This window comes from Podarcis pityusensis (assembly GCF_964106645.2).
Source record: "Podarcis pityusensis genome assembly, chromosome: 2".
Taxonomy (NCBI): Eukaryota; Metazoa; Chordata; class Lepidosauria; order Squamata; family Lacertidae; genus Podarcis; species Podarcis pityusensis.
The window spans coordinates 88,698,029-88,842,207 of NC_138029.1; the positions used below are offsets into that span (position 1 = coordinate 88,698,029).

Consider the following 144,179-nt stretch of genomic DNA (forward strand, 5'->3'; position numbering starts at 1 on the left):
GGCTGAAGCCAGCCTTAGCCAACCTGTCATCCTCCAGATTTTCTGAACTGTGACTCCCATCAACCAGCATCGGGTGGGAGTTATAGTCCAGAACATCTGGAAGGTACCAGATTTGTGAAAACTGCCTTTCGCCTTGCCTTTAATGGAAGCCTCCACCTTTAAGAGCTGCTCAGCAAAGAATGGTTTGGTGGTGCAGCTTCCCTTTGTGGGGTAAAGCCAAACATGATGATGTTTATCAGTGTGCTACTGTGAAGACCCAAGACCCTCTCTGTGTTAGGAATCTACACTCCTTGAAGCAATGCTAGAAATGTAGAAGGCACACACTGCAACATTAAAAGGCATTGTTCTGAGATCTAGTACATACATTTCCCACATAATGATTCTAGAAGTGGTTCACTGTGGATTTATTCCATTTTATCTTGCCTTCCTTCCAGGAGCTCAGTGGGTGTAATATGGCTCCCACATACAGCACCCTTAGCTTCATAACAAAGGGTGAAGGAAGCCAGGCTGAGAGAGAATGACTAGTCCATCACGCTATGGGGCTCAATGGGGATTTGAACCTGGATGTCCTCATTTCTGGTACTATATGCTGACCCACTCTACTAATATGTCCAATGGAACTCGGTAAGGAAGATAAAACAGTAGGTTAGCATGACCTCTACAAGCCCTGGAAATAAGCAGAGGAGGTGTTTTCTTTCATTGCATAGCTATGAATACAGGCAAATTGGGATTATGGCAAGGGGGTGCCGAATGTGAAATAAGTAAGATTTTTTAAAACCCACACATATCTTGTTATGTTTCTGTCTCTCTTGTAAAACTTAAGAAAGCTGATAAGAACATTCTGTTCTGTGGGATTGTGGTAGGGGAAATGTGTGTAAGAAATACACACATGTACTATATTGCTGTGCTATGACTTTATTGTATGTTTCCCAAAAAATACTGATTTCAAAATGCACAGCTGAGCGCGGTTATGAACTTCAAGGCAGGATTTAGTAAGTCTCTCATGCTGCAGAGTTTAGCTGCTGTGTTTATCATCCAAATTGCCCTTCTTTAAAACAAATAATAATGTATTAACAGGGAGAAGGGAACCCAAATAAAAGCACTAAGAGTAAATTTCAAGATGACATTCCTCAAATATGCTATTTTAGTTTTGCTTAGGAGATCGCAATTGCATCAGTAAGAACGTTCCATCCCGAAACTGTGAACGTAACTAAAGAACCCCATGCTGGATCAGACTAAAGGCCCATCAAGCCCAGCACCCTGTTCATACAGTGGCCAAACAGATGTCTAAACATACAAAAAAGTTAAAAATTGCAGGTCCCAATAACAATGCTTTCTACATCCGTCCATTGGGAGGACTGTCCAGTTCTTCCAACTTCTTGCTTCCCATTCCTTAGCCAGTTACTGTTCCACCAGAGGACTTCTCCTATTATCCCATGTTTGCTAAACTTGTACAGAAGTTTTTAGTGAGGGCTTTTTTTGAGTGCTGTGGCTTAAACATAACTGCAATTATAATTTGTCAAATGAGCAAAACTGTTCCCATTACATAGCCCAAAATGCCCTTCACTTACCTGTTTCTTTTTTTAAAAAAAATGCAGCTTACTGAAAAGAGTGTTCTTTGTGTGACATTGAACACATGTGCAAGTTTATTTATTCCTTGGGTGAGTTCTGGGTTGTGTTTACACTCTGCACATGAACCTACCTGCAGAAAGGACTGAAGGGTGTGGTAAGACACAGCTGCCAAGGGTGTGTTCAGCTCTCTTGGCTGATTTATTTCTGTGGTCCCACAATCACCTTCGTACTCACTAGATCACCTGAGCTCCTCAGCAATTTCTCTATCACATAGTTCTGCTCGAAGGCAGTACTAAAGTCAGAAATGTGCTCCTGGCCCATTTCTGGAAAGCCAAAGCAACACCACAGCTTGGATTCAGCTAAGAATGTTCATTAACTGCCGCGGGGAATCCAAGGATTCTTAGATTGCAATTAGCTTTTGTAATCAGGCACCATTTGTGACTGCCACTGATTGCACACTTGCCCGAGACACATACAAGGAAAGAGTGACGTCTTCTCTCACCCCTCTGCAGTGTACAGAGGACATGGGAGCAGCAGGGCCGGCCCTACTGTGAGGCAAGGTGAGGTGACCGCCTCTGGCAGCACATGCTGTGGTAGTGTGGGGCAGCAGTTTCCCATAAGGCCCTCTGGTCAGTCACTTCCATTGCAGGGCAGTGCTGTATATGCTACAGGGCATGTTCTTGCCCTCCCTGAAAACTAGCTGGCTGCCTCGGATGATGAGCACTGAGTGTTGAGCACCTAGGAAGAGAGCTCAGCAGGTATTTGTCTTCCCAACAAGGGCCCAGCAGCGACTGGGAGCCTTTTCTCCTCACTGCCATCCCCTCTCCTTCACAGTTATCGGCTGAATCATTGCTCATAGCTGAATCCACTCTGACCTCTTCCTGAGTAGGCCCTTCCTACCAAGGCGAACTAATCAGGTCTTCCTACCATCTTCTCATCAGGTCTGTTTCCATGTTTTCACTTGAGAACTGGATGGAGCTGGGCCTATATGGCCAAACAGAGCACAGGACATGGTCAGAAACGTTATTGGGGTGGGAAGCAGGCAAGATGCCTATGAGACGGGGTACTTTGGGTTCTCTTGGGACTAACCCAGATTTCTCCAAGTCCCCCGGTGTGCCCCCATAGGGTTCCACATCTTTTCCTCAAGAGAAGAAGGTCCTATTCAGGCACCTGGTCACTTAAAGACCACGTTGATTTGCGAAAGCTTAGAGGGGGTTTGCCCCTCACACCCTGTGGACTCTTTATCTGTGTTGCAGAGGCCACTTTCAGATGGCTCCATTTAATTCTGTTGGCCCTGGAGTTTGCCACGTAACGTCAGGGTTTATTAAAGAAAGTGAGCTTCAGCCACAACGATGGAGAGATTAGCTCCATTCCCCATTGAAATGCTGCACCTTTTTTGAGCTGTGCGGAGAGAATTCCACATCCTGCTGCTGCTGCTGCACAGTGCGCCAAGCTGAACGTTCCCCCAAGAGCAGCAGAGGCAGCTGTCGCTGCACCACAGGGATTCCCTACCAATCTCCTGTTTATGAAATGGCCTTTTACCCTGCCAAGGGAGTGCACATTAAAACATTTTTGCATGGTGATGCTATAAAGATCCCCCTGGGTCCCAGCAGCACGCTGGGTGGAATAGTACTGAGCGTGTCTGAGCGAGGACAAAAATAAGATCATCCTTTCCTTCCTGTAGCTCAGAGGCAGAGGATCTGCTTTGCACACAGAATTCCCCAGGTTCAGTCCCCAGCAGCTCCAAGTGGCTGGGACTCTGAAATCCAGGAGAGCCCCTGCCAGACAGTGCTGATAAGACTGTGCTAGATGGGCTGGATAAGCATAAGGCAGATTCTTGCGTTGCTTAATAACTTCGCAATTGGAAAAGATGGGGCGAGGTTCTTCTTTCTTCCCAGGGAAAGCCAGTTCATACGAGACATGACAGTTAGCTTTGTGGTGTATGCACAGGTGTTTAATGGCATGTCAAATGTCAAGAGGAGTCACATGCCTCTACTCAGAGGCAAAATGTGTTCATGAGCCAGGGAGGCATTTTTGCAGGTGAGAGTCTTCTATGATGTTCACCTCTGCGCTTTTAAAACAGAGCCCTTTCTTTTGAAAATGTATATCATACCATTCTTCTCAAAAACAGCATACAGCAGCTAACAATACATACATTAAAACCATATGATAAGCCAATAATGGGTGAATATAGACCCTTCTCAAATTCCCCCTCCCGCCCCCCCAAAAAACTCCTAGGGTCAATAAAAAGGTTTTGTATATCACTTCCCACTAAAAAGTGCCAAATGATCTACAAGGAAGAAACAAAATACACAAATAAAATTTCAAAAATAGGTTAAAACAGATTTGACGATATAACATGATGTTATTAGTGCTGCACAAATGACAGGGTGGGGGGAATATATATTTGCCTGGTGCCAAAATGATAAGGTTAGCACCATGGTTTTTTGTGACCTGTTTGTCAGCAGTCACATGGATGGCAAATTCCTTCCAAGTACCACTTTATCTGACACTGTCTCTGACCAATTGATTGTATGATTCACTGACTATCCATTACATTGGAATGTTAATGTCTTGCCTTCCTCAGATGAGCCCTTGTGATATATCTTGCATATATTTTTGCCAGACACCTGACTGTAATTCATGTATGCCTGTTTATTCTCGATAAAACTTATATAGCACCAGACAGACATCCCTGGCCAACAGGAATTAAAACCAATAATAAGAGATTAAAAACCATAAGAAATTTAACCAGGAACAAGAAATCAAGCAGTCAACTAAAGTAGGGCAGACCATCACCACCACCACACAAAACAGAAACCAAAGAAGTCAGCACCAGAACTAACAACACTTGAACCTCAAAGGCCAGGATTTAGCCTGCAGCTTGAAACTACAATGTGTAGAAGAAGGTATTACGTGACATTGCCCTTTTTGAAACAATGCATCAACTGAAACACAGTCGCCCATCAAAATTGACACTTCTCTGGATTTCGTGATGCAGTTCTCCAACCAAATAAAGTGCACCAAAATGTGAATACGAGGGGGAAGTGTGCATAAGTACCACCCTGCTGAAGTCTTGGAGCGATATGCTCCGTACCAAGGTCATCAGTGAGACCCATTGCAGATGCATTTTGACAAACTGAAACTCCTTAAAAGCAGTCCTCGGGACGCGGGTGGCGCTGTGGGTTAAACCACAGAGCCTAGGACTTGCTGATCAGAAGGCCGGTGGTTCAAATCCCCGTGATGGGGTGAGCTCCCATTGTTCGGTCCCTGTTCCTGCCAACCTAGCAGTTCGAAAGCACCTCAAAGTGCAAGTAGATAAATAGGTGCCGCTCTGGCGGGAATGTAAATGGCGTTTCTGTGCGCTGCTCTGGTTCACCAGAAGCGGCTTAGTCATGCTGGCCACATGACCCGGAAGCTGTACGCCGGCTCCCTCGGCCAATAAAGCAAGATGAGCGCCGCAACCACAGAGTCGGCCACGACTGGACCTAATGTTCAGGGGTCCCTTTACCTAAAAGCAGTCCTCAGCATACAGCACATTGCAATAATACAATTGGCACATTACCAAAGCGCATGTAACTGGCTGGACTGGGTGTCCCTAGGGAAGGGCGCAAATGCCATACCAAACACAGCTGGAGAAAAGGCACCCCTAGCCACCATTTTTGTCTCTTGAGCATGCAGGAGGTGCTCCAATTTACAAGGAACAATTGTGCTGATGGCAACATCTGGGGGGAAAACCCATCTCACTCGTTTTGTACCCAATCGATCACTGTGCTCTGCAGGTGAAGGCCCCCTGCAGAGGACCTTCTTATCAGGAGGTTTGTTCTGCTTGCTATAGGAATCAGGCATTCGGGGTGTGTACATACTGTCATGGCACCTACTCTTTGGAATTCTCTCCCACTAAATATCAGGCAGCAGCCATCTGTGTTGTCTTTTTGACAACCCTAGGCTAACTTTCAGGTTGAGCATTTGGGAAAGCCACCCCGGTTGCAGCGGGAAGCAATGCCAGTTTGCCAGGCCATATGACATGTGATTCATAGCATCTACAGGTTCCGTTCCAGTTCTGGCCACTCTCACATTGCTGCAGCGCTGGTAAGGGAGACTGTCCATGCAGCCCCTCTGAATGGATGGTAATCTGGATGCATCAAAGCGTGACCTTAAGAAATGCAACAAACCAGGCTCAGGAAACAACAACAACAACAACAACAAATCATTTAAAAAAGAAACCAGAAACACTCACATATCTTATGGGGGTTATTATTTATAATATTAAAAAATGAAGCAAATAACTAGTCTGATTTATCTCACCCGTCCCTTCACACATGCATGTGCTAAAGTAGAATAAGCTCAACTTTGAATTTATGTAAGATTTGCAGCTTCGTTCAATTGGTTTAACCGCTCTGTGGCTTCTGCCTTAATCTTATCAAAGGTCATTTGGTCGCAGAGATACCTCTTTCAGTATCTCTTTCGTCTAAGGAGAGAAAGTACTTAGCCAGGCTGACTCTTTAGCCAGGGGATTTCTAAAGTGAGCATGTTCTAGAAACAACCTTGGAGCCAATCCAGGGAGAGGCTGTCTAGAGGCCTTGGTGGAAAATCCAGGCAAGCAGCCTCTCAGGCTCAGCTGCCTATCTTTCTGGTCACAGGAGTTACCAGGTGCTGCGTTTCAGTGGGGCAACCTCCCTGGAAAGAAAGCCCCATCACACAGCTATGCACAACAGGGAGAGGGGATGCTGGAAGCTTTAGGGCAGTCATAAGAAAGTACTTCATGAAGTACTATGGAATTTGCTCTCACCAGAGGCAGCAATGGCCACCGATTCACAGCTCCTGATTCCCAGCTCACCCTTGACAGTCAGGAGGACTTTGGTGTGAGGAAGGATTCAGGCTTGGAACCCCCCACCTGAAGTCCCAGCTTGTATAGTCCCTGGAACTCTGTGCCACATGATTTATCTCTCTATGTGTTGATCACATAGATTAGAACGTCTCTGTTATGGATGGACAACCCGGTGCCGTAGGATTGCACAGATGAAGCGCCATGATACAGCAGCGTAAAGAAATGCATCATGTATTCTTGCCTTTACCCGTCTGACATTGCAGAAGGTCACACTTCGAAGGGAGCTCTGCATGGTCTGCATTAGCCGGTGCTAACCTCTTAAGCCTCAGTTTCGCCCTCCCGCTTGCCACAGTGCCGAATTTTGATTGCATCGTTATAAGCACAGCGAGGAACCTTCTTCATTGCATGGTCTCCTGCAGCGCCACTGCTGAAGCTCCAGAGAGGAGGGCTTCCCACTGACTTTATTCCAGCACGAGGGGCTGTCAGCTGCCGGCAGCCAGGTTACAAACACACACCGCCATGTGGTAGAGTATGAGACCAGCACATTTCACCCAAGGATTTTCACAAGGAAACAAGTGGTGTGCATGTTCTCCCTGATATTGGTCTCTCCTAATCCTGACTTTCTCCAAACACTTCTTGTCTTACATTTTGGGACTCTCCAGAAGCAGAGTTGGGGTTTTTTTTTGGGGGGGGGATCTACAACAGCTGACTGGAGATAGAAAAGCTCTGGGAAATCCCTGTGAATTCCTTTGTAACACTCATACTAGTCCCTTTCTGTAAAATGGTAGCATAACAAGAGACTGGTTGATGTGAAAACAGATAACCCCGTTAATTTATTACAGTCAAATGCAAAGAGAATAAAAGGGTCTTGTAACCAAACCCGTCTATGGGTTGTGCTGGGTGGGTGGATTGGGCAGAGGGGCACCTTCGCTGGCATGGAGCTCCTCTACTGTGCACTGCTATGTTGCAGCCAGCAACACCCATACCCAAAAGTCAGACTTTCCAGGCTGATGCAGTGATCTCCCAGTCCCGCCTCTACCTCCTACTTGGACTAGTGTGCTTGGCAGGGTTGCAGATGCAGCGATGACCCCGCCATCTTATTAAGCCCCACCAGGCGGCAGCTGGGGTTAGGATTGCGCCCAAACAGATTTACTGTGACGTATGCTTGTGTGAGAGGGACGCGGGTGGCGCTGTGGGTAAAACCTCAGTGCCTAGGACTTGCTGATCGTAAGGTTGGCGGTTCGAATCCCCGCGGCGGGGTGAGCTCCCGTCATTCGGTCCCAGCTCCTGCCCACCTAGCAGTTTGAAAGCACCCCTAAGTGCAAGTAGATAAATAGGTGCCGCTTTATAGCGGGAAGGTAAACGGCATTTTCGTGTGCTGCGCTGGTGCTGGCTCACCAGAGCAGCTTCGTCACGCTGGCCACGTGACCCGGAAGTGTCTGCGGACAGCGCTGGCTCCCGGCCTCTTAAGTGAGATGAGCGCACAACCCTATAATCGGACACGACTGGCCCGCACGGGCAGGGGTACCTTTACCTTTTATGCTTGTGTGGACTGGATCCCAGGTCCTCGGGTGCATGAACTGTTGGCCTCAGTTGACAGATGCACTTATAATCATATATGGATGTAGACAATGGAGTCAAAGGGTGATGAAATGAAAGGATCGCAAGCCCGTTTGGGACTGCCTAATCCCCTGTGCAGTTAGAAGAACATGAGGGAGAAAGTAGATTTGTATGCTAGCTCTGCTCCCCGCCCCCCCAAATCACTCTCCTCTTGTGCTGCTTACCTCTCCAAGTTATAATGGGATGTCAACTGTACACCTGTAAAAATGGTTTGATTGCTTTTAGCGTCTGCGTAAGTGGTCTGATTGTTTTTAGAGGTTGTATTCTGGTTGCATTGTATCTCGTTGTGCACCACTTTGATGGGCTCAGGCTCAGAAGCGTTGTATTGATCTGTAAGAAAGAGGGATGGAATGAAAAAACAAAGGGGGAGCCTTCTCTACATCTATAAGCTTCTAAAGTTCCAAAGTGTGCAGGGAGCTTACATGAGTAAAAATAACTATGTTCTGCCTCCCCAGTTGGAGGCATTATGACTCTTAATCCCAGTTCCTGGGATGGACAAAGGGAGAGAACACCGCTGCGCTCAGCTCCTGCCTGAAGTTTTCCCAGAGACATCTGGTTGGCCACTGTAAGAACAGGATCCCGGAATAGATGGGGCACTAGCCAGATCCAGCAGGGTTCTTCTTATGTTCTTAGAAGATAGCCCCCCAACTCATGGAGAGTCACGGGTGGGGGTGAAATGGGTTGGTGAAAGGGATGGATCAAGTGTTCTCTCATCTCCATTCCCCCTGTGTGATGAGCCTAAATAGGACAGACGCCTGTGACATTTGTAGGGAAAGCTCAGATGTATGCAAAATAAGCAAGCACACACTTCAAGGACTCCATGCAGAAACAGTGTGCGTTGTTCTCTTGATCATGAGGAAAAAGCAGATATGATTCAGCTGAATTACAAGAGGCGGAGACTTGTGGGGGGGGGGGACAAAAGCAAAGCTCAGCAATGGAATTTTACAAACTTTCTTTGCATCGCTGCGAACTTGTCGGGATGAGTATGCAGAATAACCTCATCACTGCTGTTTTGGCAAAAACACAAGCAAATCAGGTAGCGGCATGTCAGGCTTGGCTGTAGCTTTCCCTGTTTACCTGGCAACAATATGAACCGTCAGTCCAATGCAGTTTTGCTACACACGCAAGACAAAAGTAAAATAAAAGAATTCACTTGGAACTATTACACTGCTAGTCTTTTCCCTTGTTTGCAGTAAGTAGTTTCAACTCTAGCTAAGTTCCCTTATTGCTGTTTTCTTTGGGGGGTTTTATGCTTGATTTAATGGCAATTTGTTTTTACCAAATAAAATACTTTTTGAGATTCACTCAAAACCAGGAGCCGAACCCAAACAGGACTTCTCCCACTTGGTTCAAGACTACTGGGATATTAATCATTATTAGGGTAGCCAGTAGAAAGCTCCCTGTGTTAAAGGAAATTTCATATCCATTTAGCTGCTGCTTCTTCCTCTTCCCCTTCTTTTTCTTCACAAGGGGCATGATCCAAACAAAGTTCATGACTTTTAAATCCCATTGATTTCAATGAGAGAAAGCTAAGCACATCCTTACCCCCCCATTGGAATCAATGACTTAAAACTTGTAATTCTAAACGTAAGCTTTGCATTCTGATTTAAACTTGATTGTGCAGTATGTTTGTTGCTGTTGTCCACACAGATAGAATACATGTGCGGTAAAGTGTTGGTGGCCACTTTGAATGAGGCCGCAGTGTGAACTCCCCAGAGCTAGGTCTGAATGTGAGAGGCATATTAGTGCCATTAGATCAGCCTCTCAATCTGTGACAGATAAGCAAAATCATAAAAATAAAAAACATTAGTGAAATAAAATTGGATTTTTAATGGGGGGGGGAATGGTAGCAGAAGGTGAAATGAACAGATTAGACTATGGTATGGTAGAAATATGGTCCCTGGTGAGCATAACAGGAAAAAGAAAAAGGCACAGAAAGTGTTACTCACAATGTAATTTATAGTGTTGTTTTCCAAAACAGATTTGCTTCTGTTTTTTTATATTTAGATGGCTATGCCACAATCTTCAAGTCATCTGATCATGAAGCATAGTCAAAAGGAATAAGAGGAACATTAAGTTCCTGTTTATCTTTTAGGAAATGCTTATATCTTCAGAACTATTACAGTACAATGCAGGGTAAAAATGATCACTGGAACGAGCACCACTGTTCTGTTCGCAGGTGGTGAAAGAGAAGGACCAAAGCTCAGTGCTAGTGCAGGTTCAATTGCTGGAGTCTCCAGGTAAGGCTGGGGACAGCTCCAGCCTAAACCCTAGAGAGCCATTGCCAGTCAGAGCAGATAATACTCAGCTAGGTGGCCCAGGGGTCTGGCTCAGGAATCTCTGTCCTTAAGAAAGAAGGACACTCCACATCCCAGGCTTGGAGAAAAGGACATCACACTTGCTTCTCACAGAGAGTCAACGTTGCTTGGTCTGTTATTATTTTTCCAAAAAAAAAATACTTTTTACTGAAAATACAGACAATATAATCTTTCAGAGCTTCTGGGGGAGGAAGAAACATACATTCGTACCTTGGAAGTCAAACGGAATCCGTTCCGGAAGTGCATTAGACTTTCAAAACGTTCAGAAACCCAAGCACGGCTTCTGATTGGCTGCAGGAAGCTCCTGCAGCCAATCGGAAGCCCCGGAAGCCCTGTCGGACATTTGGCTTCCAAAAATAGTTCACAAACTGGAATAGTTCGGGAACTCAGCTGTTTGACTTCCAAGGTACGACTGTATTAGAAGCCTGGACAACACAGAGAGCATTATGACATTGATTGAAAGGAAACAGCTCCTGCATGTTTTGTTTTGAAACTCATCAAATGTACTGAGTTCATTACAACCACTTTCTTTGACAATAGGCTGAGGACTCTGTTTCCATCTTGCACATAAGCCTCCAAATCTGTGGCCCCAAAGCACTGGGGACAAATATGCTGTACAGTAGGGAATCAAGTGGCAAACTAGTCAACGCTGAATATGTACAGCTGATGCTGATGGTTCGGGATAGACTAAGGATTCAGCTCTGCTCAGGACACGGATGAGGAGTCTGCTGATTGTGTTGGCCTACAGCTCTCGATATAGCTGGCTGGGGCTAATGGGAACAGGAGTCCAGCAACATCTGGTGACACATCCCTGGCTTAGAAGATTGCCCAGCCGAGGTATCTGGCTGGTTTCTGACATCCTTCGGAGGTCTGACTGGCTCACTGTGCTTCAACACAATCACCATGTGTGCTGAGGTTACCTCTTCAGGGCAGACTTATGACTGCTTTTTTTCGCTTATATCCATGACAGTTAAAGATGCATCTCAGCTGCTTACCCCACACTTTATTAATACACTTCGAACTGAGTGTTTTGGACTGGCCTGAAAACAAGTACCTTGTTAATTCAGTGTGTTGAGAGGACACCATTGTAGCAGTCAGATAATGACCCTCTTTTGCCCCTGGCGTCTCTATGTAGCAGTTGCTGGGGTGGATATTACTGTGCTCATGTTGTGTTTGTGGGCTTCCCACAAATAAACTGCTGGATGAAACCGGCCTTTGGTCTGACCCCACACAGGGCTCTTCTCATGTTCTTATGAGGGCAAGTGCTTTCTCTTCTCCACTCCACTCTTCAGTTGAAAAGCTCGAAGTGGTTTACAGATGGTTCCAAGGTGGGTCTCCAACTAGGCAATTTACAGGACCAAACCTGCTTCGCTCAGATTATAAGACGAGACCCTGTGCTGATTGAAGCAATGTGCGTAACTGACAAGCACAGTCTTGTGACTCATCCCAAGATTTGCAATGCAGAACACTGGTGGTTAGAATGGAATGTGCCAACACCAATATCTAGGACAGCACAGGACCACAAAACATGCTATTACACTGCTACCAGTTGGCTGGAATTGGATGCTAAGGATTTGCTCTCCAGTTTAATGCAATCACAGCCTTCAGTCTTAATGCATAAGTTTTTGTGCACCTGCAGAAATAAGATTGCCAACTTCAGTTTGCCCAATGAAAAGTTCCGAGCATGTGCCTCCACAAACTCATCAAGCCTTCCCTCTGAGGCAAAGGTGATGGTTTTGTGTAAGTATGTATGGAAATTGGGCTTCTAAGCATTTGTAGAGCTGTCCTTTCTGAAAAGAAAGTGGCTTCCGTTTGAAACAATGGAAGCAGAGGGCACAGGGTGCCTCCAGACAGGCTGTTTATTTGGACAAAATCTTTAGTAGTATCCTAGGGTTGCCATATTTCAAAAAGTGAAAATCCGGACACAAGGACTTCCGCCTGCACAATAGGAGTTTATCTCCTTCTCCTCTTCCTGCCCCCCAATCTGTCCTGGGGTTTCCTACAACCTTCTGGAGCACATTTGGGGGGGGGGGTAAATATTTGGGGAGAGGGAGAAGAAGTCCTATGGCACAGGCAGAAGGCTTTGCACAAATAGGACAATTTCATTGGATACACTCCTTGTTTGTTTCTCCACACTTGCTAGTGCAAACATCCCATCACTTTTCTAACCACAAACAAGTCCGATAAGGATCACCGCACTGGAAAGTGTGGGAAAACATCTACTACCTGGCAATGTCATATGACGCCAGCATTAACATATTAGGAAAATGCAATGTCATATAATCTCTGCACAAGTTTTGTGTGACCATATGAGTATGACTGCTCAATAAAACAAACAGTCTGGAAGCTCCCACATTGCTCTTGGGGACAAGTTAATTGGTTTATTTAAAAAATTGTTAAGCCCTATGCCGTTTTAAAATGTGGTTCTTTTGGAGGGGTGTTATTGGGTTGTTGTTTTCATTTTGCTTATATATATATTGTGATTTTAATCTTGATATTTTCTGTGAACCGCCCTGAGACCTCCAGGTATAGGGTGGTATATAAATTCAATTAACAACAACAACAAGGTGGATGACAGAACAACAGTTAAAATGCTTAACTGTGCAATCCTATACAAGCCTGTCCAGAAGTAAAAGGCACTGAATTCAGTGGGCTTACTTCCAGGTGAGTGGGTATAGGATTACAACCTAAAATGCTTTAAATGTCTGGTCAAATAACAAAGTAATCTGGTACTGAAAAGATTATCGTTTTGGCTTCAGTCATAGCTCTATTTCACAGTCTGTCTGTGGCAGGTGTGGTGAACTTTTGGCCCTCCAGATGTTGCTGAACTACAACTCCCATCACCTCTGACCATTGGCCAAACTTGCTTGGGAGTTGTAGTTCAGCAACATCTGGTCTACATGGAAAGCGGTTGCGCTTATCTCATGTTTATGGGCTTCCAAAAGGCATGCAGTTGGCCATGTGGGAAGCAGGATCCTGGGCAGCCTGAATATCATCATTGGAAAGCCTCTTTCACATAATAATGTACTCAGGGACTCAGAAAACAGCCGCACCTGTAGATCTTAAGGCACAGTTAGGTTGACTTAATAGGGAGAGGGGAAAGGGGAAAGGCATGTGTAGAACTTCCTTTCCCCTCGAATGGAAAGCAGCTTTTTAAAAAAGAAAATGCAAAATATATCATACAGATTAAAGAGTAAGGAGATGCCCAACGTGCTTTTTTAAAATTTATTTTCACCCTAGCTTTAAATTGTCCTGTTTGAGCAACTGGTCAAAAATATGACATTCTGTTGACATTCTGATAAGCCGGCTGGCAACCTTATGCATACACCCACAGACACACAGACACACAGAAAGACACGAACACATATAAATATACACTTAAAAAAACCCCACCTATTCACATAATCAGCCCATCACCACCTTCAAATTATGTGTGAAGTAGCATTGGGAAAGATTATATAAATTGCGTGCATTTTATATTCGTGGTTGCCTCCGAGTTCTGCCCTTTTGGATGATGTCTTGGTTTCCATAGTAACCAATGTACTTGAAGAAGGGGGGAAGGAGGAGGAGGACTAGGAAAGCACAGAAATGCTAAAAAGAGGACTGATACGTGGCAAAACACATTGGGCCTCGCATTCAGATTGCACCACAGCTGCGACACAGTGAGCATTTGACTGTGCAGGCCCACAGTTGCATTTGTGATTCCTGCATCTAGTATCTGATAACTTCATTTCAATGGTACTATGTGGAATCATATAAGTGGTTGCCACAATGCTTAATTAGTCTTCATTCTTTCTTTGGATTTGGGAAGGTAGACCATCTAGGAGAAGAAAACTCTGATCCTAAACCTCGGTTGCCTTCAGGGGAAGAAAAGGCTAAGCAGAAAACCCAACACAAAGTAGAGTTCCTAAGGCGGTTGGATGGTACCTTGTATAGCTCCTTCCAGCAACTCCTACAGCCAAGCTGGTGCCAAACACTTTGCTCTGCTTTCCTTTGGACCACATCAGTGAGGTCAGGAGTCTTGTTGTCTTGTGAGTCTTGTTGTCTGGGCAGCTCAGGACCTCCACACACACTGCCCAGGCTTGTGCCCTGTGGAAGTAACCCTCCTGATGTAGCAGTTTGACTTCACCCCCAGAGGTGCACTCCATTGTCACTCTCGGGACAGACGTATGCCAACACACTAAACCTTTAAGGTGCGTTCAAAACATGTTCTTTCCCTCAAAGAATTCTGGGCACTGTAGTTTACCCATCACCCAGTTACAATTCACAGCAGCCCTTAACAAACCACCTGGGTTCAAATCCCTGTTCAGTCATGAAAGCTGCTAAGCAGCCTTCAGCCAATCACGCTTTTGCACTCTAGCCTGTGAGCTTCAGGAAGGAAGATTGGGATACCAATGTCAGCATCTGCTGACAGTGTAAATAGATGGTAAGTAGCCACTCTTCCTGGGGGGGAAGGCAAGTGGGACACCCAAGCCATGCTTTGAAGTATTGTTGTGAGATCTCTATTTGATCACTGCTGGTGGGACTGTCATGAAGGTTTTGCCTTCAGGCCTAGATGACTCCCCCCCAGAAGACTCAAAAACCCATCAGCCCTCTCAGCCCACATGGCCAATGGTCTGGGATAGCAGCGGTTATTTAGCTGTTTATTTGCTTCATTGTATTAATTGCTCCCTTAAAATGCCTCAGAGCCATTTCACAGTAGTAGAACAACAACAATTAAAAAGAATTTCATATGTAAAAGCAATTTTGTATCTAGTGCAGATACAGGCTAGGATAAGGATCTCCACATAAAAGGCTTGTTGAAAAAGGAAGGCCTTCAGTAGGGGCTGAAAAGACAATAAAGAAGGGAGCCTCTCTGATGTGTAATGAGAGGGAGTTCCAAAGGGCAGTATGTCAACATCCGGAAGGTCACAGGTTTCCCATCACTGCCTGAAGGCAATACCTGGCCAAGGCCTCAGATGTGATAAAATAATGTGAATGGTCCTCAATGGGAGCAAAAGCCTGGAAAGTAATTGGAGAGAGCTCTGGAATATTCTGAATGCAGAGAGCCCTTCATTTGCAGGAGGTGACCCAAAAGGAAGAGGGCAGGTGTGTCTGAGATAACAGCAGAGGCCAGTTGGGGGATGGCAAGGAAGAAGCTTCTTAGGATGCAGGTCTCTCTCTGTGAGAGGTCTGGTGTGGGCAAACCTGCTGCCCTGGCTAGGAGTGCCATCCTATTTATCTCCTCCATACATATTTGTGCATCCTGGAATTTAAGAGCTCACCTGGTAGATAGTGATGCCAAGAGGGATTGTGGGGTGGAAGGCAGAGAGGTCAGCAGTAGATGGAGCCAGAGCCAATAACAAGCAGAACATACTAATTCTGGTTTTGCCCCCATCCTCCTCCCTGCTAATTTTTTCAAGGGGTAACATTGAGCCTAAGGAAGACAGAGCTGACACCTCCTGGACTAGAGGTAATTAAGTAGGCTAGATGAGCAAGGACAGATTGGGACAGCACCTCGTTCTCCCTACAGGACCAGTCTCCACTGCTGGTCACCATAGGTGACCAGAAACCAAATGCAGGTGAGCACCTAAAATTCAATGCAGGCATGTGAATAGGCTGGTAGAAGAGGGATCGATCTCTCCTGCTGTCTTCTGCTAGTCCACCTGGCTTCTGTGCTAGTGACGGAGAGCCAAAGACTCCTTAACCCTGATTGACAGAGTCGGTGGCTAACCTGCTGAACAGATGGCAGGAGTTTGTGGCAAATCCAGGCAGAAGCTCAAAGGTGGACAGATTCCTGTGGCCCTTCAGTAGTTCTTGGGACTCCCAGCTCCATCATTCCCAGAGAGCATGGCCAATGGTGCGGTAAATGGTAGCTGAATGCAGTGTCACAAATTGCTTCAGGATTTGAAAGGTAAAGGGACAGGAAGCATTGGCAAGTCATCCCTCCCCCACGTAAAATATTATACCTTTTTCATAAATTATGAGTAGGTCCCCTGTTGGGACTGTTTTTCTGTTAGAAACCGTGAGATGAATCATTGTATAAATTCAGCTCGCTTCTCTGACTATGCCCCTGAATATGGGAGATTTGTGAGTCAGCAAACCATCTGTGTTCTTGTGGAAAGTGGAGAATGGCTTTTTGATATGCTCTGGCTATAATGGGGTGGAGGACAATGGGTACTAATGGGCAATTGATCCATCACTGAAACATACATAGTGTTGATTGAATCTCATCACTGGGGGTGGGGGGAATGGACCCTAAGCTTCCTTAGCTGCAGCAGCTCCAAGGTTAGCATGAACTTAAGTGCTTTCCCAAAGTGATGTTTGTCTTCCTCCTCCTTATTTCAACATCCATCCTGATAGTGCCACAACACAAACCCTTATTAGCCAATAACTGAATGCACTTGATGCACTCCGTATTGCTTAATTATCTCATGAGTGCTGTGCCCGCTCTCCTGAAGTTAAAGGGCTGGAAAGTTTTCAGTCATAGTGCCCACCCCTTTGGGCCATTTAGAAAGGATAAACTAAAAAGCAGGCAATATATATAATGCTGATCACATAATAATTGTGCGCACAGCATTAGGAAGAGCATCAGGCTCTCTATTATTAATGTACATGTCAACTCTCTTGATTACTTTTTGTTTGTTTTGTTAAGGGCACAGACTTACAGTTACATGTGCAACTCTGTTAGTAATCATTTATGTAGTGCACTGACGGTGCACTTGGGAAGTAAATGTTGTTGAGTTCAATGGGGCTTCCTCCCAACTCCAGTAAGGGTGAATAAGACTGAAGCCTTTGTGTCAGGAATGGTTAACAATGCTGATTTCAGTAAACCTCCCAAAGAAAAAAATCCTAAGAGGGAGATCCTTAGCATTCCCATTTTACACACAGAGAAGTGTGGCTGAGTGATGGTGACTTGCCCATGGCTCCCCACACTGAGAGGGGAAGGATCAGACAGCAGCACTCCTCAAGACGTTGCAGGAAAAGTATGGAATATAACTAACATCATGCATAAAGGTAAAGGGACCCCTGACCGTTAGGTTCAGTTGTGTACGACTCTGGGATTGCGACACTCATCTCGCTTTATTGGCCAAGGGAACCGGCGTACAGCTTCCGGGTCATGTGGCCAGCATGACTAAGCCACTTCTGGCTAACCAGAGCAGCGCATGGAAATGCCGTTTACCTTCCCACCGGAGCGGTACCTATTTATCTACTTGCCTTTTGTTACAGGGAGCCTTTTGTTACAGGGAGGGGCAGAACCTCAGTTTCCTATGTATTTTTATTGATTTTGGGGAGGGCAGCTGCCCCTCCCTGCCCCCCCTTGGTCATGCCCATGTCTGGCTCCAGTGTGCTCCCATTGCTGGTGTTTGCAGCTGAATACACATGATGTTAGTCACAGTCCATAAGTATATCCTATAATTTCTTGAGAAATGTTCTTCTTTGCTGCGATGCCCCTCAAACCAGCTTCCATCCGATTTTAAAATGCAAGCCACAGTTTGGCTGCGGTGCATGCAGTTCAGAAAAGCCATTGCACACGCACAAATGGCAGCTTCACTGAATAGGAGTTCCGGCAGTGGGGATCGCAGGTGCAGGGCAATAAATCAGGTGGTGTGAATCAAGAGGAGACGCTGCCACTTCCTCTCTGGTATGCACAGCAATGTACAAAAGCAACTTGAAACACAGCAGGGGGAAATGACCTCACTGTGTTTTAAGCCGCCAGTGCGTACACAGCCTTAGACAAGGAAGGAAAACCAACCTTAGTGCTGCAACAAATTGTTTGCTGCTAATGATATAGTGTGGGAGTGTTTTCTTTTCCATTTTCTTTTCGGCAAGAGTTCAAAGTGGAAGCCAAGAACATGAAAATCAAACTTTGATCTGGAACTGCCCCCTTTGATGTTTTCAAAGCCCTCTCGGGATGATGGTACCCGAAGCAAATCTAGCTGACACAATGAAGCCAAAGGAAGTTGTTGATTTCGTGATCTGATCTGGGTTCAAACTTGTGCTTTAAGAGCCTTGTGGGGGAAATCATACCAATGTAAAAGGCTCAAGACTTTAATTGAGGGCTCATTCATCTTTCTGCTTGTCCCATGGCTAGAAAGCATGGGTCCCAATGGTTTTCTGCTTAACCCATGCTGTTCATGTATGGGTCTGAGTGGTTCACCTCTTGCCCTGCCATTTCCCAGGGAAAATCCACTCTTTAGCTCTGAATTGGAGCAAACATCAAACTAAAGCAACCCCAAATTTCAATTTGCTCTGCCATTTTCCTGGAGGAAAGCAGCAGGATGCAAGGAAGTGGGGGTGAGTCCTGAACCAAATTGATCAAGGACACGTGTAAACAGGAACAAGCCTTGTAAATAATCCCAGAAGAGTTACTAGCCCACAACATTCTTCTTCTTCTACTTTTTTTTTCTGGCCTTCTTGGAGGATGATAGGGACGAATGGGGAGATCTGTGCCTCTTCCAGCACCACAATGTGTTTCTGTGATGGGCACGAAGGAGAAGGCTTTTTTGTTCTGGAAGCCTGCTTGGTTTCTACGCCGGGCACAGAGGAGGAACAGAGTGCCCCCCCCCCCTCTTCTGCCAGCCTGCTCACTTGCCAGGATCAAATTCAATGCATTCACCTACATGCAGTTCCTTGATGCATTTGGTGACCAGGTGAGTTCAAGCCTGTCCTTAAACATCCCTGAGCATCCATTGCAATCTCTCTCTGCATATTAAAGAATTCTCTCTGGCACTGACTGCTATAACATAACCCAGCACTACTCCCCCCAGCCATAACTTCATTGCTTCTCACAGTAAAAAATGAACGTCCTGGGCAGCGCAGAGGTGTGATTATTTCCTTAATGAGCTCAGAAAGTGAGCTCATCGGATCACTTCAAAATGGGGTGTTGTTTGTGTGTCTCATAACTCAAAGGGCCTTTAGAGAGGAATGATAACCTGGATCATGCTGTCTATAGAAAAACCGCAGGATCTTCCAGTTACGCAGTTATGCTGATGTCCGTAAACGGGCAGCATGATTCCTCAAAAAGTTCTGCTCCATTCATGTCTATGTCATGGCGCCAGCGGTGCAGTTTCAAGGTCAGGCTGTCAGCCTGCAGAGCCTCCCTGCGTCTGACTAACACAAATCACTTGCTGATAAGAGAGCATGGCACTCCGCATAGCTCCCAAGCCATGTAGCAAATTAGAGGCTGGCTCTTTGGCCTCTCCAAAGCAGTGTTGTAAATCTGCACCAGTGCTAATTCAAACCATTGGCCCATCAAGCTCAGTGTGGTTGACTGACAGCGCTAGTACTTTTACAAATGGCACACAAAGTTCGTTCCGCACTTGTAAGGAATCAGCCTCTCAGCATGACAACATCTACTGTACACTGTGGAACTCCCTGCCCATTGATAGGCTCCTATACTATTCTTTCTTATGTCTGTTAAAAACCTTTTTCATTTAGGCAGGCTTACCCAGACATGTAAAGCTGACCTGCATTTTAATATGCAAATTTTATATAATGGATTTTTTTTGAACTGCTGCTTTCATTTTGTATTTTGAATTTTTGCTTCAGCCAACTTGTCAACACCTGACTTTGACGAATAATTTAATGTATCTTTTATTTATCAAGTATTTTTATTTATTTTATTTGTTCAATTTGTATGCCACCCTTTGTGGTGTATAAAAACAAAAACATAATGCACAGCATAATATTAAAATAATCATAAAAACAGCCCCCCACCCAACACACACACACACACGCACACACACACACACACACACACACACACACATTTAATAGGCCATAGATCGTTTAATGGCTGAAGGCCTGGGTAAAGAGAAATGCTTTCACCTGGCACCTGAAGAGATGTTGATGATGCCAGGCAGGGCTTTTTTTCAGCCGGAAATCAGCGGAACAGAGTTCTGGCACCTCTTTGGTGTGTTCCGGCACCTCTGTAGCATTGCGGTACTGTTCCCCTTCACAGTGCTCTGGGCTGTGCAGCGGTCAACAAGTTCTGGCACCTCTTTTTCTAGAAAAAAAGCCCTGGCGCCAGGCAAGTATTTTATGCAAGCTACTTAGAGGTTTTTACAATGAAGCGATATGCAAATTTTGCTAATTTCTTTACTTAAAAGGGGGGTGGATTAGGTGCCCAAACTGGAGGTTATCCCCCTTCCTGCCACTTTATATCCTCTAGTCCAGAGCACAGACAGACAATTAGCTTCCCCTATGGTAAGCCACAGCAGTCAACACTTGGGGGAACATTATGTAAGATGAAATTATTTCCATCCGTCTCTCAGCAACCGCTTGGGACCGATAACTACATGTGAAGGATGTTTGACTGCTTCGCAAATGGCTTCCTATTTAGACCAAAGAGAGAGAGCTAAACATACAATGAATATTATTCTTGGTAAGCAGTTCAAACACTTCTCAGCTGGCATGTTCTGTGAAACAAGGGCTCCTCGCTCTTTGGTACGGAGCACAAAGAACCAAAACAATACATGGAAACTCAATAGCAGAGCCGCGCTGTTTCTTAAACGCTGAGGCTTGGCTGCTGCTTGTTCTTTGCTGAGACTGTAGCTCTGTAATTTTCAGGCATTTGCCTATTGATGTTCAGCAGGACTTGGGAGGGCAAAGAAAATACGTGCCTTGTGTAGCACCCACCTGGCTCTTTCCCACAGAGAACCTCTCCGGAGAGGTGGGAAACGAGAGGTCATTGGATGTAGGATTGTTTGCTGAGAGGTTCCAAATGAGCTTGTGTTGGAGAAGCTGCCCGTCAGCCGTGCCAATAGGATTTGCTGGGTCCAGTATATTGTATGTTGGTATAATCTACCCTGGGTCCTCTGCAGCACTCGCCGAAAGCAGACGCAAATCTGCAAATAAAAAAGTGCATACACTTTCTTGTCGCATGCAAATTTGTACCCTTTTTTATTTGCAAGCGGAGTGAGCCTCCAAAAAAATCAGGGGTCACACCCAAGTAATAAGATCTGCAATGGACAGAATATCAACAGGTGAAACTCCCCCCCCCCCCAGTTGTAGATCCAGACTACAAATTGCATAAGATCGTAGAGTTGGAAGGGACCCTGATGATCATCTAGTACAAACCCCTGGAATGCAGGAATATGCAGCTGTCCCTTATGAGGATCGAACCTGGGACCTTGGTGTTTAATATCTGCCTGCCATGTAGCAGCTGAAGACACAAGGCTCCTGTTCTTCTCCACTGCCAACCCTAAACCATGCAAGCAACTCAACTTTCATAGGTCTTTCATCTGGTGATCTTAGGACGGCAATGCTACATTCATTGTTGAGACCAGGTGTGTTATTTCAGATGAAAGGGGTCAAAGCAATTTAAGATTTACAGTAGTTCTGCTCAGGTGCTGATGCATAAATTGAGACTGGAATACAAATTCATTTTGTATGATCGTTTATTAATACCTCATCATAACCTTTTTTTTCTTTTTCTTTTTAAGCAAAAGGGATTTGAAAACCCCTTCAGCCACGAGGCTCACTTGGTGACCTTGGGCCAGTCACTGTCTCTTAGCCTGACCTACCTCATAGGGTAGTTGTGAAGACAAAATAGGAGGAGAGCCATGTACACCACCTTGAGCTCTTTGAATAATAGCATTATCAAGAACTCATTTATGTGTCTATCAGCAGCAGCACCAACCCACTCCAGGTGGGTGGGAAAGCAGTGAATCAACTCCCCACCACCACCTTCATACTGCTGCTATAATCAACCAGCCCTCACTTGACTGCTGCATTTTCCTAGGAAACTTAACAACGCGCCAAGAGCTTGGATAACAACAGCAGCAACACTCCAGTTGGGAAACACACAGTGAACATTTCTCTTCACCCCACCTCTATCTACTCCATGCTGTAAAATCAACAGCAGCAAAACATTTAGGGAACTTGATAAATATATAAAATTAACACCTTCAACTGCATAATTTGCAATGTCGCACAGGCAAAAAAGAGGTGATGAAACACTAGAGAAACACTCCCAAACCTAGGAAAGCAGGCATCCCCCCCACTCTCCACTTTCACTTCCGTTTTTTTTACAGCAAACAAAAACCAGTTTGCCAACCATGTACGTGTGTTTGTGTGTTTTTGCAGTTTTACATTTTAAACTCACTTCCTGACTTGGTCCAGTCACCAGCTCTCTGCCAAACCTACCTCACTTGGGTGTTGTGAAGATATAGAAGAGGGTATACCGTCAAATGGCCTGATCGTTTTGTGTGTTTAGATGCATAAATCCCAACTGTATTCAAATGGGCTTGCTCCAGGTTGGTGTGAACAATGGACCCTCTCACACTGACTGGAGAGTATAAGGAAAGAGTGGCCATAACCCATAAAGAAAAGTGTGATGTAGAACAAGAGAACAAGGAAGAACAAGGGCTCTGGGACACTCCCAGGGCCCTCGCGCAACATTCCCAGAGCCCAGAAAGCGAGGCGGAGAGCAAGGCCTGCTCCGGAGAGGTAGGGATGATTGTGTGTGAGGGGACAGTGCTGGTTCTGGGGGTTTCCTGGCTTTACTTGTGTGTGGACCCCCGGAACCGGAACTTGTGTAACCTGTGGGCCTGCTGTACCCCACCACCACCACCAACTGTAACGGCTCAGAAATATTTCTGTTTCTACATAAAAAATGGCGAGGATCACATAGACAAAGGTGGAAGTCTTGCCTGTTCCGGGTCCTTCGTGGTCTCACCGAGAAATAGAGACTAGCCACTGTTTCTTGGCTGATTTCCAGCACAGGTGATGATGAAGTGCAATGCCCCACTTACACTTCCCCGTAGTTTCAATTAGTCAGATTGCTCTCCTGCTCTGTGGGGTACTAGAGCTGTTCTCATTAAACAGCTACAGCTTCCCCACTCCTAGGAAGCTCTGCCTTTTCTTGGTGTAGCTGAATACATACACATATACCTAAGGGAGCCAAAGTCTCCGGTGGTGTAAATTAGCATTGCTTCCTGTAGAGTTAGACTAGCTTACCTCAACTGGGAGGTTCTTGACCAGGGAGCCTGAATCTTAATTCTTCCCTAAGTCAACACTGCTACAAATGAAAGCTAATTACACGAAATTATTATTGCTGTGATTCATTTGGACATTTCGCGCCAGATTTCCAAACAACGAGGCATCTCACGCTGCCCTTTTAAAAAAACAGATATGCAGGCACAGTGCTCCATTTCCTCTCAGAGTCACACTTATGTGCTCATGTCACAGGAAGCTTGCAGTGGGTATGCGGGCTCCTCGGCTTGTCGTTTTAGAAGAAAAGTTGGCACATTCTGACTTTATTCATTTATAAGGCCTATAAACCGTTGGATCAAAAAAGCTCTCTTAAGCAGGGCACAAATAAATTGAGAGACAAAGCACAGCGTAAATCAACAATCCAATTTATGACAAATATGCATAATAGTATCCTCATGTTTTATTTTATTTTAAAATACAAATAAGCAGAGAACCATCAGATGGCATCAACTCAGTTTTATTCAGATAAGGCCCATTGTGGTGTAGTGGTTAGAGTGTTGGACCTGGGAGACAAGGGTTCAAATTTCCGCTTGGCCATGAAGTTCACTGGGTGACCCTGGGCCTGTCACAACCTCTCAGCCTAACCTACCTCAAAAGGTTGTTGTGGGCATTCAACGAGGAGGGGGAGAACAGTTAGTTTCTGTTTGCCACTGAGCAGCTGCTTAGAGTCACAGGACTCTGTTTACATTCGAGAGCCCTTCCAGACTGTTGGAAGTCTCATGGGAGAAGGGAGACGGATGTGACGCACTGGTTTCTCTGTTCCTTTGTTCAGTTGCACTCTGCTTTCATAGAGAGAGGATGTATATTTCTTTGCTGTCTGCGTAGTAAGAAATAAAGCATAGCAATGTAGCCATAAATCTCATCACTTCTATGTGCTGCTTTGGTAACTCTGCTGAATGGGGGAACATGCCTGAGGCCTCATCAAAGGCTCAGGTTGTTAATTATTTGTCGGAGGGAGATTCTGAAGGACTTGGCCAGAAGATGAACTTTATCAGCTTGGCCGAGCGGAGATTCCAACAAGAACTAGGTGTACCACTTTGAGTTCCTTGGAGAAAAAGGTGGGATTGAAATGCCATATAGATAGAGAGATAGATGATAGATCGATTGATAGATCGATAGATAGATCGATAGATAGATGATAGAGTGGACCTAACTTAGTCATGTTCTTTGATTTCAGTGGGCCTCCTCTGAGTAAAACATAGCAGAATGCTGCCCGCCATCCTTAAAAACAAAGATAAGAAGAATAAAGCTTTACAAAGATATAAATATTTCTCCTCCTTACTTAGGTTCAAGTATTTTAGGTTTCCTTCTGAGAGCTGAACAGGGGAAACAGTGGTTGGTTGGTTTTTTTAAAAAAATCTCAGTCAAGTTTCTTTCTGCTCTTCTTGGCTTGCGCTGGGAGGAAACAAACTATGATCCCTGTTAGCACTGTGTCCAAACCAGAAATTGTGGATTCTTTCCGAACCAGTTATACCCTGTAGCCAAAGTTTGTTCTTGGCTTCCTGATAGCGTTGGAGCAAAGCAAACCACAGGCCCTGTTTCGCAGGAAGCGCTAAGCCAGGGATTATGGTTTGTTTCCTCCATATGCTAGCAGAGAGAAGAGAGTCAGCTCAGATAGACAAATTCAAAGGAAGCATTACTTATGATTTACTCTGTGATATGCAAACTGGGGCTCTGTCTCCAGGTGGGAGGCAAGTTTCCCCCACACTGCAGTGTTGTCCCCTGTTGCAGTATTTTAATATTTCCCTGTTGCCAAATACAGGTCACACCAGAGTGTGACAAAAAGATAAAACTTAGGGTGTGCATGCGAGTCCTGCATTAGTACGCCTCCCATTACTCACTATATAGATTCATCTTAAAAACCTGGCTATATGTAACTGTGTCTCCATAATTTGTTAATAATAATAATAATAATAATAATAATAATAATAATAATAATATTTTATTATTTGTACCCCGCCCATCTGGCTGGGTTTCCCAGCCACTCTGGGTGGCTTCCAACAAAGATTTAAAAAACATTAAAATCTCACACATTAAAAACTTCCCTGAACAGGGCTGCCTTCAGATGTCTTCTAAATGTTAGGTAGTTGTTTATCTCTTTGACATCTGATGGGAGGGCGTTCCACAGGGTGGGTGCCACTACCGAGAAGGCCCTCTGCCTGGTTCCCTGTAGCCTTGCTTCTTGCAATGAGGGAACCGCCAGAAGGCCAAAATATGCTAAGTATTTGGTTCATTTATTGTTTGTATGGTTATGTATTAGTTTGTTCACATGTTTATTATAATAAATATTTGTGCCTGTTTTCTCATGTGCTTGATCCTGCAGGCCCTTCTTATGGGCAGCCTATTTGCTGGTATCTTCTGAAATACCAGCATACTACTGCCTATAGATACATAAAAGTGACTTCTCTTTTTTATTTGCATCAATCAATCACCTGTGCTTTGTGTACAAAATTTTCCATTTGTATATTATTAAACTGGTTAAAGAGATCTAATCCTGGTTGTCCTTTCCTTGCATGAGAGGTATTCCACAGCTCTGATCATTTTTCTTGGTTTTGTCTTGCCTGGGCCTCCTTAAAATGAACAAAAGGGTTCTAGAATCAAGTAATCTATCCAAGCAGGATTATAAGATTCCTCTCAGAAAATTTTCATTGAATTAATTAAATACGAAAACTTGTGAAATCAATCTGCAGCCTAACATTAAGACAAAGGTCCCCCACCACACACATACAGAAAGTGAGTCCCTTCTTCTTTGAGATCCTAGCAGCACCAGCAATCTTCTGAACTTTCTGACAGCACCAGCAATGTTCTGAACCTTCTGGAGTCTTATTAAGGAAGCTTGTCAATGCAGAAGTACAGTAATTGAATCTCACAGCAATAAAAGTGCAAATAACCATTAGGAATCAAGACAATCTGCTTCTCCCATGTGAGTTCTTGTTTGGTTCCCAGGGAACATTTACTTGCTGCTTTTGATGGTTAGTGACGCTGGTCCCATTGCATCTACCAGTCAGAAAATAAATTTTGCCCTTGAGTTGGGTCTTGGTGTGCCCTCAAACAACCCTGCTCTTAGCAAGCTTCAGTGAGGGACCCGCTCAGAGATCCGGTCCCCAGAGTTCCTCTTGAATTTCTCAACCACTTCCTCTTCTGGGTCCTGAGTTTCTGCAGTTTGTTTCATTACTCATGGTGCAAGTCGGTTTATGGAGGAAGATAGACACATCATTCTGAGGGTGGTTCTTCACAAACAGGGTGACTCTAGCTTCAGAACTTGTCTTATAGGCATCAACACCAGTAAGTTGAATGTTGGGTCTTGTTTCCCATGCCTAGAAGGTGTGTCAGCCTATAGGCATGCTCCACGCCTTGTAGGCTGCCCATTTATTTTATTTTATTTATTAAAAAATGGCATGTATGCATGATGCATACACACATTAACCTTTCACTTAATTTTTCAAAACTGCTCTAGGGATAAGTGAGCGATGGGTGGTATGAGATCCCTGATGTGAACACAGCTCTCTTTTCTCTTGTTCAAACTGAACCAGGCTGAAACTATATTATTTTTTAGTCTGAGCTCCGCCAGGATAGAAGTGTGTCCTGAAGCATAGCTGCAGTGCTACCAAACCTTTCCCAACACCCTTAAAGTGACCATGAAGCACTTGAAGCTGTCAATGGGTTGTCCTGATGTCTATATGCTAGATCAGAATGCCTCTGACTACCAGCATGAGGAGGTACCTATTGTCCTCATCGCCTGCTTGGGAGTTTTCCGGGGGCCTCTGGGTGGCCACTGTGAGAAGCAGGGTGCTACATGAGGTCTTTGGCCTCACCCAGTAGGACTGTTCTTATGTTCACACCTAAAATGTCACATCTGTCTTACGTTCCACCCCAAATGTAGAACTTTTTTGAGAGGTTATAGTTTGGCACCCAGCGGCTGTGAAAATTAGAGGTGATTTGAAATCACACGTGCAAGGTGGAGTTTTATAGGGTTATGCAGATGCCGCTCAGAGAGCGCTATGGAGCTGCTACGCTGCCTGGTGAGTCATTGTTCCTTACCAGGAGCGAGAGGGACGAAGCACTGGGGAGGTCAGCATGGTGAAAACGCACCAGCAAGAGTGTTAGCTTGGCTCCACCAGTGAGTTTGTGCCCCTCCAACCTCCCCACCACCTCACCTCTCCCGCTCCTGGTAAGCAGCAGCGCTGTACCTACTGGGAAGCTAGCATGCCGCGTCTGGAATTGTGTACATACAATATCAGTCTACGTTATTTTAATCTGTGACTGGACATTACTGTTTCTCTTATTCTCCTCTTGTTTTCTATGAGCTGTGTAGTTGACTTACTTATAAAGAAAGAAAGGTGAGATTGTGGCAGCGCGTTAGTCCTGCATTTATCACTGCTGGTTGCTATGGGCATATTGGTTGAAAATAAAAAAAAAGGTAATAATGAAGAGTGTTTATTTCCTACAGCCTACTGCTTGGTTCCTCAATGGCTGCAGGGAGGAACTGAAAGCAGTGCTGAATTGTCTCTTGGCAACAAGTGTACTTAGGGATAAGAAGTAACTGGAATCTGAGGCAAAGCTTTTCATTTGAAAAAACAAAACAAAAAAACCAATGGAAAGACCAAGCGAGGAGATAAACAAAGTCGTGCCATCCATTTAAAGCACATGGCTTCACCCAAAGCGTCCCTGAGAACTGTCTTTGTTAAGGGTGCTGAGATTTGTAGCTCTTTGAGGGGTAAACTGCAGTTCCCAGGATTTATTTGGGGAGGAAATGTGCATTCAGTGTATGATGTGGGTGTGACCACATCAGCACTCTCTATTCCCTACTGATTTCAGTGTTGACTGGAGGTGCTTCTATATAAGTCCCAACTGTCTGGTAGCACTTGTGTCTGGGAAAAGTGTGGCACACTTGGATCTTCACAGTTGCATTTGCTGCTGGGGTGGAGACAATAGAGAATGAACCTTAGAGAGCCTGCGTCTTTATGCTTGCTTGGAAAAAGAACCCTCACTATGTACGTTTTCAACATCTTACTTTGTCACTTGGAAGAAGACTTATTACATCCTAATCGCCAAACCACTTATTCTAGAGTGGCAGTACTCTAGAAAGTTTGAAAGTTGGACTGACGCTCATGACAGTAAAATAGTTCCTCAGTTTGCATGTAAGACTACGCCAAACCATGGTTTAGTGTGGGTGGGCAAACTCTCAGTGAGAAGATCAAGGCTGCTTTGCTCCTTCTCTAGTCTGGATGTGTCATTTGGTTTAGTGTAGCATGTCCTCTCCACCTGCCTACTGCAGACAAGCCACAAGAGGTAAGCCATAGAAAATAGCTACAGCTTGTGATTTGTCTGGAGCAAGACAAATGGCAAGCCTGGGTTTCAGATGAGACTCTAAGCCAAACCATGCAGCAGCAGCAGGACCAGGGGAGGAGGAGAAAGAGGAAAGCAGCTGTGATCTCTTCAGCGATGCACACATTTATGCCTTCTCACTAAACCATGGTTTGGCTTAGTGCAAGCCAGGCCGACGAGTTGACTTTGCTCTGGAGCATTTATGTTGTTGGATGAATGACACCGAGGTTTGCTGGGTGGAAAGGGGAAGGCAAGCTGAGGGATTCATTGATAGGGCCACAAAACCAGTGGAGGGCCTATTGGCCTATCAGTGCTACCATTTCAACATTGCACAGAGTGTGCAATAAGTTTATATGCGTCTTCCAGGTATTTTTTGGGGGGGAGGGGGGTGTCACTGAACATGCCAAGCCTGAACTCCACCCTCCACCAAATCTTGGAGCCAGCACAGATCACTGAACTATGAGGTGTGCAGGGGCAGGGTTAACACTTAAACTAGCCCTAAGTTCATTTGTAATCGTGTAAATTCATGTGTGTGTGTTCACATGCAGTTATGTGTTGTTGTTATTATGTGTGTGCCCTGCAACTGATTGTTATGACCTCACATATGATGGTGTGTTGAACACCCACAGACATTTAAACCGTCTCATACTCACAGCTTAGAAAAGAGGACCCCAGTTCCCCTGCTGCAAGTGACCAGGTGCGTGTCTCTAGACCACCCTTTGCCAACCTGATGCCCTCCAAATGTTTTCGCTGACAACTGCTTTTTGTCCCAGTGGCCGGCATGCTCACTTGCAAAGCAAAACATCTGGAGGGCACCAGCCAAGGCTGTTCAAGATGCCCCACTGGAAAGAAAAAGATTGCCCAGGCGTCCTTCATAGATAAAGCTCTGGGGAAACGCTGAGATGAAGCATATCGTAGGAAGCAAGATAACAAAAACATGAAAAGCAGCACAAACCTCTGAATGTTATAAATACCAGGAAATGCAGAACAATGCAAAAATAAAACCCATATGGAAATTAAAACCCTTGTGGCTGCTGTTCTGCCCCCCCTCCTCCCAGCCCAGCCGGTTCTTATTTTCCAAAGTTAGAGAGAGATCATCTGATTGTTGTTCAGTAATGCACAGCCAGTGAGTTAAGGTTTGGGGCATTATGCAATGCACTTAGGCGTCTGTTAGTATTTTTCTCTTGATGTCCTGCCATGGGTATTCAGCTGTTCTACGCCATTGCCAAACCAACAGTTTGTTAAGGGGGAAGAAAGGAGGTGTGGGAGGAAAAGGAACAGCCATGTGCAGATTTGGAGTTATTCGTCTATCCTTCCTTCCTTCCTGCCTTCCTTCCTTCCTTCCTTCTTGTTTCAGACATTCAATGGCTCCTTGGAAGGGATACTACTTCCATGGTATGTTGAATTCCATGTTATCCTTGGTAGGTTGACCAAAGGTGTGTAGCACATCCACACCATATTTTTAAGGACTGTGAACTTGAATCAGTCATGGCTTCCCCTGAAGAATTCTGGGTAATGTGGTTTGTTAAAGATGCTGAGAATTGTTGGGAGATCCCTTTACCCATTCAAAGAGGTAATATTTCCAGAGTGGCTTAACAGCCAAACACTCTTCCCAGGGAATTCTGGGGTTGCAGCTCTGTGTGAGTAATAGGGTTTCTCCTGAAAACTCTCAACACAACTCCCAGAATTCTCCAGGGTAGATTGGACAGTTGTTGCCATGCTGCTTCCACAGAACAAGAGGCATGGCTTCAGCTTTTTAAACAGTGACTCTATGCCAGGGATCCCCAAACTAAGGACCGCGGGCCAGATAAGGCCCAAGGGACTTGTTTTTCTGGTCTGCGGTGACCACTGCGGCCGCTCGCTCTTACCGGCATGGTGCTGCGCTGCGCGGCTGCCCACTTCTGGGTTGGAGGAGCACTGGAAATAGCTTGTGTGCATGTGCAAGCATTATTTGCCCATGCACACACGCTATTTCCAGTGCACATCTGGGTTGGGGGAGGCCCGTGCACATGCGCACAAGCTATTTCCAGTGCTCCTCCGACCCGGAAGTGCGCCGGAAATAGTGTGTGTATGGGCACACGCTCCCCCGCCCTCCAGCCTGCCACACAATTGGCGCTGCAGACACTGCCCCAAGGCATGGTAAGTTTGCTGACCCCTGCTCTATGCCATCTTACTTAGAAGGAAGTCCTGTTGCATTCAAAGGGGCTTGCTCCCAGATAAGTGTGTGCAGGATTGCAGCCTTAGTGAGCTAACACTTTTAAGCCACGGATGTCAGTGGAGCCGTGCCAAGCCGTGCCAGCTGAGGTTCTTGCCCTTAATGTCAGAGCCAGAGGATTACGCGGCGTTAATGTCAGAGCTGGGATTGGAATCCAGGAATTACAGGAGCTCAGGCCGCTAGACAGCTTCCCTCAGCTTTACAGAAGGACTTTCATGCTGAGGGAAATGTCCACGTCTATCCGATTTACTAGCAAATCTATTGGCTTTCCTCATGGTTGTTGCTGTTTCCCTCTCCCCACCATAATTTGCCTCGCAGTGTGTTATTTGCTAATGAACATGGCTATTTGTGTCTCAAAAGAGGGCTGGTTGCCTCTTTATTCACCCAATCCTCTTAGGGAACTCTGTGGTGGAAGTCACATGATCACACACGGCAGCATAAGGTTAGCATGAGTTGGCGAGAATGCAGCCCCTGGCATTCATGAAAACGCTCAAAACAAAGGCACAAGGTTCTCTGCCTGCCCGGCAAAAGAGAGTGGCTAAACTTTGGCCTTCGGGATGTGGTTGGACTCCAACTCCCATCAGCCCCTGCCTGCACAGGAAATAGGCTGGAATTTATTCAATTTATTTAAAGAAGTTTTATCCTGCTCCTCAGTTGTTGTTGTTGTTGTTTTAAGGATCGCTGGGCAAATTACAGGTCCCTGCCCTCAGGTTCCTGATCTAAATAGATGTCACCCGAAAGGAAAGTGGATTGTGAGGGAGGAGGGATGGCAGGAGTTGGAGTCTAACAATGTCTGCAGGGCCACCCTGGTCAGGAGGGACACTGCTAGGATGTCTGGGGTGTGCAGCCTAGCTCCTGCATTCAGGCTGACCACTTCTGCAGCCTGCAGTCTTGCTCTGAGGTGGCCTTCTTGCAATCTGGCGGCATGCCCAGAGCAGAAATCTGGGAAGGTAATTCTTACCCTCTCACAGACGGAAAACAAGTGCAGAGGAAGGGGTGGCCTTGAGGGGGCGCTCAGCTAAGTGCCATTGGGTGGGCCCTCACCAACTTTAATGACCCCCTGGCTGCGGCAGCAAGCCTTGGATGCCTTGGTTGCAGCAGCAGCAGCAGCAGGAGCACCCTGGGTAAGCATTGGGCGCCATGTGTGCCATTAGAATTTGCATCTGGGGATTAGCAGGGAGGATTATTGGTGGAGAAAAGGACCACCTGGAACTCCCTTCTCTGTGCCAGACGACCTCATCTAGAACCTGTGGATTTGAAGGCTTGGAAGGAATTATGTGCCTGGCTCACTCAGGTTGAATAGAGGGCAGGAGTTGCCTTGCTCTGGTTTCATGGAGGGCAAGGGACGCTTCCTGATGTTAGGCCTGAGCACACATAAGAAGCTGCCTTATGCCAAGCCGGGCTATTTGTCCAACTGGTCCAGCACTGCCTGTTTGGGCTGGCAACCTCTCTCCAAGTCTTGGCTCTAGCACCTGCTTCAGTGCCCTTTTTAACCGAAGAGTCAAAGCATGAGGAGCCTGAAACCTCCACAGTATAACAGCTGCTTCACAATTCACTTTTTATTTTTTACTTTTAAGAGTACACAAAATATTTTTACAGCAGGGATCCTCGGATGGTTCACCTGGGCAGATTTGTGTGTCGGGCAGAACAGGTGAGCATCTTGTGGCAAATAAACAATTACTTAAGGCTTAAGCAATTAAAGGCTTTATCCACCTGCAGAGGCAGGGCAGGCCCAAAATCTTTTGCTGCCCGAGGCAAAGATCTTTTCAGTTGAGATCTTTCTCACTCTGTGTCTGTATCAGAATTGTTTTTTAAGATGCTTTTTGTGGCCCTGGGCGCTCCTTCAAGGGGAAGGGCGGGATATAAATTTATTTAATCAACAAATTATGAACATGTTGGTGCCTCTTGTCTTCCCACTTTCAAAAAGCTGACCGGACTAGCTGTTGAAATCTTACTTTTGCACTGTAAACAGGGTGGTCCACAGCTTGGCTGAGCTTAGGGGAGACTCCATTGCACACACAGAGCTGTACAACTTCCTTGTTTGCCTGCCCCACCCACAACATCTGCCTGAGGCGCAGGCCCTAAGCACTGAAAATATGTTGGGCCCCCCCATTCAAAATATAAACAACAATAAACCATAAAATAAGTTTTTATTTTTCAAAATGAAACAAAACCTACAGTAAGATGGACAGCGATGTTTATTTTTGTATACTTTCACTTTATTTATATTTGGAGGGGGGAATCTCCTTTATTTTCTAAATGCCAAGTCTTCGATCAAACTCTCAGAACTAATCTTACATAACACACCTATTTCTGTACTTAGTAGAGAGAAGGCATCCAGCCTGCCTTGTTGCATAGTTGTTCTGTTGGGATTTTTAATCTACTTCAACTGAGAAAATGAACGCTCAGCTGAGCAATTTGTGGCCACTGATGTTAAAAACCCGGCAATGGAAAATTTCTGTGTTGCTGTCCTTCCCTTGATACCCTAAGCACATGCTTATTTTGCTAAATGGTTAATCCTGCCCTGCTGAGACAGCTGCCTCACTCTGCCCAATGGCAGGGCCAGCCCTTCTCAGAGGAGGCTGCTGACTCCATCTCTGTATGATTCGCTGTTCTGGCCTGGCCTCCTTCTCTGCTACGGGCAGGCTTTCTGCCATGCCTCAGCCTTCTTGCTAAAAGTGAATCAGCATCATTGAGCAAAAATATGAGACAACACTTCAGTAGGGTAGGAAGATACTGTACTCCAGATACTCAAAACCCTCCAACGAAACATTTTCTCACAGAACATACTCGTTTCTGTGTTGACTTTTTTTTCCATGTTGGCTTCAGCTTGATATTTATGAGGCGGAGTTCCCTACTTAGCAGAACATTTCCTCCATTATACTTTGAAGCACGTTCGCTCTCCCGTTTGAAGTGTGTCCAAAGCTCTGCCGCTAAGATCAGCGGGTGCGTTCTGTTCATGGATCATAAGCAATCTGCTGTACAAGTTCAAATCCCATGAGCCTTGCACACCTAAAAAACAATGGCCTCCTGCCGCAAATAATCTGCGCTGAAAAATATCCAGGCATATAACAGGCTTCTATCATTCCAGCTGGAAACCCTGTAAAGAGCTGCTGTGCTTTAACCCCTGGGGGGCATTTCTTCAGGGGGAAATGTACAGAGTAGTGAGTTCAATAATAGGTACTGACAGGACAGAACTGTTTCTATTAGAAAGCTTTATCTTTCAACTCCTAGCCCAAATAGTTGTGCCGAGGGACTTTCCAGCTTCTCGTGCTTTCATATCTGTTTCCTTAGTCTGTCTGGGACATGGCTCATTCTGAAACAAAACAAAAGTTGTTCTGCTGTGAATGAGCAGTTCACCCACCCTCCCTAGTGATAAGCCAGTCTGCTCAGCAGCAAATCCACGTCTCTGCCGCATTCATTATGAAATAGAAATAGGGGCTTTGATCCTAAGCTAAGTCAGCTGAGGGAAGTTCAGGAAAGGAAAGCTTCCCACCCACCCTTTCCTGCCCTCACTTGTACCCAGAAAAAAATCCCCTCAGGTGGGGCGAGGGGAGGGATGGGGCCCTTACTTTAAATGTGGGATGGGAAGAGCAGGGGCGTACTTTGGGGTTGGCCTGGTTGACCATGCATTTCCACTCTGGCTTGGCTGCTCTGGCAAGGGCACAAGGGATGGGGGAACCAATATGTCTCCTTGCCAAAGGTCAAGGGATGGTGGAGCGGGCACCAATACAGCTCCTTGCCAAGGGCCCAAGGGAGGCTAAGTACGCCTCTGAGGAAGAGATGTTCCATGAACTTCCTTAAGGCTACAGTCCTACGTGCGCTTACCTGGAAGTAAAGCAAGTTCAACTCAGTGGGCCTTAATTCTGTGTAGACACGCATAGGCTCCTATTGTTAACTTCATTTAGTATCCAAGACAAGACATCCACATTCCTCTGTTGACAGTGTTCAGCACTGCAATTAGTGCCGCCTTCTACTTTTATTAATTGCAATTTAATTGCAATTTAATCTGAAAGGCTAATTCCAGTTGATATCAGCCGGTTGCCGGCATTCTCCGTGTGTCAGTGACCCGCTCCTTCTTATGCCCTCGTTCATTTGTTTCCATCAGGACCCTTAGGACCTTTCCACTTGATTCATTTAAAGGAAGACTGCAATGTTCAATCGGGCAAACTGTAAATTCAGTGGCTAAAGCTTTAGTTGATTAACAGGGTGGGTCAATTTTAATTGGCAGGACTTGTTTGTTTAATATTTTTTCGAGGCTGTTTCGGTTCTGGTATGCTACTGTAAAAGGAAGTGAGCTGGATAATATAAATATGGCATTTCCTCCGAATGGCATGTGATTTTATTTTTTGTTTATTAAGTTGCAAGCAATCTCACACATGCTTCAATACGTCTAAAAGGCACTCAGAAGAAATGGGAAGCAGGGCCTCTCCAATGGCTCTGCTGAATAATCAGCTCCAATGGGCTTTCCCTCCCTCACCTGTCACCTGGAAGCATTTATTCCATCTGAGAAGGGAAGCAAGGCCTCTCCGTAGATGAGATCAACTCCATCTGGCTGCTCCTCCTGCTAACCGGTCCTGCTGGTCATTATAAAATACTACTATGCCCTCCAACATGATGTTGCCTAAAACCAGGGCACCGCTTCCAGGGACACACTCCTGCATGAGTCATGTGACCCATGCAAGATCGCAGCCTCCCTCCCCCCCAAAAGCACTTTTTGCAAGCAAGATTGCAGCCCAAGATCGTGGCATCCAGAATGGCCACCATGCTCTCATGGGGAAAAACTAGGATGTCCTGGTTTATCCGGAACAGTTGACAGATGTTGAATGAATTTGCTGTTTTCCTATTCCTTCCTTATCACCCTTTTCTAAAGCTGTGGTCAGTCATTGTCTTGTTTTTATTGCTCTTATGAAAGTTTCTCTGGGAGTAAAAATGATCGCATAATTAATTATTTTCAATTAAATACAATAAGGTTTCTCATAATATGCAAATCTATTTAAGGTTAACCCATTCATTGTGTTAAAGGCATGTGATTAATCAGCCTAATGAAATTTAATATCAGTTAAAGTTGAGCTAATTGATTGGCAGCCCTAGTTTATAATAGGTGAGTGAAGAGCAACTCAAGCACCTCCTTCAGAGTGATAGCCCACAAGCACTGTACTGCCGTGTGCTTAAGAGAGTTTGTAGAGGCAGCTTTGTTGATGCCTGTGTGACTTAACATCTGAGCTCATGTGATATGCTGGAACATTCATAAACATTTTCAGAGCTGGGGAAATGAAAGAGAAAGCACAGAATATTCACAGGCCATTTTACAAGCTTCTCAGAAGCGAGAGACCACAATGCTTACAAAGTTTGTGCTGGTGTTCGCTATGGGAGGGGTTCAAAGCTTGATTTTCTGCCCTTTTAATTAGTTTCGCAGAAGTCTCAAAAGGAGACATGAATCCAAATTCTGGCTCACCACCAACTCTCAGTCTGATCTACCCCACAAAGTTGTTGTGAGAATTAGTTGCTCTGGAAGTGGAACACAAACTGGCTCCCCCCCTGGAATTCTGGGAGCTGTAGTTTGTTAAGGATGCTTAGAGTTGTTGTTCCCTTCATAGAACTAAAATTCCCTGAGTAGTTTAGCAACCGGTCCCTCTTCTCAGGGAACTCTGGGAATTGCGGTTCTGGGAAGGGAATGGAGGGGTTGTCTCCTAACAACTATAAACATCCTTAACAAATTACAGTTCCCAGGATTCTTGGGGAGAAGCCACAATTGTTCAAAGAGGTGTGATACTAATGTTATGGCATTTAGGGGCCCACTGAAGATGTTTTTGTTCAAGAAGTCTTTCCCTGAGGTATGACCCAGTCATTTATGAATTACCAACTGTACTTACAGGAATGGTTTAAAGTTTGCAGGAATAGTTTTAATTGTTTTTTGAACTGGTATTTTTCTGTATTTTATTTTATTTATACTTTGTGCACTGCTTTCATGGCCTTAGACTGTGAAGTGATTTACAAATTTGTAAAAGAAGTTGTATCCATTCACATTTCATAGAAGTCATTTTCTCCCGCAGATGTCAATGGCTCCTTCCACGATGGGTGGAAACTGAGTATTCAGTGGGCAGTAGACAGATCTACATAAAGTTACATGAGACACATTCAACATAACTGCAATCTTACGGAGCCTATTCGGAGGTTCAGATGCATTCAATGGGACTTACTCCCAGGTCATTGTGAAGACTCAGTCTTCAGCTACATGTTTGCTGATGGAAGCAGTTCCGCCACAGGTGGTGTCTTATCCTACTGATGATCCTTTTGGAACACCACAGATAAGCATTTATATGATTTTTTTATTAAAAAACAACTCCACCCTGCAGAAGTAATAGATATACCGAAATCCGGTGTTTCCCGTGAAAGGAGATAAGCTGCACTTTTCGATAATAAATAATAAACAATGCGTCAGTTTCTTGTGTTGACATGCCATCAGTTTATGCCCTCATATTACATGTTCCAGTAAGCCTGCGTGAATAGCTAAGCTGGTTTCAAAGCAGAAAGGAAGAAACGGGTGTGTACTTGCCTGCTTCGGCAATTAAACTATCAAGGACAAAACCACCTTAATCTGCCATTTAAACAAACATAGGAAGCCTAGTTTACAGAGTGCAAGGTTGTGATAAGTGGATGAATATGGTTGGCACCTACTGAGCACTGAAGAGAGAGGCACGGAGTCCGTGTGGATTGCAAAGCCCAGTCTGGGATGCCGGACGAAGGAGAAATGGAAAGTGCCGCAGGTTCAGCAAGTGGTTCAGGTCTTCTGAAGGGGGGCATACCTGTTTTGGGATGCAGAGAGCTGAAGGAAGGAGCAGGTGTTCTGCCTCCATATTGCTGCAGTTCTTCAAAACAGCAGTTTTATCTAATCAGTGAAAAGCCGGCCTTGGCAGTTGCTAAGGGAGGCATGAGCTTCAACACACACACACCACACACACCACGCTCGTTTAATGTTTGTCTTGTGAGAATAAGCACCTCAGGCTGAGATTGAACCCAGCCTTAGTCATGCTTACGAGTAGATCCGTTGAAGTCAACAAGATGTAAGTTAGCCAGTCCACTGAAGTCTTACATTCTGTGCGGCAGGAACTGGCTTGTCCTCCTGGCCTGGACATTGTCGTCAGCTTTGCCCCAGAATCAGATCTGGTGGGCAAGAGTGCTTGGGGAGTGGGGCCTGCTATTTTACCTAGAGCAAGACTGCCAGAACTGCCTCTGATACCAGCTATAAGTTTTAAGACTGTCCATGTTAAGAACTAGCGCTTGAGCGTGCTTTTCCCTTCTCCCTCCCATGATTTTTTCCTCCTGTGGCTTGTATTTTTACATAATGCACCTGAGGGCAGGGGCCATTTCAGAACCAAATTTTGCACAAGCTGCCCTGAGAGTCTTTTTTGTCACAAATAATTTTGCCTCCAAAAGTGGCCAGCAAGACACCCCTGGGAGTTTTACAGGCTTTCCTCTCATTCATTCATTCATTCATTTTCATCGCACCTTTCCTCAAAGGAGCTAAAAGTGGCTTACATACTCTCCCCCCCCCCCATTTTATACTCACAGCAACCCTGTGAGGTAAGAGCTTCATGGCTGAGCAGGGATTTGAACCCTCGTCTCCCAGGTCCTAGTCCAGAACTCTAACCACTACACCACACTGGCTCTCAAGGAGCTTCCCTGCTGAAGGCCCTTCTGAGGCTCAATTTTTAAGAATGCTATCCTTTGGACACAGTGGGGACTTACCTCCAAGGATTGTACCATACCCTCTGTCAGCTCCAGATCTAAAGGAGTCCTGGACAAAGCATTCTCTGGTGGGCCCTCTCCTCTGCTGGTGGACCCTAGTGGGCTTACTTGCTGCATTGGCTGGGCCTAAGCAGCTTTAAAATTTCCCACAATGTCCCATAGTTGTGCTGGGTCAGAAGCTGAACAGATTAAAAAGATGGCCAAATCCAACCGCCTGCTATTGGTCAGAGTGCTAGGAAAGGGGGAAATATAGGAGTGGGGCAAGGCAGACATTGGCAGTGGGCCATGCCAGCTGCCCAAAGATGCCAGGGGCTGATTCCACATCTCCTTCCCTTTGCACCTGGTCCATCTATGTGTACTACAAGCCCAAAGGCTCAGAGAAGGGCCATTTCTGAAGTACTGGCCCAACATAATCAGCCTCTAATGGGGGTGGGAAACCACTAGCACCTGGGACAGATGTGGCCAGGGGCATCCTCATTTGGCCTGTAGCTATGTGTGGATCTTTGTGGAGTTTGCAGCTGGGCGAGGAAGGGTTAATCCTTCCCTAAACAGTTGCTGTCTCCATGAAGACCACACACAGTCTTTTGGCATTTAGGCTTGAAAATGTGTAATTCCTGGGGAGGGAGAGGATGGTTATGGGCTATGGGTGGGCACAGCCACTGCAAAAAAATTGCACACACTTTCTCTGCCGTATACATCCCCACACATCCCGATATGTGTTTTACAATAATATACCTATACTGTACATTTACACACACCCATTTATATACAGTACATACACATACCTGCATATACAGTAGTACCTTGGGTTACATACGCTTCAGGTTACAGACCCACTAACCCAGAAATAGTACCTCAGGTTAAGAACTTTGCTTCAGGATGAGAACAGAAATCGTGAGGCGGTGCGGCAGCAGCAGGAGGCCCCATTAGCTAAAGTGGTGCTTCAGGTTAAGAACGGACCTTTGGAACGAATTAAGTACTTAACCCGAGGTACCACTGTATACCCATAAGTACATAACACACACCTCACATCCAGTTCTTATACCCAACACATAACACACACACACCCATTCATGCATGCATGCATTCATTCATTCATTCATTCAAGCAAGCACATGAATGGGTGTGTGTTATGTGTTAGGTATGAGAATGGATTTGTGGGGAGGGTTTGCCTATGGATCTGTGTGTGCAGATAGTAACTAAAACATCAAACAGCACGTCAGACAAGTTTGTTCTGGATCTGGGTAGGATGCAGTTAAGCACTAAAACCATATATTTATTACAGTGACTAACAAAGCAGAAATTTTAAATCCTTATAGGAAAACGTTTCGGCTTCTGCCTCCACCAGTTGCTCTGATAAGAATGATGCTGTTCCGAAGGTGGCAATTATAGAGCGTTGAGCATCTTTGGAAACAGCATCATTTTTATCAGAGCAGCTGATGAAGGCAGAAGCTGAAATGTTTTCCTATAAGAATTTTAAATTTCTGCTTTGTTAGTCACCTGTATGAGTGTGGATGTGCATGAGAAAGAAAGTCTGTGTGCATTGGCCCTGCCAACCTCTGGCATCCCATCCTCAAATGGTTAGTCACGAGGGAATGTGGACTTCGGACTGAGAGAGGCCCCTTGACTCCAGGAAGCTGCCTTATACCGAGGCATCTGGCTGAGTATTGTCTACACCAAACTGTTTCAGCAGGGGGCCGGTTCACTGTCTCTCCGACCTTGTGGGGGGCCAGACTATATTTTGGGGAAAAAATAATGAACGAATTCCTATGCCCCACAAATAACCCAGAAATGCATTTTAAACAAAAGGACACATTCTACTCATGTAAAAACACGCTGATTCCTGGACCCTCCGTGGGCCGGATTTAGAAGGCAATTAGGCCGGATCCAGCCCCCGGGCCTTAATTTGCCTACCCATGCTCTACACATTGACTGGAAGGCTCTCTAGGACTTCAGGATGCTGAGGTGTCACAGTGGGTACATTCAGCATCCAAAATGACCCTTCCCTGGCCTTTAAGCCGCCGGGACGCTGGCAGATGCCAAGGATGCCACGTGACTGTGTATAAGCACATTAGGCCAAATTAATCACAGAAATTTGGTGTCGGGCCTGCATTCAAATCCTTGCTCAGCTGGGCAGCCTTCCATGAGTCAGCATTTACCAGTCTTAGTTCCCTATCTGCATAATGAGAACAAGAGTAACCTTCCTGGCAGAAGCAAGGGCAAAGAGGCTACAGTTCTACAGCACTGTGCATATTGAAGATTGTTATAATAAGGCGGAGGGCACTCTCCTAGGGCAGCCCCTCTGCTCAGGCTGCCACCATTGTCCCTGGATATAAGCAGCAGGGTATGGAGCCACTGAAATCACACGTTAGTAATACAGGAACTCTTGTTACATACACTTCCCCGATAACCCATATAATAAGCCCTTTTCTTAACACTGTTTGAATTAGCTGTATATACAATGGCTTCCTTTGAACACCCTTCTGAATCAATATATCCCAGCTACCTAGAGCGTTTCTGTTATTTGGTCTGTCAACACTGACTTGTTTTTAGCACTGACCAGGTGATTTTCTCGGTAACGGAAGCTTTTGCCAGTGAGAGCCCACCAGCGCCCCAAACAACTACCTCTTACCTCAGAGTATGACACAATATGAACCCTACAAACAGTCCACCAAACCTGATAGTTTGGTAGTTTGGAGCTTGCGAACTTAAACTAGAGGAGTTTACAGTCTAAAATTGTTTAACCCAATTGATTGCATTGCAGGTGTAATTTATGCTTCAAATTCCAGTACTTCTTGTATCCAAGTTGAAAAGTGTGAATAGGCACTAAGAAGGCAATGTTGTGTAGCTCTCCAGTAAATTGCCAATGGTTGCTGCATTTCTGTATAATGTGAGTTTATTTTTATTACCGCTTTTCCTATATGAAGTGGGCATCTATGAAATAGCACAACAATGTCAAAGTGCACATTAAGCATTCAGAACAACAGTATTCTTCTTTTATTCCTTTCATACTTAAAGGCGGAGGGAATCTGGTTAATTTATAGAGAATTTATATACGCCTTAGTGTGCGTCTGTGCACAGGAAAGCAAAATATGTGCAAAGAACCTTTTGAATCGAGAGGAATTTTTCGTTGGTGATGCACAATGGTGCAATTCAAGATAAAAGAATGAGTCTACATATTTGCATTTTGAAACTAGACTGTAGCTCCAGCGCGTTACACCAAAAGGTTGCCAGATCAAAATTTGAACTAAGAGACATTATTCAAAGAAGGTGCTTGGAGCAAATTCTCTCAAGTGGTGCTGCTTTGGAATTCAGGGCATCCACCATGCTTTTTGTGAGCACTGCTTTTAAATTAGGAATATAGGTCTAAATTAATAGGATGTTTCCTTAACAACAGATTTCTGTCATCTCCACAAGCTGTCGTATATGAAGTAGAGATGCAACATTTATAGGGCAATCCTATACGTGTCTACTCAGAAGTTCCATAGAACTTACTCCCAGCTAAATGTGTTTATGATTGTGACCTGACAGCATTTGTCTGCTCTCAATGACTGCCCAACAAGCATTAGTTTGATGTTCTTTGGAAAGAGTTCTCCCAAGTATGGGAGATAGCTAATGTATATTGTTACGGAAATGAAAGAGGGCGGGCGACACATCTTTGAAGTTGTTAAATGTTACAAATATTATGCCTGAATGTATCCTTTCGACTTGACAGCTCAGGGAAGATACTTAGATTTATAAATCATATAAAATCAATCCCTTTGCCAATTTCCTCCATTCTAACGCCATTTTGCCCTTGGAAAAAGGACTCTTTTCCCTGCCACCTCCCACCATAATCCTTCAAGCGTGAGGACATGTTCACACACCCCCCCCCCCGGGAAGTGCCCAGGGGTGACAAATGCTGAGCTGTTAGTTTCCAAAAGCCCATCACCAGACTTGCCCCAGGTTAGGGATGTGCAAAGGGAGCTCTATTGTCCTTTGCTGGTGGGTACTTGAGAGGTACCTGGACATGTTTTGCCTATGCTAATCTTGTTCCAAGGACTTGTCTGGACATGTCTGCCAAGGTTGAACTAGTGTAACCCCTGTCTACCCCTCCCCTTTTGTGACAAGTCAGTGATGTAAAGATGATGTATCAACGATGCTGGACGAACTGTATTCTGGGATATTGTGGAAAGTTTTAAAAGTCAATGTCGCCCCATGCTCTGGGTTCCTTACTCCTGTGAGGACCTGATGCGCAACAATAAATATCATGGTCTACTGACAGCTGTTTTGCTGGTCCAGCCAAACTGACGGCGGTTTGGCTGGAATTTCCTTCTTTTACTGACCGCATGGACCCACGGGGGACTTGTACCCCAACGAGCTGGGCTGTTGAGTAGTCTCTCACCCCAGAATTTTCCATATTAATAAGTGTAATTTGTCACAGATGCATCTCTACTAGGAAGAACTGCTTCTGAGAAACAAACAGACATTAATTGGGGGGTTGTGGAGGGGGTGCAGTCTGCAGTGGTGGCTCTGGGCAGCCCCTTCTGCACATTCATTCAGTGTGTAGAAAGGGTCATGTGTACCTTCCCGGGTTAGTCGCAGCCTCCGTTGATTAAATGGTTATATTAATAAAGATGTTTAAGAGATATTTTGCACATGTCCTGATAATGGACTTCCCACAGGAATCTAGTTGGGCGCTGTGAGAACAGGATGGTAGACTAGATAGGCATTTGGTCTGATCCAGCAGGGCTCTTCTTATGTTCTAAAGCTGATTTGACAGGAGTGGATGTAGAACAGAGGCAGAAGGACTTGTTCGGGAATGTTCAACATCTTCCAAGCAGGCACCACTATCAGAACTTAACAAAGCATAGAGCAGACAAGAACAAGGTGATAAGCACCTTGGTTGGAGAGCCTTGGTAAAAATCGCCCACTCTGATTGGAAACTAGACCTGTCAGTCACACAACAGCTATTCTTGCCCCTCTCACCCCATCTTGGTGTTTTCCTTATATGGCAAGCCATTTTCGCAGACACGCTGCCTGCAGCCATTTTGAAATGTCTCACATCCCCACTTTGTTTCTGTGTACTTTGGAGAAATCCCATGTTGGCTCCTGATTTGGAATTTGTCCAAATCTTTTGCATACCCCTGACTGGCTGGTATGCAGTATGGGTGCAGCCTGAAGCCCACTGGCAAAGCTTTAATTGATTTCAAGGAATCGCTGCTGCTCTTTTCTCATTCTTGGAGATAAGACATTTGCACATATAAAGCATGCTTTCAGGATAGCTTCATCATCAGCTCAACAGGCAGCGGTGAATGTGACAGATTAAAGTCCACCGTTGCTCACTACAACTGTTGGTTACTGGCCAGATAGCTGAATTAAAGTCTCATCCAGATAGGAATCTGGTTTAGTGCAGTTATTATACGTGGCAGTCATTCTTGTGGACTGTGCCACCTGTGATGATCACTGGTCCGTCATTGGGCCCACCAGGGATTACCATGGCCATTGCTCCTTTGTGGTTTGTGGGTGTTTGATTAGTTCACAAGTCCACAGCTCAGTGTTGTAGGGACAGCTAACGGGTCAGCAGATATATCCTGAAAGGGAGTGACTGGATGAGAATAGAACGGCATAGTCAGTCAAGGACATATAAGTTGATAAAGATATACACGGTATGGAGAAAGCAAATTGTGATAATCTTCTCTCCCCTTCCTCTTAATACTAGAACCGGGAGTCACCCAACAAAATTGTTGGGCAGCAGGTTCAGGACTGACCCAAATAAAGCTTTTCTTCAAACAAAGCACCATTCATTTATGGAATTTGCTACAAGATGTGCTGATAGTCCTGGGTTAGATAGCTTTGAAAGGAAATTTGGAAAACTGAATAGAGGATAAATCTATCCAAAGCTGCAGGGAAAGTGTGGCCCACCCATTATTCCTGACAGTAGTCCATGCTATCTGGGGCTTCTGGGAGTGGTAGTCCAAAAACACCTGGAGGACCAGAGGCTCCCCACCCCTACACAGGTGATTGTCTGGTGTTACAGTATTTGTAGAGGTGCCAAGGGAAGGAGTCATAACTAACCTGGTATCATTTATTTATTTATATTGTGTAAACGTTATTTATCTTATTTCACTCAATAATATTATGTGCACAAGATGGCTTATTAAATCATTTGTCTAAAACAAATGATGAGGAAACTTTGGCCATCTAGATTTTGTCAGCAGCAGATTCAGGACAGACCCAAATATTTATTCAAACAAAGCATGGTTCATTTATGGAATTTGCTTCAAGGTGTGCTGATGGCCCTGGATTACATGGCTTTAGAAGGAGATTAGGAAAACTGAAAGGAGGACAAGTCTGTCAGAAGCTGTAGGCCAGGGACAGGGAGACTGTGGACCTCCCACCATTCCTGATAGTTGTCGATGCTGTCTAGGACTGATAGTATTTGGATTCCAGTAATATCTGAAGGGCCACAGGTTCCCCACCCTGATCTAAAACTATTGTGTACAGAATGGTAAACACACACACACACACACACACACACACACACACACACCCCTCTTAAAATATCAATGCAGTCTACTGAAATATTATCATGTCTATGAAGCAGGAATTGAAGCATAGAAGACAAAAATCTACTGCCTGAAGACCTGGCCAAATAGAACAAGTTATAATAAGGTAAGCCTTAAGGAGCTTCCAAGTGGTCAACAGGGAGAGTACTACACAGCCCTCACAGAAGTCTGTATTCTGTATTTTGGGTGCCACTGTTAGGAAGGCCCTTCCCTCTAGTTAACTGTAGAAGCCTACCTCTCATAACTTAAGGGAGGCACCTGGAACACTTCTTCCCCACTTGAGGATTTTATTGTTATGTTCAGAGGCAGTAAGGTTAATCTCCTCCTCCCTGGTGAGATAAAGATGTATCCCAACTGAACACCAAACTTGTTCACATGGCCTAAGACCCTGCATTGCCTTTCCACTTTTCACAATAAGCTAGGTCATAGGCAGCAAGGGACAGGCCTTTTACAACTATAGCCCTAAAGCTATGGAATGACATATCACAGTACAGTGGTACCTCGGGTTACAGACGCTGCTAACCCAGAAATAGTACCTCAGGTTAAGAACTTTGCTTCAGGATGAGAACAGAAATCGCGCAATGGCAGTGCGGCGGCAGTGGGAGGCCCCATTAGCTAAAGTGGTACCTCAGGTTAAGAACAGTTTCAGGTTAAGAACGGACCTTCAGAACGAATTACCGTAAGTTCTTAACCCAAGGTACCACTGTATCGTTTGTGCTGTGAACATCTCAGCTGGTGTTTCTTCTTCTTTTCTTTTTAAAGGAAGTGGAAAAACCACTACAGTTGTCAAAGGCAGGCTGGGTTGGGCCTGTATGTCTCTCTCCAGTTCAGGTTTGATGATATGTGGAGCATTTACTGGATTTGCTGATTTCTGCTATTGTTGTCGGTATTTTGTATTTAAGATAAGCAACCACAAGCACCTCCTAGAAGCAGGAATAAATAAATAAAAAGGCACATTCTGAAAGTGAAGTGAGAAAGAGCAGGGAGCAGCTCTCACCAATGCAACCGATTCCGCATTCCCATCATGTTTTCAAAAAGGGACGCCTGTCATTTGAGAGCCGTCACGTCTTAAAATGGCGTTTTACAAAATATAAGGTACTTAATACTTCGTACAGCAGCAGCCATGCTCTCCCACGCAAGCAGCTGCCTTTGCAGGAGACAAGGGGACCGCAGCTGACCCGCCTCTTACGAAATCCTCCTTCCGCATATGCAATTCTTCCTTCCACTTCAGAGTCCTGTGATTAGTTTTATAACCTGGAGGGGAGATATAACTGGTGTGACCTTGGTAGTCATGGAAAATACAGGAAAATTAGGAAAAGCAGGGCATAAGCTTGGTGAAAAGAATTAATGGAGGCCTGGCACCTTTGTTCCAAAAAGCCATTTCTCACCAGGCAGGTACATCTTTGAACCGCAGGTGCTGCAGACGTAGCAAAAATGCTCTCAAGCCTTTTGTTAAGCAACCCAGCAGGCGCCTAGCGGAAGGAAGACTTGATTTTTTAAAAAAGGGAACAACAACAACAACCACGGATGGAACATTCAGTTAATAAACATGCACACAACACAAAACAAATGCCTAACTCCAGAACAGCAGAGTTTATTCTAGTTTTCATGGAAACCCATTTCCATAAAAGGATTTCTGGGAATAAATTAGCACTGACATTTTAATGCTGCCACACTGCTGGATGGCTCTAGGACAGGATATGACTCCTTCTGTTCTAATTGGTCGGCAGAGTGCCTTTTTCAAAGGCGGCATCCTGCATTTCTCCTCACTTAAGGCAAGGCAATAGGGGGTATTTATTAACAACCTGTCTTCTCCACAAAGAAGAGGGCAATTCAATGCAACCATTTAATCTGCAACAGTAAACAGCCCTTCTTCAGTTGCATGGAAAGACATGTATAGATAGACCTGAATTTAGCTCCACTGATTCCAGTGTGACAGACATAACTAGTGCCCACTGGATCATGGCATTTGCTGATTTAGATTTCTTGTAATGTTAGGGCAACAGCCCACGGGCACAAACCACTTTGCAAAAGCAATTCTACTTTAGCCTAACAAAACAATTAAGAAAGCATGTATTATTTTAAAGGTGAAAGCATAACGGGCACTTCCAGATGGCTCTGTCTGCAATCCATACCTATGGAGATTCATATAGAATAAGGAAATCAGGTAGTCGGCTTATATAGAAGGAAGACCATTGGTCCATCCAGCTCCATGCTACCTATACTGACTTAGTGGCTCTCTAAGATTCCAGAGGGGACACGGGTGGCGCTGTGGGTTAAACCACAGAGCCTAGGACTCGCTGATCAGAAGGCCGGTGGTTCAAATCCCCGAGACAGGGGACTGGTTCGGCAGAAGTGGCTTAGTCATGCTGGCCACATGACCCAGAAGGTGTATGCCGGCTCCCTCGGCCAATAAAGTGAGATGAGCGCCGCAACCCCAGAGTTGGCCACGGCTGGACCTAATGGTCGGGGTCCCTTTACCTTTAAGGTTCCAGAAAAGAATCTTTCTGTACCCAATCTGGGCTGTGAGTCCTGGAAGACCTGCTGCCTGCCTTGCAGGCCTTTTTCCACCTGGCCTGGGAGGGCAGGGCCCTGACTGACTCCAGCTGCAAAAGCTGAGGCTACTGAGGAAGTCAGAGACCACCTTGGCTGTCTCTTAGTGCAGACCCAGGTCATCGAGCCTGAGCTTCCACAGCTGCAGCCTGCCATGAGCCATCATGGGCAGGACTGGCAGCAACAGCACCAGATATATTCTGTGCTTATGGTGATATTATTCTAATTTATTCTAATTATGCTGTTTTAAATGTGCACTTCATATTTGAGCTCCAGTAGTAATGTTTTCTTTCCTTTTGAATTTTTTTTGCTAAGTTTGCTGTGTTAAATGTGCATTCTGTAGTTGACCTCCTTTGTAATGTTTTATTTTGATATCTTTAAAATAAAATTTTAAGTTTCCTGTGAATTATGTTGCTTTGAATGCATACTTTATACAGGTATTTGACTTTCTTCAGCAATGTTTTATTCTGGATTGTTTTATTTGATATTTTAATGTAGGTTGTAAACCACTTTGAGGGTTTTTTCTTGAAAATATAAAGTGGTATAGAGATGAAATAATAATAATAATTTAATAATAGTATCTGGGTGTTGATCTTGGGACGTTTTACGTGCAAAATGTATGCTGCTGTAAATGTCATTGTAGTAAAGGGATTACACATGTGGAAGGGAAACAAGAAAGACAATTTATTAAATTCTATATTATTACATTACAGCACAAAACAACAACTACTGTAATATACCATAATTCTCCATAAGTCAGAGCCCATTTCATCAAATGGATGTCCTTCCTTTTCAGATTTGTATGTGTTTGTAGGATGGCAGGCAGGGAGGGAGGGGCTATTATTTCAAAGTGAAGCTAAAAGGCATAACTACGCAAGAGTTAACTGTGTCACATTGCTGTGCGAAGCCCTGTTTGCCAAGCTGAATTCAATGCATACCCACAATTCAATGCATTGCCACAATTTGTTCCCTCAGGCTAAAGCCCTTGTCCTTAAAAAATCTAAGTTCATTAACACATTAGGCAAGCTTCCAAGTGGTCCATATTTTTATGATAACCTATAAATAACTGCATTTGGAAATTAACAAAAACTATTCAAAACACAGCTGTAGGTGACTTTTCTATACTTACCTTTGAAAACATTAAGTCCTTCGAGTCAATCAATTGAAATTTCCAAGGTGTAACAAAACACTTTTTTGAGGGGGGAGGCTTAAATTTGGGGAGGATTGGTGGCCTTTTCCCACCATGCAGTTGCCCTGACCTAGGATAACCTTTCGAAGAACATTCCTATGGTGCAAAAACCTCAGTCAGCTGGAAGTCTTTTCATACATACCACTTTGTTGTAACTGGGGGTAGCTCAACACCTAAACCGACTCCATAGGAATGTAATCCCTGCAACAAACTCTGTTTTTGCCTTGTGTGGCTAGATTCCACCAAGGTAAGTGTTTACTGCATTCCACACACACCCTTTTGCTTAGTGAATATTCAAGAGGTACAGACTCCCCACACTACCCCAAATAAATCCTACCGTTTATTTACTTTCATTTCACATTCTGACCAAAAACAAAAATCTAGGTGACTGATTTAATAAGGGGCAACAAAGGCAGAGTGTTTTCTATTGTGGTTCTGGATCGTGCTCTCAAGATGGCTCTGCCTAGTCCCATTTTTATCTGTCTTTCGGCAGGAAGTGAAAACTTTTATTTCAATGGGCTCTTTATATTGACAAGATTTAAGACATATTTGCTTTTTATCTTGCTGCTCATAGTATTTGACTTGTTTTTACTGCCGTTTTCAACAGAATCCAGTCAGCTGCTTACTTTGATAATCTTTTAGAAGAGCAGGGTCCATGCGATTGGAAATCCATAATGGTATCAACAAAGTGAGCACAACTATCAAAACCGATCACATAGGAAAGGAGCTGCTTTGGCTCACTCAATGGGCTCGATCTACTCTAGAGGAATATTTCCCAGAGGATGAGCTGCTGAACCAGACCAAAAGCCTGTCTAGCCCAGTTCCCTGTGGGAGTGACATCAGCTGATTGACAGGTGGACATTGTTTCAGGAAAATGGCCTTGTGAACCCAACTGGACCCCATGGCAGGTGAAAATAGGCACGTGGACCAGAGGCTCTCTACCCCTGGCCTAGAACTTCAGCTTTTATCTTCACTATTTGACTCTTCTCATTAATCATGTGGGCATCCTCTTGGCCCTAGTGGTACCTTTCTTGACATGTGGTATACCATCTAGCTGAGCTTCTAATATTGTGGTTTTAAGCAACCCCCAAGTGTTTTGCAGATGTGGCCTTGTGGCTTTCCCTTTCAACTTCCTTTTTACCAATTCCCTCATTTTTGGGAAGTTTCCTCTTTTGAAGTCAAATGTGACCGTGTTAGGATTCTATGCAGGGTTTGGAATTGTCCGTTTACATATATATTGAATTTTGAAATATATTGAATTTTATAGCACTATGGTCTTTGTTCCCAATCACTTCAACAACCCTTACATCTCACACCAGGTCCTAGGCACCAACTTAAAATCAAGTCTCTTGCAGCAAAAACAATGCACCTGCTGCCTGAAGAAACTGCTTCACTCTGCTTAACAGTAGTTCCAGCTCTGGGACCACTCAACATATTTATATATTTCAGGGAAACTCAGGCCCCTTTTCCACATATGCCCAGTCATGTAGGAGGTGCTTCCCCATGGTGTAATCTGACATTGCTGGGAAATGTGTGTCAATGCTGCAGCCTTACAGGTGGAAACAACCTGATGGGCAAATTGTAAAGCAAGCACAACCCAGTAGGAATTACTCCTAAACTACTTTGGTGGTATTTAAGGGTGCAAATATTAATGGGACACAGTTCAATTGAAAGAAGCACTTTAGTGTTCTCGGCCTTACTGATTTGGACCACTGTGCTCATGAACAGGAATTTTTAGAATGGGAGCCCTACAATGTAAGTCAACACTCATATTATCATCCTGAAGGACTCCGCTGTATGATTCTGTTTAACAAAACAAGGACTACCAGTACCCAATCTTGTGTCATACAAGATTGATTATTACTATTATTATTACTTTACTCAGTTCCAGGTACTGTTTATTATGCACTCTTGATTCCAAAACATCTTTGTTTCCTCTTATGCATTGGTGCCTCAAAGTAGCCTGATTGTTTTTTACATCTACGTGTTGAATTCAATGAAACAAGAGAATTGAAACAAAATTAAGGGGGCAGGATGGAAGATCTGTTCCTTTATAACACAGCAAAATTCCTGCATGCCGTGATGCCTTTTCAGTGCAATCATATCTGCCTCTTGCAGGGCTGTAGCCATCTCCAAGGCCAGAGCAAAGGGTTAAGAGATCTTAAGGACCACCCATCTATCTATTGCATTTATATTTCACCCATTTCTCAAGAAGCTCAAGGTGGTGCACATGGTTCTTCCCCCTCCTTATTTCACAACAACTCTGTGAGGTAGGTTAGGCTGAGAGGCAGTGACTGGCTCAGGGTCACCCAGTGAGCTTCATGGTCAAGTGGGGATTTCACTCTTGGTCTCTTGACTCCTAGTCCAACATCCTAACCATTACATCAGACCACATGCAGGACACGAGGGAAATAACTCTCTCTCACTAATATTCCTCAGCTGCTGGTATTCAGACACAGGCTCTCTCTGATCCTGGAGTTACCATACACCTAGAGGTTTTAGTGATTAAGTGGTATGTAAATTCTATTAAATAAGAATCATTCTATCAAAAATAAACAAAGTCCTTCATTCACTTGTCTACCATTTGAAAGCTGTCTAGGTAAGCCTCTGATCACAGTGTAATGTTCAGGGGAGTTTGCTACAACCCCCTGATCATTTCGGCTGTCGTTTTCTTCATCTTTCAGCAAGATTGAAATCCTAATGATTTGATCTCGACTGCTTTCTTTCCGACCATATCCATCACCTAAACAGAGATGATTTCTGATTTGTCTGGTTACATCGTTTATTTATTTTTGATGGTTGCTCAGTGTCCAGATTATTGTGGGGGGCAGGGGAGAATGAAGCTAATACCACTGACAAGATCCAATCCCTGGTTCACTCCTGCTTTAGCCAATTTATCACTCTCATTCACACACATGACCTTCTAAAAACAGTAGTTAAGGCAGCTGATATAAATGTTAAGGGGATTCTGTGGAAAATACGTCTCCCTTAATCCAAGCACTGGGACCATCCCTTTGTAAAGAGCTGAAGTAGAGTTTTTCAAGCAAAGGCCTGCAACCTTTTATTATTGTAATCTCAGGAGAAGTGCATCTACTCCTCAGCATTCTGTGATCTATCAGAAAATTCAGCTTTCTTTGTTTGACTTTGTGTTTATTGTGGTAACTTTGCACTTTCATTTTTCTGAAGAAGGCTGCTTCCCTATTTTTGTGTTCCACATTTGCATCTGTGGCAGACTGCATCTCTCTGTCCTTCCCATTTTGTCACACTCACATACTGGCAAAGTCTTCTAAGTAAAGGTACATGGCACTGATCCCCCCCCCCCCTTATTGGTCTGATCTCAACAAAATTACCAGATGTCCCTTACATCACTGAGTGAGGATGAAAGGGCTGATATAGGGGGGTGATCTCAAACAATGATTCATTTGAACTGATGTCAAGTCCATGCCTGCACACCCTCTTCCCTGGAAGCTGTCATCCCAGATGTGTGTGGACTGTAGTTACGTGATGCATCTAGCAAAGCTTCTGCCTGTTGGTAGGGATGCGACCTCTGAAGGATATTTCCCCATCTTTAGTGGGAATGCTCTTGGGTTTCATTACTTTGGTCTCAAGTCTGTCATGAAACATCTAAAATAATTCTATCACCTGTTCAGGCTTCCTCACAACTGTCATTATTGAAGTCTTGATAACAGGAAAGTGTGTTGCTCTGAAGAACTTTTGACATGGATGCTAGCTGGTGCTAGGATTCCAATAAGCCAGCAATGGAAAACTTTGAAAAATTGACATTTATCTTTGTGGCATAAAAACTTATGAACTTTGGTTATTGGAGGGAAAAAGAACACATAAATTTCAGGTCTCCAGAGGGATAGAGGACCCAGAATGCTTCAGTGTTATCTGGTAGGATTTTATTTCTTATGCTTCAGATTCCAATGCCCAACAATCATCCATGCCAGCTCAAGAAATATATATTGGTGTGCTACTATGGCATGATGTAATAGCCCGCTACTGTACTTTTGGGCTGTCAGTAATGGTCATTATGCTTCAATAATTTTTTTTATATAAAAAAATATGAATATTTGGTTGGGCACATGAACGGCAATTAAAAAATAAACAAATCACATGCTGCAGGACTGAGCCATGGTATTGAAAATAGGAACCAAGGTTGGGATTGAGATAAGAAAAAAAACCTGCTCCTTTTCCTTATGGGGTACCCAAGAGCCCATATAGAGTCCTTTTGTAGGTTCTCTATAGGTAGGAGAAAATAACAGAGACCAACCAGAGAATATTGAGAAGCAAAGCAGCTAGTAAACCTGATTTTTATTGAAGCTGTTGCAACAGGGTGCTCCCCCACACGCAGGAGAGAGGAGGACCCAGAACAAAGGTGTGACCACCCTTACATAGATATTTTAAATTGCCCACCCTGGAGTCCAAGACCACCCCCAGAAACATCATACATACATCAGAGAAGCGGTGTAGCCCAAGTCCACCCCCCAGATACATCATACCTACATCACAGAAAAGGCGGTCTACAACAGAAATCTGAGTGCATTATCTCCTGTCTGGCAAGTTACCTGATTGCATTATCTGGGTTTTGGGCACTCTTTTGTTATTATAACTACTTAATTCCTGAATCTAGGTCACAGGTCACAGGCTCACACCCTGTTCGTATCTTGAATGTGCCCTTAAGACAGGATTTGTGAGGAAAGACAATGGGGAAGTTTCCCACTTTGACCTTGCAGAGAAATTGAGGTCAGTTTGTTTAGGACTTAATCTGTGGGGTTTCAGGCATGTGGTTTATATATACAGTTATGAACATTTAATTTTTTTATATATGACCTTAAAATTCTTAGAACAGGATCATCTCAAATTAAGTATTGTGGTTTCAAGTGACTTATTTGTAAGACTTTAAAATAGATTTATTATTTGTGATTTCTCTGTCCTACAATGAGCAAGTTTCAATCCCACAATAATCCTGCGAGGTAAAATAAATGAAGAGAGAATGACTTGCCCACCAAGGTCTTACAACAGGTAAAAAGGAACTAGCATGCAAGAAACATAATTAGAGAACTGTTGGATCAGACCAAAGGCCCATCTAGTTCAGTTTCCTGTTCTCATAGCAGCCAACCCTACGCCCGTAGGATGCCAGCTAGGGCATGAGCACAACTGCACTCCCCCTACTTGCGCAACTGGTCTTTAGAGGCCTCCAACGCGGGTGAAACATAGCCATCATGGCGAGTTGTTGATAGCCTTATCCTCCAGTTATTTGTCTAAACCACCCAAGTTGGTGGCCATCCAGTTTCCTTCAACTATACACCTCAACTCACTACTATTGGACATACACTTTAGACCACCGGTTCTTAACATGGGGGGTTGGGTAGAAGTCACATGCCCCTTTGAGAATCAGATGAAAGCTATAGATCCTCTCCCCGGAAAAAAATGCACTTAAAGCACATACACATTTTGCATACAATTCATTTTATTGCATTGGAATTATCTGTGGAATGCTCTCCCTAGAGAAGCTCGCCTGGAGCCATCATTATATGTACCGGTATTTAGGTGCCAGGCAAAAACATTCTTTATCCAGGCCTTTGGTCATTAAACCATCTATGGCAATGGTTTCCAACTGGTGGTCCGCAGACCCCAGGAGGTCCACGTAACCCACCCAGGGGATCCATGGCACCATTCAAATAACAAAACTACCTTAGAGATAATATTTTCAAAAGTATGGGGCCCACGGCTTGGCTTTTAAAAATCAGGGTCTGCAGTACGTAGCTAATTGGGAATCACTGGTCTATGGCATTTTAAATATGTGTGTGGGGGGATGTTATTAAGATTCCCCCCGTTATTGTTTTATTGTCTTTTATTATTATGCAATGCAAATTCTGTTTTTAATGTTGTACACCGCCCTGGGATCTTCGGATAAAGGGCGGTATATAATTTTAATAATAATAATTGGAGCGGGTTCACTGAAGCCCACTCAGACCCACAGCCCACACACTTCGGTGCTTCAAGCCTACACCCCCCACCGAAGCAAGGAAAGCGGCGAACACGTGTTTGAGAGCGGGCGCGCGCCCGGCGCAACCAATGGGGGAGCTGCGTTGGGGCGGCCGCTCCGCACTGAGGCAACCGACGCCCGGCGGCAAACCGGGATTTTGCGACCGTTTGCGAAATGGCGCCCTCTTCTTCTTCTGCTTACCCCGCTCCCCCTTCTCTCTAAACTGGAATTGGGAAGTTGGGGGGGGGGGGAGGCAGCAGAAACCTTCGCGTTGTAGAGCATGGGGAGTCGAAATTATAGCGTTGGTGCGCCTCCTCACAGCCTGAGGAGGGGGAAAGAGGGCGGGAGGGAGAGAGGAAGCCCCCTTCTGCAGCGCCCTCACAACGGCAGTCTCGACGGTTAACCTGCCCCCCCCCCCATTTTCCTGTCGAGCGCGCGCGCGCCGTTTCTCCTTTTCTCTCACCCGCCGGGGGGTGCGGGTGGAGAGGGGGGGGAATAGGAGTAGGGGGGGGGGAATAAAGGCGCGACTTTCCCGCCTCCTTGGCACACGCCCGGAGCTGCTGGCTCTCTTTCCCGGCCAGGCAGCTGCTCCCACCTCCTCCTCCTCCCCGCGCCTGTGGCGGCCCTTCCCCGCCTCGCGCAGCCCTCCGGGCCGCCTGCCAGCCGAGCCTCCCCTCCTCCCTCTCCCCGCCCGCCCCCCCCGTGTGTGTCGAAAGGGACTGACGGAAAGATGGCCCCTCCTTCCCGCTCCCCCCTCCTCCCTCTCCCCGCCTCCCCCGCCAAAGACGAGGCCGAGCTGGTGTTTTTCCACTCAGCAGGATGGGTGATGCTCGGCGCTCGCTCATTAGACAACAGACACGAGAGGTCAGGAAGAAAGCGCTTATAAATTACCGTTTCCTCCCTCGCAGCCCTGTTAGTCCGCCTTGGCACTCTCCCCGGGACACACGGGACAGACCCACGGGCAGCTAAGGCGCTGGACAGATACCTGGTCAGAGGGGTGCCGCTGCTACAGGTACCCGAGGCTCCTTTTCCGAGGGATTTTTTGATATAGATATATATTATTACATATATATTGGGAGAGCAAAGGCACACAGGGAAGGACCTAAGCCCAGCCTTCGCGGCTCTGCTTTCTCTCTGTCGGTGGCTCCCTTTTCTCCCTTTCTTCCTCGCTCTCCTTCCCTCTCTTTTCCGCTCTCCCTCGTAGCGTTTAGGAACAAAGGGAGTCGGAGGCATATGGATCGCCTCTTGTCATTTACTGGAAAACGGGGAGCTACTCTGAAGAAAAGAAACGCTTCTTCCTCTTTCTAAGGGGCATCCCTCAGCCAAGGTGGGAAGCAAGAAATCCTGGCATCAGGGGGTCGGGGATTTTTTTGGCCAGGTTTCACCGTAGGCTGAGAAGCCCACCCACCCACCTACCTTCCCTTATCCGACCCCCCACCCCTTTCCCACATCCTTAGAGATTTGTATTAGTCCTTTGCTATTTACTTTTAGGATGCATTGCTTCTGTGCTTTTTTTTGAGAGCGAACGAGTGAGCGAGCGCATGGCGGTTTTCCTTTTGTCTGGTGTCCCCCCCCCCCTTTAAAACGTGCATGCATGTGCACCTTTCTGATTTGGCTGTATGGGGTCTCTCAGCAGTTACCGCTTTTCCCCGCCGTCGCCCTCCGACACCTTGTGTTAACTTTTAAATAACAGATAGCAGCGAAGTGGAATTGGCTGCTGGTGCGGCTAACGCTTTCCTCCTGGTTTTAGTGCGTTTTCTTCCTTTGTATGTGTGGTGAGCATGTGCTTGGCCCTCCTCACTCCCTTCCTCTTCTGTGCGGTGTGCGATTAAATTATATTTAAACAGCGCTGTTCTCTGCTACTAAAAATCTACCAGAAAAGGCAAGCGCTAGCATTGCTACACGGTTGGTGTTAGTACTGTACATCTTTAACTGGACTGCAGTTGCCCTCTTGTGCACTCGTTCATTCATTTTCTTTGGGTTTGGAGTGGTGAAAGGAAAGGGATTGTGATATTCTTAGAAAGTTTGCTGGCAAGAACCGAATCTCCAGCACACTTCAGTGTCAATAAAGTGATTCTGGATTTCCACCGCTGTTCCTGGGATCAGAAGGCAGCACTAAGGTGATGAATATTCATCTCTGTGTGTGATCATTTAACAAAAGGGAAGGATACAGACTTTTGAGGCAGCACCATCTAAATTTCCATATAAGAGCATGAGGAGGAAGGCACTTTGCATACTGTTAAGGATCAGCAGATGGCCAATTGAGGATATGCTTCTCTTTTTATACTGTTTTGTTTAGAGGAGAACAAAGTGTTCATTACCTATACAACCTACGTTTTACCAAGGTGAATGTCTGAACTAGACATTCTTATTACTGCTGCTGCCTAATGCTGAACGCTTTTGGGAGAAAATACTATTATCTTTAATACAGACCTTATTTCTAAGTATGCATTCTTTAAGCTTACTGTCTTTAGTGTTCTAAAAATAAGTAATATATACTGTACTGTGAAATGAAGAGCCAGGTGTGATGGTGAAGAAACAGAGCTGCCTGTTTTGAAATCTTGAACGTCCTTGTAGCTCTTCCCAATGTGGATATAGAGCTTTGCTTATTCTTTTTTAAAAAAACATTCATAGTGACTAATTTTTAACCGTATCAGGAAAGGCATTAAGAAAGTGTGCCAAGAAAAAGTCAGTTGTGGTTAATGGGCTCTTTTGGTATCCACTGTACTTTCTTGTTCCTCTGTGTTAAAGACTGTCTTAAGGGTTGGGCTGAAAGAACCAAATAGGTTTGTCATGTTAACAGGCTATGTAATTTGGAGTTGCTGCTGGCTAAGATTTTGGAATCTCTTATTTTTTAAAAGCATATTTTGTTTTTAGTGAATGAGCTTATTAAAAATGTGGGGTTATTCATACACAGTGGTTGAGGGGAGGGAAATATAGCCCAGTCTAGGCCAGACCTCTGTGTCCTTGGCAAATGATTTTGTATGTCTAGATTTATATTTGAGTAAATAAAAATAATCTCTGTAGCATCATTTGACTTTGGAATGTGGTGGGAATATTTTCCTGGAAGACATTGCTTGGAAACTGATCTTTTACAGTAGGGATGGATTTTGCTTTGTACCGGAGATGAGCTAGTCATCTACTGTAATAGCAATGTCATTTACTTAAGGCAAATGCTGAAGGTGAACGTACTGTTCAGAGGGGGAAATTATATGTTTGCTGTGGTGGTCTGTTTCCCTCTGCTTTCAATTTTACCTCTTTCTCCTTTAATCTTCCCAATATTGATCTCTCTTCTTTTTTAAATCTGTCACTCCCTTTTGCTTTTCACGCCTCCCTCTGCCCTCCAGTCACCTTCTACCCTCTCCCGCAAGGTCTTTCATTTTCCTTTCCCACTTTCCTCTGCTCTAATCTCCTTATAGCACTGGCACCCAAGAATGACATAACCTTTGGCAGCCTGCAAAAGCAAGTGTGGCAAATAACATCCCATCCTGTAGGGGGCAGTATGTGAGATTGAACCAGCAAAGACATTGTTACAGAATGGTAATGGGTGGGGGGAATAGGTTGTTGCTTTCCCCCCTAGGCTATATCATGGATGTGCTCCAGTATGCAAACTTAGACAGAATTATATTCAGAAATCTCTTAATTGCATTGGATAGAACTGTGTAATTCCAGGATGAGGCCTATAGAATATTAGAGCATTAGTAAGTGAACAAATGGCCGGAAGTCTTGGTCTTTGAGCTGATCATAAAATGAGCAGCTTTGGTTAAAGAGATATAAGCAGGAGATTTTGGTGTAAAGCTGAAGCAACTCTCCGAAGGCTAATTTACAGTGGAGTAACTGAGTGCAATGTGATGATATCATTTAGGTATTGTTTTTTTGCCATGATGGAATAAAATATCATTAGAATTTCTTCTGTTCCTCTTTTCTTATGGGAAGGGGAGAATGGACTGAGACATAAGAGTCTGATAACTGATTAATGGGGGAAATGAAGAAATGCCTGATGAGAATACTAAAAATAGGTGAATGGGGTATAGATCTGTCAGAATCATGTTGCTTTATTAGGGCTTGGGTGAACTATAAGCCTCTCTCTCTCAGGGTTATTTCAGCAGAGGTTTTCCAGTCCCACAGTGACTTCTCAAATATGGCCCACAAGGTACTGAGGGCAAAACTACGCATGACTTTGGAGCTGTGTGATTGGAACTTTTAATGTTTTATTTTCTAATGTAATGTAACTGAAGTGAGGCTGCCAATTGGATTGGTCAAGCAGCACTTGGGAAGTCTATTCACCCCTTTTCCTACTGCACCATACTTCAGTCAAAAGCACACATCCTGTGCTGTTGTTTGCTCTGTGGTGGGAAATAAGGGCATTATAAAATGTAGTATTGTGAGTGATGTGGTTTTGTGCTTTTTTTTTGGTGCAGTTTTTAGTTTGATCATTTGTTTAATTATTGGATTATTGTTATTTTTATGTTTTGCATTTCTGTTTGTGAAAGCCGGTTTGAGCACCTCCTTTTGTGGAGGGGGAAAGTGGGATATATATAGCCTTCATTCTGCCTCCCAAGATTTCTTGAGGCATTTAAAACTGCTGTATCTAGAAAAGTGTAACTAGAAGCCTTTTGTTGAGTAGAGCCTACATGTTAGAATGTCAGGATAGGCATTCATGCTCATAAGTGGGTGGCCAAATTGTGGCATGGTTGCACCTAGTGTCAGAGTTTGTGGCATTTCTGGACAATAGCCAGAGAGCTATTGTTGTTTAGTCATGTTCGACTCTTCGTGACCCCATGGATCAGAGCATGCTAGGCACTCCTGTCTTCCGCTGCCTCCTGCAGTTTGGTCAAACTCATGTTAGTAACTTCGAGAACACTGTCCAATAGAGAACTATTAGGTTTGACTATAGAAAGGAGCCAAAATCACCCCAAACTCAGGAAGTAGCCTATGTCTTGAAAGGTATGCTAGTGTTGCACTGTCTCACACTTTCTGCCTGACTTGTGGTGCTTTTGCCATAAAGGTTGCCTGTCAGTGTTCTAATTGAGCATTACACTTGGGAAGGGGAAGGATTTCCCCCACTTCCAGGCTGGTGAACGTGGTGGGAGGGAAGTGATTTCCTTCCCTTGGAATACATGGATTGGATTACTTGTCTGAGCAGCACCATGTTGTGAAAATGTTCTGTACTTGCTTGAAGGCATCATCACTGTTATGTTTGCTGCTTCTCTGTGCATGTGGCACATCTTTTACAAAGTGAGGCCCAATTAAGACACAGCAGTAGGGGTGCTGTTGAAATGCATCTGTGGAATTGGGGCTCCACACAACTGTTTTAATGTCTACAATCAGCTCCCCACATGTGTCAGTGGGATTGTGTAGCCATCCCTCAAGTCAGCAACAAACCTTTCTAATATCTGTATCTAAATTCTATTTGTCACATCCACCAGAATAAAAAATACATTTTTGTTTTCAGTGTGGTAGTGTAAATGACTCTGTGAAGTAATTGATCTTCAAGAAAATAATGATGTGGCATAGACAGGCATCATATTGCTATTATGCCCTGGGGAGGAAAGAGGTTATGAAATATCCTGTGATACAGATCTGAGTTTAATCTTGTATATAATTTACTAAACCATAAATTCAGGACATCTCAGTAGGACAAGACACTTTTCCATTACACAGTGCTGAAAGTGGCTAGCGTTGTTTTGGTAAATGTTTGTAAATTAATGTGAAAAGAAACTGTTCTATGGAAATGGTTCAAGATGCTGCTAGTCTTTGATATCGTCTAATGATCACATGACTTGAGTGCTGAAGTAGTGAGATAAGATACTGTGCTTGACACAAATGGTCAAATGGTGGTGGAATGGTAGAGGGGATGTGGAGCATCTGGATGTTCAGATCCAAATATTTCAGAATCCTGTTGCATATGGTAAGAATGGTTGGAGAGAAAGGAAGGAACCTTGTTGTTCTTGCTCTTGAAAGAATGTTATATGTTGTTTATTATATAGCATGTGATAACCCAAAACAAGCCTACACTAGTACTTATCTTCCCCATATAGAATGCCCCTCTTTCTACCCTGCTACCATAGAAAAGACACACACACACACACACAAATATATAAAGAGAGACAGGACAGAAGAAGGAGAGGAGGGAATATGAAGGCAAGTTAAGTTGTGGGAGAAGACGATAGGAGTCAAAAGGACCACTAAAGTATTTTTTAATCAATAAATTGAAAGTAGTTACAGGATTGTGAAAACAAGGTCATGTAAAGCCATCTGCATCCTGCAAATGTCACGTGTAGTATGATGATAAGCATATAAGCACTAACGTTTCTGTAAACATATGCTTGGTTCTCCCCACTCCCCTTCCTTCCTTTGAAGCATTTCAGTGGAGGTGGCAAGGGGTGGGGATTGGGAAGGCAAGAGATTTGGGGAGCGGGACTAGTGTCCTGAGAAGGAGTCCCTCCTTCTGCTCAAACCTCCTCCTGAACAACTTGTCTTTAGAAAACTGAGCGGGGGAAGGCTAAAGACTGCTTGGGGAACTTGTGATCTTGAGCTGGGAGACAGCGCCACCTAAATGCCCTATTCCCCTAGTAACTAGGCAGGAGAGCAGGAAGTGTCCCTGCTTAAGGGGGAGGAACAGTTCTTTTGTGGCATCAGCAGCCTGCCCTCAACTCAGATTTCTTTGCACACCTAAGGAACGGAGGAGAGAAGCCTGAGACAATGGCTGCTGATGTCACAAGGGCATTCTTTCCCCGCTACCCTCCCACCTGTAGCTAACATTGGAACAGGGACAGGCTGCCCAGAGGAAGGTGAAGTAGGCAGAGACATGAGGTAAGGATAAAGGCGAGGCAGTGGGCAGAGGTAAAAGCTCCAGCTCCCTAGTGACTGAGGAGGAAAGGCCGAAGAAAGGAGCTAGAAATCCGACACTGCTTGATCCACTCATTTAGCTTCATTGTTTCATATTTTTGCCTAACATTTATCTACCTAGCCTGCCTCTGTTTCTTTCTATATGGTCCCATTGTTGTAAGTCTCATCAACCAATGAACAAGCATCCTCAGCATTTATAACAGTTTTTAGATGGGGGGGAAATGAAAGCTGACTATAGGGTGGGGGCCGTGAAAGTTCTAGCAAGGCAAAGCTAGCAAGGCAAAGCTACACAAAAGTGCCATGGCAGCAGGATGCTCCAGCTCTGCTAACCAGCTTCCTTTCCACCAGATATGTAAGTATTCCTCAGTTAAGCAGGGCTTAAAGGCCAGAAGCAAATATCTACTACTGCACTGCTCTTATTAATAATATTTATTGGTTGCTTTGCTCATAGAAGTAACTCAAAGGACAATTAGGTCTGTCTGCAGTACAAAATACTTTATATGTAGCAGTAGTAATAATCACAATTATATACTTCTGGGCACCCCCTCCTGGTGCATTTCAGTTTTGTCCCATTATTTTCTACTTTTGCCTTCAAGCTCAAACATGATTCTAGCAGGGATTGATTATTTTTTTCCTCGTGGCAAGTTAAAGCCTGTTCATGTATAGTTTAGGGCAGCCTTCTCTGTATACTTCTTCCCTGTCTCTGCATCCTTACAAAATTAACTTTGCTTCGCTAGTGCAGCTGTGAATGTGAGCTTGCTTTGTAGATGCAGCTTGCCTCAAGACTTTTGCTTCATAGAAGCACTGCATGTGTGCCCTGTCCCTAACAATACTCTTAACGTTTCAAGCAGAGGCTGTTGTCTAATCCCAGATAAAAGCACTTTCTGCTGTTAAGGTCTGCTTTACAAATAATCACTTTTCAAAAACATATACACCAGTGCCAAGGTCTCCAACTCATATGTGTATGGTGTGAAACTTTCATTTGCCATTGTGTAAGATGTGCAACTGTCCCAGTACTCATAAGAGACAATGCACAGGTATGCCAGTCTCTTCAATGGGCTGGGAGCCTTATTGAACTTACTGGAGCTTGTTTAAATCATGTTAAATCTATTTGTTTTAAATTACAGTGGTACTTATAAATGTCAAATATTTAAAAATGATTTCTTGAGGGGAATGAAATGTCTGAAAAACAGTGCCCTCTATTCTTATTCAAGATGTGTCCTGTACTGTATCTCTGAATAAATTGGGGTTTGAATATTAATTATATTTTATCATTGACTTGTGACTTTCCTTTTAAGAGCAAGTTGGCTTGTTCAACCAGAGAAAGTAATAATACTGGTTTTTTTCAATGCTGAATTGATTCTTTTAAATTATTATTTATATCATTATTATTTTTAATTTTATTGTTATTACTAATGCAACTACTTTTAGTTTTAACAATATCATCATCACCACCCCACCACCATTATCATTTTATTTAATTACTGTTAATTCAGAAAATTATTCCAGATGTCGCAGAGGTTCAAGTTCTAAGAGCTTGCAGTAGTTTAGGCTTAAACATATTTTCCACCTAAAGCAAGTTATAGAAAGATAAAAATAACACGAAGAGCTACAATGTTTCAAGGTCCACAGAATGAGAAGCCCAGCTCTGTGGCTTTGTGATATACCATTGTGTTCAAATTGTTCTGAATATTTTCTGTTTTATACACACTGCCAAGTTTAATAGACCTGTTAAACTGTTGAAACTGAATGTAGAATAACTGCACATTCCCACATATATCCCCTTGCCTAGCAGAAACAAAGTGTATTTTTAATGGACAAGTAGCTTCTAGCCCCCTGTATGAATTACTTTAGCTTTAGCCTGGCATGCACAACAAATTTTATAGTAGTTAACTCCAGTTGCAGCTGGAGGAATTTGTTTTCTACATTAGGACTGCCTTTAGACTTAATGAAACCCAGCTTTATAGCTGCTCAGCCTATATCCAAGCCATGCTTAAGTACACAATAGTTTGACTATAGCATTGAAACTACACTTCAGCCTGATGTTGTGTATACTCCAAACATTTAAAGCAAATTCTCCTCTACCCCCAAATAATCCTGGTAATCCTGGAGGTATTTGTTAAGGATGTCAAGAATTGTGCTCTGTGAAGGGTAAACTACAATTCCCAGGATTCTTTGGACAGATGTGCTTTAAATGTTTGGTGTGCACTTGCAGAAGTGACTCAATACACGACATCCTGCCTTGGTAAGTACAGAAGAGGTGTTTAGCTATTTTAATAGAATACACCTAGGCAGCTTATTTTCAGTTAGAGACTGTCAGGACACGAAATACACTTTGTTACTATCTCTACTTCTTCCCCATCTCTTGCAGAACTGCACAAATTCCTTAGCACAGATTATTTTAACTCTTGCTTATAGCTAAGACTTCAGGCTGCTACCAGAATGTGGGCATTAGAAGAACAATGTAGTAGATAGAGGCCTGTCAAAACTGCAGACTTTAGGACAAAACTGCAGACTTGGGGAGAAATTTGATGCCTTGGTACTCTTCAGTTTCTGATCCCATTCTCTCTGCCTTCCAGTCCACCCTCTCATACTTGAGCCAGCTCCCTGCCCTATGCCAGCAGAATCCGCTATAGGACCCAAAGAGGGTATTTGCTTTGCAGGATCTAACTAGGTAGTTGAGAACCGTTACAGAGTTCTACTGATCCCTGTACCTATCTGCAGACTAGATCTCTGGCAAGAAGAGATCCAGAAACAGTTGTTGTGCCCCAAAGCCAGAAATAGAGTTCAGTGGTAGAGCACATGCTTTGGAAGCAGAAGGTATGAGGCTCAGACCCCGGCATCTCTAGATTAAAAAGGACCAGGTAGAAGGTTGTGAGAAATACTTCTTCCCGAGACTTTGAAGAGCCACTGCAAGTCAAGAGTGCATAATACTGGACTAACTGGACAAACTTACCTGGTGTAAGGCAGCTTCTTATGTTCCTAAGCTGTTTTTCAGCTTTTCATTTTTCAAGACTAAAAGATCAGAGTCCCTACTGTAGGCCACAGAGGACCTTTTGGTGCTAGAAAATGTCTGTAAACAATGGAGATCCTAGACAATGATGCACAAACAAATCCCAGGGAAAGTGATAAGCCTCCCTGTCTTGCTGCAGTAACTTAATTTTTCTGGATCTTAAGTTTGACTTTTGAGACAGTTTGCCAGAATTTCATTTTTTTAAAGCTGGCACATTGTATGAAAGATTAAAGCAGAAAATTAGGGGGGAACAGTTGCCTGGTAGTGCAGACTCTGTTGTTATCTGGAGTTCTTAAACACACATCTGGCATTCATATCTGGCAGGATTATGTCCATATTTTCCCCTCCATTAGCATCTTATTTTTTGTTTTGTTTTGTTTTGTTTTTGTTTATTTTATTTTATTTTTTCTTTTTCTGAAACAGGAAGAGAAAATCCATTCTGGAGAGACTCTTCTTCATGTAAGTGTTATTAATGCTCGTTAATGAAAATAGCGAAATATTAGCAGTGCAGCTCAAATGTTCCAGAATTCCAAATGTTCACCATCTGCTCATAGGACAGTAAAACTGCTTGCAGAAAATAAGCTACTGTCATGTAGTGATAAATACTCAACATTATTATTATTATTATTATTATTATTATTATTATTGGGTGGGAACTACATGAGAATTGGGGCTGCAGGACGTGGATGTCTGCTCCCTCTAGCAGAGCCTCTTCTTACTCCTGTGTATAGTTAAGGTGATCTGTGATCAGAACATGTGCACAGATCATCCCATTCTGGATCAGTGTTTTGTTTTGCATATATTCTTACCAACTTTGTGAAGTGGGGTTCCTATTGTTTCAAATTTACAAAATAGTGGTTGAGAGAGCAAGCGATTTGGGCCAAACTAGAAATGCTGCTGTTAGTAGTAGTAGTAGTTATTGTCGTCGTCGTAGTATTAATAGCCAACAACCTCTGACTTGAATTTGCAGTTTGACAAAAGTGCTGGGTTTCATGTGAACAAGTAGGTAACTGCTATTGCCCTCATTTTAGAAATAGAAGTTGATGAAGAGTAATTAGCACTGCAATCACAGGTACACTTACTAGAGAGTAAGTCCTTTCTCTCTCTTTGAACTACATGGGACTTACTTCAGAGTAAATATGCTTAGGATTGCACTGTAAGAGATTTCTCCAAGGCCATAGAGCAAATCAGTGTACGAGCTCAATATAAATTTTCCTGCTGCCATTCCTGTGCTGAAATACACTTTGTTTTTCTTGGATTATATAACATAATCCAAGTTAGTATTTGCAAAGTTGGCGTGTGCATATGTGCGTGTGGCCTCAGATAGTATGTAGATATTGTAAGCTTTTTCTACGATTTCTTGGCATTACTTGTTGACAGCCATGAATATAAGTATATATAGACACTTACCAGTCCCCTTCCCCTTCAAAGAACAGCAACAGGATGCAGTCAGTCTGCTGATCTATGTATCACAGGGCAGTTTGAGGTCTGGCAAACTATTTATTTACATGAAACAGTGACTCACCCTGGATGAATGAGCAAGAGTCTTAACCACTAGGTTGTGCTAGAGAGCCAGTCCCAGCAGCATCAATGTTGTTTTTTTTAAGTTGCATTATGCAACTCCTTTTACTAAATGTTCCCTTCCTCTGAATGAGCATCATTCTCAGACCAAATGGAGCAGCAGGTTGCGGTAAAACAGTTATATATTCGGCTCATGGACTTAGCTTACTTGCAAATTCTGGCTGGTTACTTGCAAAGACGTTGTCTAAGCCCATAAGTTTGGGTACACCCACTGAGACTTTACACTCATGCACACATACCCTTCTTAATAGTAATAACCATGCCATATCTCAAACTGCTTATGAGTTTCCCTTCAGTTTCATCATTCATCGAGAGGGCTGCTGTTTGCGAAACACAGGACTAAAAAACCCCTTGGACACATTGAACTAGCTGCACAGTTCTTTTGAAAATTTGTCTCTGTGTTCAAAAACTTAATTAAACTTGTAAATTTAATAAAGGTAGGGATTCACTTAGGTTTAAGTTTTTTGTTTTTGTTTTGATGGAGCAGAATCTGCTTTGGAGAGGAAAATTATTGCATTCCTTTGTGGTATGGAGTCTGTTTTATATGACATTCTCTGTGCACACTGTCCCTAACTCAGCGGCAAACTCAGGAATAAAAAATTCTTTCCTGTAGCACCTTAAAGACCAACTAAGTTAGTTCTTGGTATAAGCTTTCGTGTGCATGCACACTTCTTCAGATACCTCAGGAATGTTAGCCCTGGGTAAAGGTCTAATAAAACAATAGTGTTTTTTTAAAAAAGTAAGTGCTGCCTTGTTTGCATAACAATGGGTTCATGTAGCTAAAAGCTATGGTAACAAATGTTCTTATGGGGCTGAAGTACTAGTTGAGCTAGAATAAAAAGCAGCTTGTGCAGCACACTCTCCATAGGTAATCATTTCTGTGCTGAGTACCTCCATTTGTAGAGGCAAATTTGATTGCAAACATCTTTTCCCTTCAAGCCATGGCCTTGTTTTGCATGATAAACTAGCAGTGCATTCAGATTTAAGGGAACATTGCAAAATATTGCGATGAGGAAAATGGAAGAATTTCCTCCTTTCTGCCTTAATACTCAACAGATGTGGGTATAGGTTTTGAAGATTTCCCTCCTTGCCTCTGCCTCTTGGGATGTATGAGATGCCTGTCAGCCACACCATAGGCTAGTCTTTGCCAACTTAGTACCCTCCAGGGGTGAGAGGAGTTGTAGTTGAACATCTGACCATTGGTCATTCTTGCTGGAGCTGAGGGGATTTGGAGTGCCAACACCATCTGGAGGACACCAGGTTGGGGAAGGCTGCCAAAGGCTAACCATACATCCCAGGCCATGGTTAGCCAAATTAGAAAAATGGACGATAGAACCCCATTTTGTGTGTTTTTCCTACTACAGTACAGTGGCGCACAGTCCATTTGCACATTTCATCCTCTGCAATACAACATGCAAGGGTCCCAACAGATGCCATTTAATAAGATGTTTCTCCATGGGAACAATGTTTAAAGTGATTCACTCACTGTCATTATTGCCACCTCTTGATCCAGCATTTTCTGCGCCTGGTGAGCCTGATAGCAGTAATATTAATGGCAACTGAATGTAGGGACTTTGGTGAGTGGTTAGGGGTAAAATGGTGCTGTCCAGAGAAAATTAAAGTTTACTGGTAGGAATGGGAGAAGTGGGATCTACTAGCTTCTTGGAGGAAACTCCCAGCCTAGACAGGCAAACCCATGAAATGAGGAGCAAGCATAACATAGAATCTCATTCCCCTTGGCCTCATTGGATGTCATAATTGGCCAGCTCTGTAAGGTGCATGGCCTCTCTGGATGGTTAGCATGATAGAGAGACAGAGTTTCTAAACTATTAAACCATCATCGTTCCTATTTTCAAATGAGGGTTAGCTGCATGTGGATGGGCTGCGGATGTGCTGGACAGCAGAACTAGTGAAGGGAAAGGGTCAGACTGGATGCCTACATACCACTGAGATATGCAGGGAAATTGTGGGTCTTGTGTTTTTAAATGGCCTACTACACACATGCCTTCCCAGTAACCCTCAAAAACAGGCTGAAGACAGTGGTTTCACATGCTCATTGCCCTCCAGCTACCTTGAAATGTTAGCAATATAGAGCAGCACCCACACATGAGTTCTCGGCCCCTGGAGTTGGGAGGTGTATTTTCTGTGCCCATCGCTGGATTGGGAAAAGGGATTGGCTTTGAAGAATACTCTGTTCTGATTAGTACATTCCTTGGGCTCAATTTGCTCTCTGCAAAGGCCATTTAACCTGCAAAATGTAATTCTTCCTCATTGTGTAAAGGTGGGGGCAAAGGAGGCATTAGCTCCAAACTTTCCCCTCCTTCAAGTTCTTTAAAAAGCAAGGAGGAATGCCATGTTGTGCTTCAGAGGACAAGAGAAAGGAAGAACAGGTGTCCATTCTCCAAGCCCAGTTCCTCTACAGCCTTCTGCTTGAGCAGGGCATTTTCCTCCTTTTCCCCCTTGCCCTTTTCCTTCTCACTCTCTTAATATCTTTCACAGAAAAGATATATTCCTTTTCATGTAGAAAAGGAATGGGATATAACAACAACAAAAAAAGGAGATAAATACACAGACTGCAAAAAGTGCCATGGGTCTTGATTTGTACACATATGTATCTCATATGTATACAAACCTGGGTGTGCATATAATATATAACAGTGTGCCCCTTTATTACCTGCTTAGGCATGTATCAGTAAAGTGAAACTGGAAGTCTTGATGCTTCCTTTTCTGCATCTCCAGATAGCCTGTGAAGACTCTTCTTCATGTACATCTTTGTATACGTTTATTTTTGCTCATCATCTCTATAGTGTTTGTGGCTTAGTGCTTTGGCTTTTTGGACTGCTGCAGCATGAATTTTTAAATGGGAGTTAAATGCTCTCATGAGAGTTAAAACAAGCACATTGTCAAATACTAGATTTGTTAAAATGTACAGTAATTTTGGAACAGTATCCTCTTCTTAGTTAAGATACTTTTTCCTTTTTTAAACTTGACATTTAGCAGAATTAAATCCTCTGCAGCAGTGTTAATTTTGAGGGAGTAGTGTATAGCCCTTAAGTATAAATACTTCTTAAGGCAGTTGTGCTCAAGTATTTCAGAGATGGTGGAATGATCTGAGCCTTTTCAGACAGAAATGCATTCTCAGAGATGGTCTTTGTCAGGATTTAGGATTGTTTTTAGAAGCAGGTCATTTCTTAGTATGGAAAGTGGATTGCTCATAGCTATCGCCAGTCTCATTTGTAACTATAATGCTAAGAAGGAACCATCTTACTGTAATCATTTTGCGTCAAATACTACCATCATTCATTACTTTCTATCAGTGCCTCACCCTATGGAGGAACCAGCACTGCCCATCCGCATTGAGGAGGGGACAGAAGTTCCAACGGGTGAGTGCAGCTAAGGTGGGATGCTTGTGAAATGGGGGGGAGGCATGTTTGTACATGGAGCTTGATGCCTCGTTTGTGTTTATCCACATGTCACTGAGAGTTCTAGGAATGTTATCTGCAAACATTTACAACATTTTTTGTCCCCCTCCCAAATGTGCTATCTTGGCAGTGCCAGCCTTCAGATGATCTACAGAAAAGTTGCACCATTTCCAGTCACCCACTATGCTTCTGCCACATCCCATCATTACATCCGGACTTTGCAGCTCTCATAATTTTATTGCCAGTCTAAGGGGTGTGGACATTTCTAAGTATTCAGCTTGCAAAGAATGAGGTACACTCCAGAGTATGTGGCCCCATTGATAGGAATGTCTAAGTTGCCCTGGATTGCTCACAATATTTTACAAATATTCCGGTAGATGACATAGTTTTCTTCCTTTAATTTTGAATAATTGCTCTTTATTCTGTCATTTCTGAGAAATTGTCATAATGAACATATGTAGGGGAACATAGGAAGATAATAAAACCGACAAATGCTTAAAGCAGAAAATGTTACTTACCTGTTACAGAAGGCACACATATAATTCCTCTACTTGAGGGGAGAATAATTCATCCAGAATAATTTACTGTTACAGCATTTCAGATTAGATTTATTGGGCAACATACATAATGGAAATTTGCTCGTGCAACAGGACTAACACTTTCTTTTCTCTTTTCCACCCTGCAGCCCCCCCCCCCGCCCCCAAAATCTGCTCCAGAAGATTCCCCCAACACACCAGAGCAGATACTGGGGCCATTTGTGGGGGGAGGCTGCAGGGGAGAGGAGAGAAGAAGGGAAAGCTTTGGTGTGCAGGCTGACACTCACTGCATTGAATCTCACCCTTTTGTTTAAAATCTGGGTTCACCTCATTGGAGTCAGATAAGGATACTATCAAAATGAGGAATGCTTTATTCTGAATTTTGATTGAAAGCACCTTTGACTTCCTTAAAAAGCAGCACAAAATCCATGTTTATTGAAAACTGCTGTCATCCCCCAATCGCTCATGCTTTGTCTTATTTCCCTGTTCTGCAAGCAAACTGGAAAAATATGCATTTAATTTTATTTTTTAAAGTCTCATTTTCTGTTGTTTTGCTTTTGTAAAGATGTTGCCATAGCAAACTTCATTCACATCTCCATAGCATTATTATTAGTAGTAGTAGTAGTAGTATGAAATTGCAAACATTTTCCACTTGGTCATAGTTTCATTTTTCTGCCACAAGGTAAAAGAATAAAAAATCAAAATGCAAATTACATATTAAAGGTTGAGTGACCATAACCATGGATATCCATTAATTTTGTTCAGACTGGTTGCTTTGTACCCTCTTCAAATTAATGTTGTGGTTCTGCATGCTTCTGAAGTGCAAAAAGTGTGTGTGAGATTAACACAAACTAAATATAAATAATGGTATCAAAAGCATTGTCTGAAATCAGTGGCAACTAATAGAAGAGATAAACAATTTCTTTCTGTCTTGCTTGCTTTCTTTCTTTCACAGTAATTTTCAGTATAGGTTTTTACCACTTCTTGGTAAGAATGTTCAGGGCAAGTAGGCTCCATGTACCATGACAGAGCCGGAAAGTTCTTTTTCTTGATTCAGGAATTGATTCCACATTCACTCAAGTGAAACTCCTAACTGAAGTCAAAATTAAAATCAGTGGCTTTGTTGCTGTTGTTGTCTATAGGTGAAAGTGTAGGTTAAGTTCTCTGCAAATTCTGCTTTGCAAAGCATGATATCTAGAAGTGGGCTGCATGTTTCGGTTTCTTAGAGAAATGAAATGCTTATTTTAATCCTGATCTGATTAGCCAACAGAAGGATTTGCAGAAAGCAACAGCGTAGCGTTTTCTTGCATCTGATTGCCAAAGTTTTTGTTGGTAATAAATATTGTGCTGAAAATAATTTTCTGATTTAAAAATGGATCTTCTATCACACATTCTTCAGGAAAACTGTTAAGAATTACACAGAATGGCTAGTGACTTATATGACCCCAAGGTTATATGCAGAAGATTTGAAATTTGGAAATAACTGGTAGACCCATAAATATAGTAAAATATATTCCTATTACAGAATCATTTTAACTATAAGAATAAATGTTTTCTAATCTTAAATGCTTATAGACATAAAGGGCACCGCTATGCATGTAGGCCCCATTGACTTCTAATTGGGACTTGCTCCTAGGTGCATATCATAGGATTTCAGATACACAACACATACACAGGTCCTAGGCTCTTCTACAACCAGCTTCCTTACTAATCCAGTGTTTCCATTCAGCTGTCCATCCTTCCTACTCCCTTTTCCCAGGCTTGTGGAGAGTTTATAGTATTGCTATCCCTTGGTCCCAAAGGATTTCCCTGGCTTCTTCCCATATAAAAAGGATTGAGAGATGCCAGTTGGCACACTTTCTGACTAGGGAGGGGAAGTTGTAGTGGAGTGTGTGCCTCAGGAAGTAGTGGCAGGTGCTCAGTTGGGGCAATGGTCATATGTAACAGATGACTACTCCCTCACCACTTTGAGCATATCTGTGCCACAGTCATAAATTGTTGTTGGGCACCATGGCTTTAGCCAAGTGTTATCTTATTGATGCTGACTGTTGGTGATCCCAGAAGTGCTTTTTCTAGGATTTATTTGGATACGGTTTAAGGTCATGCCAGAACCATTTCTAGTGTGCAGTGCAGACATTGGCCTGGTGCACTTGAAAGGCTAAGCCAAAACTTGGTTTAGTGAGACCATGCAACTGTGTGGGCTGCTGGAGAAGAGCTCGCAGCCACTTTTCTCATCCAAATTCTTCCTGCCATGCTGAGCAAAGCCAAGGTTTGAGTTAGTGTGCCATCCAAACTGGGACTTGTGGTTAGGTTCCACTTACCCACAAGTTGTAATCAAGGCTTGTATTTTGTTATAGCTCTTGGTTAGTGAGGATAGGAGCTTAACCACGAGTCCTGGTTTGGATGGCATGATAAACTAAGCCTGCCTGGCATGGTGCAAAAGAACTAGGAAGGAGCAAAGCAGCTGCAAACCCTTCTCCAGGAATGTGTACTCCTTTGGTCTGGGTAAGTCAAGGTTTGGTTTAACTTGTCATGTGCAATCAGCCAGTCTCTCAGCCACATTCTCACATACCCATTAAGTAGCTACTTAAGTAGTCTCTGGAGTAATTAAATTAGTCATGATGCTGTTGCCGCATAAGAAAGGAGGGGGGTTGATGAGACTGGAAATAAGAGGAGAAAGTGTCTTGAAGCAGTAGCAGGGGCTCACTTAGCATGTCAAAGGGCACCCTATGAATGCTACTTGTCTAAAATCAGGGCAGGAGTAGCCATTTTAATGTACCATCTTGCTAAAGGTGCAGTGGAGAATCCAGTGAGTGGGTGAGCTATGGAGAGTGAGAAATCAACGTTGACTCTAGGCAGTGAGTCAGTCTGTTCTGTACCCACATAAGTGCATAAACAGTAGACTTCTGTCTTCTTTGCTGCTGTTTCACCATCAGCGTGCATGTGTGTGGCTAGGAAAGTAAGGAAACAACAGATGATGAGAGTTTTTTTGACGGGTGGGGGGGTGTTTGTGCTGTTTTGCCACTCAGAAAAGAACAAGTAGTTCAGTGTAAGTTTCCTCACTGGCAGGTTTATGTAGCTTAGAGCATTTTCTCTGTAGAAACATCCTGATCCCTTTCTGTTTCACCTTCTGTTCCCAGCATTCTGGTGACTGACCATAGAGCTTCATTTCCTCTTTCAAATATGATAAAATCTAGTTTCTGTTCAGTTGTTTCTTTTTTCTTTTCCCCTAAATGGAAGCCCAACTCTAAATGAAGCAGATCGTAGCAGACTTCATAAAGAAAGATGTTATCAGAGCCAGCGTGGTGTAGTGGTTAAGAGCGGTAGTCTTGTAATCTGGGGAACTGGGTTCGCGTCTCCGCTCCTCCACATGCAGCTGCTGGGTGACCTTGGGCCAGTCATACTTCTTTGAAGTCTCTCAGCCCCACTCACCTCACAGAGTGTTTGTTGTGGGGGAGGAAGGGAAAGGAGAGTGTTAGCCGCTTTGAGACTCCTTAAAGGGAGTGAAAGGCGGGATATCAAATCCAAACTCTTCTTCTTCTTCTTCTTCTTCAAGATATATCCATTAGCTGTTATTGGTTCTTTTTATCATCCCAGTAGCTCTGATCTGTACTTCCATTTGTCTGTACCCACAAACCATGACATTTGCCTTGGTGACTGAGTGGCAACTGAAGTAACGTATCCTAGTTGTCATGAACGTGTGAAGCTGCTAGTCCTCAAAGCTTCGCTTCCTGACTGGTAGCAGCCATCCATAATCTCAGATGGCTTTTCATCCTTAGCCATGCCACTTGAGATATTTAACACACACACTTAGAAATCCCAGGGGCAGAATCCATAATCATTTTTATGTGCTTTACCACTGGTATACCTTCATCAGCACAATTGGATGCCTTCATCTGCCCCAGCTGCAACAGAATATGCTTCTCCCCTATTGGCCTCTACAGCCACAGCAGGTGCTGTAACTCTCTAATGCTTTGACTTCATCCCTGAAGACTCACTCCTTCATTATTTCCCAATGGATGCCAACCAACCACTGAGCTGTGGCCCTGTTTCCAGTTTTAGAGCAGATTACATTGTTAGTGATGCAATGAAATCTCTAATAATACACTAGATTTGCTGTGTAACTGTACTGTGTAACCTGGGATGGTTGCTCTTAATAGTGGCCAACATGAAGATGTTAACAGTGCCTGCCCACATTGTTTCGGCACCTCTTCCCATTGTGCCACACAAAATACATTTCCGTCTGTGATTGTCAGGGCAATGGAATGATTCTGACGTTGCATGCTGTGACATCATTGTCAGGCAAAGTGTGCTCTGGTTGTGGATGGGAAAGTGACCTGAAGAACAAATCACTGATGCAGATAGTTGATGGCGGCACATAACGAGCTGAAATGAAATAGAAACAGAAGACATTCATATGTACCCCAGGCAATATTAAATGTGTGTGGATAGCATTTGTGAACGCTTGCCTTCTGTGTATCCCAGAATTTTAAATAAGAGGCACTTGTCATTTGAATTGCACCTAATACTGTAAGTTTTTCAGGTGCAGTTAGTCGCCTCTGAAATTTTGTCCAGCACCAAACAGTAACATTTTGCACTCTTGCATCTGGAGTGATGATGTAATGATCAAAGCAGCAGTTTATCAAGAGAAAGCAGCAGGAAGCTTGTGCTCCTTTCTGGATTATTGTCAATCATTAGCCTTTTAGCTAGCTCACCCCCAGGGGTGTTAATTGAGATCAGAAGTTGGTTTGTTATGAACAAAAACAACCTTTAACCAGGCCACTTCTCCTTACTGAATTAACAATACTTGCAGCAGGATATAACAGCTTTCAGTCCTTCATCTGTATTCTGTTGATGCCTGCCACCATTTCTTTCCTGCTCTGTTACTTTATGGAAGCAGTCCTGATGCCTAAAGAGTGTGGTGTTGTTTTGACTCTGGAGATCAATGAAAGGGAAGCCTAGATGTCCTGTTTCTGGGACAGTGTCTGATAGGGAGTGTATTCCAAGCACGCCTACTTCAAAGACCCATTCCTTTCATGGTATGGAAAACATGTCTTCAAACAGATTTATGTGGTGAATTTTGTCTCCACTTAATATACCCACAGTTTCTCAGGAACAATTCTTGGGATCTCATGATGGTTTAAAAATGTGTACTGCACCTGTGAAGAGCCCAGTTTTTATGTGACATTGGGTTTGTTTGGGTGATCATGACTTGGTCAAGATATGAACAAGCTTTTTGCCTGCTTAGCTAGCCCCATAACACCTCCTTTTATGCAAGCTGCAGGTCTCCAATTAGCCCACAGTTTCCCATATTAACTGGGAAACTATGGTTATCAGCCTTGGAACAAGCCAGGATCTTAAACCATGGTTATTAAACTGAGACACAATGTGTCTTTAGGGAATCCCAGGTAATGCTACATGCAGACAATAATGACAAGATGAATTGACCCATAGCATGGTAGGGTCAATCTGGAGGTGACAGATGGGCAGCTTTGATACTAAAGAGCCTCAGTTTAACACTGCAAGCTTTGCACTTTTTGGCTAAATTGCAGCCTAAACATGTTTGGAAAGATAGGATGACTCTGTGCTATCTGCTACAGCATGGGTAGGCAAACTAAGGCCCAGGGGCTGGATCCGGCCTAATTGCCTTCTAAATCCGGCCCGCGGACAGTCTGGGAATCAGCGAGTTTTTACATGAGTAGAATGTGTCCTTTTATTTAAGATGCATTTCTGGGTTATTTGTGGGGCATAGGAATTCAGTCATTCCCCCCCCCCCCAATATAGTCCAGACCCCCACAAGGTCTGAGGGACAGTGGACCGATCCCCTACTGAAAAAGTTTGCTGACCCCTGTGCTATAGGAAAGTGCTACTTTAGGCAAGATAGGATGACTCTGTTCTATCCGCTACAGGAAAGCTACGAGCTACTTGCTCGTTTCTGCCTCTTACTCATTTATGAGCACTGTTCTGTTCCAGCATTATTAGCCAGTCAGATTTGGGTGTCTGATCTTACAGTATAAGCCTTCATGGAACATCAAGCTGAAATGATGAGAACCTAGCTAAATAAAAAGAGTTGTATCTTGTGCTTGTACTGGCTTAACTAAACCATCACACCTCTGTGAGATGATCACACTGATCTCATTACTTCCCCTGCTTATATGTACAAAAGCATAGTGTGTTAATTATACAGATAAAAAGGGCAAGGGGTCTTACCCATGCCTAGATAATTTCAAATACTGGTGCAGTGCGCATTGCCATTTTGCTCATTAAGATGTAAGTTCTTTACATTTCCTCACAATTGAAGATTTTTTAATCCTTTCCACTGCTTCTACACATACAAAGACATGAGACATTGTGATATAAGCAACTTTCACTCTAGGAGTTTGCAGTTCATAGTACGCTTTGCTTGTACTTTGAAACATCCTCAGTTCATTGCAGAGCAACACATAATGAAAAATAAAACAGATAAGCAGAAGGCAGTATAAATGGCATGTGGCAATCTGCTTGGAAGGTGCATTAAGATAAACAAGAGAAGTAAAACTGAAGCATGTTCTTTCAAAATAGCAAAGCCCAGAAGTTTTTGCTGTTCATTATACAGTGGAAAGGAGTGAGTCCTCTAGTAATGTGTGTGCTTAGTACTTAATGTTTTGTTTAAAATCTCTGGCTCCCAAAATTACTAGGAGGCAAAAGAAATTGCTGGCAGACCTAGAGACCACCCATCCTGGTTCTAGTGTGTGTTTTGATCACTGAGGTTTTGGATTACCAAATTATGTGAATGTGCCTTGGGGTCATGCGTGCCTCTCTCCCTGGTGCAGCTGCAAGGAAGCTTTAGCTTCCATTTTCAACTATCCTCAGTTCCATTTTTTAGTTGGCCACATTTCAGCGTTATGCCTGAAAGTAGATAAACCGGCTAGGCTTAGCTATGCTTTAACGAGACAAGCCAACCAAACTATGGTTTATGAAGCTGTGTTGTTTCACTCAACCAAATACCATTTCCAGTCTTAGTAGGAGTGGATGCCATTGCTTATGTAGCCAAAATGGTTCTATCCACTTAGAAAAGGAAATAATCAGCAGGCTTGGGGGAACCTCATGGTTTGCAGAAATACAGTGGTACCTCGGGTTACATACGCTTCGGGTTACATACTCTTCAGGTTACAGACTCCGCTAACCGAGAAATAGTACCTCGGGTTAAGAACTTTGCTTCAGGATGAGAACAGGAATCGTGTGACGGTGGCGTGGCAGCAGTGGGAGGCCCTATTAGCTAAAGTGGTGTCTCGGGTTAAGAACAGTTTCAGGTTAAGAACGGACCTCCGGAACGAATTAAGTACGTAACCAGAGGTACCACTGTACACAGATTTGAATCTTTAGGGGGAAATCTAAGGAGTGGAGAGCCCCACACAGGGTGGGAACCCCAGTCTGATGAGGCTTGAGCATGCTCATTGGCTGTTGAAAGCTGACTGACGGAAGGATAAATTGAAAATGGGGGTGAGAAAAGATGGAATACAGTGGCTAGAATCCTGAAGAAGGAGCACTCCATGCTTCAACATTTTTTGAAGGTCCCACTTATAGTTGAGATTGACTTATAGTTGAGATGAATGCTAAACTGCAGTTAATTGAAAACAGGAGTGAAAGTTTCTGATCTCATGGCTGTGCCAGAGGCTGGAGGAGGTGGAAAGGTGGGAAGAAGAGCATGAGCCTGTGGGTGCAATGCAAACCAGAACTGACAGAGGTAATGTCAGCAGATTTTCCCAGAGCATTTAATGCTCATGACTGATAGTTTAGTGGGACACTGCTAGTTATTGAATGGTTTGCTTAGAGCCTGGAAGCAGAGATGACGTCTTATTACTAAGAATAAGTATGTGTTTGGGGAGCCAAAGAGAAACAAAGCCATATCTTACTGATTATGTAATAATCCCTCTTTGTAATGTCATTGAAAGTTCTGGACAATTGCTCTGAATTTGATGAACAGACTTGGATACTCACCAGTAAAATAACAACAGGATTTGGCCTGGATATTCCCCCCTCCCTCCACCCAGTTTTTGTTTTGGAAGGAACTTGCCTTTGGCTGCACTCAGACTTGCTTCTATAAATGGTGGCTTTGGCTCTCTTCATTGTTCAGCCATCTTAAGTGTTTTTGGCCAAGCCCTTGTTTTCTGAAAGGAAAGCAGACATGTGTCTCCTAGAAGCTGGCATGTTCTTTAGAAGTAGAATTGCCCATTTTATTCTCCATGAATTTGAGTTATATTTAAACATAGAGTTTCTGTCTTTGAGTTACTTTGTTTCCTATTAGCTGATATTGAAATAATAGCTCTGGTTTCCAGCATGAAAAATGCCTTCCAGCTTCATATCAGCTTGTTGATTATTATCTCTTAAAAGGCATTGTAGTTTAATGCAGTGGAATAAAATCACAGGAAATTAAAAACAAATCCTATTAGTGTTCAGGACAATGCCTTTCATTAAACACACACAGTTTTCTTGGAATTTTCCTCAACTGTGCAGTGCCTTGAACCACCTCCTTTTCATCTTCTCTTGGCATTTCCTGTAATTGGCAATAGTCAGGAGACCATGGGTGGGCCATAGGGTTAAGTCTGAGATATGAGCACAATAAAGGGTAGCATTTTAAGAAGTTTGTTTATGTCATAAGATAGAATTGTGGTACTGCTCAGTGTGATTGTTATGGGGGTGATCTGCAAAACAGTTTATGAAAAAAACGGGCCCTCAGATCTTGTCAGTTCAAAGCAGGAATCCATTTGAAGACTCCTTAGACACTTGAATTTAGTTACACCAAGAAGTCACACAACTAGCATGAGTTAATTGCAAGCATTGCTCTATTTGTGTTGTGATGCCCGAAAGCACTTGATGCTCGTTGAAGTGAACTTATTCTGGCCAGTCTCACCATATTTTTTCAGTCCAAACAAATGTTCCCTGTTAATTCAAGAAGTAAGAACATCCAGTGAATCTGAAAAAGCCCACTTTTAAAATCAAGGACCTGCTAATTTAACCCAGATTCTTACATAGATTTCCCCCCGCAAATAGATTTTATTAAAGCTTAAGTTCTGGCATTCATTTTTGATGTGACAAAGTGATTGCAAGGTTTTTAAATTTCTTACCTAGGCAGGGCCTCTACAAACTTAAGTGTGGTCCTCCCAACTAAACCTTCCTCTCCCTTAAAGTCCACTGTATGTTCCAAAAGACTGAAATAGGGGAGGGTTGCCATATTTCAAAAAGTATAAACCAGCACACCCCAAAATTGTTGACTTAAAAAAAATCCATTTTTTTTTTACAGAAACACAAAAAACCACGCAATTTTGTAATTGCCTTTGAAATCCTGGTAATGTCCAGGAAAATCCAGACGTATGGCGGCCCTAGAAAAGGGTGGTGGATGATAGATCTCGAATACATTTTGGGCTTTGGAGTAGGCAGAGGTAGGCAAGATGTTCAGCAGGCAAGATTAAGGTGGACATTCACATACCTGCCCAAAAGAGGAAATTCCTCACTATAAAAGAGGGCACTGATTCACCTATGCTAATTTATATGGGTAGACGGAAATTTCAGAATAGTGACAGAGCTCAACCTCAGGAGGAAGGGGATGTCTCATGCCACACACTGAACTCTGATTCAGATGAAAGCTATTGTAGGACATATATTTCTTCTGCTTGTTGTCTCAGTTATATAAAGCCATGACCTATTACTTTCTATAATATCTCTACTTTAATGTTGTTCAAAAATGAACATGAGAATTCAAATGTATTGAATAAAGTGAAACTAATCTTTGAAGAGGACCATTGCAAATGAGAGGTTCCAATTTGCTGTTCTCCATATCTACTAGTGTAGATATAATTACTGTATTACATACTTAATTACTGGTTAAGATTCAGTGTCTAATATGTCAGCCTGCCGGCTCTTATTCTGTAACATCATAGTTCCCATACTAAACCAACCCTTTGAAACAAGTTGGCTAGACGTGTTAATTGACAATCTGTTACCTGGCATTCAGTGTTGCATATGGTCTGTTTAGGCACACTTGAAAAGATTAGATTAAAATGGCTCCAATAAACTTTTTCCAGATAATAGCATCATGAAAAGCAAATATATTTTCCCTCCAAACCTTATTCATGGTTTATGAAAAGGTTTTCATCTGCATGGTTACATTGATGCATATCAGTCTCAGAATCATGTTCCAGTTGCAGATTTCCTGCCAAACTAATGTCAACCCTAGTTTCAGGTCATTGCCATACAAGCTAAATCTGTTTACAGATCAGAAAGCAGCAAATTAATTCCAGGTTTCACTGCGATAATATGAACTCAGTTTTTATGGTGACACTTGCGTAAACAAGTAAAAACATTGTTGCAGCCTTAAATAAATGAACTGCTTTGCATAAGCCCAATAAAAACCTAGATGTTTTCACTAATAAAGCACCATGTAAATACAAACAGATCTGCAGTGCAGTCCTATGCACATTTACTCGGAAATAAGTCCTATTGTGTCCAGCATGATCTATTTAGATGGTTTAAGCATGAGGTATTAATGTCTTCCATCATGAATGTTAGGTTTAAGTGTTTACTAGCTATATCTCTTTCTATCAGTGTTATATTTTAAACTTTCTAGATTTAAATCATTGCCCTCATCCAGCAGTCATCTTCTGCATGTTGGTAGGATTATTTGCATGTGTTGATTCCAATGTAGGATCATCATGCAAGCTTAAAAAATGATGGAAAGTCAATTATGTGCCTTTCCATTCACATAACTCGGTACAGAATAACTCTCTGATTGGAGGAAAAATAAGCCATGTGACACAGATACGAAGACTGGATTGGATTGACTGCCCTTCTAATATATAAGAGCACAAGTATGCAGAAATAAGGACAACCTAGACAGCCTATATGTGCCTAGTCTCTGCAATGTATGGAAGTTTACTTTAGCGCTCCAGTGTAAATGGCATACCTCCCACAGCTTCCACATTTGAATCTGATCAAATGTGGCCTGTTTTGAACATGCGCTTTGGATGAAATCTTGTGTGTGTTTATCTTCCATTTTTTTTAATCTAACATATATAACACAAGTGTGTGTGTGTCCACGTGTGTGCACATGGAGATACATATATATATGGCATACTTTTTGCAATTTAACAGCTGACAGCAATATTTATAAGCCAGTGTGACCTTCTAGGGTTCACTTTGCCCTGGAGTTTTCATAAAGCAAGCCTTGTCATTGGCTATTTCATTAACTAAAAAGCCATTGCTATAGCAAAGAACATGATTCTATTGCGTATCAGGAGTGAGTCAGTCCTATTTATTTTGAAATCCAAGTGAGATGCTGAGATGGCAGTGAAATGAGGCGGGGGTGTATGCTGAAACTGAACTGAACAGAAAGGTTTATTTATGCAGGGGTTTTGTTGTTTAATCAGTACCAAGATATAAAAATAGAAGAAGAAAGAAACTGCTGCTTTAGATCCTTCCGCTCATTAGGATAAATCACTATGTTTAAAGCGGGGGGTGGGGGATCACTTTTAATAGAAGCTCCATGATAACTCTCTTCCTAAACCCTTAATATTTCAGCCGATGATGATTCTGGAGAGAAATTACAGGCTTGGAATGGACACTGGGTCAGTGCAAAGAAAAAGTAACGTGGTGACGTAATAGAGGGCAGATTTTCTACAGTGGTCCTCTCCCATTTACTAAGCTGATGTAAACATAAAGTCAGAGTGCGATCTGATAGTTGCCTAAACAGGAGTTAAGCCTGTTGATAATCTCTTCACAACTGTAGGTAAAGAGTACTTCAAAATCTGGGGTTGCACACCAGGAATAGCAAGGATGTTCAAGAGAATTCGCAGTGGCTGGGTGTGTGCCTGGCATCTCCCATCTCCGACACAGAATACACTGCTCTTTTCTTCCTTGCTTCTTTCCTTCCTTCTTCCCTCCCTCCCTCCTTAACACCTCCACTATTTTGCCATTCATCCCCAGGACACACACTTCTGCCCTCTCCCTAGAAACTCTACCTGTCCTCTTAATTTTGTTATGCACACATTACCTATTCTGCACTCTTATACCTTAATCCACAGCCGCTTTCCAAAGGAGCTTTAGGAAGAAGCCTGACAAGTGCTTGAGCCCCAGTCTGAAAGGTGGCTCTGAGAGGGAAAGGGAACAAAAGCATAACGGTGGCAGTTCGCCTGTTTTTACAGGCCTGGCTCAGATGGACTTTCACATCTTTTCTGTGCAAAAAAAAGGATCCATTTTACTTCCTGCTGTCCTGAAAAGGTGTTGCAATACATGGCAATGCTGCTTTTGTTTTTAATACTCTGAGTAACAAAGATGCTTCCGCCTCTTCTCTAACACAAAGTATCTTACTAACACGGTCATTAGGATCCAAGGATTGTTTTTCCAGACTGCTCAGGAACCTGGAATGCTAAACGTCTATTGTGAAAAGACCCTTAATAGGTGTCAATACGAAAGAGGCACAGGTGTATTTTAAACTCATTTGTGGGGTCAAGACAGAAATAACTGTCAGCTGCATCTTTCCTCTGCATATACTGGCTTGAAAAAGTGGGTGAATTTGAAGGAAACTTTGTTTGCCAAGATGATTTGTAAGCACAGGTACCTATTTGTCTTCCAAGTAATGTGGATTATAAAACCTATATTGTAATTTCCTTCCTTTTAGAAAGCAAAAACATGGCAACAAAGGAGAAATTGCAGTGTCTGAAAGATTTCCACAAGGACATTCTCAAACCTTCCCCTGGCAAGAGCCCTGGGACACGCCCTGAGGATGAGGCAGAGGGGAAGCCACCGCAGCGTGAAAAGTGGGCCAGCAAGATTGACTTTCTGTTGTCTGTGGCTGGAGGATTTATTGGATTAGGCAATGTTTGGCGATTTCCGTATCTCTGCTACAAAAATGGCGGAGGTGAGTATTGTTGTCGCTTCCATAATGGTTTGGGATGTGGATAGCAGCTCCCTTTCATGTGAATGGGTGTGCGGGGAAGCAGGGCTGCTCTGAAGATGAATGAGATCAAGATTTAAAAACAACCGGAAGTGCTATTGGACTAATAGCCACTTTTCACCCCCCCCTTTTTTTTTGAAAAAGGGGAAATTTGATTCATATTAGCGAAAGCCAGTCACAAATGCATTTCACTGCATTTAATTTGCTTTTAAAAAACTCTTACAGCTGTTACATGCAGTACACTTTGTAAACAGCAGGTCATTAAATTCTGAGACATTGTAAAACAAGAAAACAATTGCCTTGAGATTTTACCTAATCTTCCAGTATGCAATGAAAGGAAACCATTCTGTTGCACATTTTCTTTCACATTGTTCCCCATTTCTTAATCTGAAAATAACAGGGCATTTGTGTAACATATTTAAAGTCTGATTATTAATCTTTGCTCTTAAGTGGCAATTTCAGAACATGCTAACAAGGGCATGGGCCAGATTTCATAGTGATACTTAAATACCACCATCAGCTGCTACTCCATTAAGAAAAAAAATCATTGAGTCATAGAATCTTCCTAATCTTCCTTCTGTGTTTTCTCTACAGGTGCATTTCTCATACCTTATTTCATTTTTCTGTTTGGGGGAGGTCTTCCTGTGTTTTTCCTGGAGGTGGCACTAGGACAGTATACCTCCGAAGGAGGAATTACATGCTGGGAAAAGATCTGCCCTATCTTCACCGGTTAGTTATCTGCCAAATTCGTTATAAATATATATATGTACATGCACACATCTAAGTTAGTTCTCAAAATTCTGTCACATTCTTCCTTCACCTTGCAGCTATGCAAAGGAAAGGGTGAGACTATTCAGAGGCATGGTTCCCTGTGACTGGGGTCAGCAGGGCAGGAAACAGGTTTTATCCTTAACTTTGCTGGTGACTCTGATTTTATTTAATTCCTATCCTTTCCTTTTAGTTTTTTCCCATCCAGCTGAATGGTTGTCACACACCTCTCTGGGGAAAAGTTAAACAGTACTGGTCTTAGAGACATTTTTGCACTGAGGGCAACACCTGCTTGCCATACCTGGCAGGAATTCCACAGCAGGATGCAAGGCCCAGCTTGAGAATGACCTACTGTGCCAGAGTGTCCAGGACAGTGAGGACTTGAAGCTGCCTCTGTGGGCAGTTCCCTCTGACATCTCCTCCACATCCACAGTATTGCCTTCTGAGGAGGAGATAGACCCTGAAAAAGGGGACAGTGGAGTGCTAAAAATTTAGTCACAGAAGTACAAAAAGCTTTTTTTTCCACCTCCCCTCCAGCTCTGAGCTATTGGAGGTGGTCTTGTTTCCTGCCCTCCCTTCCACCTCCAAGTTTAGAACTGGAACGCGGAGCAAATTTTCCCCTGACCTTGTATTGTGTTTGAAACATAACTTTAGCTTGGCAGGGGTGGATTCTGATGAGAACAAAGTTTTGGTTGGCCTCTGCTAATGCAACTTTTCTATTTAAAAAAATGTAAGAGCAGTATTGAAATTGATGTGTTCCTGATAAAAGGTTTAGGATTTACTATTATTTCAAATAGTAGACTTCAGAATACACGAAACTCTCTGGAACAACTTCTCTGAGATTTCTGATCTTTAATGACTATCAAATGCTTTACTATGGGTATTTGCATCAGGAGAATGTGGAATGGCTCCCATCGTCCAAGAAAGCTCAATATTTAATAAGGAGCTGGTGTGTTCACAGGCCATTAAGTTGTTCCAGGGCAGTTTGGTGTTTTGTAAGGTGATTGCCAGTTTATACCAGTTCTGTGTCTCCCAAAGTACTTACTTAGAAGGAAGTTCCATTGAGATCAATAGGACTTCTTGCCAAGTGTATGGGGCTTGGATTGGAATTTATAGCTAAAGGTTTGTGCCAACTTGCACTTCATTAGCTGTGTGCATGCCATTTGGAGCAGCAAAGGACATGACCTTATCTGCTAGTGACCCTGTGCTTGCAAAGCAAACAGGGCAGTATTTTTTTGTTGTCAAGCATTGATATGCAAGTTAAACATTTATTTTATAAATAGCAGACATGATACCTTTGAAAAAAAAGATAGATGTGTACATATATTACAAAATTCAGTTTGCTGACCTTCTTTTGACCTTGTTTTATTTTGCACAAACATGTTGTCTTTCCTTCCCAGAATATTGTTATTACTGTTGCTATAACCAATGTTTTATGACTGTGACCCTATACATTCTTACGTAAGAGTAAGCCTCACTGAATTCAATGGCATTTATTTCTGAGTAGATATGTATAAGATTGCACTGTAAAGTTGGAGTCCACACTTTTCCTGGGAACAAGCCCTGCTGTACAGAGGCAGAACACAGTGGGACTTAATTCTGAGTATACCTTCCTCTTGTTGTGCTATACGTTGCAGTCAGAGGTATAAGTAGAATATTACTGTTATAACTGCATTGCAGAGAAAGTGCATTTCACTGAATTGTGTTCCATACGTAATGATTGTCACCCTAGGTTAGGCCAACACTTCCATTGCCCACTGTCTGTATTTGACATTGACTCAGGGAGACTCATAAGCAGATCTGGATTGAGAGAACCATCTCCTGTGATTTAGCTTTGGCTCCTGATACTCAGAAATATGTTTAAAGCTTTCATAGTGGCTTCATAATACAAGCCAGGATTGAAAGAACTACTTCAAACTATTTCCTTGGGTGTGCTGTTCCCCAGTGGGAATTTTTTCTTTGAAGAGTAGAACATCTCCCCTCCAATACTTCATCACAAAGTGCTTTTGAAATTCTCCTTTATTTCAAAAGCATATTGGTATGTAGCATGGAGAAACACAAGGCAATTTTTACCTTGTGCACATGGAATAATTATTCTTTTCCAACAAATACCTCCTTTAAATTGGGACTCCTTCCTAGTCTGCATTGGTTTTAGATGTTTTCTTGTTTGTATGCTTGCCACCCTTGGCTCCTTTGGGAGGCGGGGAGGGAAACTACTACTACTATTGCTTCTGCTACTACTACTAGTGGGTATAGTCCACCAGGACACAAGCCACAGAGCCATCGGTACTGCATCATGTCCTTAGGTTTCCATTTTTATTTAGATAGCCCTTTGGCCCATAACTTGTAATTTTTTTGAGACAAAATGAGGTTTTAGCTAGTTGTTTTTATTGATGCCTTATCTGCTTTTCTTTTCTTTGTATTTTATTGCTCTTTTATTGTATTGTTTTTAATTACTGTTAGCTGCTTTGAGTACCATTTGGTAGACTACAAACCTAACAAGAAATGAATTGTACCTCATTTACATGGCCATTTCCTTCTGCTCAAGTGTTGTAGCTTCAGTGGTTTTGTTGATATTAAGCAGGGTGTTCCTAAATATTAACAGTGCAATCATTTGTATGTCTACTGAGAAGAAAGGCAAATTGAATTCAATGAGACTTATTTCCAGGTAAGTGTGCACAACAGGGGTGGGCAACTTGTGGCCCTCCAGATCTTGCTGTACTACATCAGCCCTAAGCATTGGCCAATTCATGATGGGACTGATGAGAGATGACGTTCAAAAGCATTCAGAGAGCCACAGGTTACCCTTCCATGGTCTATATGTTTGCAGTCCAAATGTGATAGCCATTGCTTGCATACCTTTGCAACCTCACAACTGTGTTTTAGGAAGAACTACTACTCCTTACTGAATTCTCTGGAAACATGGGTGCAACTGGTGAAAGAGGGGGAATCCCTTGATACCTTATCTGAGTCTTGAAATTATGCATCTCTGCTTAATGCAGCAGATATATGATGTTGAACTGTTGCCTTTGTAACCCTAGACATAGAGATTCCTAAACTAGTGAATATTACATGTTCACCTGTAATACCAACAAGCCTTACTTATGTGTGTAATTTCATATGTTCTTTTCTTCTGCTTTCTTTCTTTTTTTTAAAAAAAAAATCAGGAATAGGTTATGCTTCCATAGTGATCGTGTCGCTTTTGAATGTGTATTACATCATCATCCTGGCTTGGGGACTGTACTATCTATTCCACTCTTTTACGAGTAAGCTGCCTTGGGCTTTCTGCGACCAAGAGTGGAACACAAAAAACTGCATAGAAGACACTCTCAGGAAGAACAAAACCCTCTGGTTGTCACTGAATACCACTAACTTCACTTCTCCTGTGACAGAGTTTTGGGAGTAAGCAATTTTAATTGTTGCTCTTTGGAGAACTTTATAAGAGACATAGAACATAGAGTAAAATGGTGACTGACTAAAATTGTAAGGGGAAGTATGGAGTATTACCTACTTCTGTAGGAGTTTTGGATTATTATTACAAATTTTTAATTATTACTAATTTTAATTATTGTCGTCTTATGATATTTGGGTCATGTTTTAACATCTCTGTTTACTGTTCTGGATTCTGCAAGGAGGGAGGGCAGAGTATAAGAATAATAAATGAATACGTCAGGTTATAGAGTCGCAGAGACAATGCACACACCTGATATTCCTGTTTTGATTATGATTATGTGATTTAGCCCTATTCAAATAAAGTTTCAAGTTGACTCTGTGAATGATGGCCTTGATTCACCGTGCATTTTATACAGATATTTAACTTAATCATTGCACAAGTAATGTCATCTATGTGGGAGGTATTTGTTAACTTATTACACAGAAAGGCCTTAACAAAGAACTTTGCATTTTACATTAATTTTTAAAAATAACTTTTTATTGGGGTGGGGGTTTTTTTGCATCTTACATTAATGATAAACGTTCAGTAATCTTATAACTACCATATGCTATATGTATTAACAGATTGAGGTCAACTGCATTGCCCTGAGCTAATAAGTTACATAACTCAGAATAATGTATGTTGCCTTGTAAATATGTAAACCCCTTTATCATGTGTTAATTCACTTAAGTTTGGTACATTCAGAAGACAACAGTCCTACTGTGAATTAAATAATCCTTAGGAGCTGTTACAATGCCTGAATTATGAAGCCTGGTGCTCTTTATTAGGTGGAATGTTTCCTGAAATCTTTATCAGTTGTACTTGCTGAACACTAAACTTCTCAGGCATGGTTGACTTTATTGAAATGTTCACCTTTGTATGCTAAGTGACATCTTCCTCTTAGCAGTGTTGCTGATTGTGCATTGGAGGCCATCATTATATCTTATTTGAGCTAATGGTCTGTGTAAATCTCATGCTTGTTTGAGCAGCAGTCATAGGGGATAAGCAAATCTGGCTTTATTTCCAGAGTCTTACCTCTTGGGATTACATCACATGCTTTGATTTCTTAGTTGTGAAGATTTTATTTCATAGTATATAGTTGCAAACATAATGAAACAGTAAGAAGCAGGGGGCAATTACCAGTAAACAAGAACTTTGATTGTTCCCTTCTACCAACCAAAAGCTTATAAGTGCTTAGGACTCAGCAGGCTTGGTTCATGTGAAATCTCAGGAAGCTGATCACATGCTTCAGACATGCAAATCTAATAAGAGCTGAATAAAACGAAGCAAAATCCGCTTTTGGCTCATGTACACTTGATGCTAGCCATAAATCTAGCAAAATGTTTTTGCTCTTTTCCTTCTTATGAGTGAGATCCTTGGGAACAGCTAGTTTATTATCCTCCATTTCTATTTTAAACAGTTCTTCATCTTAGCTGAAATGGGACATGCTTCAGAAGTTACACAACTCCCCTAGTTCTGTGTTTTGTTTACTTATTAAAATGGATGTCTGTGTGATTATAGTGCTGTGATAGAAGCAGGTTGCTATCCTGTTCCCTTACCCCCCCTTAACTAAATTTATCTAAAATAATGATGATTGATTTGTTTACAATTCAAGGCAATATATAACAAAGTTGGAGAGGTTTGTGTATTTATACCTTCCCTGCACAACAGAAATTACTAGTTATGAGTGGAAATACTAAGAAGTTGTAAAGGTGGGTTTGTGGATTGATTTTTTTTTATTTTAAAAAATCAGTTCTTTTCATTAGTTTTAGAGTAGCCCCATCAGATTCAAAGAGCATGCGCACGTGTACACGGCACCAAACCGGGAAGTGACCAGAAAATGTCACTAAAGGGGCGGAATGGAATACTTTACGTGGGCCCCGCCGACATGCTCAGGAGTCCAGAATGTAACCCCTGTGCAAAGCAAGGATTGCCTGTAGACAAATGGATTCAGTTCCAAGTATTCCAGAGTGAACAGAATAGTTTTAACAAGCTGAGGGATAATTATCACTCCCAGCTCTTTGGAAGACTACAAATAGAACAATGGGCCTTTCCCATGTGTCCAGTTAATCTGTTTAAGCAACATGGGAAGTAGCATCATTCTGCTTTTAAAGACTGGTTCTTGTGAAGCAGCTGTTCAGTTTGTTTTATCATAACTTTTGTCTTGTGTCTTTCCTTTTTTTTATCCTTTAAGGCACAACGTATTGAGCTTGTCTTCAGGAATTGATGAGCCTGGTGTTGTCAAGTGGGACCTGGCACTATGTCTCCTCCTTGTCTGGGTGATATGTTTCTTTTGCATTTGGAAAGGTGTAAAGTCCACTGGGAAAGTAAGTGTTCTCAGCCTCTCCCTTTGCAATTATAACTGCCTTGTTTCTTGGAGCGCTGGTATTGGCAAGTCCAAAAAGAAAATGTTCTCTTTGGATCCAAGTTCCTCTCAGTCCCACAGTGCATCTCAAACTTGAACAAACTTCTAAGCATGCTCAATCTTTCCCCCACTTTTTGCTCCATAGTTTCCAATAGAGGGAAAATGAGGTGTTAAAAAGGCCTGATAAATTCAAAACATTACTCTGCCTTAACTTCTGTTCGATACTAGCAGAGCATAATCTGCCTTTGAATTCCACTCTCTTTACACACATACACTTTAGGACTATAGCCAAAATGTTTAAATAGGTTCAGAAATTAGTTTTATGCAGTGGTTTTACACACTCTCCACATCATCTTGGGCTTAAAATGATTGAATTGACTTCTTATCAAAGGCTAGGTTCCCAATGTTATTTTGAACCTTTCCTAGAATCATAGAATTGCAGAGTTGGAAGGGACCTTGAGGGTCATCTAGTCCAGGGGTCAGCAAACTTTTTCAGCAGCGGGCCGGCCCACTGTCCCTCAGACCTTGTGGGGGGCCGGCCCATATTTTTTGGGGGGGAAATCACCAAATTCCTATGCCCCACAAATAACCCAGATATGCATTTTTAATAAAAGCACACATTCTACTCATGTCAAAACACCAGGCATGCACCACAAATAACCCAGAGATGCATTTTAAATAAAAGGACACATTCTACTCATATAAAAACACACTGATTCCCAGACGGTCCGTGGGCCAGATTTAGAAGGCGATTGGGCCGCATCCGGCTCCCGGACCTTAGTTTGCCTGCCCATGATCTAGTCCAACCCCTGCAATGCAGGATTCACAACGTGGCTGAAGCCATACCAAGCCCTGCAAATATGCTAGAAGTTTTATTACTGCACCTCAACATATTCCTTGTTTATCCAAGGATGGAGGATGCATTTATTTATTACGTTGTTTCCTCTGTGAACTCTTTGGCTAGACCCACTGAAAACTTGGGAAAAACTCAGAGTGAGTTCAGAAACTCTCATAACATCTGGCTTCTGTTTTTGAGTTGTTTCTCCAAGGTCATAGCTGTAGAACATTCTTAGATTTTTTTCTTTTTCTTTGAATTGATGAACAGACCTCTTTGATTTTCCACATTTGTCAACAGTGTACTTCTGGAAGATAATTCCTTGCCCAACGATAATAATTAGATAGCAGTCAGGTCTCCTTTCATTTTAAACATATGTAAAAAGAAAAAAGTACATAAATTTGAATGTCCAACCAACCTCTTTTTAAAAAAAAAATCCAAAAAGCAATTTGCATAGCTCAGTGTTTGTTCTGGCTGAAAATATTTCTCTTACAATTAATTCACATTGGCAAAATATGCTAGGTTGGCTTAGTTTGAAATAATTTCTCAGAAACAATCTTGGGGTGAAAAAGCTGGTGAGTTTTGTTTCTTTAAGTCACTTTGAGTCACTTGTGGGGAAAAAGTGACTAATGAATGTAGTAATAGTAACAGTTAAAGTTGATAATTGTGATGAACAAAAAAACCCAACCTACTTACAAATACTTGTTTAATACAGAAAAGAAGGGGAAATAACAAAGGCAAGGATTATATTTAAAAGCAAAACAAAATACTTTTGGAAGAAAAATTCAGGAAAAAATTACACACAGAGAAATGTAATTTACCAAAAGAAAAGCAGGGCATGATATGGAAGGGTGTTGCATTTAGAGATCAGACTGGCTGCAGAAATTATTATGGTGCAACAGGCTTTGATATCTGCCTGTTAAATCTCTCGAGGTTCACTTAAAAGGCAGGAAGATGCATCTCAGGAGCTTTTATCTTGCTAAACCAATTTCACAAAAACAAAACTATATTAAAGTAGCAGAGCTGTAATTACTGGGTGGCATCATCTGACCCTATTAGCAGAAGAAAGGAACCAAATAAATAAATAAACATAAGTTTGAGGCAGATTTCCAGAAGGCACACATGTACTTTGGGACAATCATTCAGAAGTAAGCAAGGGGTACAATTCAGCTAGGGTAATCTCTTGTGCATACTGATTTTATATATCACCTTCTATTTATTCAGTTTGTGTTACAAGACATTCTCAGTTGATCATGCCCAGGTTCATCCTTTTTCTGTGCTGGATACAATAGGAACAAAGTTAGGTGCCTTTGATACAGTAGTTCTGTATTTACAACACTGACTGGCAGCAACTCTCCAGTATTTGAAGTAGGGGTCCCTCCCAGTCCTACCTGGAAGTGCTGGGGGTTGAATCTGGGACCTTCCGTGGCAAAAAAATGTTCACCATTGAGCTATGGCGCTTCAGATGATAAGTAAGGAACAGCTCTTTATTGGGTGGGTGGTTGTGATCTACATGGGGTGCCACACATCGGTTCCAGTCTTTAGTGAATCTCCTGATGAAGAGTGTTTAATGATATTATAAATACATAAGTTCTATTGAGCGTACTAGGGAAGGAAGGAACACCTCCAGTACTCAAATTTCACTGCTGTATATGTGATTTATTTATTTTAATACTACATTCTTCATTATTGTGGTGAATGCCACCTGTAGACATCTGTATAATGAGAATGAAGTGTGTTGCCTTGTCGGCCTCACTAGTGGTCCAACCAGCACAGCCCAATGGTCAGAGATGATGGTAGTTGGAGAGCACCATGTTGATCACGCCTGACATAGCGGTGACCTGGGGGAACTGGAAACAGAAACGTGACCAGTATTAAAGTCAGCATTAAAGTCCGATAATGTACTTTCTCTGTCATGATGGATATATGCGCATGCAGTTAAGGGGAACCTGCTGTGATCCATTGAATAATGAAAGCTGAGAGCAAACAGGAGGATAAGAATTGAAGATAAGAGATGAGACCATTTGTAACCTCAAATACCAGGCGTATACAATTAAAATTCTAGCTTTTTATTATCAAAAAGTGATAACATTTATCATTTTTAATACCAGGTTGTGTACATAACAGCAACATTCCCATTCATCATGCTTCTTGTACTGTTAATCCGTGGTGTCACTTTACCTGGAGCTTCAACGGGCATCAAGTTTTATCTTTACCCTGACATCTCTCGGCTAGCAGATCCACAGGTGGGTTTCTAAAAACTGGAAGTGGTGATACTTGTCTTCCTATGCTCTAAACAAAATGTGAGGAGGGCAGAGGGATGATTGTGCAATAGATTTTCTTGTAATCTTGAAGCAGTCAAAACCTAATTGAAGATTACCTCCATGGTGTTATTTCTTTCTACCGTATCTTGTCAAAAAGGTTATTATTGTTAATGTGTTAATGCATTTTCCATGTGTGTATATCTTTTTATATCAGAAGGATTCTGAGGCTTGTAGACTCTGTCCAAATATAGCATCTCAGCTTTTTTGTTGATATTAGGCTGTGGACAAGGTAAGGGAGATAATTTTTGCTTCAGTCTTTAGCTCTTAAAGGCAGCAAAATTATGGAGCAGCGAACAGAACGGTAAGGAGCACTTGTGAGTATTTGCAACTGTCCGTGTCATATGGACGCCCTTGGGGGAAAGCAGTTAAGGACAGTGAAATAAAATGGGAAATGCTGAATACCTTTCACATTCTTTGTAGAAACTTGCTTCTATGCAAATGTTTGGAAGATAGCACCCTTAGTAAAGCGCAGGAGTATAGCACTTCCTTTTCTTTTTTTTCTCCATCTTCAACTGCTTACAAATTATGTGACAGTTTATTTTATGATCTGGTCAGCCACAAGCTCTACCCCATCGCAATGGGGAAATGCAAAACTGTTAAAGTGGGGTGGGGGTGGGGAATGCACATAAAACTATGGTAATATTGTGATACGAGCAGTGAATGAAAAGCAACTTATGATACAAGCTGGATGAAAATGCCACTGAGTACAATTCATCTGGAACACCGTTTATAGCAGCATTGAAGTTATGTGAGAGGTTGCTGCTTCTTTCCTGTTCTGATTCATTAAACTGTTCTCTGTTAGCCTAAGCCAGGGCTGGGGAACCCCTTTCAGGCCAAGGGTCACATTCCCACCTGGGCAGCCTTCTGTGGGGCAGGGAACACATGCCAGCGGTGGGAGGGGACAGTTGCAAAAGTGGGTGAAGCAACAAATGCAATTTTTACCTTTGTACAGTAGGACTCATTTCTACACACACAGCCCTTGCTATCCTCCATCCAGGAAACCAAGAGGCATTGTCATAGTTCAAAGACATATTCCAGCAAAGGGAAAACCCTTAAGGGAGATCTGAAATAGTGCTGGTGGAGGGTATGGCATGAGAGAGTTCTAGGGGGTAGACAGAGAGGGCTGGAGGGCAGTGTTTTGCCCTTAGCCATTTGGTGAGGTTCCCTACCACTGGCCTAAGCAGAGCGCACTGGAAGACATAATTGGCCACAGCAAGAAAAACCCTAAGAGGTATTGGGAGGGAGCATAGTGCTATCCACCAAAAAGCCTGGGATCCTTAAACCACTGAACTGATCTTGAAATGTATCTTGTGTGTATATAAGTCTGCTGGGATCTACAACGGGTGATGCTCAAAACTGGGACTGTATATATGTAATGCTCTGTTGTTTTTGTTTAAAAGAACTGATTGCGTTTTTATTCACTTTTATGCCAAAATGTTGTGATATGGTATTGAACAGCGTAGGTGCATTCAGTGGCTAGCATTTATGAGCGGATTATTTTAAAGAGACGTCTATTGTTGTCACATTGTGGGGGTTGCATAGTCTGTATTAGCTTTAGATAAATTGCTGGTGCTGGTGCAAAATGCAGCCTTCTAATGGGCCTTTTCGTGTTTTCTTTAGGTCTGGATAGATGCTGGGACGCAAATCTTCTTCTCCTATGCAATCTGCTTAGGTGCAATGACTTCCTTGGGGAGCTACAATAAATACAAATACAACTGCTATAGGCAAGTTTCCTACCAAAGGGGTTTAGTACATGTTAGCTAATTGATGTGTAGGGAACCATGGGTTCAATTTTTTTCTCCAATTAACTTCCTCCATGACATATGTGTGACTTAGGGACTGTTTGCTGCTGGGATGCCTGAACAGTGGTACCAGTTTTGTGTCTGGCTTCGCAATTTTTTCCGTCCTGGGCTTCATGGCACAAGAGCAAGGGGTGGACATTGCTGATGTGGCAGAGTCAGGTACGATGGTGTCGGTGGCAGTGATGGTGGGCACTGCCACCCAGTGTGTGAGCAAAGTAATACAAACCAAATCAACAGCCCCTCTCCCCCTCCCCCCAAAAGGAGATATTTTGAAAAGTAAAATTACTCAGCATTTCAGGAGACAAAGTCTTAATTTATTTCAATGGGTGTGACAGTTCGAAACAAGTTGAAAACATGCAGAAACATAAAATGGAATTGAGTTTAAAAGAAATTCCCCGAACAGAGTCAAAAATATGCGAGATGCAAACAGTTTATAAATATATGAACCTCTGTGGTCGCTCTCCATTTGCTTCAATCAAATTCCTAATAGATATGATCGCCGAAAGCTCCATAGACCCACAGCAAGTGGCCTCAAGAGATTATAGCTGTGCTAGGATATGCCTTGAGTTTTATTGCACCATGTATATTTTAGTGAAGGGCCATTGTTTTCCACGACAAGGCTGTATAGAAACTAGAAAGAGAGGAGCCCCCCTTTTCGCACCCTTCCTGCCCTCCCAACATATTTTACATTCGTGCATAGAGCACTTCCATATACAGGAAACAGTGGATTGATTTCTACACATATTTCCCTGGGATACATGTGCATTAAAAGAACAATATGTCCTTAACTCATTTACTTTCGAACAAAGCATGCATACTTTTCTGGACTTGCCTTGTAACACCTGAGGAAGCACAGCAACTCAAATTAACTATGCCTTCGAAGCCCAGACGTGCTAGACCAAATGCTCTTTTCATTGTAGTCTATGTGAACTTACTTAAAACGATAGCACTTAGACTGGCTGGCAGCAATTTCTGCAACTAGCTAGTAAAAAGGGTATTGTAGAACCCCAGAGGTTTCTGCTGGTCATATCCATTATACACATTTTATTTTTCTCTGTGAGTGCAGGTTTGGCAAGGTTCAAAACAGCTTGAAAAGGCAAGAAATGTGCATCGGCATTGGATGTGAAGCCATTAAAAGGCTGTGACTACCCTAATATTAATGCACACCTCAGGCAGCAGACAAAGGTCACCCATTTGGGTGCTGGGGGGAAAACTTGTACTGTGATTTTGCCGTGCCATATTGTCAAATAGATCGGTTTTTCTTCCTATAGTGCCATTTTAATAGTGGTGAGGAATGCCAGTGAAGATTGGTATATTCCCTCAAATTTTATTTTTCTTTATTTAACAAACAAGGCTAGTTCTTCAAGGCAGGCAGGCAGGAAAATGAGGGAGCTGGGAATGGCTGTTAACATCCCAATGCAGAGCTTAACCCTGTTGATTTCAATTATCTTAAGCATGCTTAAGGCTGCAATCCTATGCACACATATCTTGAGAGCAAACCACACTGAACACAGCAGGTTTTATGAGTAAGCATGTGCTTGTCAGTCTGTTGAAAGATTGTAGCCATCAGATCTAAATGTTTGATGCCTTAGTCTTACACAGCACTTTTTAAAATGAAAAAGTGGCTAAGGCTGATCTTAACTTAGACTCACTTAGTTCAGTCGGACTTACTTCCAAGTACAAGTGGGTAGGAGATCAGCCTAAGTAACTTTATGAGCAGATACAATAGTTGGCCATAGTGAGCTCCATTGAGAGATGAGCCCAGGAAACCAGTACTTTTTAGCTCTGTATGCATAGAACAGCTTGAGGTGAGCATAGTCTCTCCCCCCCTTTTTTTCTTTTAAAAAAGCTAAAATATTTTCAAGGGGAAGTGGAGGAACTGGATTCAGTTCTATTTCCCTTCCTAAATAACTGACTGATGCAATTTTTATTTTTTTAAAATAATGTATTCAGTTCCAGCAGTTGGTTCACAAGAGGGAATAATGTGGATAAGACCCATTTGTACATTTTGTTCCTTACCCAGCAAGAGATGTTTGTCATGAGCATAACCTTAAATATGCATTTGCCCCAATGCCACCAATTCAGAGATAAGTGGCTGCACTTAATTTCCATTGAAATCAAGGGCACTTCTAACTTAAATCTCATTGATTTTAGTGGGTCATGCTCAACTAACTTTTCTGAGGTGAAGACCATAGATTCAGGATTGGGGTGCCAGCATTTTTTCATTTTGCTGCACCGATCTGCCTTTCCATTCAGTTTAATGGCATGGAAAATGGAAGGTACCAGAGGCATTCAGTGGTGAGTGACAAGGACTAATCTGCGGAGAGAATTCTTCTGCTGTACTTTGTAACAGATAAAAGAAGAAGAAAAACAAAGTAGAGCTATAAACTGGAATGCCAGTGTATTTTCTTTAAACAAAAGCTTGTATGAAAAGTGTTGATGTAATATTTTCAGTCATCTTTAAAACTACCCAAATACATTAAACATAAACAATAGCGCTTTTTGGCTTTTTCATCCCTATATGATTCTTTATTGCCCCTGAATAAGTGTCACCAATATAAACTGAAAGCTCATCTCATTGTAGTGCATGACTGTCACGTGCCATGGAAATGAGCTTGGTTTTGGCTTCGAGTGGCTCATCCACAGTGCAAATATGGAATAATCTACCAATGATTATTAACAATACTAGTTGAGGGACATTAGCCTTATTTCAGCCAGCAGGTTTTCAGAATGAAAAAACAGCAGCTATTGCTTTGTATCTTAAAAGAATACTGCCTACTGATAGCAGCAAATTGATTCATTATAGACATTGGGTAAGCCATTAACACAATGCAGCTACCAACCCCTTCAGAGGAAGGGACGGAGGATTGATTATTTAGATAGTCAAATCAGTTTTTCCACTTCATTTGTTGTGGTATAGAAATGCTTTTTGTTGGCATTGATAGAACTGTGGAGGGGTCTAACAGCTCCAAATCTGGCCTGTGGAGCACAAATCCCAAACCCTTGAAGGATATTTTGTTGGTTTTATTTGTCCAAGGAGGGGCTGGGGGTTGCGAAAACAAAGAGAACATGTATGGCATTTCCCCCCTCCTCTGTTCGTAAAGGAGCACAGGAACCGGTCATCCCATAAGTATGTCTCATTTACACCATAAGCCCAGCTGCTCATCTTCTATCTTATTCACTTTCTGCATGATGCGTGTAGAGTTTGACCTATTCTTGGCATGTTGAGGCAGATGCTGAGACTGAAAGTGGATAAATAATGGCTTTTGAATTTGATCATTGAAGTTCCTGTTCTAGCAATGCATGCTTCTTTGTCAGATAAAGGATCCAAGTGAATTCCATTCTGGAATCTTCAGTTGGGTTTTGGTTTATCTGAATCGAATCAAGCATCTGTTCTGGAGAGGCAGAGGGGGTCTTGCCTTTAAGAATGAGCTGCTAACTTACTACATCTTCTCCTCTTTCTCTCCCTTTATTCCTTTAGGTCCAGGCCTGGCCTTTATTGCCTATCCGAAAGCTGTGTCCATGATGCCACTCCCAACTTTTTGGGCTATTCTTTTTTTTATTATGCTTCTGTTGCTTGGCCTGGACAGCCAGGTGAGTAACCATAGCAACAAACACAGCATCCATACTGTATGATGGAAAATTTAACAATGTAATTGGGTTTGTTGCATTTTATGCTCTGGGGCAAATGCATCATAAATGTTGCAGAAAAGGATTGCTTCATTCTCTAGCAGAGAAAGGATAACCGCTGTTAATCAGTGTTAGCCTATGCACTGTTTTGAAGTGTATGAAGTGGCTAATTAAGTTATTTAGGAAGTTTTCAGCTAAATCAGAAAGGGACAAAGCCATCCTTGGGATGTGGGGTTGAGTACCCTTGCATGTCCTGCCTTTCATAAGGTCTCTTACAGTTTAGCACCCTTGAAAACTGAAACCATGGATAAGCTCTCTATTAAAACAGTTAGACTAAATGGGTGGTACACATTGGTACTGTTGTTATTCCTTGAGGAAATGGATGGCTGCCCCGCCTCCCCAAAGAGACCTATTTATATGACGCAAATAAATCTGTTAATAATTTGTAGGCTATTGCTAGTTGCACAGATGTACCAGGGATTTAGGGGGTACTTCATTGAGTTGGTTTAAGAATTTAAACTAACAAGGTTCTATTTATTCCTTGGGAAAGTAGCTTTAACATTAAATAAATCTACTTGACAGGGGCAGAAAGTTTACTGAATTCAAAACCTCTCATATGAGCAGCGATTAGTGGAGTTTTCCCTCTGGCTGTTACTCACTTGATCTCTTAAATTGGCAAAGCATTCCATTTGTTCTAAATGGCTCTTTAGTGCTTAATCTTTGAACTCCAGTGAGTGACTTTTAATCACTTCCAAATTGAATGTTAAAACATGCTTGGTGCTGTGGTTCTGCAACCAAGTACTTATGTAAATTGAGGGTTGCCTAGTAATTTTAAGTCATTTCTCACTGTGTCGAATAATTAAAACTAATTGGAGCACTTAATGTTTTGTTTGCTTTTGGAGCGCTGTCAGGCAGGATTTTGGAATGCTAGAATAGCTTAGAAGCAAGCTAGACTATAGTTGTATTGCAACAGAAGAAAAAAAAACTTCTGGAAGTACTGTATTTTAAGGCCCTGGGTTAAAGAAAGATTTTAATACATTAGCTTGTGAGTTAGCCTTACAGAGCACAGTACTAGTGCAGCTGTTGCTCGTTAGCAGAAACAAATATGATGTGTTATGTGTGTAAAGAAAATTGCTTATATTCCCATGCATAACAAACTGAAAGAAGAAGATAGGGACTTATTTTTAAATACTCGGGAGGAGGACATTCTAAGTGCAAAACCCCAGCTGGACACCACTCACAGGCTGTAACCTTGACTTGTTGAAAGGTTGAGCAAGTAAATGGATTCAGCTTCTCCAGTGAGAGTGCCAGCACTGTTTCCAAGGCATGCCTTTTATGAAAGAATGGAACACATTCATGGCAGTTGTTCAGGGTTCTTTTTTCTTTCCTTCTCTGCCAGTTTGTTGAAGTTGAAGGACAGATCACGTCATTAGTTGATCTGTACCCATCCTTCCTAAGGAAGGGTTACCGACGGGAAATCTTCATCGCTATAATATGTTTCGTCAGCTATCTTCTGGGACTATCTATGGTGACTGAAGTAAGTGAGACGAGCTGGTGTGGGTTTGCTTGGGTTTTGATTTCATTCTGTGAAGTCAAATAGTACAGTGCAAGAGGGAAGCAATCACAGTTCAAGGCAGAGCACAGGCTTTGCATGTGAAAAGGTGCCAGGTTGATTTCCTGCATCTCCAGTTAAAATAAAATTGGGAGAACTTTTCCTTCTGAGACCTTCAGAGAGCTGGTAGCAGCCAGAGCTAACAGTACTGGGCTGGATATACAAATAGTTTGGCCTGAGCATAGGGGAAATTCCTTGGTACCTAAGAGAGGAGCCTGGCTCTATAAAACGGTTACTCTGTTGTTGTCATTGTTTTTTAAAGCAGAAAGAGCAGTTGAGAACTTATTTATCCAAATCTTTCATTTCTCTTAAGTTCTCCAGTGGTGTCAATGTAAGGCCATGCCAATTGTAGCCCTGTGTATTATTAGTGCTGCTTTTATCCAGCACTGCATTTTCCCCAAGCTTATTTTTATAGAAGAACCTAGATAGCGTGCTCTGTTGTGCTGTAGATCTGGAGTAAACAAAGCTAGATAGATGTGAAACATGTGGGAAATGGTGCAGGTTGAAGCCTATCTCATTATATTTGGGGCTTTGAAAGCACGTCAAAGTGCAAGTAGATAAATAGGCACTGCTCTGGCGGGAAGGTAAACTGCGTTTCCGTGTGCTGCTCTGGTTTGCCAGAAGCGGCTTAGTCATGCTGGCCTCATGACCCGGAAGCTGTACGCCGGCTCCCTCAGCCAGTAAAGCGAGATGAGCACTACAACCCCAGAGTCATCCGCGACTGGACTTAACTGTCAGGGGTCCCTTTACCTTTACAAGAGAACCTTATAGAAGGTGCTAGAAAAGGAGCAGAGGGAAATACAGTGCATGAAAGGAAAATATCATGCTAAGGGGAAAGCAGTGTCAGCCCATATATGAGGGAGCTCCTTGGTAAGCATTGCTTCCATATATTTTGGTCTTGTTATAGCAATTTCCGTTGAACACCAATTGTTTTCTCCCACCATATTTTTCTTGTGAGAGCCCATCCTAAAATACTATCCTTTAGAAAGGAAATAGCTCAGTGTTGGAGTAGAATAAGCTAAATGGCTTAATTTTGGTCAATCACAATCTCTTTCAAAAATGCCTTCTATATAAGAAATAAGTGCATGTTCTGGGGAGGACAACAGCATGTGCTTATAACTCCCCAACAGTTGATTGACAGTTGTATTTGCAGATGAGTAATCTTCCCCAGAGTGAGTCATAGATGTGAAGGATAGGGATGAAGGTCATCTTGCTTGCCACAGGTTTTCTTTGTGGTTTATTAATAGCACTTGTTTCTTTTTCTCTCTTGCTCTTTTTCAGGGTGGCATGTATGTGTTTCAACTCTTTGACTACTATGCAGCTAGTGGTGTATGCCTTTTGTGGGTTGCATTCTTTGAATGCATTGCTGTAGCCTGGGTTTATGGTGAGTAAGTTGTAAATATTTGGCCTGGTATTTTTCCTACAGGAACAACTAAACATTGCAGGGTCTTGGAAGATTAGGCTCCTGGATCCCAGGAGTTGGGATTGTGAGGGAGGCAGAGCTAAAATAGGGGTCGAGCTAAAATAGGGGTCTAAGTGACAAATATAATTTTTCTTACTTTGCTTCCTGAGATGCAGTCCTTGACAGGGGAAAAAAAGGTTGCTATATGGCAGGCATGTCCAACAGGTAGATCGTGATCTACTGGAAGATCACTGGGTGTTCCTGGTAGATCTTTGGCCCCTCAGAGATCTCCTCCCCCCCCAAAAAAAGGGGGAGGAGGAAGCTGAACAACTGTGGCTTAAAGCTCAACAACTTTGCCTTTCATGAATCTGATCTGTAAAAAAAGAGAGAGAGAGACATTGCACATACTTTTGTAAACTAAGAAAATCTTTAACAAAAATAGATTAAAAAACAACAACAACTTTGCTTTTCCCAAAAAAGCTCGACAACTTTGGCCCATCCAATGACAATGGGTAGATCACTGCCAATTTTTTTATACTGTGAGTAGATCGCAGTCTATTGGGAGTTGGACGTCCCTTCTATATGGGAACAGAGTTGGTGAATGTGAAGCTAAGAATCACTCTCCCAATTGAAACAACATATTGGCTTTCTTAGGAAGTGAGCCTGAGTCCCAGCCTTGAAAAATGAAGTAGTGTTTATAATACACATTACATTGTGAGAGATATTGGCTGAATCAAGCTGGATGCGGTGGTTGGTTTGGGGAATTTTCAAAAAGTATCTCCCTTTTCCAAAAGCAAGATTTTCAGGGGGCAATTGAAAAGGCATGGCTGGGCTTATTGAGAGGAAAGTTAATGGGGCTTGGCCCCTGTACCAATGTTCCCTTTTGCTATGCTGCTCTGTGGCAATGAAAGTGCTGCAATGCAGCACAACAGGGAGCATCTGCCCAGATAGACTTTGCATGTTCATCTGAGTGCAAATGTTGCCTGTGCCTGTGCTGACACCATTAGAAGTGGTCTGGAACTTCAGAGGGAAGGTGGTGCAACTTCCGTTGCCTTCGGCACTACATAGCCAACTTTGAATGGGTCTGGCTCGCCATCAGTTTTACAATGTGGTGTCTTTTTAGTTGAATACCATTGTGAAGGAGAAAGAATAAGTTTAACTTTTAAAGCTGAAAAAAAAATCCTGGACCAGTAGTAGACTGGGGAAGAATCACTGTTTTAACAGGCACAAAGAAAGCGTAAGATAGAAGGTGTGGGTTTTTCAGCACTCTTTTCGGGCTTCTTGAAAACTCACTTTTTATTTCAAAACTCTGGTGCACATAAGTGTGGGAATCATCGCTACTAAGGTCAAAAAAGAACAAATTTCTTTCTGTTTGGTATGATGTTAGTGTTTATGTTAAACATAGCCTGTCTCCCTAGTCCTATTACTCCCAGCCGACAAATGGCTGTGGGTAATGCAATAAAACTATGGTTTGCTGGATCTGCAGCTCATCCCCCTGGAAATTAAGTGATATCCATGTTGATATTTTTAGAAACTTGTTATAATTTCTATTATAATAAAGGTTTGAAATGTATTACCGGTATCTCTGCCCCCCGCCCTTTTGGTACCTGTTTTTTGTGATGGTTTTGTTCTACATTTGATTTTGCATTTAATACAAAAGAATTTAAAAAATGTGGCATAGCTCCCATTATGAGGTTAGAGCCAAAGCAGGCATCTCATCCAGGCCAGTAACATTCCCTTTCCCTTTTGTCGAACTCTAGGCGCTGATAATTTTTATGATGCCATTGAAGATATGATTGGTTACAGGCCCGGTCCCTGGATGAAGTGGAGCTGGATTATAATCACACCAGTTCTCTGTGTGGTGAGTGCTTGAAACAGCTTGTCTAAAACATGGTTTTGCATCTGTAGTAGAATTTGTTGCTTTATTATTTTACTCCTCATCTTCTCCAACAGTAGCTTCATGAGTTAAGATACTGAGTTAAAAATGTATAATGTGTAAAGGAATTGCTCCCATGGTAAAACATCTCCACTGGCATTCCATTTTTTTCCATGCCCACATAAAACTGCTGGACTTTTGCATTTAAAGCCATCAGCTGGGGAACCTAAAAGAACATCTTTCTCCCACGTGAACCTGCCTACCAATTAAGATCTTTTTCAGAGGCTTTCCTGTGGACCACTCTGCTGCAGCTAACAGAAATGGCTTTTAATGTATTCATAGGGTGCCCAAATGATGAAATTTTCATCCCAGATATCATCATCAATAATAATAATAATAATAATAATTTCTGTACCGTCCTTCATTGAAGGATCACAGGGTGGAAGGCACCCCTTGCCACTGAAGCCTTCTGAGCCTCAAGCAACAACAGTGAATCCAGAAGAACCCCCAAGCTATGTGCCTGTTTGCCTGGCACTCTGTTAATTACCTTTTTTTCTCTAGGCAAAGTCCATCCTATTGCAAAGGAAGAATAAGGAGTGCACTCTTAAGCACACTCCTGAATCTTCTTTTGCAGTCACTGCTGGAATTCAGAACGTGAAAGTTGAAGCTGGAGCTGCGAAAAAAGAAGCATGAACACCCTTAGAGTGTGCTTCTAGTGCCTCTTTTTGCAGTCCCTACTTGAACTTCCAGTCACCTGGCTGTCCTACTCAGCTGTCAAAGTGGCCTGTGGAAGGGTTTTTATCTTACTGGTGGCTGTGTAGAGCTGCATTTTTGCTGCTTTCAGTTTTGTAAGCTGCCTTGAGGGCATTTGCAGCAAAAGGCAGGCTATAAATTCTATAAATAAACATGCAGTAAGCAGAACAGTAATCAAGCATTGTTTGAAGGCATTGGAATGTGATGGGCCGTTGCCATTAGATGGTTCCTCAAGCTATTTCAGTTAAACTTTGTATACTTTAGCACACAGGAAGCGTGAGAGAGAAGTGGATCTATAATACTAGTATTTTGAGATGGCTTACTCTGCAGGCTTACCAAGAAGAAAGCCCCACTGAACACAGCAAGATCTGCTTCTGAGTAAACATGAACAAGATTGCACTGCATATTACACAAAGCCTAAAAGGTGGAAGCATTCATGTCAAGTGAAAAGAAGTAGGGCAGTGCTACGATGAATACATCAAAGCCTTCTTGTTCTTTTTGGTGTATAGTAGTGCAGCACAGGAGTAGCCAGCACTCCCAGTGGTGTGTCTGTACATAGGGCTTATTTCCCTGTCGCCTCTTTTCCTCACCCCATCATTACACAGCTGCCAGAAGGCTTGGTGTGCACCCCATCAACTGCTCCTGGTGTGCAGCATGCTACACCTTTTCACTTTGGTTGCACAGAATATACAACAAAACAACACTCTTACTGAATGGGGAAAGGATGCAGAACAAATATGGCATCCCCTACCCCTGCTATTACCAATTATTACCATAATCTCTAGCAGTGTGATTCCAGGGGCAGAGGAAGCACTAAGGGGGTGTACTTAATGGAAAGGAAGGAATGAGGTAGATGTTGTTTTTTGAATCTCAAGTTCCAAAAAGGAAGTGGAGAAAGCTTTTAAAATGTCATTTTTCTCCCACTCCACAGCTTCTTGTAAACACAAGGCATGTGCAGAGTTAGGCATGAAAGCAAATAACAACAGCAAAAACTACAGCAGAAGCTCAACTTTTGTCAAGCTTATCTATTGTCAAGCTCGTGTGTTTTTCTATAGACTGTACATTCATTGGATACTGTAAATTCATGCAGCTACTAGTGTCAGTAGCAGAAAGGTGCATACAGTTCTTCCAACAAATCTTCATCCTGTCTGTTTTGTTTTGTTTCTTTTCCTAATGCAGGGGTGCTTTATCTTTTCTCTGGCCAAGTATACACCACTGACCTACAACAAGGTGTACATATATCCTCAGTGGGCCATTGGCCTGGGGTGGATTCTTGCCCTCTCTTCTATGGTCTGCATCCCGCTTGTAATGCTTATCCGTATTCTACAGTCCGATGGCTCTCTCATTGAGGTAAGTCAACAACCTGAAAGCACATGAGAATGCACACTGGCCCTCACAGGCTTTTTTCTCCGCAACTGCCTTCCCAGCCTCAACTCCAGTGCTTTGCTGCAGGATCCAGGCTATTTCCAGTGCACATACATCATTTCTACATCTACAAAAGTTTTTCCTGGTCATTCATTCAATGGATAGGGCAATTTTACAGGCCCTGTTATTTTGGTGCATTCACAATGCTTAAAACAGGGCATAGCAGAGTTCTTCTGTTGAACTGGACAAGGTTCAGTGCAATTAAATAAGATGCCTGTTGTTTTAGTCATATTTACATTCTGGAAAAGAATACAGGTGCTCAATAATTTTAGCTTCTGGACAGCTGGAACGCGGCCAGTACAGAGTGAAGTTACAAATGCATGGGATTGTAATATTTGCTAAAAGAACTGGTGTCCATTTACAAACCACAAAGCCCTCTCTATCCAAGTTGATTCCTCTAAGCCAGTACAGTAATTTCCAACCTTTTCCAACTTGGGACCTTATTTAGCCCAAACATCCATTTGAAGACACGCTTTCTAATTTTTTCAATCTTACATTTGTATGTTGGTAGTGCTGCTGTTGCACGCCAGTAGTGGTCATGATCATCTAGTTAAAGAAGACCAATAGTCTAAGCATTATCCAAATGGGGGCCCTCTGCTTGCCTCTCACACCATTTCTCAAAGTGACTTCTTTGCAATAGTACTTACTGGAGTGGAGATACCCAGGTATAAAATGCCCAGACTCTAGCACATAGGAAGTGTGCAAGCATTTGGTACTGTAATAATCAAATGCACAGAAACAGTAACCAGGCAATAATATAGACCTTTTTATTAATAGATTTTTTAATTAATTATCAGTTTTTAAACAACATGTATTTTAAATAACAACACTCAAATATATTCATTCTAATAAATAGTTTACAATCAGGCATCAATACAGTTAACTTACTAATTCCTTCATTGTGTTATGCAACATATAGCAGGCTTTCCCCCCAGTATAGGACTTCTATTTGCATATATTTGTAAAGGGGCAAGCTTCAAATATTTATCCTTTTTAAATAAATCCAGGACTCATCTATTTTGCGCTATTACTATTTTGCCAGATTATAAGAGTTGCTTGAGTAGCAGTCCTCTGCTTAGTTGCTATACTGGAATCTCAGACAAGTCAGCCTAGCTTTTGATGATTGTACTTTGACAAGAGCCCTAGTAAAGACATGAAGATCCACCTGTGGGATCCACATGTTGAGTGTGCAGCCTCCCTTCCGGGTGCCGCACCATAGATGGGCATCCTAGCTACATAGTGTGCTGTGTGGAAGGATCTAGCCTGCATCAGCTGCACTACTGAGTTAAGAGAGCCACCTAGTGGAAGCAGTAACTTATCAGTACCTCAGGTCCAAGTGATGCTCACTGCATATTACTCACACCAGCTTCCCCCAAAACCTTTCTTCTTGTTCTTTGCATTATCACACTTTCTCCCAGTAACAAAATCAGTTTTCTGATCTCATCTTGTCTCATAAGCACTGGCTTGGACGTTCAAACTAAATCCACTTCATGGTCATGAACCAACATTTTTTTGCCATTTGAACTGTGACTACATAAGAGCAGCCCTGCCAAATCATACCAAAGGCATGTGTATTTCAACACCCGCCTCCCCCCCCCCAAGTCAGATCCTTGCAGGAAACCCACAAGCAGCGCCCTCTTTCATTTGTTCACTAGTGACTTGAATAACTCAGAAGCATGGTGTCTCTGATCCCGAGGAAGCATACAGGCATCGTGATGGGTAGCCACTGATAGCCCTACCTTCCATCAATTGGTCTAATCCCTTTTAAAAGCCATCTAAGGCGGCAGCCACTGTGCCGCTGACATTTTGCAGCAGCCAATTCCCTCACTTAGCAACGTGCTGTATGAAGAAATACTCCATCTCCTTTGTGCCAAATCTATTCAGTTTATTAATTACCCTTCACCATAAGGTTCCAGGACAGGTTACATCCATTTAAAATACAATATTTGAAAACAGGCTACCCATTAAGCTCTCTTGGATGACTCTGAGTGAGTGAGTGAGTGAGTGAGTGAGTGAGTGTGAGAGAGTGAAAGAGATAAGTCTCTCCTCTTTTTCCACACTATGCATCATTTTACACAACGCTGTCATGTCTTCTCTGACCTTTTTTTCTAAACCAGAAAACCCCAGGTGTTCTGATCTTTCCTCATAGGGGAGCTGTCCTTTTCTATACCCTTTCCTGCTCTACAATATTCCTCCTGCCCCCCCTTTTTTTGAGATGCAGCAACCAGAACTGTTGGCATTGGCTTGTGTTCATTGCAGTGCTACTGATAAGGTGCTGTCAGCACAAGGATTTTCCTGCATGATGGGACCTTCTTCCCTTGTGCCTTCCCCGATCTTTTCTGGGGGTTGCCCCAACCCTCCAGAGCTGTTTTGGGAACAGCACAGGAGGAGGAAGGAATTAATGTGGGAATCCTTGTACTAGCTTCTGCTGGTGCAATGGGTTTGCTGAATATGACCCAGTGTGCTGTTTCAAGTGTGCTACATCATAGGTATTGGTATTATAATTCCTAGTATGATATTCAGTTTTTTTCTACAGCTGCTGCAGGCTGAGTTGATGCATATCTACCATAACCTCTCCACACACACACACCCGTCCCTGCCGGTGATTTTTTTTATCCTGGTCATCACTGCCAGTTCAGTCATACACGTTTGGATTCCACTAAATTGTGTGCATAGAACAAGGTCCACTCATGTAATTGTGCTTCTATCTCCTCTTCCCACGTGCCCTTCCCTCCCAATCTGCTCTGGAGCATTGGGGAAGCCCCCAGAACAGGTTTAGGGGGCATCTGGTTGGGCTTTGCTTATGTTCTTATAAGGAGAGGAGGGAAAATCTTGAGCACACCCCATTCTGTGCACACATGCATCCTACTTAGCCTTACACTGAACTCTGCCAACATTCATGTATCTGTAAAGTTAGGCTTTTTCACTCCATAAGGATCTGGAAGCCTTTTCAAATACTATGTTTCCCTTTCTCTCTTTCCAGAGGGTGAAGGCAGTGGCTGCCCCTCGTGAGATAACTCGGTGGGAGAAAGAAACAGAGAGCGCTGCCCCCTTCTGCCCTCCTGGAATGGCCAATGGAGAACTGATCAAGCCAACTCATATCATCGTGGAGACAATGATGTGAGCTCTCTCTATGAGAGGAAGACGCCTGCTTTAAAACTGCCGTTTACTAACCATAGAATCTCTCATAGGACCAGGTTTACAGAGCTTTATATTTGCACTAGGATTTATTTTTATTTCTCACAGAGAAAGTTATTTTTTGTGTGTTCAGTTTTTATTTTTTAATATTTTGTAAAGTAAATCACAGTGGATGCCTCTCGCTCTATTTAGAGGCAGAGCTTTCATATCAAATTAGGCACACTGCAGGAATTTACTAATTTTCTCTCTCTCCACACAACATATCTATCTAACGCCTATTCATGATACCACTTTACCACTTGAGTTGATTTTCTTGCCAGCAATATATACATGGGCTGCAATCCTATGCACATTTTCTTGGGATTATGCCCCATTGAACACAGTGGGACTTACTTCTGAGTAAACATATATAGGATTATGCCAACACACAACATATATAAATATATGCATATACACGTTTCAAATTTCTTTAGGTGCTGGTGTGGTTGCGAACAGGGTAAAACCAAAACTTAAGAAAGTGAATATCTCACTGGAGGCATTTGCTTTTTTAAAGCTTATGTTGTTTTAAGAAACTGGTTTTCAAAGGTGTGGCACTATCTTCCTCTGGTTCAAGTGGGGAGAATTAAAGCAGGAAAGGGTACATGCTTTTATGCTTATTGTGGTCCATGTAAAATATAGAGAGATTGTAGATATATATTTGTGTGCTTGTAATTGGAAAAGCTGCAATATGGGGTGGGAATTGGGAGCAGTTGGGAACCAAGGGAACAATCCACGCAGCAGCCATCTCCTGAGTACGGTTTCTGTGCGAAAAGCCTGCAAGAGGGTGGCAAGGTCATTCCTGCTTGGGTGGCATTTTGCCAGGCAGTACCCTCTCAGGGCCACTTTCTACATCCCATGAGTCCCGTCTTCCCTAAGCCAGTTCTGTGTCTAATATCCCAACACAGGCAGAGTTTATATGTAAACTTCTGAGAAAGACATGCAGACCTTTGTGTTGCCCTACTACTATTGTTTGGTATAGAAGGGTTTCTCTGAGAAGCCGCCTTGTGTCCTAGATCCCTTCTTGGTTTGCTTTTTGAGACACGAGAGTAACTTAACAGGTCGGCGGAGTGGACTGAAGCAAAGTGATGTGGGGAGTGGCCCGTCTTCCGCAGGCCGTACTCGAGAAATGAACTGGCTTTGACTTGAATTTTCTTAGAAAGGTAGCTTGCTGTCAAAGAGCACGTATAGAAGTGCAGCAAAAGCGCTGTGCAATTCTGAAGCATTTTTGAAACCCCAAACTTGCCAAAATTTATCATTTCTAGTTCACAGAAAGGAGTGTTGGGCCTGTATCATTCAAAGCAGCGTAGTAGCATATCGGTCACTATAAAACCTGAAATGGACCTCTAGACCCACTGCTGAGGAAGCTACTGCAGCGCAGGACTATTCAGGACATGCAGCTGAGTGAGAGAGAGAGAGAGAAAGAAGGAGATGCAGGAGGCAGACTTAGATCCTGATCCTCACAGGCATTTAAGTAGAGTCATCATTTGTATCGTATGGAGATAAGGAAGCACAAGAAGATGAAATGAGCTACAAAGGCATTTTAGTTTGGATGAGGCATGAAACATCTGAACAAGATTTTTCATCGGTGAACTAAGCGTACAGAACTTTCCCACTTACCTCAGGAATAAGGATTTGCTTCTGGAAATCTCACCTCAGTTTTGACCAAGCCCTGGTTCTTATGGAAGGTAATAAGATGGTGTTGGATAAAGGCTCTTAGACCCTCCCATATGGGCATTGATCTTGGGGGAGGTGGTGCCCCCTTTTAAGTGAGTATTGGCACTAAACGCAATATGGGCAGGATTGTAAGCCAGAAATGGCAGCAAAGCCTTTACCTGAGTACCTGTAGCCAGTTTAGTCTGTCAGTGACAGATACTGTAGTTTAAACTGGAACCTAGCCAGTATTTAAAAACATTCCTAATTACATTTTTTTTAAAGAAAAAAGAAAACCTAAGAAAATGTCTGCGTGTGTCCCATGCTCTCATTGGCCACAGCGTATTGGTTTTACAAATGCTTGCTAAGTCATGTCAGGTTTTATATGAAATGGAAACAACTTTAAATAAAAAAGGACCAAAGCACAGTTATTTCAAGTTTCTTGTATAGCTGACTTTTTTTTTTTTAAGGTAAGAGTCTCAAATTTATTTTTATGTGAGGGAACTGAACTTTGAGTACACACAGGTGGCCAGGGTCAGGGCTTTCTTTTTCCAGTGACCATCCTACTGGAAGAGCCTTAAGCCAAACACTTCCATAATATGCGATGACATGATAGCATCATTCTCAAATCCTAGCCCCTACCAGCTGAAAAGCTTAACCTGGAGGGCTAAGGCAGCCAAGGGAAAGCTGACCTCTCTCATCCAAGCCTCATTGCTAGCCAAAGTAGGACTCCAATTTAATAAGCACAGGTTAGACTTGTATTGTCTCTTTTCATGCTTTTGGGAAGCAATGAGTTAGGCCAGAAGCAGATCTTAACTGAATTCCCTTGACTCTCCCTGGTGCACATTGACCTAAATACGGTGCAGTGTATATTTTGATAAGCAAGTAAATAAATGAGTTCAGGCTTTCCAAAGCAGCTGATGATCCCAGTGCAAATATAATCAACCAGGGGATACTCTAAGCACATATTGTGGGAGGATGAATTTCCAGAACAAAACCAGAAAGAATCAGTCCTGCGCTTTTAGAGTTCCAGCTAGGGAAGACAAGTACCCAGCCCATTTTGAGGTTAAGCTGTGCCATTTGAATCAGTAGCTTCCATGTTGAGGGTGAAAGGGTTTTATAGGCATATACACAGTGACCTTAAAAAGTTATGCTAGCTAGTTAGTGTAATTGGGGGCGGGTGGGGGTGAGCAAAGCCTCAATCAAGTTTAACACAGCCTGTCATCCCTAGGTTTTCTGTTCCAAGGAGCACATTTTCACACCGCAAAATCTCTGAATAATCGAATGTGGTAAATCTGAATGTCAACAGTAGATTCTGCCAAATTAAAGGGCATGGGGTGGGAGTGGGGGCAGGGTTAGGGGGGACATTGTAAACAACTGTTTGTATTTTCTACTTATTTATGATTGAAAAAAAGAAAGACTGGTTTTTTTCTAATTTACTTTGTAGAACTTTGTGGCCTATTTTATCTGTTATTTTGTAACTGAGAAGTTAAATATTCAGTATTGTGACTAACTGTTGGTGAACTGGGAGATGGGGGAGGGAGGGCGGAATAGCATAAATGTTTGTTCACATAAGTGATTGCATTTCAAAAAAAAAAAAAAGTGGGGAGAGAATGAGAGCATACCTTGAATGCTTTGTGGGTTTGGAAAAGGGACATGTTCTTGAAACAGTGTTCTTGATTTGGATGAATTCCAGAAATGTCCAGTTACAGATCACTTGGATGTTCAAGACACCTGCAGCCAGCAGTTGCAGATCTGGTTCTGACCAAAGCAGTTTCCAGAGTTGTCTGGTAACTTTTGTTAAAGAGAAGGACACATCTTCCAAACTTTCAGCATTAATTCATCATTAGTCACAATCTCGTTGAGAGGTATCAGTTAATAACAATATAACCAGAAGTACACATTTACAAAATATTTATACATACTGTAAATTAGGGGGGGGGGGGAATGGAGTTAATTCTCATTATTTACACTTTGCTTCAAAACTATGTATGTGGTTCTGGTTAGATTGAATCCGCAAGGCAGAATAAGCATCAGAATCAGAGCATGGATGTTTTGAGCAACCAAAAACCTGGGTGTTTTGTTATTTAAGCAGCAACAGCTGGGCTGGGCAGCTGCTGAGGCAGGCCTAGGGAGGCAGAGGGAAGAGGAATGGCTGGAGGATAGGTGAGCAGTCAAGGCTGATGGAAGGAAACTTGCAGCTAATTTGTGCAACGATAAGGTGTGTGCTGCTATGGCAACAGAAATTACTGTGCTTTGCTTTAAGCCTTAAAGAGTAATGTAATTTTTCATTTATGGTGTGACCTTAACCCATGTTTACTTAGAGGTTAAGCACCATCATGTGCAATGGGGCATGCTTCTGAGTAATATACATAGCAGGTCTCCACTTCCAAATGCCACCAGGAAACAATTTCAAAGAGGCAAGAAGTGTTTCAAGGTTGTATCCAGTTGTGCCTCTCCTGACTGGCAAAAGGCTGCTTTGTCTAGTGGTGGCTTCCATGGTGGAAAGCGAAAGGTTGTTTTTTGAAAGTCCCCTCTTACTCCTGTATTGCCCTGCACTACCGCACTACCAAAGGACTCCCCAAATCTCTGGATCAGATTTAGGGGACTGCAGAGGGAACGGAGAATCAGCAGCAATTGCATCTTCTCCCTGCTTGTCCTCCTGTTTCTGTATGTGTAAACCTTCAGTGGATCAAAGAGACTTCCATCTACAGAGGGACACCATTGGGTACAACCCTCAGCCATTATTGCCTCTCTATCCATCAGCCAGTAGGACACTAGACAGTTGTAAGCTTTGCACAGCTTTCTTTGCTTGAGAGGACCTGAACTCAAAGCATTTAGTTTTAAAAAACACCTTTCCTCTGTAGCATTTTTTAGAAGTCTGTAGTTGCTAGCCTGTTATAAACTGAAGGTGATTTCCATGCTGTATTGAGTAAATCATATTGACTGGTGAAACTGTGCTGAACAAAAGCTCAAATATGATTTTAAAGGAACAATCACATCTCCACTGAGGCACAATGGTTCTTCATTATTTTTCTTTTAATAGTGATCAGTGCAGAATAAAAACTTGGTTCTTTCCTGTATGGGAAAAGGTAGTGATGTTCTGAACTACCTTGCAGTGTTTGATTTTTTTGCAACAACTGTACACTAAAGGAAAAAATTGTTTTATCATATGGAATGATGAACCCAAACTTGGATGCCATCTGTTTGGGACTGGAGGCAGGTTGGAACCCAAATCCAAGTTGAAATCCAGGAGCACAACCCAGCTTTCTGCACACAATTGACCAAATGTTCAGATGCCAGTCTCTGAACTGTACCACTTTTGTCCAGAGCTCAATCTCAGCCATGGTTAGAATTCGAAACCTCCTTCCAATGTATGATTAAAGAATATTGAAAATGGACAAGGAAGCTTGGAAATCATCCAGATTCAAGCTTTACAGTTTCACATTGGTTTGCTTAAATTTAGAGTGGGAGTCCTAATTGTGCTAAACGCTTGGCAGGAAGAATGTAATTTTAGACCACATGTTGGTTTCCTAGTTCCTTCTGGAAAGGAGCTGTGTATTCCACCTGTCTCTGTCTAAATCTCTAAAAGTATCTGCTGACAGCCTAGTCTGCAATTCAGTTAAGCCAAAGTATTTTGATTTAAGCCAATTCTGCCTCGTTGTCTTCTATGGTACTAAATCCATAGAAGTCCCAGTCCTACAGCATGAACAAGTTGTGGATTAAGCTGTTGGTTGCCTGTTAGTACTTTATGGAAGGCTGGAGGGGTGGGCAAAAATGATAAGATGTGCATTCCTTTGTCAGGAAATAAAACGTGGTAGCTTATTTTTAAACGATAGCCTTAGGAATTCCACTGACAGCACTAATACTAGCTATGGAACTAGATCTGAAAATTCCCATGATAAGTTCAGTTTAATTTTTATGGGGGGAAGAGAAGTAAAATGTGCTAAAAGAAAACTAACCCCTTATTTCCTTTTTTTTAAACACAAAAAGATATTTTCAAGTTTTGCAATCCACTTAACTGATATCTACTTAGTAGCCGGCTGGCTCAAAGATGAACGCAGACACGCAGCCTGCTCTTCAAAATGTTCAAGGGAGCTCATTTTCCTATAAATATTCTTAGGATTGCAGCTGGAATATTGTTAAGTTAGGGTTGGGGCCGGAAGGCGTTTTCTAGCTCAGATGCGTTTGCTGAGCCCTATGCATTGCGCAAGCCAGTTGGCCTAAGGCTGGAAGCCAACCCCTTCCTATGGGCGGCCAGGCAACTGAGTTGAAAATCTCTCTGGAAGGACAGGGTAACAGATGAGCTGCCAAATGGCTAACCATCAGCTGCAGAAGGGCAATGCTTGTCTGTGTGTATGTGAGTGTGTGACTTATTTTAAGGAAGGACAAGGTTAGATGGCAGGAAGCAAAGGACAGTCTGAGGCTGTTCATGAATGTCTCTTCCCACCTCCCCTCGAGGCAGTCAGTGCAGTGCTCTGATACATTCACTGTTGTAATAGAACATTGTTTGTGTTGTTGCTGTATTGTGCTGTAGCGGTTTTGAAAGGAATGCATCTCCAGGGGCTCTACAGTTATAAAAATAAGACATGACAGCCTCTTTAGTCTACTGAAAACAGTGGTGAGCATTTTGGAATTATTATTTGAATTCACACTTGTGACTACCATCTGTCTGGAGTAGCCACGTGGATTGGAGAGGACACCAGACTCTCCTCCTTTTAAAAAATAATTTTTGAGAATAATTTTTTAAGAAGACATTTTAAACCTGTTGTCGTTTGTCATTCTTATTGTTCCAGAAAGGAATATTTGTATAGGAATAAGAATTTGGAGTGTACTTCAACCCAGAAAAAAAATTAGGTTTTATTTGTGTATACCGTAAATGTTTGTATTTTGCAGTTTTATCTGTTTTGCTTTTTAGATAAAGAAAATGTATATTGATATTTTAAAAGTCATTTTTGCTTTTTTAGATGAGTTTGTAATCATCACAAACAGAAAAATAAAAAAGCCTTTCCTTTATAAAGTGAGTAAGCCTTCGTTATTTCTAGCTTCTGGTGAGAGTTTACCAACATTACAGTGCAATGAGCAAAACCTTTCTATTGAGTGCTGCATTGTTGAAATTCATAAAATATAAGCCAGGTACCCATGCAGCCTATTATGTGGCCTGCTAATATTTCTTCAGAGGAAAATCTCCCTCCCTCTCCAGCACAGCAACTCGTGCCTGGGGCCAAACATCTTCAGAGTTATCAGTCAGTCTCCAAGCCTGCTCCTCCTCAGGCCACAGGATGGAGAATATTAGCAATACAAATTGCTGTTATCTATTTTTGATCCTGCCCTGGGCAGGGCTTCTGTACCTTTTGAAACTTCGCAACACATGTGGAAATTCCTCTGGTGCAACTTACCGCTGCACCAGCATGCCAGGAAACACCTTACTAGTTGAATTTCTACTGGGGAGACAAGCATTTAATGACACAGGGGTCTCACCAGGATGCTACTTAATCAGAAAAAAATGGGTTACTGCTGCCACCCCTACCCCCACCTAGCATGTTTCAGACCATGCACTCAGGCTTCAGGAACACCTGGACCTCTCTCTATATACTGAACGTTGGAAAGTTGTTTTAAAATGCAATTAATTTAAAATAGCCTTGCCAGTAAACTAAAATGGTGTCACCCCAGTTCTCAGAGATGCAGGCCTCCAAGCAGTTTCTTCTGTTCCTCCCCACAAAAGGCCCCACTGATTTTTTTTGGGTGTGGGAGAAGCAGGTAGGGAGGAGTAGACACAGCAGTGGGATGGTCAAAGAGGTTCAAACTAGTTTCTGGTAGACGGTTGTTTCTTATGTGAAGCTGCTCTGTGCTCAGCAAGTTGCATCAAGGAAGTTATGGTACCGCAGGTGCATGCTGGGCACACCCCTCTGCTTGCTCACCCTGCCTGTTAGGCCTTTCGCTGCCACCAGGGGAAAGCATTTAACAAGGCTGCCTTTCACCAACTGGCTGGATTCAGCTGGATAGCTCAGTTGGTCTGACATGAGACTCTTAATTTCAGAGTCATGGGTTCAAGACCCACATTGTGCGAAAGATTTCTGCATAGCGGGACTGGGATTGATAACCTTGGCCCTTTCCAACTCTACACTTCTATGATCCTGCCTAAAAATCCCATGTTTTCTTTGAGAAAAAGCTCAAGGGTAGCATAGAACTAGACACGGGGTGGTAAGTTCCAGGAGAACACACAGGTTTCATGAAACATGACTGAAGCATGCACTAATGGGACAAAAAAAAAAAAAAAAAACCCCACAATGCTTGTTCTTAGGAAAAAAGTTTAAATATAAGAATGTTTACAAGCACATGAAAACATTCCTCCCAGTGGCGAAAAGGACGGTAAAAAGAAATGCAGCTTTAAAGACAAAGCTGGTTCCTTCTCCACTCCTTCTGTATTTTTGTTGGAAGCCACCCAGAGTGGCTGAGGCAACCCAGTCAGATGGACAGGATATAAGAAATTTATTATTATCCCTGAAGCTAACAGCTTGGGGTTGCTTGCACCCCCCCATCCCTGAATGTGCACTCCAGGAATTTAGAGGTGTGTGTTTTCCAACAGCCGCCTTTGCTTGTGTGCCACAAGCACCATCCTCCAATGATTATTCCTACCACCTTCCAATTGGATCCCCCAGGCAGTTCACATTTAAAAAGTCAATCCCACAATCTCCAAACAAGCCAACATGTAAGACTTCTATTTATGAATGACAATCCATTTCCTTCGTCCAAGAGTTAATGCAAAAATTTTGTGAGGGAGAAACGAGTTTGTTGCACAAGACTGCCACATCAACTTTAATTGCCCAAACTGACTTTTCTGGTATGTAACTGAATCCCACCCCAAAGTAGTTCCAGCGTGGAAGAACCCCTCATCTCTGGTTCCTGGAGCAAGTCAAAGGGAAGAGTGTGATGCTACCCTCACCTTTCTAAATTACTTGAATGCACTACACATCACATGTGAATAGATGCTGTCATATATTGCAGTGATGATGCAAAAACAGAAGAATGAAGCTCCTACTACAGAAGACTTCATGCCAACTTGCTACTTTTAGGCCCCATCAGTTATGAGAAGGGAATTCTGCTGGATCTTACCCAGGGACCATCTCTGATCAGTGGTAATGCCACAGTTTTCCTGTTATCAGACATGGAAAGCAGTTTGAGATGTTCAAGGCAGCAATTGGTGAACTTGTCTAGGTCTAGGTACTCGCATTTCTGCACTGAGCAGCTTTTGCACCAAATCCAATCCCTGAGCTAATACATACTTGAACATTTGGATGGGGAGAATTTAAAGCACATCTTGCATATGCAGGGAGCACCTTCAGGGTTTTTTTAAAAAGAAAAACACACACTACTGTAGCTATCAGTCTAGAAATCCTGCATAGTCAGGATTGGCTATTTTTAATTTTTTAAAAAATATAAATAAATCCCACAGCAGCAAGACCAGGGTTGTTTTTTTTAGTGGGTGATGAAGTGTCAGTTGAAGCCATGCAATGCATGTCACATCTCTGCTATCTCACATTTTTTCTCCGATCTGGGAAGTCCTTAAGTGACCTTGCCTATACATTTTGCAGCAAAATGCCTTTGTACTTGTTGTGCAACATACTCTGCTTTTATTGTACCGCAAGTCAGTCAATCCTCTGCTTGTAGAGGATTGTAGACTGCTTGCGAAAGCCAGCAAGTCACCTTCCACAAATGCTGAAACCATGTTTGCTGCACGTTAACTGTTGACAAGCATTCTACACAGCTCTCCAGGAGGCCAGTAGGAATCTGCTGCCAAGTGCCAAACCTCCAAAGGTCTTTGCTCAGTTACAAATACCAGCCTAGAAAGCAGGCCAAAGATCACAGATAAAGAGTTGTTTACTGGAAGTAGAAATCTTCCCTGTTGAACATTAACCAGAAGAGCGGGAGGGTGTTGAGGTCAGGGAAAAGAGGTGAGAGAGAAAGTGTGTGTCCAACACAGAGGCTTTATTGCCCCTTTGTGTATGAGTTTACAGCCTCATAGTTACCATGCAAATAGTCTCACATATCTAAACATTGATGGAATGCCTCTGTGTTATTAACTTCTATAAGGAATGAGTTATACAATGACCAGGAATGGTTCCTTCCCTATTTTAAAAAACCACTACTGTGCTACATGGAAGACTGTGGACCACAACCCAAAGTGCTTAAAATACCACTGATGGCAATGGAAGACCAACAAAAAATAACTCATTGCTTCCAATGTTATCTCAACTATTATGCTAAATTCTATAATGAAGAGCATTCAAAATCAGTTGGGTAGCATTGCTGATGCATTGAAAGTATTGTGTTTTGTTTGTTTACATGCACACTATGGCAATCGCATTACTGGGATCCAACCAAAGTGTCACAATATTGTGAGCAAGCTTTTGAGTTAATCAGGCTGGATGCTAAACAAAACAAGGTTAAGGATGTAGCAGAAGCTCAGCTGCCCCAGAGTCTGCTGTGCGGGATGGCTTGCACAGATACAACTAGAACAGTATCATGAGATGAAAGATAGATTTCAGAATGTACCCAGGGCTACCAGGACAAAGAAGCAATAAGGGCTGTTCCTCCACGTTTGCAAATGTAAAATCTGAAGGGTTTGCCAGCTGGTTTGGACCAGTAAAAGTATTTTGGATTTTGAGAATGCGTTGTGGGCACCAGTCACAAAATGGCTGTCACAGGAGCATGGCATAATACAAAATTAGGGAGAGTACAGTCATTTTTGCTTCCATCCAGCCACAAGCATGAGACAACCCCAGACTTACTACGTGAAGTCAGCTATGTCTTAATGGTTCTGATTGGAGGCCAGCTCTTGTTCCCTGGGAGGCAGAAGAAGCTGGAGACTGTCAGTGAAGGTGGTGAGCTGCCCACCTAAGCATGTACTTAAGCCAGCAATCCTGCAAGCACTTACCTGAGAGTAAGTGTTGTCAGACTCAATAAGACATGCCTCCAAGTAAACTTGTAGAGGATTGCACACTAAAACTCACATTCAAAATCAGCAAGTATTTAAAAGTGGTTCCTTTGGCTAAAGTTAACCTCAGCTTTTGCTTTTCTCTTCTGTTGATTCTGAGATGATCCAGAGATTACTTTCTGGTCTCAAGCAGGCAGCCCAGCAGAGATCCAAGTGCAAGCAGAGATAGACCACAGATAGGCAAAGTATCACTGAGATGCCAACTTTTCAAAGAAAACAGGAAACCTGTTTTGTTTTGCTTTTATTTAATTAAAAAAATCTAAGTAATCGCAATACCATTTAAATACATAGATTTACAAATAGGTCCAAAACAGGACTAAAATATTCTTTGAATATTGTGCTTTCATAGATACATAAGAAAATTAGCGTATAAAAATACTTTACAAGGAATACACTCTAATATATGGATAAAAATACACATTTAAGTAATGCATTTCATTTTCGTATCATTCAAAATGCATAGGAAGGGATACAAGGACCATTTTTTTTAAAGCCTTATTAAAAGTCTTCATTAAAAACCTATTTGAAGCCACGCTGAGCTTCCGCCATTTTGGGAATATTGCATATAAAACCCCTTTTTTTCTGCTCAACTGTCAATACCCTCCAGTTTCTTTTATGGCACATTATCTAGGTTATATGGCAGCCATGGTATGGAATATTGCATACTTTGAGAAGAGAAAATGGCTACAGCTAGATGCGGCCCCAAAGGGACTCCATGCACATCTTAAGGAAAGCACGGAAACTTTGATGTGGCCCAGAAAGTGAATAAGCATATTTTTTATTTTAAAAAAAAGAGAGAGGAAAAGAGAGAAGTAGATGCAATCACAGCTTAATCTGGGCTCAGATCTGAAAACCAGTTGTGGTTTACTGATCTACCAGAGAAGGTTACCCATACCAAAACATGGCATCTTAATTTGCATCAGAAAGGTACCAAAAGAAACAAAGGGCATACAAAGGAAGAGAGGAGCCAGTTTCCCATTTCCAGGGTCTTACTCAAGTTCCCTTGTAGGGGGACAGTCGGAAAAAAACCACCACAATAAAGTGCTATTCCAGAAACCCTGGCACAGGCCATTGGACTGGCCGGGGCGAGGTTTGCAAGCCCCGGCATTTTTGCCATGTGGAAAGGAAGAGATCATGGCCTTAAGTTGCAAGTCCATCTCACCTGCTGCAGGCAGATCATCCAAAGAATGTGAATATCACATCCATGATCACTACAGCGGAATTCAGTTGTGGAAGGCAGAGGGTCACATAGGCATCGTGCTCAGAAAGCCAGGGAGGAGAAGGTAACTACTAAAAACATGGGGCTGCTGCTAAGACCGGTTACAACAGGGTGTCAACCCTCATCATCAGTGGGGTTTTTTTAAACAAACAAACGCACGCACTTGCACTAGGACGACCCACAGGGGGTGCACTGGGAGACACAATACCAATCTCGCAGAGGATGTCTCATGCTTAACAGTGACAAGGAGATACAAGGGTTTCCCCACTCCCATGGGGGGGGAAACGAGGGTCAGGGCAAAGAGGGTTATGTGAGTGACTCACATTCAGCTGCCCACTCACAGACTCATGGTTCAACCAAGAGAAAGATTCTTGGTGCTGTGTGTGTGTGTGTAGGGGGAGGCACACACAAGGATACTGGTGACCCAGAAAAGCCAGTTTCCTGCCCTTTGTGTATGGTATCATCAGTGCTGTCTAAGAAAAACACAGTAGATGAAGGAAGGAAGAAAACAAGCACACGTTGTCTTGAAGTCAAATAGTGGTAGATGTGTTTAGGCTGCGCCCCAAAGGATGAGTGCCTGAGATGGGGAGAAAAAAATTACATGCCCGGGCCCAGTCTTTTGTGATGAATGGCTCAGGACTTCATAAAACTTGGGAGGGGAAACTCTGCTCTCGGTTGATCCCAAGCACCACAGTGATCTGGGAGAGTGTGGCTGTGAATTGGGAAAAGGACACAAGGCTCTTCTTGCTGTGGGCTAAGGAAAAGCTATGGGGTAGTGCAGGGGTGGCCTTTCACAGAAACAAAGCGGTGTGTGTGTGTGTGTGTGTGTGTGTGTGTGTGTGTGTGTTAAATATTAAGTTTCACTGTACATGATTTAACAAAGCAAACAACAAGAAAATAGCACCATGTACCCAAGCCCTTTGAAGACAGGGGCAAAGATGATGGTCTGGTGCCCTGTGACCCCGTTCGCTGGAGAAGCTCATACCATGAGCAAAGGATTTTCTCTCCCAGGTGAGTTGTGCTGGGCACTGCTTCCTGCTTTCAGTGGCAACAGCAGCGCATCCCACCCACCGTGTTAGCCAAAGCGGGACCATTTCCATCGGTCTGTCTCAACTCAGGCCTTCAAGGTCTAGGCTGACTGGCTTCAAGATGCAACAAAAGGGAAACCCATTTCTTCATGGCAAGTTACATTACACAGAGTAATCACAATACCAGTGCAAAAGTAAAACCGAAAAAAGTGTTACAGACACCCATCAACCCCTTTGCCCCCACCCCCACAGGACCTCAAGAACAGTTGACACCAAGCCCACCCAGCATTCAGAGCGTCTGTGTGTTTGCCTTGACCTCCACACTAGGAGGCTGCCGGCCTGGCAAATCCTCATCGAGCTGGGCTTTGGCAGTGAAGGCCAGGGGATTCCGGCTGATTACCAGGTCCAGTTTGTCTCCTGCTTCAGATATCAAAGGGACAGCTAAGCAGCAGTCAAAGTCCCGGGTTCGAATGCGGTTTACCTGAAGGTATGGGAGAAAACTCACAGTGGATTATGGGAAACAAACACACACACGCAAAACAGGAAGATGAGACCATTTTAATTTACTGTGCTGTTGTTTTTTAAAAAGTATCCGGTTGCTGGAAATCTCAGCTGGTGAGAGTGCTGTTGCGTTCACACCCAGCTTCCAGTCTTCCCTCAGGCATCTATCTGTCTGGTCAGCCACTGCAAGAACAGGATGCTGGACTAGATAGGACATTGGCTTGATTCAGCAGGCTCATATTGTGTTCTTATATTCTTAAACTTGTGTCAACACTCAATAGATTGTAATTTGGGAGCTGTTCTGCTACATATAAAACATAGGCCAAACCAAACTATCCTATGCTATGCTACGGCAGAAAAATCCAGGAAAACACATTCCTGGAGCCATTCAATTCCTCAGTTATGTGAGAGAATGGAAAAGACATCCGATCAAACCGTACTCTTTTTGTGGGACACAGTTTTTGACAAAAATCTAACCAGAAGCATTAAGTCGGGGGTGGTGAGCTGTTGTTGTATCCTTGTGGGGCTACTCTATTCTCCAGCCAGTGACTTGGGGGCCAGAAATGTATTTTGTAACACCCAAGTGGTCAGGCGCCATAATACAGTTGGGTTTCATCTTGCAGAAAAGGCTCCCCGGTTATGATGAGGTTGTTTAAGGGTGGAGCCTCTCTGATATCTTTGTCTTAAAAATATTTACCTTTTCCTCATCCCTGATGAAACTGTGGACAAACCTTTTATCCTAACTCAATTAAAGTTTCATTAGGGCTACCAGGGACAGATAACCCACGGATCGACATTTTTTGCATTTAGCTGACAGTGTAAGGTGGGGTATACAATCAGTCAAACTGGCAGGTGGGATCTAAATTAAGTTTACGGTAAGCACAGATGTGGATGTTAAGATCTGCTGCACACACTCGGAAGCAACAGCATCTGGAGACAGTGAAGGGCTACTTTATATTCTAAGCCCCAAGTGGTTGAGGCAGGATGACTCCTTTTGTTTCTGTAGCCTGTGAGGCAAACAAGGGATGTTCTCTCCATCCCAGCTCCTCTCAGCCCAGTGCTGCCATGGGGATGAGCATAGTATGTCAGCACATGGGAGAGTGCATGGTGCATGAGAGAGAGGGAGAGAGAGAGAGAGGGAGAGAGAGAGCATGGTGTAAGAGAGAACGCATTGTGTGTCTCTGTGTCTCTGTGTGATCTGCAGACATGGGTTTTCGTGATATGTTTGTGCGACGAGTGTCTGCAAGTGGGTGCATCTGAAAATGGCATGTGACCCTCAGAGGGCTGCCCAACCTTGAACGCAACCCTGAGGCCAAGGAAGGTTAATTGGCTCTAGGGTTAATTCTTCCATTCCCCTGCATCTGGTTGAAGATTTTATAGGTCAAACAAATCCATCTATATTTTTCTGACCTTTAGAAAGCCCTTTACGGATCACTCCTGGCTCAACACTTTCCTCTAACTAGGATGCTACAGAGTCAGACCAGTGGTCTATTTCACTCAGTTCTGTCTGCACTGACCGCTAGCTGTGCTCTAGGGTTTCCCATCCCCACCTGGAGATGCTGGCATTGCACTTGGGCAATGTCCCCTTTCAATGCCTGAGGCCAAACAGAAATGTGCTGCCATGCCCTCCCTTACCTGAGGTGACAACAGCAGTGGTTTCCAGTGAGATCCCACAAAAATCCAGCGAGATCTTGCTGCAAACCAGCGCTGCTTCTCTGCCACCAGCTGGGTGGACAGGGTGCCCGCAGAGGCAACGCCTGAGGTGGCTGCTTCACCCCTGCACTTGGGACTTCCTGTATGCAAGGCCTATTCTCTTCCCACCGCCTCAGGCTACAGTCCTGCTGAGACCATCATACAGAAGTGACGACAAGGTCATCTCCTCAGTGGTGTCCCATGCAGATATACTGAAGTCCTCTTCTCATGGTTCCTCTTTGGGTCTAGTGTGCGTTCAAGGGGAACACTTTGGTGGTTGTGCAGGCTGTGACATTGCCAACATTCTGCAGAAACGTGGCCAGCAGCCTAATTACTTTTTTTTTGTTCCCCCTCTCCGCTCTTCCCCCAATTCCTTCTTTCTGCTGGTCTTTCATTTGAGGCTGAGAAAGAACAACGGTGCAGCAGGCCAGCTGGCTACGGACCATAACAAGCACAAATGAGCCTCCCCCTTATTGTTGCCAGATTTTCAGTTACTGACCCTACATGTGTTAGAGTTAATTGTGGCACAGCCAATAAAGTCTTTTTAAATGCTGAAGGGAACAGCAAAAGAATCCTTCAGGGAATTGCAAGACTTCTAAAATAATGAATGTAACTGCTTGCAGAGCAGGGAGGGGGGTTGTACCTACTGCCCCCAGCATTTCTGGTCCGAACAGCTGCCTCAGGAGAGGCTGACAAAACAGTTTGGACCTCAAGTTGTCACTTCTTTTCCTACCCCCACCAGAAACGCCAGCGAGGTGTGCCAATGCATTAATAAAGAGCCTCCTGAAGGTCTAGGTGGCTTTTTTTCTGTGGAATAGCTACAATGAGTTCAGAGAGGGAAAATGTGTGGGTATGAATGGCTTGTGCTACAGAGCTGGAGGACAAGTTAAGGCAGTGGTGGCCAACGCAGTGCCCTTGGCTGCCAGCATGCCTGCTAGTACCTCCTGTAATGCCCATGAAAGGTCTCTATAAAAGCCCACAATGCATGAGAGATTGTTTGCTCCTCTTGCTCACAGTTCCTGTTTGCACTGGGCTTGCCCTTTCCTGCGCCATCTTATGGTGGCCATTTTGTGACAGGCATCCATGGCACTATGTCAAAATTCCAAATGTGCCCCCTGGCCCAAAAAAGGGTGGCATCCCCTGGGTTAAGGAAAACAGAAACCTTTCCATCAGTGAAATTGTGCAACAGTAGGACAGAAAGAAAGAGAGAGTGTACCGTTTTAGACAGACTATTCCAACAGCCACTAGTATGAACCCAGGTGGTTTGCCCCAGATGCAAGCTCTTCTTCAAGAAACAGACCCGTTTGGATTTCTTAAACCTTTTGCTGTTATTTATAGTTATTACCTGAAGGACTCTGTCATAGGGCTTGAGTCCACACTGATCAGCTGGCCCATCTGGGCGGATCATATTCACATAGACGCCTTTTTCCAGCAAGCCATCTGAGACACTGAATCCAAAGTCTTCAGTCTCTGGATCCTTATAAATAGTTATCTGAAAAGGAAAAGGAAAGTCTAATTTGGTACGAACAGCAAAAACAGAGGACAAAGCATGAGGAGAAAGTGCCCCCCCTCCCGGTGCTTGAAGAATAAATGAGGGTCTCATTCTAAAGTTTTTGCAAATTTCAGCTGTTTCAGCCTAAAATGTCAAACTCGGTCACTAAGTAGCTATGGTGAATGTAAAACAACAGCTTCAGGTCTGTGTTCTCAAGCGGCACCGTAAGCCATGGGAACCAAGTGCAATGCTGATGCGACAAGAGTGAACGTGTGGGCATGTGGCACAGAAGTAGGAAAATGGCCAGTCTTTTCCAAGAAAGCATCAGTAGCAGAACTAGGGCACAGGACAAACAAGGATAAGGTGATAACATTGCTCTAACACTCCTCCCAATAATGATCCCTAGTTGGAATGTGGGGTCAGGAACAGAACACGTTTGCAGAGCAGTCCTAACCATGCCTACTCAGAAACAAGCCACACTGAATTCAATGGGGATTAGTCCCAAGTAAGTGGGGTTAGTACTGTAGTCTTAATTACTAATCTTTACTGGGAGAGCATCAACATTGCTATCAGAAAAGGTCATTTGGTCAGACACAATGCACACATTCAGGCTCTCCGTGCGAACCAGCAATGCTGTTGCTTGGGGGGGGGGCAGGCGCTGTTCCAACTTTAAATCGACTACCTCGTCAGCCTTGAGAATAAAGCTCTGCTGTTTAAACAGGAATGTTTGGTTTCTAGCAAAATGCCTGAAAGACTTCCGAACCACCAAAAGCCTTTTTGGAGAAGCTGGTGCAATGGTAAGCATTCCTCTGCTTACGTGTGTCCATGGGTTGCATGCCATTGCTATTAGGCAAGATTAGATATCCCTGACAGCAATGCTGCATTTGCATGTTGAACCTCACATTTTCCATAGGCCTTTCAGAAGTGATAGGAAATGAGAACAGGAAGGGTGTACCCGCCCCACGAGTCCTGTGCTTACACCTCTCCCCCACCACTAAAATGAGAGCAGAAGCCATTGTGCTACTCCTGCCCAGAGACTCTTGTTTACCTGTGTGTGTCATCCGCTTTACTGCAAAGCCATCCTATTATAGGAGGCGGTCTTCTACTAAGCCAGTTCATTAGGTCCACCTACCTCAGTATCACCAACACTGACTAGCAACAGCAGCTTCTCCATGGATTCAGACAGCCCTGCCTGGAGATGCTGGAGGTTGCACCTGGGACCTTTTGCATCCAAAGCATGTGCTCTACCCCTAAACTATGGCCTGTTCCAGTTTTGCTAGGTGTGTGGGGTCCATTGCAAGGGAGTGGCAGGAAGAGGGCGCTGTCCCCACCAGAGGACACCAGCTGCTTACTAACATCAGTAGAACATTCCATGCCCTGCCATCCTGTGCTCAAAGACGTTTATCCAGAAACTTAGTAATGGGGCAAATCCGCCTCTGGAGATTATTCTTTTTTCAGTCCTTTACCCACCTCTATCCTATCATTGCCCCACAGTCTTAAAACCCATAACCAGACCATTCTTCAGCACAAACCTTGTGCAGCTCAAGAGGGGTGGGAGACATGATTTCTTGGATCTCTTCCTTCATCATCTTAATCTCCAAATTCCTGTCATTTTTCTTGGTGGGAGTGACATTGGCATTGCCCTTCCCTTCACCTGAGCTCTTGGTGTTCCCTTTCCTTGGTGGGCTCAGTCCTGATTGGTTGACAGAGTTCATGAGCAACTTGCCCCCGTCAAGGTCTAGATTGTGTACACTCCCTGTCATGATGGATGCCTATGGAGGGGTAAGTAAAACAACAACCACACACACAGAGAGAACACAGTAAGCTCGGTGCAAGAAGCAGCATGAACAGTAAGGTTCAGGGCAAGACGACTGTCCCAACTCCTGCATCCTCTGCTCCAGAACCTCCCGCCCAAACAAACACTGGCAAGACAAAGTTCTGAGAGAGAACAGGGTGCCATCGCTCAAGGATGTTTCAGGACTCTTTACTATGGGATGCTGACAAATTGTAAACCCTGCTCAGGATTCATCATGAGTTTACTTGATTTGGCATAGGTGAGAAATGCCAGCCAGCATGGACAACAAAATTTTGACTGTGCACTTGCAATTTATGGGAACTGGCCACAGCACCACAATGTCATGGCAAGACTTACTGCCCTATTATGATTCTCCTTTTGGCCAATGCTAGATGCACACCATAGAAACAGATTTGCTGTTTCTATGTGCACTTTTGTACTTGTCCATCCATCCATAGGCATTCTCAACTGAATGCTATCTCAGTGTTTCCCATCCATGCTAGTGGGTGGTGCTTGGTGGGATGAATTTGCAGTGTGTGTTGTTGTTCCCTCACCTCCATTAATACTTCCATGCCCTCCCAGAGTTCTGGAAACATGAGGCCCATTGTGGACGTGCACAAAATTATTTGTTTACCTACATGTGTGGCCATTAACAAAAATTGTTACAAGTTTTCATATACACCAGATTTGCACAAAAGAGTAGGTTAAAAAAGAGAAGTTGAATTTTGAGCCCCACCAGCAACTCACCCTCTCTGAGTTTGAAAAACCTGAGGTCCATATTGGACATGCAGGCAAGTATTTGTTTACTTGTAACTGCCACCCTTTTATAAATTTTGTTTTTGAGATCCAAGTTTTCTGATATACCAGACTTGCACAAAACAGCGAGTTAAGAACAAATGAAGTGTGTGTCATGACAGATCCATCAACAGCAAACCGAGGAGCACCTCACCAACAGAAGTAGGGTGATAGATGACACCCAGAAAAGTCACCAGGCACATGAAAGATCCAACCCACCTCCATCATGTGCTTCAGTATGTCCACAGTTGGGCAATAAGCAATTTTATGTAGGATTTTTGTTTCCTTACTGCATTATTGGGAAAATCTGAACTAAACAGGGGAAGTGCCACTTAGATGGGGACAATATTATGTGTTCAATGCAATAAACATTTAATCCACTTTAAACTGCTATGTGTACCTAGCCCTACACATTGATGATAACTTGACCGCTTCAAGCACCTGAAATGCAGGAGCCATGCTTCTGACAAACAAAAAAAAGGGATGAAAATCCCAATTTTCTGCTTGGGAGAGCAGTGCTAGTTTGGATTAGGCTGGCAAAAGCTAATATAGATTTTGGGGAAAACAGGTCTAGCCTTCCTGTGTGCCTGTACCCTTGTAATAACTGCTCAACCTGCTCAAGATGTGTACTATAAGCTTCTAGTGATATTACCTTGAAAGGAAGCACACTTTGTAAAGGGCGACACTCTGACTATGCAGGGAAGGGGGAATATAGAGCGCCCTGTTCACCCTGCCATTAGCTCCAGCTCCCATCAGTCACAACCAGAAAGACGCAGTTCAAGAAGAACCAAGAGAGGGGAACTTACTAGAAGTGGTACAGCTACACACCCCTTCTGCTTTCAAAGGTTAATTTACCTCAATCTCCCTCAAAAGCTCAGACTGGCCGCATGTTTCCAAGTCCTCCAAAGCTTCTCCAAAAACACGCCAAAAATTATCCTCATGTGCGGTCTCAAGGCCATTTTGGCGGTTGGGATATCTGTTGTAACGTAGGAACCAAAGATTGTCAGCACTCTTCTGGAGCAGGGTGGAAGCTGCAAGGCTACAGCAAGTGGCTCGCCAGTAAAAAGCAGAGACTTGGCAGAGTCTTCATATACAAAGCAAACAATATGAACTTTTCAGGCAAGAGAGAGTCCAAATACAAAACCTCCATGCACTTTCACTAACAGGGCAAAAGTCCTTCAAGAGGAAGAATTACACTGGTGTAGTAATGCCACGTTCAAAAGGGTAAAATAAAAAGTGCCTGTAGGAAGATTGTAGGTTTAGGAAGACGTTTTGGTGAAATAGAGAAGTAAAAGAAAAAAAGGATGCATTATGGGTAAACCAGGAGCCTCAGAGACTGTTAGTACAAAGGCGGATGGGACAGAGTTCAGATCTGAGACACAGAACACCTGAGAAGAGAGAGAAAAACACAGAGGGTAACAGACGTGGTGAGAAAATGATAAATACATCAGGTATCTGTGGGAGTATATAATGTAAAAAATGATGTATATAAAATGGCTTCCCTAGACTAGGCAAGCAATTTAAACACTAAATGCAGAAATATACAGAGGGTTCAACAGGACCTGTTACCTCTCATTTGCGCGGGTCTGTAGTTATACTTTCAATAAATCTAAATGCTAATCTATTCTGCTGCCCCTGCTCATTATATACTTCTCCCTTGAAGAAGTAGAGAGGTTTGTGCTTGCTGATATCCACACCACCCTCTCTTTTGGGGGTAAAAAGGGGGCAAAACAGTCCTTTCCCCTGTATATAAGAGTCAGTTCCCCACGTTCCGCCCCATGCTTTTAACATTCAACCACACTCCTTGGAAACCCAGATATATTGAACTCAGTTTTGGGGCTCCACTCAGTGGCGGAGAGCAGGCAGGGGCGGGGCTGGCGTGCATCCTGGGGGCAGGGGGGCAGCTGCAATGGCACCCCACCGGGATCACACTGCCAAGGGCGGTGCGCTCCCCCCGCACTCCTCTTCCTCTGCCAGTGGCTCCACTGAGGGAAGCAGGCTTGAGTTTCAAATGGCTCCATTCACTTGGGACAAGAAGTGGGTGAGCCTACTGGTGTGCCACCTTACTTTCTGTGATTCGTTGCCATTTCTTCCCTTGAGGGAAAACCAAACCGCTGCACTTAGTGCCACTGCGGTATGGAAGGTGAAGTCTTTTCTCCAAACCTGACACTGAATGGCCTGACAGGAAGACCACAGAGCAGTGCAATACCTCTCTCCACACACAAATAAGCTATTCTCGCAATGGGCATTTTGATAGGTTATTATCATTCGTCGGCACTTAAAAAATGGCTAAGTGCACAACTGCGACGCCTGCTTCTCGTTTGCGTGGACATTTCCATGTCACTTCTTAGATCGCTAAAGGGAGAGCAGCAATTAAAAATGAACTAAAGTCATATGAAATGGTTTTGGAAATTCATGCCAAGGAAATGATTATTGTTTTAATGAGTCAACACTACAAAGAACTGTGATACAAACAGAGGGAATGTTGAGTTGAAGGTTCGTGTTTTTAATTTTATGCAGTTGCCTTCTTCCATCCTCGCCCACTTTCCCTTATCCTTTGGACAAAGTCTTGTTTGGACCAAGACTGACTTTGTTTTCACAGCTGCTTGCCAACCCAGATGTAGCCAGCACTTCAGAATTCCATCACAAACCACAGCAACTCACGTAACCCAACTGAATGGCAAAGAGTCTAAGGTCAAAGCAACCTGCAAGGTCTGTGGTTGGGCAGCCTTTGATGAACTGCTGAGGTGTGGAAGACAGCAGAGTGATGAGCAGTTAGGCCATTTGCAGGTGGCAGATTTCTGAGTTATCACAGCAAACAGATTCGGGTCACTTGGCACCCACGAGCCATATGAGGACTATGCCAATCCCTTCTAGTTCAAACTGGAAAATTAGTGGGATTAGTTCAGGCTGCATAGGCCACTCAAAACCTTATGGAATTGGTACCTCTCCCTTGCCCTCCATTCCCATGTAATACTTGCTAATTTAATGCTGAACCCTGGGCTTCATCCAAACAGACTCTTACAGATGTCTAACATGCTGCACCTTAGTATTATTTTAACCCCATTTTACGCGTGTGTGTGTACGTACGCGCGCATGCACGCGTACACACACACACACACACACACACAGCTTTTCTAACAACATTAGTGCATAGATCAGATTCCAGATCTGCAATACTGGATTCCTGCTCACGTGAAAAACATTGCACCAGTGGAAAAGGAACTTAGAAATGACTTTTTGGTGACAACATCACCAAGACACACTTTTGCATGTGATCTTGTATACCTACTGGTAATCAGACAAACAGAGGATAGATAGGATAGAGATAAAAATCAGTGTCATGTATAAGCATCCACCCTAGATTGCTTTCATATATGGCCTTTCACATACCTAGCAGCTATGGACTGCCATTTAGTCAACACCCAAAAGAACAAATGTGGGCCACACATTAAAGGTTTTTAAATTTCTCTCCATCGCTTCAACGTCATTGTTAAGATGACACCCCACTGTAATGAAACTTAAGCCTGGGCATTCAGAAAAGGTGAAACGCCGACTTCTAAATGCCAGCATTATTTCATTCCAATTAGAAATCCAACTTAATAAAATGACCACTCATCAGACTAGCCCAGCAGTTCACTTGCAGTTCCATTTCTTCTCTAAAAACACAGGTGAGGCCTGGGCTTTCTGTACGACATGTCCCTTTTGGAATGTGGATGAATAAATAGATCTGAATGTTTTCATGTCAAATTCCTTCAGGAATAGTTGAAGCTGATATTGACCGCTTCCTTTGGGAGGAAGGACGGGAGACAAATCGAACGGAGTCAGGTAAGACATGTAGGCATGCCTTGTCCTTGAGATCCATATGACTGCACACCCACCCACCCACACACCCATCCTTCTCCTTTGTTTTCTTACAAGCCTCACATACCTGCTGGGCTTCTCCCAGTCATCTTCACTGAAACTGCCATCCATAAAGGGGTAACTCTTCCTGGGATCACCAGGAGGGGTACTGTTCTTCTGTCTGCTGGATCTCCATTCATGTGGGTGAAGCGCAATGCCAACAGCTTGCGGCAAGTATGTACCTACTGGGATCCGATGGGGAGCAGAGAAACAAACAGGAAGGATCAGGTCATTTTTACATGGCTACATTGAGGAAAGACAATCTTATGGTTAAGTTAGCTGGATGGGAAGTCTGTCTCCCATTTCTAGTTCTGCAGTAGACATCCTATATGTCTAAGGGGAATTTTAATTGTGCAACCAGATGAACAAAGTGCCAGCTTTGTCCATTTGCTGGTGAGGTTTGAATCCAAACCACACCTGTAAATGGACATTGAAGGGGTTCGCTGTAACTGCTGACCCCATGGCAATGTTTGCTTGCGTGAACCTTTATCCCTTCAGATATAAATGTATGAACTGGCCCTCAGCAATTCAAAATGGAGTTGGGAGGGAGGAGACAAACTTATGCATTCGCACATTAAAGGCCGACTCACCCTGACTTCCATAACCAGCATCAATGCCAGAACCATCCCAGGATTCCATTGCACTGTCCACACTGGGGATTGTGGTGGAATAAATCTCAGAGAGTTTGCTAGTTTTCTGGGAATCAGTCAGGTCATCTTCTGGGTCGCTCACTTCATTTATACTCCCAGACTGTTTCGGGTAAGTCCCTGGGGTCAAAGTAAAGATGCACAGGTATGCACAAAACGTTAGAGACATTTCTGTGAAGCTCACCTGCTCTCTTTCTGTTATGTTATAATCACCAGCTAATGGGTGGCACTGTGGTCTAAACCACAGAGCCTAGGGCTTGCCAATCAGAAGGTCGGTGGTTTGAATCTCCACGACGGAGTGAGCTCCGGTTGCTCGGTCCCTGCTCCTGCCAACCCAGCAGTACGAAAGCACTTCAAAGTGCAAGTAGATAAATAGGTACTGCTCTGGCGTAAAGGTAAACAGCATTTCCGTGCGCTGCTCTGGTTCGCCAGAAGCAGCTTAGTCATGCTGGCCACATGACCCGGAAGCTGTATGCTGGCTCCGTCGGCCAGTAAAGCGAGATGAGTACTGCAACCCCAGAGTCGTCTGCGACTGGACCTAACGGTCAGGGGTACCTTTACCTTAATGGTTGGTAAGTCTCATATCAGGCTGCAGGCCCAATGTCATGTTTTCCAGAAGATGTAGGGTCTGGTGCGCAGAACACTGATGTTCCCTTAGCCCTGTAGCAAGGGGGTGCTGCCCTTCTTTCCCCTTCATCCTGTAAGCCTTTTTGACCCATGGCTGCTTCAAGTTGCACCAACCAAATGTGAAATTAAGAGTGGGGGAGCGGCTTTCCAGGCGTAAAAATCACACAGATCACGACTACTGCCAGCGTGTGATCTTAAGTGCATCTGCTTGCAAGTAAGTTCAGTGAAATCAAGTAAAAAGACTTATTTCCAAGTAAGTGGCTTTTCTGATTTAGTGATTGTGAAGTGATTTATTCTTTACTCAACACTTAAAACCACCATCACCTTGACAATTTTCTTTCACCTTAGAACATCTCCCGAGATAAAGACTGTACTTTAAAGAAAGGGGGGAGCCCACTATAGTCTCCCCAAATTAGGATGGGTTAAATTGCTTATGATGGAGTACTTGAGATGGCTGTGGAATTCCAATTTCAAATAGCTCAGGCTTAGAATGATTGATAGGAATTCACTCTCCTCCATTCATTTTGACTCATGTGTCATACGCAGAAAGTGCTCCAAAGAGCTTCTGTGAGTAAAAATATCATTATGACTGCTGGACGAGCTGTGCCAGCTATATCCTCTCTTGGGGAAAGCTCTGCGAAAGACTATTAACGTGTTTCACACCATAATAGCTAATGGTTGAGAGGTACAGAGATCATCCCTGGACTGTGAGAGCCGTTGGGGGATGGTGATTCCCAAACTCAGCTAAGGTTGGGCCTTTAAAGGTCTCTGTGTGAAAGAAATTGCAGTTTTTTTAGGATGATGGAGTGAGCAGGAAAGAGAGCACTGACGTGGAGATTGGAAGGCACATTGGAGAGGATGAAGGGATGGAGGAGAAATTCAATTTAGTTTGCATTTTAATAAGTCACTACCTAATGTGCACTTCTTAAAAAGAGAAATTGGACTAAATGTCCCTTGATATCCCTTCCACCCTACAATTCTATGAAATGTGCAAATCAAAGCACACCTATCCTTTGACATTTGCACGTCTCTGAATTTTGCAATGCAATTCTCCACCCCAAACAATGTGTAGAATATATGTTAGGGGAAAGTGCATTAAAATGCATATATTAATAAAGAGATACAAAAATGCATCATATTAGGGGAAATTGCTTTCAAAAATGTGTACATTAGTCAAAACTGCATACAAAAAGATGTATTTACAGTGGTGCCTCGCAAGACGAAATTAATCCGTTCCGTGAGTCTCTTCGTCTTGCGGTTTCGTCGTCTTGCGAAGCACGGCTATTAGCGGCTTAGCGGCTATTAGCGGCTTAGCGGCTATTAACGGCTTAGCGGCTATTAACAGCTTAGCGGCTTTAAGAAAAAGGAAACAAACACGCAAGAACTCGCAAGACGTTTCGTTTTGCGAAGCAAGCCCATAGGGAAATTCGTCTTGCGGAACGACTCAAAAAACGCAAAACCCTTTCGTCTAGCGAGTTTTTTGTCTTGCGAGGCATTCGTCTTGCGGGGCACCACTGTATTAGGAGAAATTCTGACAAATTTTCATGGGGATTAAAAAAACAATAATTGCAAATTGCTGCAGAAACATGGCCAACTGAATTTAAGATTAAAATAATGAGAAAGTGAAATTGACAGATTTGAACATCCTTAGGTGCAGGTATTTCTCTCTGGGGATCTGAGGTGACCCACCTGTCAGGAGCTGATCAATTCCACACACACACACACACACACACACACACACACACACGGCTTTACTTTTATAGTTGTAAAATTAAATATTTTTAGAAACACAACAAGTCTCAAGTTTGGTCTCCTCCAAAAGCAAGTCAAACCTGAAAAGTGCTGCCTCTGCAACCTCTCGAGGAAGTTCCACAGCAGAAGAGTGTTTTTAAAGCATAACTATTTTAGTGGTAGCTTCTGCTTCCAGCAGAAACTGGGAACTACCTCTCTCCTCAAACACTTCAATCCCCCCCCCCCCCAAGTTGGCTCTAGGCAGGTCACAGGTCTTTTGAAGAAAAGAAAAAAAGAGAGAAAAGTGAGTGAGACTGGAGAAAAGTACAATAACGTATTGCAGCTGTCTTTGTTTATGGATGATGGTACAACTCCTTGCAGGAGGAAAGAGACTTAAAGGAGATCAGAGGTGAGGGAGGTGTTTTATCTCTGCCAGAGTAAAAAGTGCTAAGAAAGCAAGAGGAAAAACTACACTCTGAGCAAGTACGAGATCTAATTTATCAGTGGCTAGGAAGGAAAGTAGGAGGGACTGCACCCGGAAAATCCTCTGTGTTCATGAAGAGCTGAAAGACTGGAGGAGAGAGGGAGGAAAATGGATGTGATTGAAATCTAATGGTCCCTTCAAGCATGAAAATTAAATTGCATGCTTACACTGTCAAGTTGTCTTCATTAAAAGCAAAGAACAGAAGGACAGAGGCCTGTTTCTCAATTTTACACATGAACATCAGTCAGGACTTTAAAGTGAACTTCAGTCCTTTCAAGACATTGGCTGAGCTCCTTAGTTTGTCAGGCAAGGTTGCTGCTGCATCAGAATTTCAAAAGTAAGAGACTCTGCAGAGACACAGAGTCTGATGTGAGATGCTTGACTGACAGGTGGTTGGCAGTGAAGGATGCCGATTAAGTTTTCCCCCAATAGGCTTTTCAGCAATTCTTTCAGAAACTTAATGCTGCGTCAAAGTGAGGCTGCTCGAACAGTGTTAAGGAAGGAGGGGAGAAATAAAAATCACTTTCCACATTGGCAGGTCTGAAGATGTTTTTTAAAGGGAAGCAGACAGCTCAAAATCTAGTCAGCTTCTTAAACAGATTCTCAAGTGGGTGCTTGAGATTATACCTGTCAATGGAGTCACCGACTGATCTTGGTGCTTTCGCCTCCTTCTCCTTGTTTTAAAGAAGTCTCCCAAGGAAACTAAGACATTTCCCCACAATCCAGTAGTCCAACACAACAGGGGCATTAACAGGAATAGTATTAAATGGAACAGCAGTTTAATAATGTAGACAGATGATGCAGTCATTATACAATGCATTTATGCCTTGACCTCATATATTTTTAAAGGTCCCCCAGCCGTCCTTATGTCACGCATATGGCATCATGCACCATGTGACATCGCCTCCCCCCAATTCTCCTTCAGAAGCTGGTGCCTCTGAGCAGAGCAATACATTTGGCACCAGCTTGGCTGCAGGAGTTGCCAGAAGGAGGCGTACAAGGCACCATCCAATCTCTTAGGGACTCCACTCTGGATTGGTGTAGGGTTTACTTCTTAGCCTTTTCTTCTCCCAAAGATATCTTGCAAGGCAGTGAAGGTTTAAGTCCTAAGGCTTTATGGGTCAAAACCAGCACTTTGAATACAGCCAGGAAACTAATCGTAGCCAGTGCAGTCATGGCAGAATTGGTGTTACATGTTTGGATCATTGTGCCTCAGTTAACAGTCTGGCCTCTGAATTCTGCACCAGCTGCAGTCTCCAAATTGTCTTAAAAGGCAGCCCCGTGCATTGAAGTAATCCAGCCTTGAGGTTACCAGAGCATAGAAAACAGACTTGGCTTGCCCAGTTCACTTGAGCCTCAAGCAACAGTAATGGATCCAGAAGTATCCTCAAGCTATAGGATCTACCTGCTCCTTCAGAGAGAGTGCAACCCCATCTAGAGCAGGTTACATCCCATTCATCTGGTTTAGGGAACCACCCACTAACACAGCCTTTCTCAATCTGTGGGTCCCCAGATGTTGAACTACAACTCCCATCACCCCTAGCTAGCAAGGCTCAGGGATGATGGGAGTTGTAGTCCAACAACATCTGGGGACCCACAGGTTGAGAACCGCTGCACTAACAGGACCTCAATCTTGTCTGATTAAGCTTCAGTTTATTGGTTCTCATCCAATCCATTACCGAGGCAAGACATTGATCTAGCACACCCACTGCCTCACCTGAAGATGTATAGGAGAAGCAGAGATGTGTGTCACCAGCAAATTGCTAACCATGTACTCCAAAACTCGAGATGACCCCATTAAGCAGTTTCACGTAGAGGCTGAATAGCATGGGAGATAATACAGAACTCTCCAGAAGCTGACACAGAAAGGCTCCATGAGGCCAAACAATATCCCTCAAGGATCACCCTGTGAAAACAGCCACCCAAGTGGGACTGGAATCATCAGAGTGGTGGTGCCCACTCTCAATGTGGACAGCCACTCCAGAAGAAGACAATCGTTATTGGTATCAAAAGCCACTGAGAAATCAAGGGTAACAAAGCAGGGACACATTCCCACTGCGGCTCTTCCGACAAAGGGCCACCAAGGCAATGTCTGCACCAAAAGCAGGCCTAAACCCAAATCGAAATACATCTGGGAAAACCAGTGTCATCCAAGAGCGTCTGGATTTGGCCAGTGACTGCCCAAGAACCTTGTCCAAGAAGTGGAGATTGCTACATTGATCTGTACTGATTTTGGCTCCAGGTGTGCCAGATGATACACACAGATTTTTAGAATGAGAACTTACTTTCGGTTTGCTTCTTGATCTTCAGAGTTACAGTTTCTCCAGCCATCTGGAGTAGATGAATGGCTTCACTCAGAGGCTTCCCCTTAAGGCTTACATTATTAATAGCTAATATCCGGTCTCCTACATGGATAGCTCCAGTCCTAAAGAACAAGCAAATGAAAATTCCAGCTGTTATGCAAGACAGTAATTTCATTAAACCAGCCCATAAATAAAGATATCCATGTTCAGTTGATGGATGCACATGTGGCAAGATTTAAAGCTCTGTGGTAATCAGAAGAAAAACATGAAAACAAATGCACAACTATTTACAGATTAGCAGGCACTCCTCCCAATTCAGTGATTTATAATGGAAAGAGAAGCCCATGTCTTCACCCATACCACACATAATGCTTCTCATTCATCTATAAAGGCTGATCCATGAATTCCAATTGAAACAAACAAACAAACAAAACCCCCAGACCTGTATATGCATATCTCTGCATAGACAATCTGTCAAGGTTTGGGAACCTTCACTTCTTGGGCCTAATAAAGCCCAGCACAGATCCCAAATTGGCCCATGGGGTGGTTTCTCACAAACCATCCACACACCTGACATCATATGTCATATGGACGTGGATTTAAGGGAGCTCTCAGTTGCCCCTTGGCCAGCTGACTGGGAGCCATGCTGGGATCAGCTACACTAGGGAGCTCCCCATTGGGCTTTGAATCCAAGCTGCATCATCTGCAGAGGGGAAAATGCTCCATTTATTAATACTGTATTTTTACTTCTACAGAGACATCAAAGTGGTTACCAATCAGCTGTTCGGTGGTTACAGCAATCTCCTTTGAAGATGCCCTTTCAGCGATAGTCAGCTGATTGGTGCTAGAGGGTGCATTCAGAGTGGCTCACTGTTGTCAGCATCGCCCTTGAGCCAGTGCCACCAACTGGACTCATCCACTTCAGCCCCAACTGGGCTAGGCGAGCTGGGTAGCACTTCCAGAGACCACCTTCTGCACAGGAACAGGTCAAAGTGCTGTGGACTCACAGCTTAGAGTTGTGAGCACCGGATTCACTCCAACAAGAAGACAGTCGTCGCACAGCAGAGTACAGCAGAGTCTAGCAGAGTACATAAACAACTCGGAGAGCAGCTCTGTAGAATATCTTCTTTATTCTATAACTACAACTATACAAACTATATACAGAGCTTAATAGGTCTAAGCATAAATGAATGCTGCACTGCACTGAGTGTCTGCAGCTGCTCTTAGCAGCAACCTTATCTCTACACACAATCTCTAACACTCAGTCTCTCTCTCTCTGTCTCTCCGACACTGACTGACTGACTGACTCGGTGCTGGAGCAGAATAAGTAGAGAGCAGAACACGCCTCCTCCTCTCTGGGGAATCAGCAGACTCCTCAGGAGATTCTTGGATATGGGAGGGGTGAAATCTCCTCAACTGTAACCACCAATCTGTTGATCAGTGACCTCCTTTGAACTGTGACAGGTTTCAACCACCTGCAGTCATTATGATGCCATGTGACCAGCAAGTGGGAAGTCCCTTTGCCCTCACTGCCATGGGAAGAAGCCACAGCCAATGTCTGACATCATGATGGCAGTGAAGTCAAAGAAGGCAGAAGACAGCGATGTCAAAGAACAAGGTGGGGGGGGGGACATTGCCCCAGAGCAGCAGGCAGGGGAACAAAAATGCGCCAAGCAGCAGAACGTCATCCAAATGTTTGGTGAGGCCAATATTTTGCCTTGTCATTTGTCTGGCTATGGTGAATAGACTAATTTTGAGTTGCATATTGGAATTACAGAATGCATGGTGCCCATAATAAAAGATATGATTCACCCATGAATACTACAAAACATACAAAACACAGTGAAGATGGTATAAAGCCAGTGTGGTGTAGTGGTTAAGAGTGGTAGTCTCGTAATCTGGGGAACTGGGTTCGCGTCTCCGCTCCTCCACATGCAGCTGCTGGGTGACCTTGGGCCAGTCACACTTCTCTGAAGTCTCTCAGCCCCACTCACCTCACAGTTTGTTGTGGGGGAGGAAGGGAAAGGAGAATGTTAGCTGCTTTGAGACTCCTTCGGGTAGTGATAAAGCGGGATATCAAATCCAAACTCTTCTTCTATAAAGAAAGAGTATTCCTCAGGGAAGTGACCCATTCAGTTTGATCCAGGCTTGCTTGACTTTAGTAATTCATCTAAATAGACTGTGAACTACAAAGGGTTGATTGAGTTTCACCTGACCCTTGGGGTGCTGCACACAGAGACCACAATAATAAAGGCTGCCTTTGCATGACCTAAGTATACCATCCAGCTCACAGGTGGAATTCAAGGTACGGCTCAACTGTGTGTTGTTTTCCAATGGATGCAAAGGCCAATTATGTCATATCCTCCATTTAGATCACAGTTATTCTATTAAGCTACAGCTGCAACAGACATTCATTTCCTTGCATGCTCTAAATGGATCCAAACTACAAGAAAGAAGATTCCACCTAAACATTAGGAAGAACTTCCTGACAGTAAGAGCTGTTCGACAGTGGAATTTGCTGCCAAGGAGTGTGGTGAAGTCTCCTTCTTTGGAGGTCTTTAAGCAGAGGCTTGACAACCATATGTCAGGAGTGCTCTGATGGTGTTTCCTGCTTGGCAGGGGGCTGGACTCGATGGCCCTTGTGGTCTCTTCCAACTCTATGATTCTATGATTCTAAATTGCACTACAACTCAAGCGTTGGTTAAGTACCAATGGCCGGCCAGTTTCAGAATGCTTGCTGTACCCATGTCCATTTTCCTTGTGCTTCTGCTGTTCTAGCCATCAGCTGTGGTAAAATCTCCAAGAATTGTCATTTAAGCATATTTTATCTTCCCATCAGAAGAGTCTGTCTTAGCTACTCCACTCCCGGGAGTAAATTACTTTTGCTTGCAGATCTCCCAAACAAAAGAACGCTGTCTATTTTCAGTCACAGAAAACAAAAAGCTTAGCACACAGAACAGCAATCAGTTTTGGAAATCTTGTTTGTTGGCAGCTTATAGGGATATAATTCAACTTCTTTATATTTTATGCTCTCTCTCTCCCCCACCCTGCTTTTTCCTTTGAGTCAGGATTGATTTCTCAACTATCCACTAGAGGTCACTATGGTGCCAGTTTAAATAGCAAAGTTAACTTTATTTCCAAACAGTGGATTAGTGAACTGAAATTATAAAATTCCTCTGTTTTCAATAGCAGCTGAATGGATTGGTATAAATTATGGCTCAAAAATTCTGGGAAGGGAATGTGCATGGGCCCAAAGATTCACCTTGTATCTATTTTGTTTTTAAACAAAACAAATTTCTGAATTGCACTATGCTTTTTACACTTCGATCTGCGCTCCAGGTTCCGAGCCATTCTGTATACAAGTGAAGTTCTGCGTTCTCCATTCATTACAACTGGGAAATATAAAAAATGGGTGCTGTTTGCAAATATGGCCGCCCCTTCTGAGGAAATGAAGCCTGCCCAATTTCAGAATGATAGTTGCAGGGGTTCTCCTGCAAGGACAGACGTTACCAGTTTGCAGTGGTTACATGTGAACGGGGTGATGGTGGTGAAAAGAACAAAGGATCCACAGGAAAAACTGAGGTGGGGGGAAAATGTCATGTACCCCCAGCAATTTCACAAGCATGTAAACGAACAGTCCACAAATTACAAGCGGGATAGCTCAGTTGGTTAGGGCATGGTGCTGATAATGCTAAGGTTGCAGGTTCAATCCCCATATGCTACAGCTACGTATTCCTATATTGCGGGGGGTTGGATTAGATGAACATCAGGGTCCCTTCCATCTCTATGATTCTAAGGTTATGTGGCTGCACATTTTGAACACAGCACTCCTGATTGGTTCCTTGCTTGTAAACTATCTCTCTCACACACACCTTGCACAAACATATCCACCAATGCATAAACATAATAGCACTGAATATACTACCTGGAAGAAGCTTCACAGTTTCCCCAAGCAACACAAAATTGCCCGTTGGGAGCTCAGAAACTGTGACAGCCATTCAGCACACAAACCTCTCATGTCTCCTCTCAAGATCACGTGCAACCAAGTTCTCTCTCCTCTCTTTCCTTACACGCACAGCCACGTAACTGTGCAGAAAGATCTACACCACCCACGTATGCAGGCTCTATTTAATTCAGTGGTACAAATGAGCAGAAGAGCTTCCCAGTGGATTACACTCGGAGTATCATTATATCATGCCTGCCCATTAGGATGCAAATTGCAACTCACCTTTCCGCCAGCCCTCGTTTTGTCAGTCCTGAAATGACAATTGGGTCAAAAGGCTCCTCGGTCCCTGAAATAGTGATTCCCAGGGGTCCACCGTATCTCTTTAGCTCCACTGTGTAGATGATAGCACCAGTTGTTTCTTGCTCATCTGTTAAGAGGAAAGGAGGGCTCTGATTATAGAAATCACCCTAAACTAAAGGAACTCCTGAGATTAGTCCTAGATCATCTAGAAGATACAGGCTGATTATAAACTTCCATTAGACCTACTGCTTGTTCTTTCCAGTTATCAAAAAAACCCAGTAACCGCCAAAGAGGATTGGGAAATGATCATTTATTGCTTAATAGCTAGTAGCATGTGATTACTAATTTCATTATAATACAGGAAGGAATGAAGTGCATATTTTAATTTTTTTCCTCCCCGCTTCCTACAATTTCCCATGAATTCTAATTGTTATTGATACAAAATACCTTTAACTTGTAGTCACTGATCTAAGTAATGCATCAATTCGTATTTGTAATTAATTTTGGTATATATGCTTTGATGCAACTTTGCTAATTAATATATCCAGAAACAATTATCTGAGTGTTTATTGCCGTTTGGATTTTAATTTTAAGGAATTGCTGCGTGCCACATGCTGTAATTCAAACAAATATATATCTCAATGCAACCATGTTAAAACAGTTTAAAGATGAAAATGAATAAAAACGATGTCACAAAGAAAAAACAATAAGGGAAGGAAAACAGGTGGAATCTGAAAGTATTGGACTGTACATAACTGCATTTATTAGCTAGGCAATTTTGTTTCCATTAATATACCTATGTTCCTAATAAGGCCATTTAGATACTGGTACTCTGTTCAATGCATAAACACTTATTTAATAATGATAAGGAATCTTCAAGGTATGCATCATAGCTGTCAACTTTTCCCTTTTCTTGCGAGGAATCCTATTTGGAATAATGGAATTTCCCTTAAAAAATGGAAAACGTTGACAGCTATGGTATGCATCAAACCTCAAAGTATTTCCTAGCAAAGGAGTAAGTAACTTTTAAGCCTTAGAGTAGGTTTGTAGGCACTTGCTGTGTGCACATGCGCACCAACACATGAATGCACGGGCACATGCACACACTCATTACTTGAATAATGGTTTTCCAGTTTCTCTGCCAGGCTTTTCTTAAGTATTGGAGTGTTTTATTAAAATGGCTCAGAAACAGCTTGATTCAGTGCTTTCGTACCAGAATTATCCTCATCCTTCCTGATCTTCAATTTGACAAGTTCTTCACACTGCTTTAAGATCTGCACCGCATCCTCCATTGAGCAATTGTCGAGTCGGATATTATCAATGGCTAACAGCTTGTCTCCGGGCTCTAAGGTGCCAGTCCTGTGAGCAATGGGGGGAAAAACAAGCCTGTGTTTAACACATTCCAAATAGCTGCATACTTAGTTCTTCTCCAAGAGCTGTTGCAGTACTGTGGGTGATATGGCAACTCTTCTGCAACAGAGAATTTGCCCAGGTTAATGATTAAAAAAAGACAAGATATTTCTGCATAGAAACAGGTTCAAGTAACTAAAATCCAGCCTGAGAATACACCTCATTATTAGCAATTCCCTCAACTGGTGAAAGTTAGGCAGCCTTTCAACATTTCAGTTGGGGTACCTTAAATAAGTGAGAAAATAAAAAAACAAGTCACGGGTAAATGTGAAGGAAGCTGGTGTCAAGAAAGTGTTTTGTGAATTACAGTTTTCTCCATACATCATGAAAGGACATAGGGAGGTGCTGTTATTGGCTGTCCTCATCTCTCATGGTACGTCATCCAGAGCAGAGGTAGCCAACTTGTTGCCCTACAAATGCTTGACCACAACTCTCATCAGCCCTGATCACTGGCTTTGCTGGCTGGGGCTGATGGGAGTTGTAGTCCAACAACATCTGGAAGCCTCCATGTTGGCTACATCAAAATAATATAGACCAGTTTATACTGTACGTAACTCAGAGAGCAAACTCTTAATGCATGCATGTTCTACTTTTATATAACAAGGCAGTGCTGGCAACACTGCTTGTACTGGAATCAAGTAGGCTTAAGTGAGATTCCAGGAGTCAGTATGCTTATAAAATACTAATTTATTAAAGCCAGCACTGTACTCTAATTAGACCTACTTCTATACTGAGGCCAAATGAAATGTCAGGCCATGGCACACCTTGTGAATAACTTCAGCAAGTCTAATTACGCACAGGAGGAGAATATGCAAACATCTGTGAACTTCGGAAGACATGGAAAATGTTTGGCGTTACAGTTCATTGGTCTTGATGTTTGGGAAGGAGCCATCGCTTGGAGGAAGAACGCACATACTTTGCACAATGAACGTCCCAGTTCAACCCCCAACATCTTAAGCTGAACAGATCTCGGGAGGCTGGACTGGGAAAGAGCTTTGCTGTTGCCTTCAGGCCCTGCTTGCTGG

General features: G+C 43.1%; 2 protein-coding genes and 2 long non-coding RNA genes across 26 annotated transcripts in view; 1 reads left to right on the forward strand and 3 right to left on the reverse strand.

Annotated features, from left to right (window-relative positions):
- Positions 1–20,081: 20,081 nt before the first annotated feature.
- LOC308472281 lies at positions 20,082–38,708 on the reverse strand. Its single transcript, XR_013983405.1, has 3 exons — positions 38,615–38,708; positions 37,544–37,671; positions 20,082–21,170 (listed from the first exon to the last, which is right to left on the reverse strand). It is a non-coding gene; the product is annotated as an uncharacterized lncRNA (long non-coding RNA).
- Positions 38,709–44,154: 5,446 nt separating this feature from the next.
- On the reverse strand, positions 44,155–47,472 carry LOC308471822. Its single transcript, XR_013983164.1, has 3 exons — positions 46,525–47,472; positions 46,160–46,416; positions 44,155–44,201 (listed from the first exon to the last, which is right to left on the reverse strand). It is a non-coding gene; the product is annotated as an uncharacterized lncRNA (long non-coding RNA).
- An 8,264-nt stretch (positions 47,473–55,736) lies between these two features.
- SLC6A6 (solute carrier family 6 member 6) lies at positions 55,737–112,219 on the forward strand. 9 transcript variants are annotated; one of them, XM_080993487.1, is made up of 17 exons: positions 55,804–55,908; positions 65,185–65,220; positions 69,660–69,725; positions 82,956–83,195; positions 83,826–83,960; positions 87,167–87,401; positions 89,627–89,759; positions 92,744–92,878; positions 94,577–94,680; positions 94,793–94,917; positions 98,240–98,352; positions 99,788–99,925; positions 101,282–101,384; positions 103,163–103,263; positions 105,211–105,381; positions 108,440–108,576; positions 109,896–112,219. In XM_080993487.1, the coding sequence occupies exons 3-17, from the start codon at positions 69,671–69,673 to the stop codon at positions 109,978–109,980; spliced, it is 2,010 nt and encodes a 669-aa protein (XP_080849613.1). In that variant the 5' UTR covers positions 55,804–55,908; positions 65,185–65,220; positions 69,660–69,670; the 3' UTR covers positions 109,981–112,219. The 9 variants fall into 9 exon arrangements, with proteins under 9 accessions (XP_080849619.1, XP_080849614.1, XP_080849615.1 ...); XM_080993489.1 differs by lacking the exon at positions 69,660–69,725 and having other exon boundaries at positions 55,803–55,908; XM_080993495.1 differs by having other exon boundaries at positions 55,892–55,908; positions 108,440–112,219.
- Positions 112,220–120,972: 8,753 nt separating this feature from the next.
- GRIP2 (glutamate receptor interacting protein 2) overlaps positions 120,973–144,179 on the reverse strand; it is a 389,440-nt gene continuing 366,233 nt past the window's right edge. For 10 of the 15 annotated variants that reach the window (XM_080996898.1, XM_080996894.1, XM_080996887.1 and 7 more), the window contains 9 exons: positions 142,958–143,103; positions 141,727–141,871; positions 137,481–137,620; positions 132,297–132,473; positions 131,735–131,891; positions 128,659–128,779; positions 126,746–126,985; positions 125,067–125,213; positions 120,973–122,009 (listed from right to left, as the gene is read on the reverse strand). In XM_080996898.1, coding sequence (XP_080853024.1) covers positions 121,818–122,009; positions 125,067–125,213; positions 126,746–126,985; positions 128,659–128,779; positions 131,735–131,891; positions 132,297–132,473; positions 137,481–137,620; positions 141,727–141,871; positions 142,958–143,103 — 1,465 coding nt within the window. In that variant the 3' untranslated portion in view covers positions 120,973–121,817. Of the gene's footprint in view, positions 122,010–125,066; positions 125,214–126,745; positions 126,986–128,658; positions 129,192–131,734; positions 131,892–132,296; positions 132,474–137,480; positions 137,621–141,726; positions 141,872–142,957; positions 143,104–144,179 lie in introns of those variants that run through there. The other 5 variants (XM_080996901.1, XM_080996895.1, XM_080996888.1 and 2 more) reach the window with 2 other exon arrangements.

What these genes read in the sequence shown, in the direction of transcription:
- SLC6A6 (XM_080993487.1), top strand. Translation starts at nt 69,671, where the DNA reads ATGGAGGAACCAGCACTGCCCATCCGCATTGAGGAGGGGACAGAAGTT. An exon ending in GATCTGCCCTATCTTCACCG is followed by an intron (nt 83,961 to 87,166) that starts GTTAGTTATCTG and finishes AAAAAAAATCAG; the next exon opens with GAATAGGTTATGCTTCCATA. An exon ending in TGCTGATGTGGCAGAGTCAG is followed by an intron (nt 94,918 to 98,239) that starts GTACGATGGTGT and finishes TTATTCCTTTAG; the next exon opens with GTCCAGGCCTGGCCTTTATT.